The sequence below is a fragment of the Tyto alba genome, unplaced genomic scaffold (assembly GCF_018691265.1).
Source record: "Tyto alba isolate M040663 unplaced genomic scaffold, T.alba_DEE_v4.0 Super-Scaffold_6, whole genome shotgun sequence".
NCBI lineage: Eukaryota > Metazoa > Chordata > Aves > Strigiformes > Tytonidae > Tyto > Tyto alba.
Window position 1 is genome coordinate 25,647,575 of NW_024881327.1, and position 144,179 is coordinate 25,791,753.

The 144,179-nt window shown below is 42.2% G+C and overlaps 1 protein-coding gene across 1 annotated transcript; it reads right to left on the minus strand.

Moving 5' to 3' along the window:
- Positions 1–32,178: 32,178 nt before the first annotated feature.
- KIT (KIT proto-oncogene, receptor tyrosine kinase) lies at positions 32,179–89,217 on the minus strand. The gene is made up of 21 exons (XM_032999270.2): positions 89,056–89,217; positions 70,599–70,838; positions 66,706–66,984; positions 63,065–63,201; positions 60,248–60,407; positions 57,220–57,409; positions 56,623–56,738; positions 51,415–51,529; positions 50,044–50,237; positions 48,848–48,954; positions 48,629–48,755; positions 48,266–48,370; positions 48,069–48,179; positions 46,258–46,408; positions 44,374–44,462; positions 43,912–44,039; positions 40,195–40,317; positions 36,566–36,677; positions 36,369–36,468; positions 35,611–35,716; positions 32,179–34,442 (listed from the first exon to the last, which is right to left on the minus strand). The coding sequence occupies exons 1-21, from the start codon at positions 89,123–89,125 to the stop codon at positions 34,317–34,319; spliced, it is 2,886 nt and encodes a 961-aa protein (XP_032855161.2). The 5' UTR covers positions 89,126–89,217; the 3' UTR covers positions 32,179–34,316.
- Between the last annotated feature and the right edge of the window lie 54,962 nt (positions 89,218–144,179).

Sequence of the window (144,179 nt, forward strand, 5' to 3'; positions counted from 1 at the left end):
AGCCCTGGCCAGCTTTCCCCCTAGTTTATATACTGAGCATGATATCACATGGTCTGGGATATCTCTTTGGCCAGCTGGGGTCAGCTGTCCCGGCTGTGTCCCCTCCCAGCTTTTTGTGTCCTTCCAGCCTCCTTGCTGGCATGGCAGCATGAGAAGCTGAAAAGTCCTTCACCTTACTGAGCAGTAAGCACTGCTCAGCAGCAACTAAAACACCAGTGAGTTATCAACTTTATTCTCATCCCAAATCCAAAACTCAGCTCTATACCAGCTACTAGGAAGAAAATTAACTCTATCGCAGATGAAACCAGGACAGGGGGTCATGGCAGCCTGATCTCCCCAGAAGCCCCTTGAGGCCAGTGGGCAAGAAGTGATGTGGTACTGACAAAGTGAGATGTCAGAACAGACAAGTTTCCTGACAAGCCCTTCCATCTTGATGTCTGGGCACTTTCCCACACAAGACGCTTCAGTGGAAAGTTGATTCATATCTGCTTACAGCCAAACTCATCCCTGCAGGGCAGATGTACATTAAAAGCCAAAAAAGCTTTGGTTGGCAGGCAGGGTTTCTATTGCAATAGCAAAATGTTGACCCTTCACTGGTCTCATTGCTCTGAAATCTTCTGCTGGTGAAATGTGCTGCAGTGGGTGGACAAAGGAGGCCCCATCCTTCCCTAGAGCATCAATGTTTTTTGTGATCTCAGGCTGCCAAAACCCTTTTTATCAGTTTTATAGCCCCGGAAACGTTCAGGGCTACAACCAGAAAGAGACCGCAGTGCTCAAAGCAAAGCTTGGTGGGACTTTAATTGCTAGAATGAAAGTTCATCTCCCAGACATTGCTTCTCAATCTGTGTATAGCTGTGTTTGGGTTGCACTTCTAAGGCACCTCACTTTTCCCCTAGACAAAATGGAAGGGTAGGTACCCAGGTATGGGCTTTGCACTTCCATTCTGTAGGTCAGAGTCTGCAGAGCAACGTTTGACCCACAGGGGAGTCTCTGCTGCCTCATTTCTGGAGCAGGCTCGGCTGCCGGCCGCGCATCGCTCCTGCCTCCCTCTCCGCGCCCCAGACAGACCAACCTCAGCCATTCCTCTTCTCTCGCCCAAAGTCAGGCAAAGCCTGAGCTCTGACTTCCAGTTCACTCTCTGGTTTACTTTCAGTGCCACCTGTGTCTCGGTCCCTCTTCATACTGGTGAAGGCCATGCACACTGTGTCTTTGTGGCAAACACGGGGCGGGGCAGTCCTCCCCGGTTAATAACTAGGTGATGCGCAAGCTCTCAGCTCCTCCAAGCGCAATGAGGAGTTTCTCAGGTGCTTTCCAATGTTTTGTTGCAAATTCATGAAAACTGTCCCAAGAGTGCCCTTGCACATTTCAGAGGCTGCAGGCAGGGGGATTTTGCAGAACGTCCTTGCATACAAGCTCTTGCCACAGAGAGGCAGCCTCCACCAGTAAGACAGAAAGAGAAAAAAAAAAAAAAAGACACAAACCAACAACCCAAAAAAACAGTGAATGGGAAAGAGGAGCTTTGTAGGAAGCATCAGTAAATGGAAAAATAGAGACAGTATAGTCGGGATGTGAGGCTGTGCCCGACCTGCTCCCGAAGTGCCTCTGCACTTTCCACTGTGGACGGAGGCAGCACTTCAGCAAGGTGTTTTACATGCAGTAGCAAGGTTAAATTTTCCTAACCTGTGAAGGCAAAAAGAAGTTTTGCCTGGTGTGAATGACTATGGTGTCTTTGCAGCATCTGGTTCTCAGGACCGGGGCAGCAGTGGTACCTATTCTGATGGTTTCTGTGCCCTCACTGAAAGGCTTGGGGGATTCCTGAGCCCACCTGCAACCAAGCGACCTTGCCGGTTCTGCAACCAAGCAGACCATTCTAGCACAGTGCACAGTCTAAAGAGAGTGTGAGCAATAATTTACAGCAGTTAAGGATTTACTAAAACCATGAAAATCATATATAAATTTTGTCCCTTATATTAAAAGACCAAGTTGAGGACTTGCTGGTTTGATTTTTTTTTTTTTTTTAACTGAATATATGGACCTTTGTTCCTTTTTTTTTAACTGGGAACTCTGTGATATCAACATTCCTGAGGACAGAAGTCCTTAGCTTTCCACCTGCAAGTCAAGGATGTTTTTCTATTAAAATCCTAATTGTATCAATGAGGTTTATTCATTGTTTCAAAGCTACTGGTAACAATTAGCATGCTGATGTTCACTGATTAAGAGAAGGAAAAAAAGTCTAAGGTAAATAAATCAACTTAAAAATTATCCCTTTCTGCAAACAACAGCTGCACAGGAAAAGGAAGACTGTTAGCCATCTTTCACTGATGTACTATGCTGATCCAGTAGATGCGTTTCAAGTGCTCTACGGCTGTAAGTTAATATATCCTACACTCCACAGGAAAGAACCATGCAGGAAAACAAAAAAAAGGCAGAACAATTGTGTGAACCAAACGCCCCATCTTATTCTGAAAACATCTGGGCCTCTGAACGTTTCATTCATTCATTCTGTTTATTCGGTGCAAAGCTGCTCAAGTATAGCAGAATGTCTTGGTTAATAATAGAAAAAGCAAATGTTGGTATAGAGGTCCTTTGCCTTTTATTTGGTAGGACATGGATTGGGAAAACAGGAACCGCTCAGGGGCTGAGTCTATATGGAATATGACGAGCTTCAGTATGGGAAAGAACAGCTGGGACATGCAGTGCTGGGACTATGGAGGAGATAAGGAATGCCAGGACTTTGGAAATATTGGTTTACGGAGAACCTCAGTTCAGCACAAACTACAGGAATGATGGAGAAAAAGACTACAGGAGTGAAATAAATAAATGGAGGATGAAATGCAGACTCAAAATGTCTGGGATAATTTGGCACAAAGCTTCTAAAAAGTCAGGATTTTACCAGTCAGGATATCACAGTTTCCGACAACTTCTGCCAAGCTCAGTTACCGGACTCTGCTTCATTGTTGAGGAGTGTCCTGTAAAGAGTTAAGTGGTGAAAGAGCAACTGTTTCATTTTATGTGGATAGCACAACAAAGCCTTGAAATGCAAATGTGTTCAGAAAAAGCCTTTGAACAATTTTTATTTTTTTTTCCTCTCAAAGCTGTTACTTTACAGAGGTTTAAGAAAAGTCCTCACTGTTCATTGTCAAGTGTTTATTACTGGACATCAGCAACAGCTGACAAGTTTACATAAAAAATTCTGGATCTTAACATTTTCCCAGTTGTTACTTTTCCTTTTCTACTGCTTCATCTTTACAGAGGAAAGGGATTAATGTGATGTATTTTGTCACACTTTTTCCTGCGGTGAATTAACCCTTGGCCAACAATGGCAAGGAAGACAGAACAGCTATATGGAAATGAACTTGACAGCCCATAAACACGAGAGCCTGTTGTTCACTGGATTTCATTTTAATAGGCATTAACAAGGCTTTTGGATTAAGTAAGCAAACAGAACTAGCCCTGAAACTATCATTTAATTTCATAGCCCTTTTCACATGGATTAGCTATCAGTCTGAAAGGCCTGTGAGGTTTCATGTGACTTTTTAATTCAAATTATACTGAGTCCATCACAATTCCCTTTTGCTCCTAAAATGATACAAACAAGTAAACAATATCCAATACGGATCTTTATATTTCTTGGTACATGTCAGATTTTTAATGAGAAATCTGAGATTGGAATGGTACAAATCCATATTGCTCTACCAAGGGTAGAGCCTGTCTAGTCCCAGCTCTTATATAAGTGAGAATCTTTATTCTACAATGATAATTTTGTTTTTAAAAATGTCAAAGGTACATACACAAGCTTAAGGGACAGCTAAGCCTGTTTCTCCTTCTCACAAATTTTAGGCACAATTTGTGCCTGAGCTGAACTTGAATTGACTACAAACTCTCTAGATTGGGGCACCAATTTTGTGTTGCTCTGCAAGTTAATCAAAATTGAAGAGACATCTCACTACAGACCTTGATGCTATCATTCTGCTCATCCTCCTTCTCAACTATCTTCCCCTCCCAGAAGTAAATCAACAATTAACAGCTGAGTAAGAACAAGAGCATGCTGTGCATGCTTTATATGGGGGTAAAAGTTGTCAGAGTAGTCACAGCACTGAAGAATCAATGAGTGGTTTTAATAATTATTTCTGACTCTGAGCAGCATATGGGAAATTAAAGTAATGCTTTTATACATGTTCTGGCTGAGCAATTCTTCCAGCCTGTCCTGGGTTTGAGTGACTGGTGGAGTTTTTTTGATAGCAGGGGAGGGGCTTATAGGGGCAGCCCCCTGTGAGAAGCTTCTCGAAGCTCCCCCAGCTTCAAGTCAGCTCCACTTCTGTTTGGAAAACTGAGCCAATCAGCTGCGCCTCTGCGATAATGTATTTAAGAAGGGATGTGGTGACAAGCAGTGGAACTTGTGAGGAGGAGTTGCTGCAGCTGCGTGAACACCAAGGTCAGTGGAGGAACGGAGGAAGAAAGGAGGGGGGAGGTGTGCCGGAGCAGAGACCCCCCTGTATCCTGTGGTGAGACGGCAGAGCAGCCCCCCCCTGCCACCCATGAAGATCTACGGTGGAGCAGACATTGATTTACAGCCTGTGGCTTCTGCTTGGATGATCAAGGTTCTGTGCCCGAAGGAGGCCGGGGTCTCATGGGAAAAGGTAGCCCCGCTGCTGTAATTCAGTGCTGGGAGGATTGCAGCATGCGGGGGAGTCCCACGCCAGAGCAGCTCAGGAAGGGCTGCAGCCGTGGGAGGGAATCCAGTCAGAGGAAGTTAGTGACCCATGACAGAGCAGTGTGGGGAACGCTGCGGCCCATGGGAGGAACTCATGTTGGAGAAAGTTTGTGGAGGACTGTCTCCTGTGAGAGGGGGACCACGATGGAGCAGGGGGAAGAAGTTCCGGAAACTCCCCTCACCAAAGATAAAGGAAGTGGCAGCACTGGCTGCACCCCCCATTCCCTGCCCCTGCGCCACTGGGGGACGAGGTAGAGATATCGGGAGCAGAGCTGAGCCCGGGAAGAAGGGAGGGGTGGGGGGAAGGTGTTCTCAAGATGTGACAATGCTTCTCACTGTCCTACTCTGTTATGTGTTTTTAGTGTCTATAATAAACGTATGTTCTTTTTTTCCTTCCGCTAAAGAGTCTGCCTTTTGCTCATAAAGGGGGATTTTTCCCCATCCCAGTCCTATCTCGAACCCCAAACCTGGCTCTCTGTCCCTTCTCATTTCTGGAGGGGAAGGGAGAGAGAGTGGCTGCGTGGTGGTTGGCTGCTGACCAGGCCCAAACCACGACACAGCCAAGAAAAACCACAGAGCTTCCTAATAGGACAGTCAGGAGCTCACTGCAGGAGATCCCACCAGGCCCATGGCCAGTGATGGTGGTAGCGTGCTGCATGGCTCCAGCTTTGCGTGGAGGCGCCAGGGCTTGAATACCCTGACGATACTGAGCAGCTTAATGAAGTTGTACCACATGGCATGTGACGTACCCAAGAGAAGCCCCCTACATGCTTCTCAAAGTGTTGAGTGGATGGAGTCGGGCGATTGATGGAAAATTGTTTTCCCGAGGACTGGCAATTCAGTCAGCAAGGCTTGCGTCCTTTTCACCTGCTTTCATGCAATTGTTTCTTTGTATAGGTATTTGGGAAGTCTTTATTTATATGAATAAGCATTATTCACACACAAGTGAATGTATTGACATATGAACAACTGTGTTCCCAGAAACACAAGCACACTCTCTCTGGAAGTGATCACCCTCTCACCCTACACATGCCCATTTACTTGATGAGAACGTGACTGGAGAAACTAAATGTAAAACATGCAGGACAGCTAATAAATATCATTAATGTGTCTCAGCCAGGAAGGAAACCAGCTATTTTTAAAACAGGGATTTATAACTATAGCCAAATGTAAGACATGCTCTAAAGAGGACAAGCAGGAATCAAAGATGCTCAGTACCTTTCCTGGAGCACACAGCTTATTCACTGTCACTGTTACTGGCCCAGATCCAAGTAGAGTAGAGCCTTTCTGACATCCTGTTAATGTGAGTGTCTTCTGCTCTTTTGGCTAATAGCATTAGTGAGTCAAAAAAATTCCGTAGAAATATGCAAGACAGGGATTAGCACCTCTGCGTGTCTCTGTTGCAGTTTTATGACTCACGAGCAGTGGAGGGGTTAAAAGTGGAATTTTCTGTGTGTCTGCCTCATGCTGTTATGCATAGACACTCACCCTGTCTTGTGGCACACATGAACCTGAGTGTGGTTCTTCACATGTTGGGCCAAGACATCATCTCTCCACTTTCTTTCCTCTTCTAATAGACCCAAATGTGTTAAACTGTCCTAGCAAAATCCCAATGCAAGCACCTGTGCCTTATGGCTCATTCAACAGTCTCAGGTCTCCATCAATACTTCCACTGGAGGATCCTGCCATGCAGCTCCTATAAGAAGGATGTGCTCCAGGGAGTTACAGGAACAGGATCCTTGGATGAGGGTGTTGTTTGAGACTCAGGAAACCAAGAAGCTTGGTGCCTGGAAAAGTCTCTATTTCTCTGCTAAAGAACAGGAATGTAAAGATTGTATTAAGATCTTGTATTTAACACCTGTGATCTCAGCAAAGGGGAGAAGAAGGAGAACAAGGAGGTTGTCATGAAGAAAACAGCAATATTTACTTCCTGAAGGTTTCTATTTCAAAGATTTTGAAAAATATTTCATGTGGTTTTTGCAAAGTTGTGAACTAATTAAGACAAGCACCAAAATATTTATTAGTATACTGCATGTATCTCTTGGCTCCCTCTCTCATGCTGACTCGGAACTATTATATCAGCTTTTGGGGGGTTGTGTACAACAATCAGCCCAGAGGCTTAATTTTGTGCAGCATTTCTCAAAAAGATACGACTGCAAGCTGTGTTTCATGTTTATTGCTGTTTTAATGTTCCTATCACATGGGTATATAAGGCATAGTAGATAATAAGTAGCTGGTTATTAAAAATCAATTTACTAAAGTGTTCTACAGTGCAGAAATCCACCATCATATGTAAAAAATTCTAATTTTATTGTGAATCTCCTAATAGATGGATTAAATTCTCTGACTTTTTTTCTCAGAACTGTAGTTCCTGGAAAAAAAAAAAAAAAAAGGACTTGGAAAGGTGTTGTGGGAACATTAAAACATTTCTGGACTGATAAAAAGGACACAGATGTCATCTTCTTAATTTCCTACTTTGAAACCATACTTACAACTTCACAGCCTTTATTAGTAAATTCACTTCTCAGTGAGTTTTTGAGTTTCCCAGTCCCACCTGGTTCGAATACATGCAATAATTAGCAATTAACATGATACTTATGTTGTAGGGTGATTTTTCCCACTCTTCCTAAATTTGAACACTTGATTTTATTCTCTAAATTACAGTTACAGCCCATAGCATGAGCTTTTACTGGGGCTGTTCAGGAATTCTATGTTTAATATCTCAGTAGTTTAAAAGACCGTTGAATTTCAGTGAGTTTGGGGATGTTATTTTCTAGTCTGGGAATGTACCTTCTCTGAACAAATTCTGAGAGAGTCTGGATGAAAAGAGGAAAAGTTTTCCATCCTTACTGAAAAGAAATTAAGTCCCTCAAGAAAATTTATTGCCTTCATGCTTTGAAATGATGGCTTACTTCAATACACACAACCCCACCATGTTTAAATTGCATTATTACGATGTCAAACTCATGCATGAAAAAGGTCACAAATTCCAGAATTATAACAACATATTTTCTGGGCAGAGTTCTTTGTGAATTGTGATGTTGACCCTATGGATAGGATCATGTGCTGTTTCTCTGTAGATGCTACATCTTGCCTAGCAAGTTGCTTTCATATGACTCAGATACATCTTATTTAGTTATGAATACTGTAATAGAGGAGGCAAAGCTTCTCTCTTTTGTTCTACAGTGCACTGGACGTCCCTTTTCATTATTGTTACAAATATCCAACGGTATCAGACCTTTGTGTCTCTCCTACAAGCCCACACATCTCTGTGGAGGAACCATTTAATGTGAAATTACAGGTAGTTATTTAACACTAAGAAGGACATCTGGTATTCTAAGAGCTGGATTGTACCAAGGTAAGTGAAATTTCTTTCAAAGCTATTCTAGATTCACATAAGTGATAGTTTAGGGAGAGGCGAGCCTCAGCTACAGGTTCCTTGGAGGCATTTCTGCAGCCTCAGGGCTCCTTGGAGTCAGGCTCTCTCTACAGCTGTCTCCTTTAGACAAGGAGCAGGCACTGTAGCCAGTGGCAAGATCTTTGCCCCCTTTCCCTGTGTTCCCCACACATCACCAACCCAGAAGCTGAGCAAGGACTGATGCTGCACAAGGGGGGTTCAGAGGTCACACACCTTTTTTTTTTTTCCCAAAAGCAGTCCTAGACTCATCACCAGTCTGAATAGCAAACTCAAGGCAGATAAGTCAATGCAGGAACGGCAGGAACCTCATTCAGAGCCAGTTTGAAAAGCAGCAAGCCCACCGCCTCCCAGCTGTGCAGCCTGTACTGCTGCATGTGCACGCTGGTTCTTAACTGTACTTCTTCATAGAGGACTTTTTGCTTGACTTAATTAAATGGCAAACAAATGCCAAATAAAAGATCATTGGAAAAGGTACCAAAATAAAACTGTTTTCCAAATGCCTTGTGATTAGGACAAGAAATATCAGCAAACAAAATTGAAGTTAAACTTTATTCTTTACATTCTACCCATAAAATACTGCAGTACTTATATGGGAGACTGGAAAAGCCATCCTGGAGGGTTTTAAGGGCAGGTTATGAAATATCTCCCAGAAACAGATTAAGAATTGCAGATCCTGCATGGGGGTAGAAGAACAGACTGGATGATCTCTCAGCAATTTTTTCTAGCATTCATTTCTATAAACCACTGCACACCAGAAATGGGGCTGTTATCCCAGTTTAAAAGGAATTCCCAGATAAACCCATATTGTTCATTGGCGCTGTGATGGGCCTTCCGAATCCCACGCTGAGCAGCCTGCCTTGTGTGGCCCCCAGCCCTTGCTGCTGTTTCACACCGTCACCAAGCCGTCGGAGAGAAGAGCCCGGCCGTCAGCAGCGGGGAGAGCGGCGGTGTCGGCGTGGCAGACTGCCTCCAACGAAGCCTTCAGCTTCAGTGCCACAGGCAGTCACTCCAGAAGAGCCGTTCCAGGGGAAGGTGCATCCTCAGCCCCTCAGAGGCTGCAGACACATCTCCTCGGTAGAACCATGCCAGCTTTCTGCTTCCTCGCTTGTGCAACGCGGCACACCGAAACAGCTCAGAGCCAGCCAGCTGCACTCGAACGCGTTCACGTGCATCCAGTACCCACTGCTCTGCATTGACTTGACTGAGTCACCGCTATTGGAAACTCAGCACTTCGGAAGAGCGAGAGAAGTCCATCTCACTTTGCCTCCAAACTGGACCAATTGTCTTCCCACAAGAAAGAACAAACAAAACCCTCTTTCAGGGACTGAATTTCAACCCTTCCTCCATCGCACTCCATCATTGCTACAGCCATTGCAATAGTCAGTGGTGTGAGGAGGCATAAAAGCTTTAGCTTAACTACTGCACCATGCTAACACTAGTGAAAAAGAATAGCTGATTTTTTTAAAAACTACTTAAAAATCTCATTTTACAATTTTAAATCCCAACAGAAAAAAAACACAGTGAGAGTGTGTCTTACACCATTTTGAGGGGACAAATGAGCTTAGATAACTTGACAGCAAATGAGCAGAAGATGGGGAGCTACTGAGCAGGACAGCTCGATGCCAAGAGTGAGCAGGGAGCTGATGTGCCACCAGCTTCATCTGAATATTCAGGAAAGTTAGTTAAACGGTGACACCTTGTCCTGGCACATGTCCCTATCCTCTCCTGTAAAACAAACCTTGGCTCACAGCACATGTCGTGTCACTTGCCTTTTTTCTTTTGGAGGAAGAGCGAAAAAATTCTGCACATTTGTGAGACATCTGCATTTAAAGCCACAATAGCAGGGAAAGTAGATGCCTGTGCCCTTCAGAAAATAAATCCCAGGACATATTTTTGTGGAATGATTTGTGCCCTGCTCTCACTAGACCACATAGTCTTAAAACCACAGACACATGGATTAAGGCAGAAGCATTGCATATACTGAAGTCATCCACCACACTAGGAAAAGATTTCTGGATTAAGATGTGCAAAAACTAGCAGTAACTGCGATGGAAGAGATTTAATAACATTCCTAAAATTACCTATGTGAGTTTCCTGGCTCTTTGTGTCCTGAAAGAAATGCTTTCTAGGACCAGGGTGGTGCCTGTGAATAAGCAGTTAGCACCTGCCCAAAAATTTAAGGGGGGAGTCATGTAAAAGTGGGATATATTTGGGAAACTGTGGGGCGAGGCGGCAGGCAGGGTAAGTTCAGCAAGAGCAGATGGAGGAGTGGGCTGTGCCAGGACACAGGGAGGCTGGCAGGGGAGCCAGGCTCCTTTTCAGAAATAAATCTGAGGTACAGGTCTTGGTGGGGCAAAAGAACCGCTTTGTTAGTGCAAAGTGAGGGCTGGGGGTGGGTGGCAGCTCTTGGGGAGCTCACCCAGACCTGAGTCCCCTTTCCCCCCTGTTCACCCCTTTTGCCTGTAGACCTGTAAAGTGCTTGGCAGTGCTGTGTTCCCCCTCTCCCAGTTTATCTGAGAGGAAGCCAGTGAAATGCCTCCCGTAAATCCTCCCTAACACCCTCCAAGCCCATGCATGCCCCTCAGTTCTGCTCAGGCTGCCTGGGAGGCTTGTGTGGTGGCTGGACCCTGCGCAGGATGGTCAGTCATGGAGCAGTGACTGAAGCCCATCAGCTCCACAGAAGCAGCTGCCGAGACGTTGTGGTCGTGGTTAGCAAAGAAGTCTGAACTCAGGAGCAGAGAGCATGTTTTCCAAGGAGATTATTTGGCACTTAGAGGTTTGCCTCCCAGAAGACAATGTCAGTCATCATAGCAAGGACTATTCATTAGCTGTCTTCAACACAAGGTTCATCTTGCAAATTACAGATGAAACCAGAAAAAGTGATCACAAAGAAAGAGTTTTCAAAAGTCAAAAGCTTGATGAAGAAGCAGGTTCTTCTCTAGTAATAAGTAGTTATTCTTCTGTGGAGTATAGATTTTGTGAAATATCATGAAACGTTATCATAAATTAGAGAAGTCTAAACACTAAAGTCTCACATTGGAGACACTGGGTTCAAGCTTCCCCTAGAAACTTAGCCCTCCAGCTCTTTATCCAGGCCAAATCCAGGCTGAGGAAGTACCCATGCTAATTCATTTAACAGGGAGGATAACAGCAAACATCTCATGACAGCAGCTGACCTTACAAGGAATGCCTCCCTCATGTTGGCAGGGACTTGACATAGATGCCTGAACTTGCAAAGCATTTGTCATTTTGAACTGTCATATTAGAACAAGAGTTCATAACATCCTTGGGATCCCCACGTCTTGTTCTCTAATTGATCTTCAACCTGAAATCCAGTCTGTTCAGAATTCAAGTAAAGGTTTTGCAGTATTTATGTTCAAATATCTGAGCTGACTTGGAAAAAGCAGGATCTTTTCATCTCCATAATAGACATTTCTCAATGGAAACAGAAGGAAATTGGTTTTAAAGTAAAGAAAGAATTGCTTTCAGCTGGTTAATATTGAAAAGAAATTTCATATGAGAGTTTGTATTGTCAAATCCTCCTGTTAAATGTAGAGAGAGAAGGGTTGCAGAGCACCGCTGTAGGATGGGACAGTGATATAGCATTATCCCCGTTCCCCTTCTCTTATAGCTTCAAAAATGATCTACAAATTGCACCTCATGACAGCTCAAGATGAAGGGTCTCACAGAGCTAGAGATAAGCACCATGTTTTATCACTGAAAATTCCTTCAGTCTGCTGCTTGACTCAAATAGATGTAATCTAGACTGGAGACCTAATGTTCATGTACCTTTTGATATCTTTCTGACTGTGTAAAGGGACCACAAATGGGTCATAAGTATAATTTATACATACTATAACCTCACTTTTCATTCCCCAGCGGAGACTTGCTAACTATGAGACTCAGGCCCAAAAAGTTCACATGAATTCAGGCATTTGTTGTTTCTTCAAAATCTAAAATGGCAGTTGTACAGCTGAAGATCCCAGTGGCAGTACTGTAGCTTCACAAGAGGCAACAAATAAAGCATTCAGTGTTCAGAAAATACCACAAGGACGAGTCTCGGTGAATCTGCTGATCTCACCAGCATCCATCAAGCAAAGTCTTCTCAGAGAAAAAGCATCTGTGTTTGAGACTTCTCATACATCTGACAGCTCAGGAGGTGACTCACACACTGGCTGGGCGAGGAGGAGGGGGCTAGTGTAGAGTCAAGTTGGCCAGCTTTGGTCAAAACCAACGCTGAGAGCAGAAACACAAGTGGGAAGAAAGAGAAATGGCCCCGTTGTTACAGCCACACCGCATGACCCAAGCCCAGGCTGGGGCCAAGGCAGCAGAGAGGCTGCCACAGCTTGCTTTGCCTCCTCCTAGAAAATCTGGGCTTCCAGGCATTTTGATTTTCTCAATCGTGGAGCAGCCAGTGCCGTCGGGCTGCACAAACATCTGAGTCCGCACAACCAAGGGATAAGGGGTAGGCAAAGCCAGGTGGTGACAGCTTACACCCCACAGCTGCTGTCTCTGCCAGGCGGTGCTCCAAGGGTCATGGCACTTGGTGACTCAGTGTCAGTAGAGCTAGGATCCAATTTGCATTCACTGTACCCCAACCTGCATTACCTGAAGTGAGGAGGAGGAGGAGGTCCGTGAGGAAGGGAGACCCGAGCGGTCAGCACAGAGTGAGGGAGCCTTCTGGGGTCTGATACTGCTCCCCTTAGAGCATCCATCTCACCCTCCTGAGTCCTCTGCACCAAAAATGCTGTTCACAATTAAAAGTAGTTCTTAAAGGCATGCATCTAACTCTACTGTTTAACAACAGATAGCAGCAAAGCATAGATAACTTCTATTTATCTTCTTAATCTTACATTAATCCAGGAATGTGTGTTTACCTTTAGGATTTCTAAGTATCATGCTTCTCATGTGTGCCTGATTTTTAATGATCTCCTGAATAATTCATTCTAAAAGCCTCTTTATTTTCTTCTCTCCAGTTTAATTAACCTCTTGGTGCAGTCAGTGGGATTTTACCATAAAAGCATAATGCATTTTGCATTAGTGTGTAACTCATGCTGGAAGAATTTGAGTATACTCACTAAAGAGTTAACAGCAGGTTCTGACTTAATGCCATTTTATTATAGATGATGAATAATAACAGAACATTTTCTTTATATGCCTTATCCTTAGGGTACCCAGGAAGGAGTACTCATCCTGCACAGCTCCACTGGCCAGACCTGGGTGCATGGCTCCCTCTTTGTGCTGAGGTAAGGGCAGTATCCTGCATTAGTTTTCTATGGAGTTCTCCTTACACTCCCCAAAAGGCTGAAGAAGGCTCCCAAATGTATACCGCTACTCTGGCAGAGCCTTGGGTGACAAAAACTGTGGTGGATGCAATTGTGATGTCAGGAGGCTTGTGAGTGATACATGTTTTTGGGTTCCCATGTAGAGCTTTTTTGGTCCCCACTGACCATCCCATCCAAAGACTTGGACTTCATCAACATTAAAGAGCATTTCTCTGTGCGATTTCTCTGTGCGGTTGACAGCGATTATCACTAACTGTGTGAGCTAGAGCTCCTTGTTCAAGGAGCTAGACTGTTTTCTACAATGAGAAATATTTTTTGCTTTGTAAATGGAAGTTGCCATAACATGGTAGTGGACAAGTCCTTATGAATGCTCATGTATGAGATATCTTCTTATTTCCAACATGTCTTCCATGCCACGGTTTCTAACTTCCCTATGATTGCCTGAAAATTCACCTGTCTAGTTTCATAAAGTCAAGGATATTATTCTTTCTGTTGCAGAGGTTAGGAAATGATGATACAGATAAATTAATAAAATTGTCCCCAGTTCTGCCACCTGGGTAGGGACACCAAAGGGAACCTTTGCTTGCTGACCCTACCATGGTACTTTAATTGCAAAACCAGCTTTGCTACAAAATGTCCCCTGTGCTCATACACTCCCTCATCAGGTGCAGGGGCAGCTCACATCTACAGCTACTTCAGGAGCAGAAGACCCTCCTGATGCTTTCTGCCATTTACCCCATCTCTGGGCAAGTTTCTGTATCTCTTACTTGGTACGGATTTGTACTTGACCAAGTCATGCCTGGGTGCCCTTAGTGCAATATATTTATGGTGGCCCAGACAAGCATCACTTGGGTCCTGTGGTGAGGGATGGCATAGGGCCATGCCAGGCTGTGCTGGGCCAGGACCCAGAAGATGTGCGAGAGGTCCCAATAGCAAGGAGCTGTGTTTTTCCCTGGACTTGTGAAAGATAACCCATCATTAGATAAAAGCCCGTCCCTGAAGATTAGAGAATGACTCCTAAAATAGGCAAATGATTAAGCCCCAGCTGGTTTGGTCTGGACTAATTAAGGCTGAGTCTTTGGCTGGGAAAAGTGACATGGGATTTAAATCAGTCCTGCACCGTTTCAGGAAACAGATTCTCTTGTGCTGTTTTTTTTCCCCCCATAACTATTGTCCAGGTTCAGATTGTCAAAACATGCAGTGGCGGTTATTCACTGTTAATTATTTGATCCTTTCTTAAGATCCTCTTATGCAACTGCTTCGTTATGCAATTAAACAGCAGCAGGTTGCCACACGCCAGGCAGGGTACGAGGAAGCCGGCCATACCTTAGATAAGCGTCGGGGGCCGGGGGCTGGGGGTCGGGGCGCGGGGAGGGGGGCTCGGGGAGGGCAGCGTTTCCTATGCAGAATCTGCACCAGTGCCTCGGCTTCCTGAGCATCTGCGGCTGGCGGGACGGGCAGGCCTCGCAGCTTTCCCAGTAAAGGCCTTCTGCTTCCTTTCCGCTGAGACAAAAATATAATAAACCACCTATGTTTTGCAACGGGGCTAAACTGAAACCGCCTGGGTCGGGGGCTTTGTCTTCTCCCTCTCTCCTTGTGTACGCATATATGTATGCACACAAACACACCCTACAGAGTGTAGTGTAGCGGTGTGTTTCTCAGTGGCAGTATATAATTTTGAGAAGAAACAGCCTAGTTCCTATGTTATTTTTCATAGGATTCTGTTTGAAATCTTTTATAATTTTCTTTACCAGACCTTTTAGACATTTATTCTTTCCTTAGTGCACAACACAGCTCAGGCTTTAATCAGAGAGGCAACAGCTGCCTCTATGAGAGAAGCAATGACTTAAATTATTCTGCTCCCAATGGTTTCTGAAGACATTTGAGTGGCTTGCATGCCAGCTTTTTCTGAGTGTGGATGTCAAGTCAACACTTTCAGAGTCTTTGATATTGCAGACTGAAAAGTGTCCCCTGGATGACCACAGGGGCTCAGAAAGGGACAGAAATGGCACTTGAGCAGCTCCATTCCCTGTGATTTGGAGGAGCTCAGGGAGGGGATTGCAGAAGCCAGAGCTGGCAAAGGTACCCTGGCTGGAGATGGGAAAGCCTCACCGCCTCCTGTCAGGTGCTCTCTCCTGCCATGTAAAGCTTTGTCTGCAGCTTTTTTAATGAGAAATTTGAGGGACGAGTTTCATCTGTGAAACCTTAAGTGGTGTGGTCCCTGGGCACCAGTGCCTGCCTCAATCCTCGTAGGGCACGGGGGCCAGCCCAGGCACTCCTGCTGGGAGCCACATGGTTCACGGGGAAGGTCTTGGCAGGTGGCATCTTCAAGAGTCCCTGGCACTTGCTTGCCACACTAATCCCCCCCAGCCTGAATTTGTGACTCTCAGTCCCTGCCCTTCTGGGGAAAGAAGAGAGCCTAGCAGGTAGGGGAGTTGTTTTTAGGCATGGGCATTTGTCCAAGTGTGTAATGCCAGGGTTTAGTTTAGTCGGATACCTATATGTACAAAAAGGCATTTTATTTTAATGTATATACTTTATTTTAATGTGTATAATGTATATGTACATACCTAAATGCTTCCAGCTCCTAAGATTTCTCTGAATGCTAATTTAAAACTTTTTTTTTGCATTATACATTAAGACCATTGTACTGTTCCGCAGAAAGGAACATATTCATGAGGACATTATGATAAGCTGCCTCTTGGTGTTTCTCTTTATTAATTTTTAGTAAACCCTTTTCTGATAATACACATTAGTTCAAAAATCCAGTATCCTGTATCTAGGCTTCAAAATAAAGAAAGCATTCAAAGATTATTTGCCTCTGAAGGCTTCAGAATGGTCCCAAGCAACAGTTCTCAGAGTAAAGAAACCAGCAGTTGGTATTTTTTACATTTTAAGTAATTTTAAAACTTAAGGAAGTTCAAAATTTAAGGCATAAACTCTTTGAACCACATCTGTTAAAAGCTGAACTGTGCATAGACGATATATTTATTGTAATTATATTTTCCTGTGTAATCAACTAAAGATTGTGCAGCCATAAGTCAGACTGTTTATGTTTTTGTCTTGTAATAAGATGCTATTTTTTCCACAACATCCTAACATTAGAAACATATACCAAAAATATTGCTTAAATTCCAGCCAATTTAGATTGTTTGATCTTGTTTGTTCCCAACTTTCTTTCTCAGCCAAGAAAATTAGGTTTCGGTGTCCTAGTAGATTATTATTATCTAAAATTATTTGCACTGAATGAAAACATATAGGAAAGGCAGATAGCTTATGGGCTTTACAGTTTACTACAAAGGAAATTCCTTCAACATACAATCTGACTGCACAGCTGTAACTTGCTATGTGTTGAAACCTTTACATGCTAAATGTATAGTATGTGGTTTAAGTCTCCTTATTCTATGGATACCACATCTTTGAAGCCATGATTTTAAAATGTTCCTTCACTTGGGAGACCTACCAACTCACAGCAGCACTCTTGTTGGGCACATGAAGATGATGGTCACTGAATCTCCATCTTTAACAGCAAACGAGGGGAAACAGGCTCAAGCCCTGAGTTATCGTGGTTTACACGTGTTGTGTTTTAGCCTCATCTGGCAACTGAGCCCTACATAGCCGCTTGCTCACTCCATCCTGGTGGAATGGGAGAGAGAATCGAAAGAGTAAAAGTGAGAAAAATCGTGGGTTGAGATAAGAACAGCTTCATAGTTCAAGTAAAAGCCGTGCACACCAGCAAAGCAAAACAAGGTATTAATTCACCACTCCCCATGGGCAGGAAGGGGTTCAGCCATCCCCAGGACATCTGGGCTCCATCACGGTTAAGTGGGAAGATAAACACTGTAATATCCCCCCCCTCGCCCCTTCCTCCTTCTTCTCCCAGGTTGATATGCTGAGCATGACATCCTTTGGTCTGGGATATCCCTTTGGTCAGCTGGGGTCAGCTGTCCCAGCCGTGTCCCCTCACAACTCCTTGCGCACCCCCAGCCCACTCGCTGGTGGGGTGGGGTGAGGAGCAGAAAAGGCCTTGGCTCTGGGTGACCAGTGCTCAGCAATAACAAAAACATTTCTGCATTATCAACACTGTTTCCAGCACAAATCCAAAACATAGCCCAATACTAGCTGCTGTGAAGAAAATTAATTATATTCCAAACAAAACCAGAACAACATGCTGCAGGGAACCCCTCCAGCAGGGACCATTTTATAGAAAACCTCAAACACTGAGCAGAGCTGGTGTTTATGTACCAAAAGTGTGACTTTTCAAAGGAAAAAAAGACACTAGGAAAATTTCCATTGCTGAAGAGCAAGTTTTTCTTACTGAGGCATTTATGCCAGCATGTACACTGCTGTGTTGTGTATTTAAAGGTTTTCTAGCTCACCCCAACATGAACCTGCTTGCTGAATTTTCTAGCTGGGGATCAGCTTTCCAAAATCTCTAACTACCCAGTGCATCTCTTTACAGGATAGAGTTGCGATGTTACAAGAAATCTCATCTGAAGAGCATAGTGTAATCCTCCACCATAAATTATATTAGTCAGTCTTCTGGAAAGCTGAATTGCCAAGGGCAAAACACCACCTCTCTGTATCTGCCAAACTGGGGTAATAATAATACTTACCTATATCACAAGGGTGCATTTAGGATTAATTACGCCTCCTCATGCCAAGGATGAATTTATCCCATGGCATTTGGTTCTGCCACCCATTAGTGGTAATTTGTATAACTAATTATTTTGAGACCTGCCTGCCAATGTTTTCACACACACTCACACACACATGCACACGCGCACACACACACACAAGCACATACTTTACATTAACTTCTTTCTATTAGACTTTCTGGCACCAGCAGAAATTTTGGGCAGATCTTTCCTAGCTAGATCTTGCTCATGTTTTCTTTTAAATAAGTTTATCTGTAAAGCAGTCTTGACAGACGAGTTCCCAAGCAGTCTGGGCTATTTGTCCATAAGACACAAGTATTTCCTGCTGACATTTTAGGATATGATTTCAAGCATCTTTTAGAAAAGGAAGTAGAGCAGGACCCAGAGAGAGCCCGCCCCAAACTCAGGCTGCAAATCTCTCTTCCAGCTGATGGCATTAGCTTATGGCATGCAGCTCAACAAGCAGACTGTACAGCTCGGTCACGTCACCTCGGTCTGAGGTATCACTCGCTTCCCAAAATTAATTAGAAACCTAACTTCCATTTCCAGAAGTCATTTACAAACTGACTGAAACTGTTAATGATTAAAGGATTCACCTCCCATAGCTTCAGCAGCATAAATGCCAGCTTTGTAGGCTTGAGTGATTCATCCCGTCACAGGGTAAGCATCCAAGACAGGTGAAACAGTCTTGCTGTTGGCTGCAGAAATAAACTGGGGGGGAGGCGGGAGCGGGGATCTTAGACAGGATGCCTAACTTTCAGATGGCCAAAATTAACTGAAATTAATCCCACTTTAAGATGCTTTTGAAGACGGGAATTAGTTTGTAAAGTCACAACAGCCCAGAACATCAAAGGTCGGTGAGCACTTCACTTGGGCTCTTTTCCCAGTTCTGAAAATGTTCTCTCTGCAGTACATGAAACTCTGGTCCTCGGTGAAAAATGCCTGCCCACTTGTGTATTTGAACTTGTGAAGACAACGTCCTGTATATATCACAGTGCACTATACTGTTTGCATTCATTCAATCCTTTTCCACTGGAAAATTGGCTCTCTGGCTTGGGATATGCATGACACATAGGAAGGATGTCTGTGATCACTTACACAAATGTCCATATCCTTCTGTTCTTCCTGCTCCCTCCTTACTGTCTCTTATGCTCAACCAAACTGCATCTTAAACTGAGAAATGACAAGCCATGAAGTATTTTCAATCAGTTAGAATTGCGTTTGGGTCTCAAGTATCATAAAAGCCAGAAAAAACTGCATTTACTAAAACCTTTTTCTCTGAAAATGTATTAATAATGTATGATCATACTTTGTAGATAATGCAATAATTGCTTGCTTGATTATGTAGCCAAAATAATAATTTTCAGAGAGGTTTGATTTTTGTCTAGTGACTACATTTGTATCATTTTCGGGGCAACAGATGCTCATCTATTTGTTCTGGTTCAAAAAACAGCTCTAAATTGAAAGTGAATTACTGTAAACCTTCCACAGGCATCTAATTTTACTTTAAAAATACATGCAGCCTAAATGGTCTTATACTCTGGAGGGGAAAATCCACAAACAAAGTCCATGTTCAGAGAATGCAGAGCACTACAATTAGCTTTACACCCTGCCAAAACGTGCAAATTACACACCCAGAGAATATGCATTCACACACACGTGAGAAAACGCATGCTGTCTTTTGAATCTGGTTTTTAAATGTGGATTCTGTTTCTTTGCCCCAGCATGACAGTATTTTATGCAAGTTTTTCACATACATGTCTATTTCACTAAATAAATAAATGTAAATAAGTAAATAAAAAAACAGATAAATCAATCAATCAATCAATCAAGGTAAGTAAATAAATATAAGCTATAAATATAAGTAAATAAATAGCTAAATAGAAGTTAATAAATATAAGTTGTAATCTTGGTTAGGCTGAAGTGTATTTGAAAATTTGTTTGGGTAATGATTTGGAAAATAACGAACTACATAAATGGGACCAATCCAAATATACATCTAGGGATAAAAAATTACTAAAAAAAAAAAAAAAAAAAAAAAGAAATAGAGAAAAAATTATGATTTTTCCCTAAGGAAAAGGGAAAAAACCAACAGTAGAAAGCAGAGCAAAGCTACAGTTGGTTAGCTTATCTGCTTCACTTTTGGGGTTGTTATAAAGATAACCCTGCCTAAGGTTTTCAAAAGTCATCATCTTTGAACTGTTTCCACCTGCTTCAGTACCAACACAACCAAGGCTTGGTGAAGGCCCCAGTTTACAGCCTTGTCCAGACCAGCTTTCTTTTTAAGTGTGTCGGTGTGTTTTTGCTGCTCGAATCCAAGGGCGAAGCTCTCTGCAGAAGAGGTTTTCCCACCCCTGGTCTGACACCGTGCAGCAAGAGCATCAAGGAGAGCACGCTGCCAGTGGGCAGAGCCCACCCGGGGAGGACAGCCACTCTCACACCGAGGGCCAGCGTGGCCGGTACATCACCTGGTGAAGCTGAACCTCTGCTATGGGTGCTGCTGCCCCAACCAGGAAACTGTCTGGAAATCAGATTGAACGACGGACTGTTGATTTTTTTATTGAATTCTGACAACTCCTGTTTGGTTTTGCCAGGTACAATTATTTTTTAAAAAAAAACACAATGGGTAAAGTACTTTATTTTTTGTGTAGATAGTGGTACATTATTTTCTAGTTGTCTTCTCTCTTATTCAAGTGTATTTTCACTATGGCCAGGCCTGAGGTAGGAGGCAATTTAGGGCTTGGAGAGTTGTGACCAGATGTAACCAGCAGTGTAAATGCGCTCCCTTCTACTCAACCCCAGTTATTAGATCCTCATTCAGGGTGCTGCAATTAGATGAAGTAATGTCTGAGACTAAAAGAGGGAGAATGACCTTGTTCTAGGATTTATTTTTTTTTGTAACTCAGACATTAAAATTAAAACAAGGCAATATTGCCTATTTTTTTTTTTTTTGAGAGGAAAATACACAAAAGAAGTGGTCAACCCGGTTAGCAAGAGGCCACTTAAAATCTGTTTCTAAACAGGAACTTGGGGTGGAAAAGGAGAAGGAAATACCCCAAAAGGCATGGTTGGTCATGGCATGCAGACTAAAGATAAGAACATCAAAAAGAGAATCTGTGCATGGCAGGTGGAAGAGGTCGGTGCTCAGAAATGACCTTTTGGATGGGAGGTGAGAAGGAGACGTTCTCTCCCTGATCCTACGGGCATCTCTCCCAACCTGGCTGCACCACGGTGCCTCCTCCTTGTGCTGCCTCTGCCCAGCCCCCTGACACCACAAGAAAGATTTCATTAAAAATGCTGAATCCTGGGACACAAGCTTAAATAAAATTAAGAAAAAATAGAGTCAATCTATGCAATTATTAGCCAGCTGATTTAAGAGGTGATTTTTGCAGTCATTATCTACATGATTTTAAATCTTAGAATATAATACAATGTGGTCAAAAAATTCTTCAAATGATACGCCTTCAGTCACAGCCACAGGTTGCTGTTCCCTGAACAACAGGCAAGTTTAGGTTAAGAAATAAATTGGGAGGCAAGATCTATGTTACTTCTTGATTTCAGCTGGTTCTTCATACCATGCAGCACAAAATCCTACCTGCTAAAGGACCAGATGCTGGTTTGTGTTGTGTCTAAGCATGAATTGAAACCTTATTTAGACAAAATGTAATGGGAACTACCTCTGTTTCAACAATGCCCCTAATGGAACAGCGCAGGCATCAGTATTAGGCCTGGTTTTATTTCATATATTTCATTATTCATGATCTTGAATTTTACAAAGGAGTTAATTAATTACAGTTGCAGAAAAAAAAAACAAATCAAAACTGGAAGGTATGTTACTATGCTGCTGCCAGTAGATAAAGTCAACTACTCCTTTGCCAGGAGGATTTTTTTCCTTCCAGCCAAAATGAGCAGTGCAATTACCCCAGATAGCTCTGTTTCCTTGCCCCCAGAGCAGCTCCTTCAGGTGGTGGAGCTGGGTGCCATCAATCCCGCAGGGTGCCTCCCAAGGGGATTGTATGTCTGATGGTGATGCCTGTGCCAGGCTGTCTCGGGAGCTGTGTGACTGTGCTTCAAGCTTGCTTGTTCAGACTGCGCAGACAAAATAGCACAGAATCTGTGCCTTCCGAGCCCTCGGCACATCTCGTCTATCTACTTTTATCCTTCCTATATACTTCTTCCCACATACTTCTGGGCCAGGCATGGAGGAGAAAGGGAGCAGATGTGCTGGAAAGCACTGGTGGGGACATAATGAAGAAGATGCTTTGGCAGGAGCCATCCTAGTAACAGCGAGCATCCTCGGGGGCGACCAGTTAGTTTAGCAAGTTGCATCTGTGGGCAGTTGGTAAAACAGTTCTCTTGATGGACTTCTTAGAAATAATCACATCTTTTTTCATGACAAAAGGCCTCTGGACAGCAGGATGAAAAATACTGCACAAAGGCTAGGTGCAAGAATAATGCAAATTTTGAAGTATTTCTTCTTCTTGTGGAGTCTCTACGGTAAGTCTATCATGCATAGTCATGTCATCATATGCATGATATGCATAAGTCATAATGCATAGACTTATAGCTGGCTGTCATAGCAGCCCTGTGCAGCCCACTTTCTACACTTGGGTTAAAATGCTAAAATCTATTGCAAAAAGATTATATTGAGTGTGTCTGCCTAGAAGTGATAGACTTCCTGAAGCTGTACTGATGTTCAGGAATGGTCTTTTCAAGTTCAGCGTATACTTAGCTGGGAGAGAGGATTTGGACATTATTAGAAAAAATTAACCATATTCATATGGTGTTTATAAAATACATTTGGTTGTTATTTCCTACTGCAGCAGATGGTACCCAAAATAAGAAATGACCTGGAACCTCATTACCAACTGTATAAAGTCTGCACAAAACTGCTCAGGGAAGTAGGTGAATATTTGACTCATTTTCTTTTGAAGAAGGATTTGCTTTCTTTCAATCTCTTAGGAAAGAAAGTTCATGGAAGATATTCGTCACAAATATCCGCCGTGACACTAGGCAGGGTGGAAAGTTAGAAGAAATACCCAGCCTTATGCTGCAGGGTACCAACCATCAGTCACTGCTTTGGGTTAAGAAGACACATCCCTGCCACGAGGCAGCTATTCCCAAGGTGCGTGTGATGGGTGACTTGATTCCAACCTCCCTTGAAGCAGTTGATGGGATCATTGCCCACGACTGCAAGACTAAATGCCAGCATTCATTTTCCAGGGAAATGGCTGAAGTCTCAGATGTTGCTAGATAAGTGTCCTGGTATCATATGATGTAACCATCCCGCCTTCCCAGCCACAAGGGCCCTTGAGGGATGCAGATAAGGGTAATTATCTAAAGATCCAACACTCAAGAAGGTGCCCATCTCTAACACTTCCCTATTTTTGGTACCGTGAAGCCATAGATTGCTGGAGTTAGCAGCCAAATGTGCAATCTCCCGTTTCCATTAGTTTCTGCCGCTGTCATGAGTTACGGAGGACAAGGTTGAGCACAAAGCGCAGGACTGGTGCGGCTCCAAGCCCAGCACAAAGAGCAGTAGGTTGCAGCCAGGGAAGGAGCCTGAGCCCTTGCAACAGCTCTTGAATCCGAAGCTCCTAGTGACCACCTGCAGCTGTGTTTGCTCATATAAATGTCCACGCAGTCTTGCCTGGTTCTGCTTCATTTTCTCTTGCTGGTTGACCCTTCATGGTGACTGCCCTGAAAGGACAGCAGCTGCTGTCGGCAGTGGCTGAGCCAGCAGCACCCAGGGGGTGGGACACCTGACTTTCTCCCAGATGCTGGGAAAGCCTTTTCCCTTCCCTCTGAGTTTGCTCCCCCTCCCATGATTGTTGTAACCTGTCAATATAGGCGATAAGCCTTGAGGCTGGATCTCCCCATATTTTGGGTCTTTGTTGAGTGTTGTGACACCACAGACCCCATTCTCACTACATCTCTCACAACTCAGCTTTATTACAGGGCTCCTTTGCTCCTGCAAACTGCTGCTGTGTTGGCTACCCTTTCCACGTGAGCTTACAAAAAGTTTGCCCCTACCTGCCCACTGGGTGGGAATGACCTTTGGCTACACTAGATTTCACGGGAGGCACAACCAGTTGCCCCCGTACTGGTCGCTTGTCTGGCTGGCCAGTCGTCCACCCCTCACGAAGGACCCCTGCTGCCCTCTCAGGGAGGCCCAGCCCAGGCCAGCTGGTTGGCTCTGATGTCACGAAGTTTGGCTTTCCTCCCTCCTCTTCCTCCCACTTCCTGATGCCTTGTGAGAGTTCATATTTTGATACGAATTTGAGCCTAGACAAATGTGTGCCAGTGTGTAATTCAAGTTTCATCTGCCACCAGAAAAAATATTCTTTAATTTAAAATAACCATCTATCTGATGGTTGAGCTCTTTAGCAGTTATAACTGGAGAAAGAGCCGTCCCAGAGAATAATAACATTTCAGTGCAGGAAAGCTGTTTTTAGCCTGTTTTCTAAAACTTCCACTGAGCCCCAGAGGCTGTTTTTTTGTCACAGAGGAGAAACAAAACAGTTTTTGTTCAAGTTCCTTGTGCAAAGGAGCAGAGACGTTTCCTTCTCCAGCTGATATGTTGTAGATCAGCTTTAACCATATTTGCAGGTATCACTGCGGTTAGGCTTGTACGTAACCACAGATCACAATTTGGGTGCCAAACAATCTAGATAGCTCGTCATATGACTGTAACGAACTCACAGCACAGTGCAAGAGGGGTCCACGGTTTTCTGTGCCATCTTCTTTGCTTTCACACTGGCCGCATGCAAGTAGAAAACTGCAACTTCTTTGTATCTGTTCTTCCATTGGAAGGAGAAGGCTTGGGTGGGTGAGCAAAGTGTGCTGATACTCATCCACAGTTCTAATTTGTGCATATCTTTGGGCTCAAGTGAAAATTAGGCTCTGCCCCAGTGAAGTTTTTGGTATCAGAAGAACAAATCTTGAAAAGAAGATGAATGTGCTCTCTGGGTTAGTGACACCGGCCGTGTGTTGTTCTACAAGACTTGCAGTCATCAGGCCAGAAGATATCCTTGGTGATACTATGATGTTATTTCTGAAGATACTTCTAACATAAGTGGTTTAAGATATTTCTCATGTAATATGTCTCCTCGGACTGTCCAGATACAAGATGGCAAATGAAATTCTTACTTTCCAACTTGTTAACAGATGTTTTCTCCATTATTTGTAATTACATTATGAAAAGCCCTGCACTGTACAATGCAAAATACTTTGACCTTCTACCAGAATCCTCACTTTTCTCTCCCCAACCCTGAACTAAGGGCAATGTATGAGAAAGCATGTATGACGTATTTAGTCTTAAATAATCTTCTGCCTTGAAAAATGGGATAAAATATGGTTCTCCTTCAGTCTTCCTCCTCCCTCCCGCTCCTTCCCTTCAGGAACTGATGTTTTAAATTTGCTTTGAATAGATGACAAGAGGAGGCCCAAACCACCATCATATGATCATTTGCACAGGCTTTGCTCAGGGCAGAGATGACAACATTGGTCTGATCCTGAGGAGGTAGATCCATCTATTCCTTGTGATTAGAAAAGTGCCAGGGTGGTGATCGGCACCCATGACCATCACATGGCCTGAGGAGACGGCACAGTTGCAACAACAGCGTATGAAGATGATTAAAAGGAGATCTGTTCCTAAAGCTGCTTAAGGAGGATGCCAGAGGGGCTCTTGTCAAACCGCGCCGCCTGCCTCAGCAGTGTGTTTGCCGGCAGGACGGTGCTTTCTACTGCTGCCTTACACTAACAAACACCCACACGCAACCCCAGGAGGGAGCTGGAGCCTCCCTGCTGCTAGAAAGGCCTTGAGCAGTTCGCCTAAAAACAGGATCTTCCCCAGTATTGTACTGCTAAGCCTTCATGGAAAAATAGATAATATTAAACACAGCAAGAAACAAGGCTGGTAAGGCAACTTTATTAAGGAGCAATGAAAAAAAAAAAATAAATAAAAAGCAAGGAAACATTAAATATCAGAATATATTTCTTTTTCTTCCCAGATCTTTGGGACAGAGACCGTAAGGAAACAGGCAAATGCTTCCTGCTGGGATTAACTGGCAGAATAACAGTGGCCACCTGGGAGGCAAATCCCCTGGGTTTACTCCTACCACTCCCAGGCAAATCTGTGTCCCCTGTCAAGTGCTGGTGGTTTCTCTGCAAGGGGCCGGTGAGATACAGTGCAGATGTTCTCCTTGTCACTTGAAGTGCCATATGTGGACCCAAAGAAAAACTGGCTGGTGAGCCCTGGGCCAGCGGTGACGGGGATGCTCATCCCCATGCTGGGATCTCAGTACTCCCACTGCCCTGGGTCCCACTGATGCATCCCTGCAGGGGCCATGCAGCAGAATGCAGGCAGTGCAGCACAACATGCAGTCTCTGGAGGGATCTTGCAATAATATTTTAACAATAAAAAACAGTTTTGTTTTGTTTTTTCCACTTATGTAGCCAAAATCATCTTGGCTCTTTCTGCTGCAACTTTACAAGTGAAACGCAAACTATTGCTGCCATTCAAAGGACCCTGAGAAATCCTAGGAGTCTCTAACAAGCTGACAGCTGAATTGGTCAGCAGTGTCCTCTGGACTGCTGCTGGAGCTACCTCCCCGTAACCCCGGGCTCTACTTCGGCATGGTGGCTCCTCGTTGCCAGGGTCAGGCACTCCCTAGTAATGCCCCAGACCTCTGAAATCTCCAGTGGCTTGACCATGAGCTTTTGAATAGTAATTATAATCCTGGGATTCTATAAATTTCCTTGGGGGATTTTTATAAGTACTGTTTATATTTGTATGCTTTCTCCATGTCCCGAAACTCCAGAAGCTCTAAAAGAAAAGAATAAAACTTCCAAAATGAGTTATATAACTAATTGTAGTAAATGATTTGATTTTATTCTACTTAAATAATTTCCTCAAGATAGTTCAAAGGATGCTGACAAACATACTCTACAAGCATTTATTTCTATTATTAAAAGAGAAGGTATTCTAATACATATTTAATTCCCAACCTGCCCCCTTTTAATGTTTTAGTTGTCTCAGACTGAATAGCTAAAATGTAATTACACCAGTAATTTCCCTCCCTTCCCTCAAAACGAAGCCGCTTGAGAACACCAGGATGAGTGAGGACACCTTTGAAGGTCAGAGTTATGAAAGGATAAATCCAATGTTTCTTCCTCTGCTGTTGCTGGTACCCAGCCCAAGAGGCTCATTGCACTTCTGCTCTTAGCAATGCAGCAACTCAGATTGTCCTCAGGCAGGGAGGGAGCTGTACAACTACCACTGCTTTTGGTGGAGTAATTTCCATTTTTGATCTGTTTTTTCTAGTCCAAGGAGAAGTCTTTCCTTTGGTGCTTTGGTTCAGAGACATCCTGTCTACCAGAATGAGTTGAAACCCAAAACATGTCGCATACGAACTCTGGAAATTTTCAAATAATACTAATTTCTAAAACAACGTGACTAGCTAATGTTTGGTCCCAACATCAGAAGAAAAATGCAAACAGCTTTTGAATGAAGAATGACTGAAGGGGAAAATACAAAAATGTTTTCATATCATAAATGAGTTTGAATTGTTTTGCTATTTTAACTCTAAATAGGAAATGCCAAAAACAGCATTTGGAAGGTTGCTATTGCCCTTTTAAAATTTTCTTTTAATTCACTGAATGGGCTGGAGGATGTAGGAATGTCTTTGGCTCCTTTCCTCCCCAGCTCACCAGTTATCTAGACCCAGGTTGGCCACCTGTTCAGCAGCCCTCCTCCGGCCCTGAGCAGGCAAGTCAGATGTCACAGGTTCTTTCAGTCACCAGAACTGAGTGCTCAGATGTGCCACTAAGAACAACTTTGTTTTTGATGACCACACCAAGACCCCCCACAACCACATATAAAGAGAAAGGCCCCCTGCCCGGTAACAATACTCAGACCAACCAAAAGCACGGGCAGTGTAATTCACAGAAGAAGTGCAGACAGACACTGCTGGTACTTCTCAAAATGTATATATTTGGGGGAGATCAAAGGTTATTTTGCACTTTTGGCATCTGGAGGAAGTATGGGGGTAACTTGCACTACACAGTGATGTGTATTGATCTATAGGAGAAGCTACATGTTGTGCTTTCCTGCGTGGCAACCTGATGGTCGGACAGCATTAAACCTGCCACATGAATGCCTTATCTGATGCTGCTGACATTGCTTAACAAGGAGCACAGGCTCAAAACCCAGCGGGCCCTTCGGGGTCAGCTGGCTTCTACTGCCTGTCACAACCTAGCTAAAAAAATTTCTAGTGCACAGACATAAGAATCAAGTCACTGGAGCTACCGTTTCTAGTAAATCATCTGCTGCCTGGTTGGCAGCTGACAGATAATAGATGTTACCAAAAAGAGTGACCAATAATAAATTTATGAAATATGGACAATCTTTCAGAAAACATAGCCTCAGAAGAGTTTTTGAACATAAACTTATTAGTTACAGAGTAATATTTTAGGAAATTAGTGCTCAGGAAACTGGGCAATTGAAGGTCATCTGTAACCATTATTCATAGTTACAGAAGTTTCTGAAAACCACAAGAAAACTGCAGAGTAGGTTTTCATATTTTTGTTATAGCTTCATTTCTAAACCAGGGCCTAAAAGGTCTGTGCAACTTCTTGTCTTCTGTTGAGACTCAGACCTCCCCACAGGACAAGTAGGAAGTTTCCTAATCCATGTACAGGAAGAGGGAAATGTTTCATTCTCTTGGTTTCAGCTTACAGTGCAGTAGAATTAAGGATGCTGCTGTCCAGCCTCTCCAGCAATCACCATGAACATTTTGCTCCAGGGTGTGACTGGTCGTTCCCCGGTGACTTGGCCAGGCACACCATGTCTCCGTTTACAGACAACCTCCCCAAAGACCTATACTGCATACAGATGTGAAGGAGAACCAGAAACAAAAAAATCTGGTGGTGGTGCTGCATATGGTACTGATCACTAACTCCATATACACTGTTGTGTTTCTGTGATCTTTCTTATTCTCTCCCATGGAGCCTACAAGTATTTTCTTCTCTAGCTAGTAAAGAGAATGGAGGAAGCATCATTCTATAGTGTTCAGTACAAGGGTGGGATTTTCTTTTCTACTCCTGGCCTAGTGAATGTTACAGTGGAGATTCTCTGAACTGTTCTTGCTGATTGCAGAATCACAGAAGAGTTGAGGTCGGAAGGCACCTCTGGAGGTTGTATGGGCCAACTTCCCTGCTCAAGCAGGACCACCTAGAGCCAATTGCCCAGGATCACGTCCAGATGGGTTTTTATTATCTTCAAGGATGGAGACTCGACAACCTCTCTGGGCAACCTGTGCTCATGCTCAATCACACTCACAGTAAAAAAAAGTGTTTCCTGATGTTCAGAGGGAACTTCATGTGTTTCAGATTGTGCCCATTGACTCTGGTTCTGTCACTGGGCATCACTGAAAAGAGCCTGGCTCTGTCCTCTTTGTACCCTCCCTTCAGATATTTGGTCCATGATGGTCCATGGTCCCGATGATCCATGCTGGTAACATCGTACTGTTTTTTCATTATATCTGGTTACAATATTGCTTTGAAGGACAGCTAAAATACATCTTAAATGCCGTCGTAATGTACTTTTCCATATAAGCTATTGCTTAGAACTGGCACAAGAAATTAATTGAGGGGGAAATGGTCCATGTGACCATGAACAGGAATGGAGGCAGTAATCATTACAAGCCTTGTAATAAGAAATAGGAGAAAGGTTTTTTTCAGAAAGCAGAGATGCTATATTCTAGATTGCTTCAGAAGGGGAAACATTTCAGGAAAATAAAATTAATGATGTGCTAACCGAATAAATACATAAAATAGCTCCTTTGTCTATGCTAAATGAGAATTCATGAATTATTTGTACCAATTCAGGTACTGAGATACATCAGTATGAAGTCTATTTTGCTTGAATGGGGGGTATCAAGACAGGAGAAAAAAATGGTTCAAAATCATCCACCATCTTGGTATCTTCTGAAGCATTATTAACAAGTGATGTCAATGCTAATTGTGGCAAAAATTGCACCTCCTAGCTCCTGACAAAATTAGTTTTTAAATGCCTTAATTAGTTTTAACAAACAGACAGAAGATGTGGGTGGAAGCAAAAAAGGAATTAAAAAGGAAGCTGTTTTAAAAAGGAAACCCTGAAGGAGGGGAGCTCTTCAAGGAAGTCTGTTGACAGAACAGAAATGTTTACAGACCAAAACAGTCAAGGTCTGTGTCTCATATGAGTTAGTAGGGGTTTTTGGTAGGACAGTTCTAGAAATTTTGCTTGTACGCTCTGCTCTGTACCTACCATTAAACCATAGATCAACTGTGCTGATGCAAAACCTTATGCAACAGTGGAACAAGTGTGAGCAGGTGAGTCACAGATTTCAAACCTGGAGGACCTAAAGAAGAGGGTCTCCCACTGAGATGTGGGGTACCTGCTCAGCAAAGGAAGCATTATGTTTTCTCTTTATGACGCCCCAACCCAAGCAGCTATAGGTATCTCACACTACCAGCATGCAGGAGGGGACAAGGGCATGTGTACATGTGTTTAAGCGAAGGAGGAATATTCAGCATCATTGCAGCCTTTGAGTGGCTCCAACTGACTCTGCAACCATACCCTTAATAACACTGAGATATTTTTGTTCAGCTTTAAGTACTATTCATGACATATAGACTGTATCAACAGTCTACAAAATCAATCTTCTAGTTGCAGGTTTTTTCAGAATAAATCTGCATCCAAGTTTCCAAGATTCTGTCCCATATATTCACAGGTAAAGAACTTTCATAATAAATAAACATCAAGGTTTTGTGGTGGGTTGACATTGGCTGGACACCAGGTGTCCACCCAAGACACTCTATCACTCCCCTCCTCAACTGGACAGGGGAGAGAAAACAGAATGAAAGGCTCATGGGTGGAGACAAGGACAGGGAGATCACTCACCAATTACCATCATGGGCAAAACAAACTCAGCTTGGGAAAAGTAACTTAAATTTATTGCCAATCAAATCAGAATAGAGTAATGAGAAATAAATCTCAAAACAACTTCCCCCCACACCTCCCTTCTTCCCAGACTTAATTTTACTCCTGATTTCCTCTACCTCTTCCCCCCATGCAGTGCAGGGGGACAGGGAATGGGGGTTGCAGTCAGTTTATCACACGTTATCTTTGCTGCTCCTTCCTCCTCAGGGGTAGGACTCCTCACACTCTTCCCCTGCTCCAGCGTGGGGTCCCTCCCACGGGAGACAGTCCTCCACAAACTTCTCCAATGTGACTCCTTCCCACGGGCTGCAGCTCTTCACAAACTGCTCCAGTGTGGGTCCCTCCCACGGGGTGCAGTCCTTCAGGAACAGAGTGCTCCAGCGTGGGTCCCCCATGGGGTCACAAGTCCTGTCAGCAAACCTGCTCCAGCGTGGGCTTCTCTCGCCATGGGGCCACAGGTCCTGCCAGGAGCCTGCTCCAGCGTGGGCTTCCTACAGGGTCACAGCCTCCTTTGGGCACCCACCTGCTCTGGTGTGGGGTCCTCCCCGGGCTGCAGGTGGGTACCTGTTCCCGTGGGCCTCCACGGGCTGCAGGGCACAGCCTGCCTCGCCATGGCTTTCACCACGGGCTGCAGGGGAATCTCTGCACTGGTGTCTGGAGCAAATCCTTCCCTTCCTTCTTCACTGACCTTGATGTCCGCAGAGCTGTTGCTTTTACACATTTTCACTCCTCTCTCCAGCTGCAATTGCTCTCCCTCAGTTTTTTTTTTTTTCTCCTTCTTAAATATATTATTCCAGCGGTGCTACCACCATTGTTGATGGGCTCAGCCTCGGCCAGCAGCAGGCCCACCTTGGAGCCGGCTGGCATTGGCTCTGTTGGACATGGGGGAAGCTTCTAGCAGCTTCTCACAGAAGCCACCCCTGTAGCCCCCCAGCTACCAAAACCTTGCCATGCAAACTCAATATAGGTTTTCTGGCATACATTTTCAAAAATGTTTCAGAATGTCAAACCTGACCTCTGTGTGGCGAGTCAAAGAGATTTTCCTTCAACCCAAGAGTTTATTAAGTCTTACATGAAAATATGCCATCTTAACATAGTACACATTGGTAGCATTTGAATACATATTTACAAGTTTATTTGAACTTTTCTGAACTGCAATTCTACAACCGAGCAACATATCCATAAGTGTTTCATAAACTTTCAAACACTTACATATTTATACATATAGTTTTTGCATATATATATATAAAAAAATATTTTTGAGACTCAAGGACTGAGAATAGTCAAAAGGACATTATTGCTACATTTCCATATTTACAAAAACAATGCATAAACCCATTCAAAACACCAAGCCATTGCAAAATAAGTTTCAAAAATCCCCAAATTATAAAAATATAAATTTCAAGAACGAAAAAACCCAAACCTCTTTCAGCTAAGTGTCTGTAAAGTACCGAGACATCTATACTTCTAATAACTAGTTTGTCTACAGTTGCTCTGAAAGCCAACACGTTACAAAAGAGCTTTTATAGCATTAAACTGAAAATGCTCAACAACAAGTATGCATAAGAGTGCCTCCAAACAACTGGCTAATTTTGGAAAGGTGCAACAGCCTAAGTAAGTTCAGTGCAAATGGCTAATTTTTGACGTAACTCTGAAAGACAGATTCCTGTAACAATAAACCAAATGCACAGTCACAGAAGGAGCGTGGTATTCAACATAACCCAAAATATACTACCAGTGTGTGTATTTACAATTATCTTGCATTTGGGAAGTTAGTTACACGTTTAAACTGCATGTAAACTCAACCAAAATCCTGGTAAAGTGTAAGTTACATAGTGCTTAAGTGCATTGTAAATAAATAGGTGCTCAACTAGTACTCTGCCTCTAACAAATGATTCTCTCGATGCCTTTACAAATTTCTAGGGGGCAGAAACAAAGGAAGGAAAAAAACTATCAGTTTTTCCATGGGAAGAAAAGGGCTCAGAAGATACTTGAGCACTACCCTGGACTCAACAGATACTGACCCCAAAGCCTCACGCCTGTCAAACAAGACTGAAGGGATTATTTCTTTTATCCCATTTATAAATTCAGTGCTTCCCAGTAAGGCTGTTCTTCATTATGATCTCTGGACTACTACAGAAAGATGAAATGACTTGGGGCAGGGGAAAATCCCCCTTTCTGGCTAGCACGATCCAAGCCTGCCTGTAAGAAAGATTCACCTGGCTGGGACAACATAAATAACAGGCCCCCAGGAGAGAATATTTTGCCTCTGCTCTAACTTATCTAAGATGACTCATTAAACAGCCTCTCCTCCAGCCAGGGAGTTTATAGGAAACAGCCCTCCTCCTCTATTTTGACCAACCTGGCAGGACCCACCTATCTTTGGTGAACACTTTTGGACACAGCTATTAGCAAAACAAGCATCGAAGCCCTCAGGCTCCCAAGGCAGAGGGGCATGGGAGCGGTTCAGGCTCTGTGGTAGGGTGAGACCCGGCGATGGGCAGCTCCATCCCTGGCAGGGAACTGGCCAGTGGGAAACAGTGCATAAACCAATGGAAACCTTGTGACTGGTTTGCAAGGCTGACAGCGCAGGTGGGAAATAAAGATGAAGATCCACACTCTTCTCCCCTCCTCTGGTTCAAACCCCAGAGCTCCCAGGAGGGTTTGTTGCTGTGCAGACCAACTATGGAAGGGTATTGGTCCCTTCACCTCTCTTGCCCAGGTACATACAGCACCCTTGCTGGTCTCCAACCTACACCTGCCTGGGAAACTTTGCAGGCTTGACTGGACATGGAAAGGTGTTTGCAAAGCCATTAGCTTCATATTAGTTTATTTCTTAAATTCAGCAAAACAAAATTAACTAGAAAATGACTGTATGCCTTCCAGGCATGGATCCAGAGAAGGATCACTGCAGATTTGACTTAATCTGCAGTCCTCTTGTTTCACACCCTGGCTCAGGATTTCTTTTGCTCGTTGTTTTTTTTTTTCTTCAGATCTGGCTCTCTACTGCAAATACACACAATATAGCAAAATATATACAGCTTCAGTTAACATTGCAATGACGCCTGTAACCGTGCTCAGCAGATTAAGTTTATGTGTAACAGTGTGTGGTAAAGGACAGTATTACAACAACGTTTCAGCTACACAGTGGTAGTAGTGAGTAAAAGTAAGAGAAATTATTGAAATCGTCCCTCTCTCACCCCCTACACGATATAAACAGCTAATACATCTGGGCTCCTCTTCTTCCAGATGTCATTCAAACATCTTCGCGTACCAAGAGAGGCTGAGTAGATGAAGCACTGCTACCCACCGAGTTAATCCTCACTGAGTGATCTGGAGCATTTCCTTGACTGGAAGGTGGACTTGAGAAGTTTGCATAAACCTGCAGAAGCCAAAGACTGGTGTCAACATTGTGCAGACCGCTCTCTCCCTTCACACATACTTGGAGAGCTCTCTTTTCCCAGCCTTTTCCCACTGTGTACCACACACTGCTGGAGAAGGGTTCCAACTCAAGCGTTTCTTTGCAAAGCTAAAGAGAGTTTCAAAAGGTCTTGGGCTGAACTGCTCTTTTAAAGAATCAGGAACCTCAATCTCAGTTATTAACAACATCACAGCTTCCAACTGCATGCCAAATTTCAACTGAGCTTGAAAAAATGTAGCTCAGGTTATTACTAAACTCCCCCAGAAACCTCAGTAATACTTCCTCTGCATTCTTGCTTTTGTTTTAGTTATGCCTCCACCTGCCAAAAATACGCGACAGGATGCAATTGAACACCAGCAGCTTTCAGTTTCCTCTTTTCTCAAATTGTCAGGAAGCCATGTACTCTGCACCCAAACAAGGCATCCAGAAGGTAAAAGGAAGCTTTATTTTTAAACTAGGTTTTAATCTTACTTTTTAAAACCTTAGTAACACACAATGTTACTACAAAGTGTAACAGTTATTGCAAAAGAAAATCCAAGTTTCTGATATGCCTCCAATTTTTCTTCGGACTGTTTTGTCGAGTTACCCTCTCAGGAAAAGCTTTTACTGGGAAATGGTTGAAAGAGCAGTGAATAGTTTGTCACAACATACCTCCAAGGTAATAGAAATAGAGCTAGGGGAAGCAACTGAGAAGAGGCAGAAGAGCACTGAAAGCTCAGCCCCTGCATCCAGAAAGCTTTTCTAATAAAAGCTAAATATACTTCACTTCTGAGATTGTTTCCCAGAGTAATAAAAATTTTCATAGTTTGAGATAGGATGAATTTATGCAGTACCATTGCATTTTTGTGACATCAAAATTGTTGTGTCAGGTCTATTCTGTGTGAGAAACACCAACATGCGAAGATTCTTCTCCAGCTGGTATGTTTTGAGTATGGACTTAGACACCTACTATCTAATGGCACAACTAAGCAGAAGTGAGTAACCCAGACATCATTCCTACCACCCAAACTGACAGTGAAAAGCTGCATAAATAATACTGGAACATTAATGAAGTGCCCGGGCTCTTTGATCCTCTAACATCTTGCTTGAAACTGCTTTGACTCCAAAAAGCTGCTAATCCATAACTTACCCGGGGAGCATTATCTGAAAGCTGCTGCTCTATCAGCTGTACAATTTGTTTAAATGTGGGTCTCTGTAAAGGATCAGCATCCCAGCAACTCTTCATTATGTCATACCTGCAAAGATACTGAAATTAAGTACTGCTCATGAGGAAATCCTTAGACCTCTTATCTCCCCTCCACTATTATTTGAAAGAAAAGTCTCACCCAGTCCCACTGTTCATCTTCTTTAAGTGACTTTTAAGAATAGAAATAGTGCTGCTAACACCTGTGCTTGTGACAACAAAGGACTCAATACTAATGGGAGGCTCTGGACACAGTATTCTTTGACAGCTTGCTAAGTGCCATTCCATTTACAAAACAGCCAATTATGGATGGCTCATAAAGAAGATCAGTAGCCAGTCCTCTTGCTGTCAGGAAGTACAGCACAAATGCAGATGCTATGCAGTCTGGTGATACATCTCACTGACTGCTTTATCTGAATTAAAAATGTTTAATTATGTTCTGTGATCTGTCAATAATTTATTGACACGGAACAGATGCCATGACAAAGTGATCAGATGGTAGAAGGCATGAGTGTATTTCATTGCTTGTAACAACACAGGCATGTGTTCTGCTAGTTAGAGTACATGAATTATTTAAAACGTGAAAAGAACTTAAAAAAAAGACAATGGGGCAGTGCAATGAGCCTTAAGGCAAGAAGAAACGCTTCCCTTCCTTTTCATGGTTGCTGATGTTTGGTGATTAGAGGTGCTGGTTATTTGCTTACATTTCAGGTGGTGCACACTCAGGGCTGAACATCCTATATCCCTCCTTGATCATTTTATAGAACTTGGAATCCACAGGCATCCCTGGATATGGGCTGCTTCCTGTTGAGAGAGCACGTAAGCAATGTGATTTCTGCATCTGCAGTAAAACCAAGATGAAACAGAAATCTCCTGAAGTACAGATCTTGAAGGATCTCACCTAGAGAAAAGAGCTCCCAAAGCAATATCCCGTAAGACCAGACGTCACTCTCAAAGGTGTAGACACAATTGAAAATACTTTCAGGTGCCATCCACTTCACAGGAAGACGAGCCTTTCCAAGGAAAAGGGAATAAATTAAGGCAATGGTCACAAGGCATACAAAATTTACAAGATAAAATTAAACTTTTCTACTTCTAATGTGTTTTAAATACTCATTCAAGAAATAGAAGCATCCAACCAAAAATGGAAATTATAGAGTCTCCGAGTGCTACATGGTTACTGATCCATCCTTGCAATCTGATTTTCTGTATACTGTGTAATTCCTTCTGTCTTGTTTATAAGGGATGGCAGGAAGTCAGAGCAAAATAATATATATGACCATGGCATGGTTCCTTATGCAAACATGCCAGTCTGCTACCATGAACTGGCTACCATGGGCAGACAGATGAGATTCACATAGTCAAGATGCTTCAAGACTTTAATCAACAGTTAAGACATCTGCTTTAGCTCCTCAGTGTATCAGGGGAAAAAAAAAAAAAAAAAAAGGAAGAAAATTCACATGAAAGAAATATATATTGACATATATATTTTGTGCAGGAGTGTTGCGCTGCTTGAAGGCTCTACAGTGGGATCTGGACAGGCTGGATCAATGGGCCAAGGCCAATTGTATGAGGTTCAACAAGGCGAAGTGTCAGGTCCTGTACTTGGGACACAACAACCCCACGCAACTCTACAGGCTTGGGGAAGAGTGGCTGGAAAGCTGCCCGGTGGAAAAGGACCTGCAGGTGTTGGTCAACAGCTGGCTCAATATGAGCCCGCAGTGTACCCAGGTGGCCAAGAAGGCCAAGAGCATCCTGGCTTGTATGAGAAGTAGTGTGGCCAGCAGGACCAGGGAAGGGATTGTCCCCCTGTACTTGGCACTGGTGAGGCCACACCTTGAATATTGTGTTCAGTTTTGGGCCCCTCACTACAAGACAGACATTGAGGTGCTGGAGCATGTCCAAAGAAGGGCAACAGAGCTGGTGAAGGGTCTAGAGCACAGGTCTTACAAGGAGCAGCTGAGGGAACTGAGGTTGTTTAGTCTGGAAAAAAGGAGGCTCAGGGGAGACCTTATTGCTCTCTACAACTACCTGAAAGGAGGTGGGTGTCAGTCTCTTGTCCCAAGTAAAAAGTGATAGGACAAGAGGAAACAACCTCAAGTTGTGCCAGGGGAGATTTAGATTGGACATGAGGAAAAATTTCTTCACTGAAAGGATCATCAAGCACTGGGACAGGCCACCCAGGGAAGTGGTGAAGTCACCGTCCCTGGACGTATTTAAAAGACGTGTAGAAGTGGTGCTTAGGGACATGGTTTGGTGGTGGACTTGGCAGTGTTAGGTTTACAGTTGGACTGGATGATCTTAAAGGTCTTTTCCAATCTGAACAACTCTATGACTAAGTTTGCGTGGGGACAGACATCCATTGGGAATGTTAACTGGAGCAGAGGAAAGGGCACAGAAAGCCTTTGGATTTGCTTCCACCTTCCTCTCCCTACTTTGCCCTTCCCTCGTCTGACTGTAGGAGCCAGTCAGGCTTCTGTCATAAGCATTTGTCCTGCTGTGGGAGAAACCAGACCTCTTCCTTTTAAGCGGTCCTGCAACAATGTGTCTAAAGATATATTTCAACCATACGATAGAGAAGAACCTTGATGTCTTGTAAGGAAAGGAGACCCAACAGAAAATGAGGTAAATAGAAAGGAAAATAAATGAGGTGGAAGAAAGGCAACATTTGCCATGGGCTGGCTCACCAGAGAGGCAACCAGAGTTGTTTATTTCCTCAACACAGACAGCACTCTTCCTGGCCAAGCCCTCAGCTGCTGTCAGCAGCACTGCGTCCCAGCAGTGTCCACGGCCAGCGATGTCCCAGCACTCCTGATCTGCTTTAAGATCAGGCCAGATGCAACTAGACACCTCCTGCCACCACTGCTGCCTCTCCCCCCAGGCAGCTGCAGCCTATCCTCCTCTGACCCTTTCAGGCTATGTAAAATCCTATTCTCGGGCAACTCAGGAAACTTAAAGGGTAGCCCAGACAAGTAAAACTTAATTACTTACTGCCCACATCCCTCCTAAGTTGCTGGTCTGCACTTCCCACTCCCAGGAGCCTTGATTGATTAAGCAGCTCCTGACCTGACCCTGAGCCTGAAAGCAGCTTTCTCACGATAAATGCCACTCAGTATTTTACCAGGACAGCCACTCCTGAGTTATTTCAGCTCTTATTGTTTCCTAACCTCAACTTCTAGGCACCCAGTGGCTGGTATCAACATTGTTTTTGAAGACAACCAATAAACCCAACTCTCCCATAGCCTAAAATAGGGATGCTGTAGGTACCTGGGACATTAGGGACTGCTGGAGCAGAGCAGTGAAGATAGCTCAGATACCTGAGGTGCCATGGCATGACTGTGCTTGACCGAGCATGGCAAACCACTTCAGTGAGAAATGCTCAGGTGTGGAATTTTCTCTCTTTGCTAGTTTGCCCAAAGACAGGATGGGCAGACTCCAGTTTGCGTGTTGTCAAGTCCCTAACTAACGACCAGCCCCTGGTCGTGGAACACTTAGCTGGGTTGGGGAGGAGGGCTGCCTTGTTGGACATGGATTTTCTCTCATTTGAAGAACGGTTCAAGTGAAAGTATGTGTACTCTGAAGGTAGTGGCTGGCTGCACGTACCCAACACAGTCTTAAAACACAGATGCAGGCAGTGCAAATCAGTCTGAGATGCAAAATACCTATACTTTGTAGCACACTTCTCCAGCTTAACCACAGACATGTTCCTTTTACTGCACTAGCAGTTTAAAGGGGAATTCGAGTGCTGCCAAGGTAATCTGCATCACTTCAAAGTGTCTTTATACGCCTCCAGAGATCTAGTAGTTACTAGTGTGATTGGTACTTTTCTACATGGGAGGTTTTAAACTTTTCTCATCAAAATATACTGTCTTGTTCCAACCCTGTTACAGGGTTTGAACTATAAATTAAAGCTGTATTTGTTACACATGTGAGATTAAAATCTGTACATGGAATCAGAGAAAATCAAGGCTTTTTTGCCTCCTACTATGCCCTAATCAATAAATCTACACTTCAGAATCCAGTTTCCATTGTCTGAGTGATGTTTTATAGCAAAGAACAGGATGCAAACCTCTGATTATTTAGTATTTTCAAAATAAACTATTTCAGTAATGGACAAAGATAGCAATGCCCAGAGAAAATGTTACAAAATAATTATATTTAAGATTGCGCTACCAGAATTTTCCAATGGCAAAACTTGCAATTACTTACAGAGCTGTAACTTTTACTACATTCAGATATAATGGAAAGACTGTGCATTATATTGGTACAGCAAAAACATCTCCTCCACTACAACATACATTCAGATACCAGCTTATTTTTTCCCGGGTAACAACATGTATATACCAAGAGTTTTTACCAGCACACACATCTACCTCAGCAATCGTCCCTCCTAACGTTCCTGACCAGCAAGGATATGTATCTGAACTGGGAAACCTAGATTTCTGCCTAAGAAAGACTTTGCTTTCCAAGTCAAGACAACAGGAACTCCCCTAACTTAAAACAGGTGGATAAAATATCATATATACTTACGTTTCCTTTGACCACATAATTTGAGTCATTCCTTATATCTCTTGCCAGGCCAAAGTCACAGATTTTTGTTATTCGACCATGAGTGAGAAGAATATTTCTTGCGGCTAGATCCCTATGAATGCACTAAATAACAAACAGACAAACAAAGCTATTTTATAATATCCTTAACAGGCTATTGCTTGGTTACATGTATACTTAGCTACATAACTTACTGCATTACGCATTTTATGGCAAGCTGAAAGTCATAATGAAGCCATGTGTTAATAAGCTTACTCAGATGATTAAACATTCTGGTGTAGTTTCTTTACGATCATGACATTGATCCACATGGTTAAGGTTGTCTGTGCATTTATTTTAGAAAAGACCGCTTGCAGTCACTTTCAATTTTTTAGTGTTTCACATTTGCAGTTAAAGTTTAATGTACTTTTTCTCTGACTTTTTATCAAAAAATCATTGGCTTGTTTCCTAACACAGGACACATAAGGGGAAAATGTGGTTTGTTTTTAAAATAATTCCAACCTTTTATTAATTAACTATTGTGGTTGAGAAGAAAGTGTTGAAAATCTGAAAACAGGGAAAATAATGGTAACTACTTCAAAGCACACAAGTCAGGCAACTGAATCCCATTTCAAAAATACTCCTCTGGAAGACCTGAACTCTTAGGTACCTAGGAGAGCTTTATAAGCAGGCTTAAGTATATGAAAATACTGAAAATTTTCACATGCCAGTATCTTTCAATGAGTAGTCATTTGTTCAGTGACCTAACTATCTTATCCTCCACTTTTCACTTGAGAAGTGTGCATGCATTTGTAACTTCAGTTCCAGAAGGGTGCCTCAGTTTCCCAGCAGCTGCAGTTTTTTTGTATGTGACTGTGGAGCCCGCATGCATTTGTTAGAGAATGAAGGTAGTTCTCTAACAAAATTATCTCCTTTTCCATCTGGAAAGGACGGCATTAAGCTCCCACTTTACTGATGATATATAGTAAGCAGGCCACAGCTTCTAAAAAAATAGCTGAAGATGGTTCGTTTTTTCTCTTCATTTTTTTCCTTAAAATATAAAACTTTAAAAGTTCCCTACAAAAAAAAAGAATTAAAATATCAAGAATTATGCAAATCAAACTCAGAAAATGATAACTGCAAGTTGCATAAGCAACTTAATCTCTGTCCCTTTTGCATGCTTACATGACAATATTGTCTCAGGGGACTCTCCTTCTCCTCTCAATCAAATATCTTCCTCACTTCGCCTATGGAAATTGCTGCACTGAAGCAGTAAAGTGGAGGAATGGCCAAGCATCCAGCATGGATGCACAGAAGCTGGAGCACCTCCCCTATGAGGACAGGCTGAGAGAGTTGGGGTTGTTCAGCCTGGAGAAGAGAAGGCTCCAGGGAGACCTTATAGCGGCCTTGCAGTGCTTAAAGGGGGCTACAGGAAAGGTGGGGAGGGACTCTTCATCAGGGGGTGTAGGGATAGGACGAGGAGTAACAATTTTAAACTGAAAGAGGGTAGATTTAGATTAGATATAAAGGAATAAATTATTCACTGTGAGGGTGGTGAGGCACTGGCACAGGTTGCCCAGAGCAGCTGTGGCTGCCCCCTCCCTGGCAGGGCTCAAGGCCAGGCTGGACGGGGCTTTGAGCAACCTGGTCTGGTGGAAGGTGTCCCTGCCCATGGCAGGGGGGTTGGAACCTGATGATCTTTAAGGTCCCTTCCAACCCAAAACATTCTATCATTCCATGACGCTATGTCTCTACTTTATTACTCCAAAATCAGTGCAGTTTGCACTGAATAAAGCCTTTGTCCATGGGAGGAAGCCCTGTCTTGTGATTAAGGCACCGTGTGCTTAATAAGGGAATTATCCCCCCAGGACAGGCTCCTATCCTGACTCCTGCACAGAGGTACTTTTATGCCTCTGAGCCTTGATACACAAACAAGTTGCAGAAGAGCAGCTGTGTACTCTGCACTGCTGGTCTGCATGGACCCTCCTTCCCTAAGGGCATGAGGCAACCTGAGGCATCTTATCCATCAGTCCACACTACTCTGCATATACTAGCTGGAGCTAAAAGTGTGTACATATGCAATGACCTAAGAGGACCAAGCACAGTAAAGTGTCAGCGCAGTACAACTTAATTCTGTCATAAAACCATTAATTCTGCACTGCCAAAGCGATACGGCACGTTACTTCCCAATCTCACAGTGACGTAGTGTTACATTCACTATTGCCTTTGCTATGCAATGCCATGGTGCCTGTTTGTATCAACGGAAAGGCTATAAAGAAAACAGTCACAGGGAATGAGGCATAGTGAATCCTGGGGCTATTCTATAGGAAGATAAGAAGAAATAAAGAATATGTGTGCTAAACACTGGATGTCCTTAACAGTGAAGGATGCAGAGGCCTGGTGAAAACCATTAAAATCTGTAATATGATGTGTTTATCTTACCTGTCAAGGCCTGTTTTGAAGCTGTTGATAGATGAAAAATAAACTAAAGGGTTTAGAAGGAGTAACAGTGAGGGAAAAAGAAACAAGTGCAAGAGCAAGTTTTAATGTGGACTTCCCTTGGAGCAGAAGTAGAGCCACATTTCCCATTACTAACGCAGGATCCCAGGATTACCTTATTTTCCTTAAATTGCATAAGTTTGGTTTTATGCTTTATCCAAGGTGCCCTTGTACTATCCTGTGTCTATATTAGTTACAGTGTTTACATGCTAAATGGCAGTTTTCCAATAAAGCGTAAAAACAACCATACGAAGATCATAATTATGCTGTGCTTAAGACTATCTTTTCTTTATAAATCCTTTTCTGTTATGCAGTATCTCTCCTATGAAACCCACAGAAATGCCTATTATGCTCAGGGTAGCCAGTGAAAATTCAAGCACACGATGTGATAGTTCCCCTGTTTAAAGAAGTTCTGCATGAGAGAATTCGCAAGTGCAGCGCTGTTTAAAACCCGTGCAGATAGATAGCTTTGCAGCTGTCTTCATGTTCTTTGATTTGTAAACGCTCCAGCAGTACCACAGAGAATAAATCTTAAACTCTTGGGATTTAATTCTTTTAGAAGGTGTCCACATATTGGGTTTCTGGCTCTTTCCTGAATTCCATTTAATTCCTATACGCAGAGAAGAGTGAAGTAATAACTCCTTGGGGTTTCCATGGGTTTTACTGCCTCCAAAGCCATAAGGAGTTCTCAAGAAACTGTCCGTGTGCTCCAGGAAACAAAGGAAGGGCTGAAGATCAAACCCCTAAGAGGCACCACTCAAGCCAGGTGGGGTTCAGCTGCACCTGCCCTCTCCCAACACATGACATTATTTATCAGTGGAGCCTCGGGATGCAGCAAACATACTTCACTGCAATTATTCTGTCTCTTCTCTTGACATTTCTATGACTAGTTTCTGTTCATGAGCAAGGCTGCTGATTCTGCTAGCCTGAACTGTGGATCCGTAATAGCACTGCTTCACGCTGACTATTGTGCACACTATATTCTGTCTTATGGGATAAAAAATGCCACTTTTGGCCAATGAGCACAGTACAGAACTAACATTAGGCAAAGCTTCAGGTACGAGAAGGAACATATCACTTTGCAGTGCTTGCTGGAAAGAACACAGAAATATTCAGCATTTAAACATGCGGATCACATTAAAACACTGGAAGTGATGCTAAAGGAAATCAGAAATCTACTGATTACTGATACTGTCCAGCTTTGAAAAATTCTTAACTTACATTTTTGGAGGCAAGGAAGCTCATGCCCTTTGCCACCTGGTAAGAAAAGCTTAGTAGGTCTTCAACATCTAGAGCAAGTTCATCATCTTCTGACATAGAAAGGGTTACATCCTGATCGCTGTAGGACCCTATGCAATATAAACAACAGCTTTTGAGTGGAGCAAGTATAATCATTTAGAAACAGAGTTGTCTTAACATTAAACAAAACAGTGACCTGACTACAGTCATGTAAATAGCCCACTGCCAAAATGCAAAAACCAATCCTGATACTCCATTTAAGTGTGGAGAAATACAAGATACTGTAATTTAGCACACTGTTCTTTCTCAAGCCTTTTCATATCAATTAATGAGTTTTAATTGTCCCTATCCATGAGAGAAAAGTATGATAAAACTGAAAAAATCCATGAAGCCCCTCTCTCTGCACTCCCAGCAGCAAACAGATTTCCTTGTCACTATACTCACCAGACTTCACTGGTCGTTTTTTATCAGCTTTTGGTGGGACTGAATATGACGCTCCTGGTTTCATGTCCATATACTCATTGGCAACATCCCTGTAAAGGCGACAGATGAAATGAAACCTAGTTTAGTGTAAAAGGTCTCAAAAGCCATCTGAACAAAAAAACAATGTTACGTCAACCTTCTGAATATAATGCTTTACAAATGATCAGTCAATTGGAAATTCATGGATGTGCAAAAAAGATGAGGAAAGGCCTGTACATAAAGAGGGATTTGTCAGTACAGCTAACAATACATCCCAATATTTGGAGTTTGGCTCAGGTGAGCAAAGAAAATCTTTCACATGTATACTGTTTATACAGACTTTACATTCCATAAATTAATATCCAGATGTTTCACAGGATCTACTAGTGCTTCCTTCTTCTGCTTAGGCCAACTTCTTCCAGAATATTTCAGCAACTCAAGTGGCAATTGAAATACAGAAGACAAATAGTAAAATATGTTAAATTCAGAGATTCCAAAGTTCCACTGGGGATTCGTATGTATTTTGAAGAATCAGCTGAGGCTTGGGACAGCCATCTGCTACATTTTTTAAGTTTTCTTATTGCTATATATAATTGAAATGTACAGATTTTCATACTATATGTTTTATAAATATACAGTTAGGCACCTTTAGAAATGATGGATGTGTTTTGGCATTTTTCACTTCATTGCCATTAGCACTCATATATATAGCCTTTCCTTATCCTGAAATATCTTTTTAGTTTATGAACAATAAATGCAGACACACAGCTAACACAGAAAGGAGTAATGAGATCACCAATATCTTTAGACACCACCAGAAACACATCTGACACATTTAGCAGCTGCAGCTTCACAGTAAATACTAATACAAGAATTTGGATAATACTCCACCATTAATACCTCAATTTACAAAATGTGCTCAAACAGTAAAACTCCTTCACTTAAAAGAGGGCACACCTCTGATGGCAAATCACAGCTTTGTGTTCATCACCTCAGTGGTCCCAGCCTCTCTGGGGCATCACCAGTTACTCCTATATTACCACGACACATACATCTTCACCAGTACTATATCTTGCTGGGACAAAGGACTTTATCACCTCCTAAGGGTCTGCCTGGTTAAGTCTGTCAACACAAAGTAGTGGGCCCATCGGGGCAATAAACATACTAAAAATAAAAATGGTCAGGTACTGTAACAGCCCCATGATTTTGGTAGGTTATGTCTCCCTCACTTCACAAAAGGAAGGAGAGAGCAGGAAATCTGCTTAGAAATGTACTTGGAAAGAGCTCTGGTCTGGTATCTAAAACAGAGCAGTTAAAAATATACAGATGAAGTAACTGTAAAAAAAACAAAGTACAAGAGAAATCTCAGAATCGTGACACAGGTCGTGTCATCACAAAATCTAGTGAGCTATCGGTGGTAGCTTGCCTCTGATACCGTAAGGCACCAGTTTGATTTTGTAAGAAGTCATTTCTGAAGGCAGGAACTTAGGAGACCTCAGAGTATTAACACCCCAACACTGAGGGAATTGTCATTCAAGCTGCTAAATGAGCACTGCCAGTGTTTAACAGGAATGATAAACACAAACACGTACAAAGATTGGAGCCAAGGAGTTGCATGAAATAACTACAGGAAATTTGATAAAGAAGTAAAACAGAGAGTGTATGCAATCAATTGCGCTGTGTTAGAATAAACCACCCACTGTACAAATCGTCTCTTTAATTAAATTGTTTCCTTGCACAGCAAAGAATCTTCAAAGCCTGCTGTTTTGAAAGGTTTATCCACATCTCTTATCCGTAATAAACTTTGGTATCTCCTCCTTCCGAATCTTCTAAAAACACAAGTACAATTCAGCAGGTCATACTTACGCCGCAGGCTCTGCCTGATGCAAAAGGTTCTCATAAACTGCTGTTTCTGCATGTTCTTCATGTTTTGGACAAATAAATGAATCTCGTTTCCGTCTCAGAAAATTTAAAAGATCACCATAGCAACAATATTCTGTAATAACCAGGGTAGGACCTGTAGATGCACATGAGGTTGAGAAAGCAGGTGAGTATTATTTCTAAAGTAGAAAATCTTCCATAAAGATAGCATTCAGCCAAGCACACAGGCTGGGCTATTAAAAATCACAATGCCTAGCACTGTCTAGACTTGAAAAGTTATAGGAAAGTAACCCAGCATCTCCCCTTTCACAGATCAGCAACTATGGTCCAGCTAAAGCTGTGTCGCTCCCAATTAATTTGCCCCCCACTCCCCAATAGCATTGCATTGTACAAAAATTAAACAAATAAGTCTTTTTCTCTTTCTTCATGTGATAATGTTTCTGGCCAGACACATCTGTTTGATTTTGCTCACTTCCTGAAGGAAGTTATTTGTTCCAAATGTTAGAGTAATTCAAGCTTCAAACATTAATCCTTTTGATTCACTTCTGTTTACAGTAGAGCTTCACACTCCTTCAGTAATGTTTTGGAAATGATGTAGAGTGTTATATTCTGCAGTATAATAGGAAAAATCATTCAAACAGAACAGCCGGCTGTGACAGAAAACTACATTGCACAAGGTCTTAGAATATTAAAATGAAATCAGAAAGGAGAATCAAGTCATCTCCAGCACAGATGTTTATAGATCAAATATATGTTTTCTGAGTGAATGACTCCAGCTATGGCCCTTGAATATGTAATTGTACTGTGTGTTATTTCATCTATAAGGTTATTCTGTATCACTGTTTCCTAACCTCACTAGTTTATTTCCATTTTTCTGCAGTTAAAAATTATAGCTTTCGTAATAGCAAAAGCAGTTTTCATGGTGGGATTTTCTTACAGACACCACATTTTTTCAGCTGAGACAGACACGCACTCAGACCAGTGAGTCTACTTCATCAACTGCTTAAACAAAATTGTTTCATCCTATTTCTAAATCATTAAATGTGAAAGTGAGAAATGTTTTGCCTCCATCTAAAACGATGAATTCTTACAAGCTCCTTTTCTTTGAAAAATGAAGCAAAAACTTAAAAGAGCAAATATTTGTGTAAGAAGCAACACCATCTTTCATATTAAAATGCACATAAATGAAAAATACAGGACTGTATCACTCTGTATTGACACTTCAGCTGTTTTGTGGCTTTTACTATGTATGAAAACAAACTTATTAAGTTTGTGAAACATTTGGGTTGTGCAATAGTTTATTTGGAAAATTCTTTTTCTCAACTTTCTGCTGCTTAGAATTTATAACTTCAGTGGTACCTTAACAGATACATTTACAATTTAAACAAAAGACTGGAAGACTACACAAGACAGGCCTGTTGACTTCACCTCAGATACCAACAAGTAACCTGTCCATGTATCTTTTCTCATTTGTGAGAAACAATGTGGTTGACGAAAATACTTATCCCATACATTTTGTCATCTCTCAAGAAGAAAGTGCATGTTGGATTACGTGAAAGAGAGTAACAGCAACCTTCCTACTGCAGCTACAGCAGTCTCATTACTGGTTTTAGGATGAGCCTAAAATCTAGATTCAGTCATTCACAGGTGATAATCATGATGATCTGCAACCTGCCTAAGCAAGAAATGTATTTAAGATTTCTATACTTAGCACCACTGGCTGCTTCTTCAGAAAGTTCCTCCTTCTGGCAATAAAAATGGAATAGAAATAATCAATAATCTGTTGATAAACCCACCTCCAATAGTGCAAGCTCCAAGCAGATTCACGATATTAATGTGGTTTCCAAGGTAACTCAGCACTTTAAGCTCTGACATCAAGGCTTCTCTTTCTGTTAAATGGGCACTTGCTACAAGGCAAAGCACAATGTTCAGTACCCAACACACTGACCAGAAGGAAGTGAGAAAAAATTGTACATATATTACAGCAACTTACTTTTCAACATCTTTACTGCTACTGTCATGGCAGCATCAGATTTAAATAGACCATAAGCAGTGGCTTCAACAACTTTTCCAAAAGCTCCAGCACCAAGTGTTTTACCTAATAAAGCAAAACAAAAGACTGTAACAACTTGGACCACTTCTTCCTGAAGGTTTCAACATTTTATTTTATGATATCAAGGAAGTTATTGTAGATACACCTGCTTGGGTTTTGTCCCAAGGTTAAGTATGAACAATTATCACTATTTGCATTGTTGCACGATGCCTTTTTGACAAAATCCTGCTGTGTTTGACCAAAGTCTCATATGAGACCTGAAGGTTCCACCTTGCAGATGAAGTTAAATAAATCTAAACTAACCAAAACTCAACCGGTTTCTAGGAAATTCCCATTTGTGATCATAAGGAAGTTGTGTTGGGTCTATGTAAACATAGTTGTTTCCATTTATCTCTTCAACAACTTTCCACTGAACTTCGTATTTGGGTTTCTGGAAAAGAAAGAGAATGTCTGTCACTACCAAAGACTCCACAGGCAGTTGATACACTTTCATGACTCAGGCAGAGGGGCTTCTGATTTTACCTGCAAATATATGTACAGCAGGATCATGACTATGATGCACATCACTCCTGCAGCGACTCCAAATGCAATTAGTAAAGGGGTAAAAAGAGTATGGGTACGGATTTGTTCTGGAAAGAAACAGAGAAAATTCTCCTTAAATACTGAACAAGAAAAGCTGTATTAAAAAGATGCAGGTGAAAACCTTTACTTGGTTCTTCTTTGTGAAACACGGTTTGGGGTTTTGACTTTCCCCAGTGTCCTCTGGGTATATTAGAATGGCTTTTCTGAATGAGCTGTGGGGGACAGAGCTGGCAAAGAAACCATACAGTTTGCTGCCTTAGGAGTCTCAGCTTCATCAATTCAGGAGACGTGACACCAAGATCAATTAATGCAAGGGATTTGCATGATCTCAGTCAATTTAAGTTAAAGAAAGAAGCTTTCTTCTGAAGTCCTGATTTCTTCTCTTTTTTTGCCCTCCTCCCCAAACACATATGATGTCTACAGCGCAGTCTTTACAAATAGAGGTTGTGCCGAGTAGTGAAGGAATACCATTCCAGTAAAACCTATCTGCCCTAAATCTGGTTTATTTGTTTATATGTTATATCTGGGTGTAACAGAGACAAAAGAAGCAGCAGAACATTTGATTTTGTAAAGAGCAGCACAGATTTATAAACACATTTTGAGTCATCTATGTTCTAGTGCTTTTTTTTCCTCTCACAAACCTACAAATACTGCTGCAAAACTCATAAACCTTTTTGCAGTATGTTGTTGTTACTTCTTTTAAAACAGCATAGCCCTTAGGCTCTAGGCAAGTTCAGGACCTTATTTTTCCTGAGACATTGTAAAAACATAAAAAAAAAATGCAGTCTTTCCTTGAAAAAAACCTGATGGCCTAAACAGTCAAAACAGATGACTTGAAAAGGGAGAGAGAAAGGGAAAGCCAGTGTAATGCTGTGAGCCCCTGTGCTGCACAGACAGAAGAAAACCAGCTATCTACTGCACTGCAGATCTGGAGCCATAAAAGGATGATACCACAGTACTCATCGAAAAATTAAAGCAATGCTTTGACAGACAGAACAAGTAATGTAATACATTATCATACGTTCAACCACAGTACCATAAACTTCCTTATGGTAAAGGTAAACCACTTAAAATCCTCCTACAGAAAGAGCTAAGTAGCACCCACATTTTATGATCTCATTCACTCCAGCCATTACCTTTAATAGCAAAGTTGAAAAAAGCAGAGCTCCTATCCCCATTGCTGGAGGCTTCGCAGCACACGGTGCCAGTGCTCCTGAACATGCTGGCATTAATGGTGCTTTCAACCAGGATTCGTTCAAATGACGGCACTGATGAATTTGTGTAGCTGATTTTGACATCCATGGGGGATATTGTCGGTGAATCAAAACACCTGGGAGAAACAATATTGACAGTTACCTGTCATGGATTGCTACCTGGAATGGATGACAGGTCCTGCTGTTGAGGCATAGTCACTGCCAGACCATTAGAAAACTAAAAAACACTGCACTACAAAGGGGTTCATCTGAAGATCTTATTCTCAAAACTTAGCCTACTCACAGTGTCTCATTGTCTTCTATGAGGTGGGGAAATTGGATACATACATCAAGCCTGACCCAACTGAACACCATGAGGTTTTTTGGTTTTCTTTGGGCTAGAGATACCTACAGGTCTGTAAGTCCACTGTGGGTTTTGTACCATTCAACCTGCAACTCCAACTTCAGCTTCAAGCAGTCGTGGTCTATTACCTACTCTCGGAAGCTTTCCCCAACCATCGCTCTATTACAGGACAAAAAAGTTTTCACGATGTACTTATAACACCATCAAGCTTATATGCAGCCAGAAAATAGTGAGTTCTGTTCTCCCAAGATGCTGCCTCTCCTTCATATGTCATATATTTACTTCATGAGCACACAGTTAAATAACAATTGCTTTCAACATAAAACAAATTACGCAGGTCTGAGACCCATGACAAGATCTACAACCATGGTGGATGTCAACCAAAACCTTATAATATGCTCAACAGATGCTCACTTCACAGTGAAACTCTACAATCTTTTTAGAAACATGGTAACTAGACATCAGGTTTTATTCATAACAACTCTAGACTTGTTTACTTGTCATATGCTTCATGTGAATAGAAATCTAATTACTTTATGTCTTGAAAAATTGTATCATTACACAATAAAACAAAAGATAACAGCCATATTCACAAGTGATTCTGTGACTGTCATTCTGTGAAATTGCATACAGAACATGTGTCATTTGGGGCCAAACTGACACAAACCTTAGCTAGCTTGCAGCAGAGAAAAAGTTTGGTTTTTACTTTTTCCTAGCAGAAAATGCTGGTTATTCCCCTTTCAAGGATGGAATGCAAAGGGGAATAATGAAATGTACCCCTGCCTTCCCTCAAACAACTGCAAGTAATGCAATACCAACAATGATGAAAACAGTGATGCAACATTTGAACATAACTGTTACCAAGTCATTTTATGTTCTTAATTTTTAGTTTTAAATTGGGTGTGTTGCATCTAGAATAACCTCTGGAGACACTGGTTTACTTAACTCACCTCTGCTCAGTTCCTGGGCAAAAATACCAGTATATGGTAGGGGCTGGGAATCCAGCTGCTCTGCACTGCAGAATACCATTGCGAAGTATACCCAGAGTGAGAATCTCCGGTTTTGCTGCAATAAACAGAAAGGAGAGTCACACATTACGGGAACACAGAATTTGCCCTGCCATTTGCTCTTCACCCCAGAAACTTATGTGCATCATTGTCTGTGGAATTCCTCAGGTAAACAGAGCTTCGCATGTTCAAGGGTGCCTGGGTCTCAAATGATGTCCTGCAAGCACTGACCATCTGTGAAAATATCAATTTGTACACTGAATGCTTGGGCTGGGTTTCAGAATACCTTACCTCCACTGAGTATTTGGTTTGATGAAAGATCCTAAACCAGCAAAGCCCAGAGCTTAGACAACCCAAAGAAGGGTGTGCTTGGAACAACAGTGTAGTTCCCGTTCCTGCACAGCATGACTTTACCTGCCTGTAAAAAGGACAGTTTCTTCACAGTTATAAGTGTACTAAGTCTGTCAAACCACATGTCACTTACACCTGCCCTGTGTATTAAATACTACCACTGCAGCCAGAAAAAGAACTACAGCACAAGGCAGCCAGTGCAGACCTCCCCATCCTCGAAGAGGACATATGTCCCTCTATGACACTGCTACCGAAATGCCCAACTGCCTGACTCTCTGAAACATTGCCTGTAGAGGAAGCTATTACCTGGCTCAATGTATTAGCTTTCCAAATGATAATTTGTGATTGCTCTAGTAGTTTAGAAAACAATCCAGCCAGCTGATGTCTCCTGCCATGTCCTGCATCAGACCTTGTCCTGCAGACAGTTCAGGAGTTGCCGTTTCATGTATGGCAGGAAACCAGAGCGATCAGACAGACTTTACAGTCATTAGTGCAACGTCATAGGCTTCAGCCAACAGCATCTCCAGCACAGCAAGATGTTTTTCTTGGTGAAACTTGAATTAGAGGCCTTATTTCCCATAACTATCTTATCTTCCTTGCAAAATCACCCAAAAAGAAGTTAATGGAAAAAACAGACTACATTGCAATGATGCTGCTCACCTGACAGGAACAAGTTAAGAGTCCATTATCAGTTAATACAACTTTACAGAAATGTAAGATGAACTTCAAATATTCTAGGAAGTACTGAAGCTGTATAGACTACAGTGGGAAAACGCAGATTTATTTCAGATAAAATCCATGTACAAAGACTGCATGGTGTTAAGTTTTTAATGAATATTCTACTTGCTGATTAAATTAGAGGCAATAAAGCACACGTATATTCTCAATCACATAGCATCTCCTCATGACTCATGTTACAGGAACCAAATGTTCTTTCATTTCTAAATCCGCATGTGTTTTATGCAAACCACCAAGAACCAAACATTGTTGCAAAATGTTGAGATGGATTTCCAGCATTACTCATTTGGTGAGGAACTTTTTGAGAGCGCAGAGCATTTCACCCAGCCTCAGTCCTCATGGAATATGCGTAACTTACATTTCCAAAATTCCTATCAAAATGGTTAGATTGTGAGATTGTAATTAACTAATCTACTACTCATGTGCAGTTTGTTTAGGTATATGCGATTTTTTAGGCCACATTACAACACAGTGTAACTCAAGAAATGAGAGAAATTAAAAGTCAAATATAAAAGGAATACGAACAATAAGCCCCGGAAAAAATATTGTGCCAGAGTTGGGCTGCATTTACTGTCTTCTGACTTTGAGTGAGAGGAACAAAAATGCCCACATTAGTAAAAATCTAGTGCAATAAAAGTCTGTCTACATGGCCACGAGTCCACGTGGACTCAGTCTGCAGCAGCAGAGGGAGACGACAGGCTGCGCAGGGTGAATGCCTCCAGCAGCCAGGGCAGACTGGTCCAGCCCTGGGCCTGTGGGCAGCTGCAGCAGCCTCCTGAGTTGGGCTGACCTGAGAGCAGCTCTACCCCTCATGTGCCTGGTGAAGTGCTTTGACGTGGCAATTAGCCTGATCAGCCTCTCCCCACCAGCTGGGAGGGCTCCCAAGCCTCCCTGGCTCAGAGAAATTGAAGGATGTGTTTCACTTGCCCCCCTGCAGCCAGTACCCAAGGGGACCCAAGGGGACCGAGGCAGCGCGCCTGTGTCTCAGCACTTGCATCCCTTTCCCGTAGCCAGAGCATCTTCCTCAGCCACCATCGTAGGTGCTCCAGGGGATGCTGGAGCAAAGATGAAATAGCCTTAGCAAACAGATGCCAAGCTGTCACCGAGCATGTTCTTTTTAAAAGAGATTTGGCTGTGCTAGATTTTATGACTTTCACTGCCTAATTACCCCTCGTATCAGACAGGCTCTTAATGACTAGACTTTGCTTACTGTTTTGGCTTTAACCCTTTAAATATTTAACATTTCATTACATTGCTCGGCATATATGCATATTGCCTTACATAATCCGTCATCAGATGCTTTAAACTTCTAATTTCACTGGGTTAATTATTCACTGCTTTTCAGCTTTTATTAATGTAGATTCTGAATGTACCAAAGACAATTTATAAGAGGTCAATCCTATTTTAATTCAATACTCTGTATAATAACACTGTGTATTTAATTGCTTTCTATTACCAGTTTCCTTTTCTTCATCACTAACAACGTATATGTCTAAAAAGTAACACTTAATAGGTATTGTCTGTCATCTCAGTCAGAGAGAGGGGTCTCCTCCTGAAGCTACATTTTCTGGATTGGAACAATTCTTTTCATAGTATCATGGTGACCCCTCATTTGTTCACTGCATAATCTAATAACAGGAAAACCACTGAGCTTGGCTTCATGTGACCTATAATACTGTGACCAGTTTTCTACTTTGCAACATGAGCCCGAACCACACAGATAATATTTTGTTGACTGTAATTAAGCCCAGATATTATTTTGCACTAAACTCAGATACTAGTTGGAAGATTCCTCTACTAATTACTAGACACACTGTACCTTGCCACTCTGGAGATTTCTACAATTTCTTAATTGTAACTCAGTTCAGCATGCTGCTTGTCAAGTTGTAATTTTCTTTTTGGCTCCTAATTTCAGGGCTCCTTTCCTCCTTACTTTATGTCACATTTACTATGAATTGCTAGGTTTTGTTTTTTTTTTTTTTTTGAAGCAATTCAGTATTGTTTCAGATTAGCATATGCAATTGCTAAATGTGTTTATATCTAAGGCAAGTATTTCTGTACTGGGTCTTCTGCACATGAAGCCCTTCAGCAAATGTTTCAGCATCAATTTTTGTTTATGTGAAGACATTCTCCTGATTATGAATCCTGTTTTACCTGTTTGATTACTTTCTGCTGATTACTTGCCCAAGCCAGACGTGTAAACATCGCAAGCTACATCCCAGCAATTTATGCAAAATCCCTGCTGATGACAATGTCAGATCAGGATGCACTGTTAGATCAGGATCTGACCCACCCACACGTGACTCACCTTTGGCAGTTACTCTGCTATGTTAAATATGTTGTGATGCAGTTTGTGCTTCATACCTAAATGATGAGCATTTTACAAGCCACTGAAAACAGTTTATTTGCCTTAAAAATAAACCCTAGGAGGATCGATCTATTTCATCCCTTCCTTTCAAAATGAAAAAATATTTGCAGGAGCTTAGTCAAAATCCCAAAAGAAAGTCTTTTTGAGGCAAGTGTGTCAAATCCACCTGCTTCAGCGATGGCTGCAGCCCACCCAGGGCCACAGTACATGGCAATATGAGCTCTATGAGACTATTCAGATGTCCTCATTGTATCCCAAGACTGATTTTACTACTTATAAGACCACTAGTTGAAGCAAGAGGGAAGACGACTTGAATACTGCTGGTTGTATGGACAAGCCACTCAGAAGAACTAAACTGTCTATGCACCCTCTTGTCTTGGCCACCCTACTTCACCATGCTCTTCTTAGCCTGGTTTCCTAACCATGGTCTACAGGGTTTTTCAGCTGTTAGCAGGTAGCACATTTTTCAGAAGTGACAACATGGACCTCTGCACCAAGAACTGACACTTGATGATGACAAAACTGCAGGTTGTTTTATGGTTTTATTTTTTTCAGTTCTCTCCACACTGGTCCCAAGAAGCCTGCAGAGCCTGGGAGAGCTGAGAGGACCACAAACAACCCCTTGCTCCAAGCACATGTATGACACTGCAAGTCAGAAAACATCATCCAGTGAACTGACGCTCATGTGAACTGCCAGTTCCACAGACAACCTGCAATTTCTCCCATTCCTTCCCAGAAATCAAACTTCTGGCTCAATAATTTGCTCTGCTCATCTGCAAAATAGTAGAATTATCCCTCATGATGGTAACCCACACTCATCCACAGAGGCAAAGGACATCCAAGGTCACCAATGCCCTCACCTCAGAAATCACAGCTAGGAAATGGAAAAGGCACAAGAATACAAATGACAACATTCACAGATGAAGGAAGAAATGCCATGTCTGAAAGGAGCCCAAGTAACATTTCTAGACCCAAACTATGGCATTGCTAATAGTGACACTACAAATGTTGAACTTCAGTGATAAATGAGAATTCAGAAATTACTATCTAGATTTATGTGCATTTGTCTCAACAGCCCTCTGCATAAACTTATGCCTGGAGAAGAACACATTGCTGCTAAAGCAGAGCAGCAACACAGAACTGTATTCACAGCACATTCACTCACTTTCTATACAGTTCCTCCTGTAAACGATGGTGATCTATATTATTATACAGAAGTATTTAGATGCCAAAAGGCACAAGTGAATAATTCTCCTGACAAGCTTTCAAACTCTGCACCCAACTCAAACAAATTAAAGACAATTAATAGATTAATTTGGCTGACAAAAATGCAAATTATAATCCCTATACATTCTGCTCCACCTTAAATTATCAAAGGTTTATGATACTTGGTTATTTTTGAGATTGTGTTTTCAGGTGCTAGTTTTTTTTTTTCTGGATAAACCATCTAGCTGCTTTCTGGTAACCTCTGGAACACATTCATTAGAATTTAAGGTCATGCTGGATAATAGGTCAATTTGTGTAAGTACTCTGCAACTTTCTATCTTGACTTTTAAATAGTTCTCCAGCATGTGCTTCACTTCAGAAAGCCTCTCATATGCTGAACCACACTGTAACATCTTGTGCATACATTATGTTGTATAAAATACAATGACTGTGATAATGAAATATTTCAAACTGTTCACTTTACTTACTTTTCACATAGACATTAAATGTTACAGAGGAGCTGGCATCAGAATTGGACACAAAAAATGTGTAAATGCCTCCTTCTGTTCCTTTTAATCGGGTAAGGTGAAGTTCACTTGTGTAACTGTAAAGAAAAAAATTAAACATTACTGATGCTCACAACTTGCAGTGAACAGGCAACTGTTGCATGGAAACTAAGGAGTGAATTACTAGCATGCAGTCTTCTTCTGCACACATTGTCCATGCCGACACTCTTACCTTGCATTACGACTGCACTTGCACTTTGCATCCAAAGGTTTTGCCCCTTCTAACACCCGGACATGTGCCCGGGTGACAGCTCAGCACCGGGCTCAGGCCCCCCCACACACCACCGCCGCCTGCTCCTTTTCTCACCGAGGATCCCAGATACACAACCCAGGCCCCATGCGTGTCGTGGTTTAACCCCAGCCAGCAACTAAGCACCACGTTACTGTGGTAAGCTACACGTACTACAAGTTCTTTCACAATCATGATTTTCTCGCCATCTCCACTCTCCTCTTTCCAGAGCAGACTCTAGTTTGCTGTTCCAAAATGAAATCAATAGCACTTACAGTCATTCATATTACCTGTTATTGCCCACAGTCTTGAACTTGACATAATGGTCTGATGAATTCTGTAATGTTTCGTTCATGTACATCCAGACTTCTTCCTTTGGTTTTGGATAAGCCTCATATTCAACTGTTAAATTTCCATTTTGTCCTGCATTTATATCTATTGTGGTATTCATTGTTGCAAACAAACGGACAAATCCTTTAGCTGATGGCCATAAGAAGAGAAGAAAAACAATTTCAGGGCCATTTAGAACATTGTCAGTACTCTAACTACAGTTAGACTACTTCAAGATCAGTGATCAAACATCCAACTGTGAAACAGGAAACCTTATCTACAAAGCAGAACTTGAGCCCTCACCTGCCAAAACCAAGGCAACTAGCTATATATAGCAATGAGGCACAGGACTTAAAGCAGCTCTGAGTGCCTTAACAGAAATAATTCCATCTTCTGATGATAAATGCCCTCTATTTTCTTTTGGAAAAATGCAAGCATGTGTTTGATACTACTCAAATATTTATATTTTTCCAAATATCAGAGTCACTAACTGTCTGGTACAAAAGAAACACTAAGAAAAAAGCAAAATAAATTGGTCATTTATGACGATTTATACTAGAGTATTTAAGGTTTCTTTGTCAAGTGTCATTAGGAACGACATTACAAATGAAGCTATTAAAAACTGTAATTAGAGAAAAACGTGCTAAGTCCACAGGCCTGGATACCAACTGTCTTAAACTAAGACATTTCTGTTCAACTACTGCTGGGTCTTAATCTTTTATTTGGCAGATACCATTTATCATTGTGCAGTTCCGTTCCAAAATATCATGTGGAGCAGCATCCTTACTGCACAGGTTTTAATTTCATTAATAAACTCATCAGCTTCAGGATTATTCACTTTGAAATGACAAATTTTTCAGTCCTATTGCACAAATTCATATGGGAATTATCCGTTTGACAGGCATATTGCAATTACAAGGAAACACATTTACTGAGAGCTTGAATTTAGACCAAAAGACAGTCTCAGATCCCTGCTTCTTCCCACTTTCTAGTAATCAAACTGCTGTGGCCAGCTGGGCACCTGAGCTCAGGAAAGCAGGAGCCAGTGGGGCTTGGTGAAAGCATATGGAGCTGCCAGAGCACTTGACAGCTGCTTTGGAGAAGAAAGGATGAAGTAAACTCACAGCAGACAGGTACGCTCCATCATTAGAAAAGAGAAGAGGGTTTTAAATCTGGAAACTGAAGATATTTAGCTCCTTCGCAGAGCTTTTTTCTATTTTCTGTATAAACATGAGATCCCCTATGCAATCTAGATCCAAAACCAGACCCAAGCTCCTGCAAATAAAATGTTATGATTGTGCCATCAGTCCCTGAAATGCAATTCAAGAAACTGTGTACAGCTAGATAAATTTACTGTTAAAAAAGTAGTTAGGAAATTTACCAAAAATACCCATTTTTGCTGGTAAGCCTTCTGGCTAACATTAAAGCCACATCAATTTAGGATCTGATATAATCCCAGGATCTCTCTCGTACATGCTATACACCACTTCCCAGGACTCTGGGAGCTGGCATAGTTCAGGTAAATATAGTAAGTTTGACAATGAATGGTGAAAGGCATCCAGAAGACAAGAGTTTGTTTTATTTTAAGTCAAATTTGAGAGGGTGGGGACAGAAAAGTATCTTGAAAAGGAAAGATTCCATCTTTCCTCTGGCATTTTTTATTAAATACAAACTTCGCATTTTACTAAGTACAAACCTGTTACTTTATTTTCTATTTTTTATAATGTCGTGCTTTATTTTAGTCCCCAGACCTTCCAAAGTCAATCATTTTTAAAGCCACATTTGCATATGTAGTAGTCTAAAGAATTTCTGTAGTTAAGAACTTCCCTCCTCTTATAATAAAAGCTTTCACATTGCTTTCCTTGGGGAAAAGATTTTCTTTCATACTTCATACTGATTCACTCTTTTACATATGAATTTAGTCTCTCCTGTGAAAAAAGGAGGGGGTTATGAGCCCTACCCCCTTGAACAGTGGAGCAAGGTTAAGGGCACTCAAGCCTCTGCCACTCTGATGAAGATCTGACCTGCACAGGTCAAACACTTCTGTTTTGTTTAAGTTACCAGGGAAAGCAAAACAAGCAATGCTGCAGAAGTATCTGTGCAACAGAAAACAAGATTTGAAAAGGAAAAAAGATCCAAGGCTACACTTCCCTCAGTTACTGCACCCTCGAACGGTAAGGAACTGAAACAGTTGTAGCCAACTATGCAGAATTCTTCAGAATGATCTTATTAACTATACAACATGTCCGTAATTGTCCTTAATTTATCAAATTAGCAGGTTTCAGCAGCTTTAAAATTCCAAACGCACTGTGTGTCACCCAAGTTAATATATAGTAGACTCTAAACAAATCTGTTATTAAACAAGAGGTGGGAGGGAGTTCTCTCACTGTTTAGGGACACAATCTAAAAAACTGTGGAAGTGCTGAATAGTGGGTTTACTAGGGGTGTGAGCTCCAGAACAATTTCATGCTGTCTATGAACACTGCAGTGTTCCTTACAGCATTATTTTAAATATAGGTACATATATAGAATCTATGTAAAAAACATTGACATGCCGATGTCAGCGAGATTTCCCCTGCTTAGAAGGCAGGTATTAGAGATATCCTTTCTGCTTGTGTTGCCAAATTACTTAAGCACAGGGATAGTACCAGGCAAATGTAAATTACTTGCTTCATTAAGACTGGATTAAATTTAAAATTAAACCAGGAAGGATGAGACAAACCAGAAAGATGGAAACACTGTTGGGTGGTTGTTCTAATATCACATTCCAATAACATGCAAAGGGTTATAGAAATTGATGTAGTCATACACACCACAACACTTCCTGAGCCATTCCATATGGTACCAGTCAGCGATAACCTTTTAATAAACAACTTCACTCGTTAAGGTTTGGAGGAAAGGAGAAAGATGAAAGGGAAGAGTCCCCAGTGTTCTCACTTTCCACCTCCTGCTCTTAGAAATGTTAAGATTTTTACAAGAACTATTTACCTAGTGCTTTCAAGGTTACTGTGGCATTGGTTCTTCCGAAAGGGTTTTCTGCTTGGCATGTGAATTCTCCAGAATCATTAACTCCCACTGAACGGATGTTCAAAGTTAATTTCATTTCGTATCCATAATCACCCAAATTTCTGCTTTTGCTTGTAACAGTCTGTCGGTAAAAAACAATTAACATCTACAACACTGTGTATGCAGTATCTTTCCTAGATAAATTAAAAATAGAAGTAATTATAACTTTGCTATATTAATATTCATCACTTTAAACCGGAATAATAAGCCAGCACAACAAACCTGTCACTAGAATCTCTCCATGTAAAACAAGTGTGTGATCAGCTGTCTTTGGGAGATAATGTCCTCTCCTAAGTCCTATCCCCTCCTCTTACTTTTTATTTTTCTCCTCCTCAAGCTTCACTGCAATGCAGGAGACTGTGTGTGTATGTGTGTCTGTGTGTTCACCTGCCCCGAGACAGCCCAGCGGGAGAGACCAGCCCAAGCCACAAAGCTGAAACTCTAATTTCTTCAAATGTTTCAATTGTATGAAAAAAAGGGTGTTGTGCCCAAGGTCAAACCCAGCTCACTCTGGCTAAAGTTCTAATGCTGATGAAGTTGAGAAACTGACAGAAGGTTTTATTTGCACTAACACTTCCAATTGTAGGGCTTGATGCAAAATGACCACTGGATCTTGACTTTCTCAATGCTCAGAAGCTGCAGCTATTGTAAAAATTCATCGCAACTCTGAATTGTGGTTCAACACTCAAGTGGTGCCTAAAAATCACGGAACTCTCTAATGGTTGCAATGCTTCCCAGTGAATGATGAGGTGCTGGAGCTTCATTTTAAACTGGGTTGCTCTATGCCCCGAGTCCACAGCACCTCCTGATTGCAGATATACTGCAGAGAGACAAGCTGGCCTTTACACCACATCTTTCCTCTGGTACGTGCTCTGACTCTTGGTCCGTAGCAATCTAGACTTGTTAATCTTAAAGGCAACTGGAAACTTTATTCTCTTTTCAAAGCATTAAGTATATCACGACTCTATGCCTACATATGCATACAAAAAATAAATGTTTTGAGGTGTGGATTTTAGTTTATGTGAACGCTTGGTGTGGTTCGAAAGACTGATAAATTCACATTGATTAATCCAAATGCAGACATGGACTTGTTATGATTTTCTAGCAGAATGATTTAAATTCTTGGAGGTTCCAAGAGCCTTTAGATAAAATTAATCTTCTAAACACAATTTTGATTCCTCCTGAGCTATAATAACCACAAATAGAAATTCATTTTGTACGGATGTGCTTGCTTATAACAAGTCTCCTAATTTTCAAAAGTAGTGATAACTTCAGTCATGCAAGGACTGAAGTTGTGGGTTTTTTTCCTCTCATCTATTCAGGACAAAACGTAATTCTGCATCTATTTAAACATGATTTTATGTATTCTGTTTCAGTACAAAATTTAATTTGATAGTCAATATTTAAAAGATAGCATTCCCTGATATTTACCAGAAAGGACAGAAAGGTCAAACTTATTTGGTCAAAAATGTTTTCCTTGTGGCTTTTACTCATAAAATGAAAAGGGATAAAGCACAAAAACTTAAGGGAAGGCCCTGACTTCATCACACTGTAACAAAGAAAGGGGAATGGTATGAGAAAAGAAATTAAGTTCTCAGATGAAGGGCTTGCAGTTGACCTTGGCACAGGACCAAAAGCCCCATCTGCATGTCCCACGCCGCCTTCATGTCATTTAGACCTCCTCAACCTTCAGAGCTGCAAGGTGGCCTTTCTGGAGCAGCAAGCACTTAGTGAGAGCAGCTTTGCCAGAGCCGCCAGATTAGCTAAGCATGGCATGCCCAGCCCCAGGGAACGGGCCTCCGGTGCGCTATCTGCCTGAGGCGATGTGATTTATCTAAACATCACAGAAGCCTTTTATTCCATACACACGTGGACTGTGAATTATGTATTCCGGTCACTGACATTAGCATTAAAAGACCAGCCAATTAGCATGGGAACTTATACGGCAGAAGTTACTAACGGGTCTTCACAAGGGCTTTTAATTAATTTAAATTTCAGGGTATACCCAGAAGACCAAGAAGCAGCCTTTAAAAGACCCAGTGCTGGCTGTTTGTTTCAAAGGCAGAGCTGGCAGCACACTGACTGACCAGGGGAGGGGATCTATCTGCCCCTTGTCTGCAGAATAGCTGTGCTGCCGGTAACAAACTCTCCTGGAGTACTTAGCCTGCCAATAATTTAATTTGGCAATGCTAGGCAGTAACTTCATCTATCACTACAGATAGAAGCTAGTTCACTGGTTCATTTTTCAGAACTTTCCCAGTTAGTGAGGCACACCATGTAATTTAAATTAATTAATCATTCCTGCGAATGCTTACTACTATTCCTGTCACGCACAATCCCATGCTAATTAGCAGGTATTTTACTGTTAATGATAACGACTAGAATATGCAATTTGCAGTCCATGTGTTGATATTTGCAGCTCCCATTGATTGCAATGTGATGTGTAGGCACTCCGTGCTTCCGTATTTAGGCAGCCCAACAGAGGTCACCTAAACTTCATACTGAAGATCCTAGCTTTAATTTTGTTTGGGAAGAGAAGCCTGTGCAGATGCTTTTTCTCCCAGCTGTCCGCATGGGCATGGAACAGTTGCTGCTGGCCCCTCACAAGTCTGTGGGATATGTGACCTTTGGAAATGCAACAAATCCAAACCAATAAAACATCAGGTAGCCAAGACAAGCACATGAATGTCTGCAGAGAGTTTGTGTACTGTGCTGAGGCATACAATTAAACGAACTCACCCCTCTTTTGTGAGAAATCCAACTAGCTTGTACACTGCTATCCACATCTGTGATTGTGCATGTAACTTCAAATTCTTCCCCTTCTTTGAGAAGCTCATAGCTTTTGGATAAGGTGATGGCAGGAAGAGTTTTGTGAACTGGAAAACAATTTAGAAGTGCGTTACTTTTCATTAGCTTCAAAGCTTCCAAGGGGGGATAAAAATCAACAGTCATTAACTTTCTAATAAAATTTCAGGCCTCCGAGAGGTATTCAAATTTCTTGAACATATTACACAGTTGTTCCTTTACAACAAGCATATTTCTGCTTCAATCTCTCTTCAAATTATATTTAAAGTTAGATAATACTTGTTAGAGTGTAGCAACTTGCATGAGTGAACTTCAACAACCTGGAACAGTCAATGAGACGACTCACTCCTCAACAGCGATTAAAAAGTTGCACTCCAGAACCAAAAACACCATAGAGGATCAGCCACTGAAGAACCACTGCCTAGCATTAACTGCAACTTTTAATTACAAAATACTACAGCCAACACAAAATACTGTCTAACAGGTCCCTGAAAAGCCCTTGATGGACAGCCTAGGAAGGACAGGTACAGATCAAGGACTTCAGCACACCCGCCCCTGAAAGCACCACAACCTCCGCTCACGGTGATGGTTCGCAGAGGTGGCTGGAACCAAGATCATGGACAAGTTCATCACCCAAGAGGTAGGTGGTTACAAGCAGCTGTGGGCTAGCTGTACCCCTGTTTTGCTTTGGGGTGTCTTTTGTCAACAGCCAAGTATATGTGAGGACTTTGTGCCTGTTATCTCTACAAAGCTCTTGAGCTCCTCCTCTGTTCCTTTCAGAGTCTGTTTTTCTGTTATCTTCATCCTTTCTTCAAATTTTCCTCATTTATGAGACTCCAGTGAACTTGCCACTAGGGCTTTTATGCAGGAAGACTCACTTTCAAACTGTGAATGCAACATATATCAGATAAGGTTTTTCAGACTCTTCCTGCCTCTGACACAGGCTTTGTAGTTGTCCTACGTAAATTATACAAAACTTAGGAAAATGCCACACTTTTCAGCCATTCATATTTTAACAATAATGTTTTCCTCATGTTGCTGTAAGTGCTATGGAAGTGAACAAAGAAACATGTTTGGTCTCTTCAGATATAAAGGCTCACATAAAAATCCCCCCTCGGCATTCAGCAGTACCCAAGAGACAGGAGGAAGCCAGTGCAGAAGGCATGCTGTGTTCTCACCCGCCAGAAACATCTATGGACAACCAAAACAAAGCCTTAAGGCCACAAAGCCCCTCATTGTTTTGAGAAGGGCTGGACGTAAACATTCCCTGTCCTATCCTAGCAGAGCTGGTGTGTGTTTGAGTATGCCTGTACAGCTCCCTGTTTCATGGATACTTCTGTCTTTCTGCACCAAAAGCTCAGGCATAGGGGTCTGAGAGCCAAAGATATGATTACAAAAGCACTGCCCACCACAGGGTCTCCAACACACTTAAATCTTCAGCCAAAGAAAAAGTGGGAGTTTTACCTAGTGAACTCCGTAAGGACCGAACACTACAGCACAGTAATTACAACACTGAGGATGACAATGCTGCTTTGCTGCTGATGGTCTTCAGCAGAGGAGGCTTCCACTTACTACACACCTCCCCCCAGATGGAGAACATGGGCAGAGCTCCCAAGTCCCACTGGCCACCTACGGCTGCCCACCATTAAGTGAGGCCACTGGTGATGGGATGCCAGGTCAGCACCCTCCCATCTAAAGTCAATGCTGTATCGAGCAAGTACAGATTTTTATCCCATAAAAAAATTAAATAGTCCAATACTACAACTTGCACTCTCCTATGTCAGAGCAATGTCAGTTACATCAATAAACTGCTTGCTTTCTCTAGCCATCACTGACAAAACAGTTGAAAAAAACACCTTGTTACAGAACAAACAACAGAGATGGCAAAAACTGACTTGACTTTTATCATCAAAGAAGAATGTCAGAGATGTCTGTACTAATTAAACTTTTGTTCTCTTCTCATTAATTGAAATTTAATATTCATTAAAATTTACTCTATCAGTTTCCAAATCACCGGGAAAAAGATTTCTTCAATTTGCCACAGCAAACTTCTCAGCCCCCCGCTGCCCACCCCCTTGCTCCACCACCGAGGAGCATGGCACTGAGCAGGTCACACAGCCCCGAGCAGGTCACACAGCCCCAGACACGGAGCAAACACCAACGTGTCTTCGCATCACGCCACGGGGCAGCCCTCCCTCACCAGCACGAGGGGTGGTGCTGGTGCTGGCCTGGCCTCAGCTCCGAGCGCCTGGCACGAAACCGGCAGCAGGGGGGAAGCCCACCAGCCCGAGCCGTGCACCCCCTCCTCCGGCAGCAGCCTCGGCAGCACCGCTGCCATGACACCGCTGACGGCTGGATGCCCCCGAAAGCACAAACCCAACCAACACGGCCCCTACTTTTCAAAAACAGCTCTCCTTTCAACAACAGAAACCCAACGGGACACCTCGGCTGAGTGAGCAGAAACGCCCTTGCAGCCAACAGAAACTCCTGGCGCACAACCCACGCGTGTGCACCGACAGGGGATGCTCCCCTCCAGACCTCACCACAGCCCTTGCGCCACGCACACGCCTTAGCAGAGACACACTCTCAGCTGCAGCGAGGGGTTACTTCATTCAAAGAGCCCCAGAGCTACGTGGAGAACAAACTCATTTACTTGCCCCTGAGGAAATGCCGAGACAGCCTGGCTTGCTGAATCGCTCCCTCCACTTCTCTCCTGGGTATTTATACAGCACATTAATGACACACGGGGTAACCGTAGGCTCCAAAATGCTCAGACAAAACCAGTCTGTAATGTACTGCACAGCCAGGCATCAGGCTTCTGCTTCCCAAATCCACCTCACCACCCAACCGTAGGGCATGAGGGTGCATGAAGGACAAAGGCAGGGCATCATCAACAAGTTTGCAAAGCTAAGTGGTGCATCTGGCAGCTCAGCCACAACGCACTTCTCATCATGTTCTGGGCACGTGGTTGCTGTTGTGATCATCCTCATTCATGAAGACAAACAAGGGCCCTCTTCTCCCCTCAACCTCTGCCTTTCCACTGAATCCCTCTTCTTCAACGTCATCAATCTGTTCCTCCTCCTGCCACTTGCAGGCAACAGACATGTGAGTCAGGCACCCAAATCTCCACCTTGTCTGCACAAACCTGTCCAAACCTCATAGTTTAACAGCACAACCCACATTTCTTAGAATGTTAAAGAAAACACCTGGAAATCACCCAGAACAGAAAATAAAAATGATCATGGCCAAGCCTGCTCAGCACAGCCACAAGCCAAGTGTCACAAGTTCAACCTGTGTCCCAATACAACTTGCCCAGAACAAGCTTTCTAAGCCCACCTCCCTCCTTTGGACAGCCTGCAGTGGCCACAGGTGCTACAGAGCAATCCCCTGGTGTGCATGCATCTCTGGCTTTGAGTAGGAGAAAAGTCCAAAAGTCTCTAGAGGAGACCACCACCTCCAGGCTCCCTCTGGCAAGGTCTGGACACAAGGTAAGACTTCACAGCACTTCCCATCAGCTCCTAGGAGGTGAAAGGTAAAATCAGGTGCTCTACCAGAAGGCAAAAATCCTGTGTTACCTGGCCTCACATTCAGGAAAATGTGCTCTGATATTTTATCAACTCCATTGTGCTTGGCCAAGCACTGGTAACAGCCCTTAAACGACCTCTGTACGTTCTTTATAATGATGCCTTTCTGGGGATTGGGGATGAACGTCATATTTTTGGGGAGCCGTTTGCCATCACATTTTCTCAGCGTGAAATTTGAAACATCTGGATCTGTTAGTGGGCACACTATCAGGATGTCGCTGTCTTCTTTTCCATAGATCAGAGAATCAACAAGGAACAGCACGTTTGGATCTGTGAAGAAATGCAAAGATCCGTCAGAGAAGCTGACACTGCACAGGGAACTTCTGATGATCCTAACTCTGCAACTGGGCACTTACATCAAAGAAAGTTTTACATTCAGCCAGTAGAACTGAGTATTACTCAATTCATGTTTACCAAGAGACATTAAATTTTGGCCTAAAAGAGCAGCACAACAGGAGATCTGCAGTAGCATTCAATACCAGACATACTAAAGAACCATGCATGCTAAAAATAATCTTACTGCTTTTTTATTTGGAGATGGGGATTTTTTTTTTTTTTTTGCCTTGTTTAGCTCCAAAACCTCCAACCTCCACCCCCAGCAACAGTAAACAGATTTTCACAGACCATTAAAAATAATTTGCTTTTAGCTGGTGGCAGGGCTGTAAGGTTTCATGTCCACAGGAGGATTTTGAAGAAATTTATGAGTAAATGGAAGTTGAAAAGCACCTAAATTATGGTTTTCACTTCTGTAAAATACATAATCTAAATGAACACACATTGCTACCAGAGGAAGCACCAAACAACTTCTCTTTCTGTCTCCCCTCACTGAAAGCAGGAGTTATTTTTAGCATCCTTAGAAAAAAAAATGGGCATACCAACAGCATATCTCATTGAAAAAAATCATCATGTAGTCTTTCTTTCACAAGGTAACTTTCCTAAAGCATTTCGTCTTGACCAACCACAGCACACAAACACACAGTACTTTAAATATTTTTACAACCAAAGTTGAAGCCCATGATAGGTGACAACCTTGAAATGCTAAGAACATGTTAATAGCAAACACAAAAATAAAGGATGGTATGGTGAGAAACACTCTGTAAAAGCTTATTTCAGCTCCCATCTGCCCTCCCTATAGAGTAGCATGAATTAGAAACGTAAAAACAGAGCGAAAAGTTTTCTTTCTTTTTTGCAAACTGGCTTTGTATAACTTGAATTATTAGAGATCAACAAACCATGACTTAAAAAGGAACACAGATATTTTGGTTAAGACGATGGACAATGTATATTTCATTTAAGACAAGAAGTAACAGGCTGAAAAAGAAGCATGGGGCATTCACATAAGCAATTCGGAAACACAAAGTCAAAGGGTGCTCATGGCTGAACGGGGAAGTTATTGGCTGGTTTCTAGCTTAGAGTGAGGGTACAGTTTTAACCTTATTTGACACCGGCCCCCAAGAAGCCCCCACAAACTAAAAGTTCCGAAGCATCAGTCTAGAACTAGAGGATGGAGACTACTGGCAAATGAAAAAGTAAACCATGTCCAAATACAACCTAAGTGCGATGTTTTGCACATGGAGGTACTTGGAGAAATGCTGTGAATAGCTGTCACTCCTGAGCTGGAAGAGCACGAACTAGAAGAGCTCATCTAAATGTCCCTGCTGACAGAGACTTAACTGGTTTCTTCTCAGTCCACTTTTTCTCCAATATGGACAGAGCCAAGATATCTTCACTATGCAGAAAGTATGGCTCTCCAGGAACAAACCAGACATTTTTGAAAATGGAAGGAAGGAACAAAGACTTGTTTCACTAACAGCTGATATTGAAGGGAAGGTCTTGGCTGGGGTAAGCGAAATTGCTGAGGTGCTCCCCTCCCATCTTCCATCCCCTTCTGGAAGGGAGACATCATGGTGAGAAGACATGAAAGGATTTGCTGTAAGGAATCCAGGCACAAACAAGGCTGCTCATGGTCATGCTCTTCCCTTCACAGCTTTCCACCCCAGGTACATCCTGGGTTTCTGCAAGGTTTTCAATACAAGATGTGGTAGTGCTTATCACTCCTTGTGTCTGAAAAGACTTGAGATCAAAATCAAGAGATTGTTCTCTTTTATGTAGGTGTCTGAACTAGCTTCCTCTTCACTAAATTTGCCTGGATAGGGACACAAACTGCTGCTATAGTCACAACCCAGGCACTTTCTGCCAAAGCAGAAAGGTGAAAGAGGTGAGCACCTACAGTGTGTCAACACTACGACATCCTTGGTCACAGAAGCATAGAAAACTTGGTTTTAGTAGATACAGGTGGATGCAAGAGATAAACAGCTGCCACCATCTTAAGTTCCACTTGGGACTGCGCAGATCGAGGTTCTTGGTCCTGTTATCTCTTCATTCCCAGCTTTACAAGCAGAAAGTGTATGAGGTGCTTGTGGCAGTCCCACAAGCAGCTGAGTTCATGGTAGCATCTTCAAGGTGATGCAAGGTGTCGTTAAGATACAGCTTATTGCAAAATGATGGCCAACCTCACAAACACTTATTTTAGTGCCAGGAACTTGTCAAAGTGAAGCTTGCACACAATCAAGACAAATTAACAACATGTTGCATGAGGGCCACACACCTTCTCTGATGTTTTGGTAATCATGCTCAGTGGGAGGGTTGCCTTCTATCCTGAGGTGAAGGAGTCAGTCACATACTGGAAGGCACAAACATCTTTATGATCACAGCTGTCTGGGATAAGTACCATGACTTTCAGGAAAACAGTCATGGCAGACAAAGTCAACAATATTTGTCACATATAGGTAAAATACGTGATAGACTTCCTTTAAGTTATAGTCTCAGAGAAACACAGAAGGTCAAGAAAACTCATCCATGGTAGCTGCATGGCTATTTGGACAACTCAGGAATGGTTAAAGGAGCACGCTTTAAATTGTGTGGCCACTATGTCAGATATCTTCCGTTGGGAAAATACTCCTTGCTGTTCTGTGCTAGTATCTCCCTGTCTTGGAGAACAACCTTGCAGTAATTCTCAAAGGATTGGCAGGGTTCAGATTAGGCTCTCTGAGACAACCCCTGCCGGTTAAGGAATGTTGTCTCCAAGAAAGTGGACACTGTAATATTTTTTTTCATCAACAGGGAAGAAATGCTATCAGAGCTATGTGAAGGAGAAGCAAAATAACTGTCTGCCCTGGAAAGGAAAAGGGAATGCCAGGCATGGTAAACTGTCAGCTTGAAGGCAGGTGATGAAGCCACAGATCAGGAACCAACAAAAGAAGAGAAAAAATTTGAAGAAACACTGCACAAAGAAGGGTAAAATAAAGGACTGCAAAAATGTGTCAGAAGAGAAGCGTGTTTTTCCCATCTGAGACATTTCTGATCAGTCACAAGGTAGATCAGGAGCTGGAGACAGAAGAGTCATTGCTGCCTATTGGCCTAAGCCTGAGAGCACAGCCTTGAAAAGCCAAATCCTTTAGCTAACTGCCTTAAGAGATCAACAGCTTGGGGCCAAACCTTACATGACTCCATACTGATGGATGGCATGGAATTAAAAAGACATTTCTACATTTTGCTTCTTTCCTCACAGTACAACTGACTCATACAACTGATTCAGGTCACTTGGCTAGCTTCTGGAAAGAAAGATCAGGTATATTTCACCACAAAACAACAGGCATGTAAAGAGAAACTCATCCAGAAATTTACTCTGGCAACAAAGGCCACCGCAAGCAAAGATGAGAGTGAGCTTTCTTTCTACTGGACAGGGAAGGAGATTTCTTCTATTAGACTGTGTTCTCCTTCTGTACCTCAAATTCTTTCCCTCCTCCAGCATCTACTGTCCTATTATTTTGGGAGTGGGAAAGCAGGGGGAAAGCAAAAATAATGCCTTCATTGATATTTACCTTTAACAAAAACATAAAAAGAGGTGACAATACTCCCTTTGCTTTTACATATGTATCTGCCTACGTCTCTGACTGTTGCATTTTTGGTGTACCACTCTTTCTCATTGGAACTCCTTGCTTTTGCCGATGGGTCTGAGTTCTGGAAATTCCAAGTCACAGGTCCATCCTCATTGCACCTCAGCCTTAATTCCTCCCCTTTATTCACAACCAGTGAAGATTCTTCATGGGGCAGTGAACCACCTGCAGAAAAAAAAAAAAAAAAAGCACAAAATACAATGCCTGTAAATACAACATTTTTTTTTCTGCAGCAAAATTGTTATTTATAGTTGTGTATGTGCAGTCAATATTTTGGGAGTTATTTCTTAAAAATACTAAGCTGCAATGGCACTGTGCAATTCTACAGATACCTTTTGGGTTGTAAGACCTTTGGCACGCAGAGCAAATAACCACTGCAAATGGAAACTGGCCTTTAAAAAACCATTTGAAACTAGTTTCAGAAGCAACAGTTTCTGCAATGGTTTGGCTTTTGAATGGGAACAGACTCAAGCTATTTAAAAATTAAATTCAAGAACATATGAGCCTGATTCTACATGGCAGCACTTTTAATCATTCTTTGTCATTTACTCAGTATGTTGCCAAGAACTGAAGTTTCCTTGCTCAACCGTTATCTTTTTTTAACTGCTCTCTCATGTATTCAGAAGCTCGACTCACACTCCTATATTAGAAGTGTCCAGTTTAATGAAAGCATCAGTACATGCTTTCCATACTTGCTTATTTCTTTAGTTGAAGTGATAATTTGTCATTTCTTACCTCCAAAACAATTTCATGTCAATGCTACCAAATTAGTTCACTGAGGCACCAATATCCCAGTCACCAAAGCTGCTCTAAATGACCTCTTAGCTTCTTTTTCACTGAATACACCATAAAACACATTTTAGAATGTTCTCAGAAAATAAAGCTGTGTAAAATAAGCAGCTTCAACCCACAATTCCCAATTACTTCCCAATTTACACTGCATACTCAGAGATAGAAACACATTTAGGCTTCTCTGGCTCCACTGTTAAGTCAAGCAGGGGGGTGCTGAGTTAGCACACCCCTAACGTGAAAGTCTTAGTGAACCTACAAAATGGAATGGAGTTCATAGCCGAAAATGCAGATAAATTCTAACTGCTATGGACCTATTTGAACATTAGGAGAACATACACAAATATTGAGGTGGTCTTGCAGGAACAAACCCTTTCCCTTTCAGAGTAGCTCTTTAGTCCTACAAGCAATCCTTAGATTACAATAACTGTGCTGTTAGCTAATGTCCCTCTCATGTGAAGCACAGTTGTACAAGACTGTACAACATCCATATGTAGTAGCAGAGTCATGCCACTGAAAATACTACTTGCATTCAAAAACACACTCTGCAGCTCTGTTCAGAGGCTGAATTTCCCTACCCACACAGATAACAACAGACGTTCAAGCAAAACAATCGGATAATTAGTTGGAATGAGGTTATATACTCCAGACTTAATTCACTCATCTCACAGCTTTAGTTGTTCTTAAGGTATATACTGGATTAAAGACCAGGTCAGGTAACTGCTCTTCTTCCTGACAAGTCCACCACAGAGTAGGAAGCAAAGGATGGTGAAACCAGCTGCAGAGCCTAATTAATTTGTTTGTGGTCTGGGTTTTGGAGAGAGCCCTTTTTCTCTCCCCATCTCCCTCAGATTAAAATGTATCAGTGCTAAACCTGACAGGCAATCATTTTTCCAGCGCCACCAGAAATTTTTCACAAGGTCTGCTAACTTTGCATATACGCTTCCATGACTGAACACATTAAACAACCATCCTAGAAATAAAGATTGCAAGAAAAAGGGAGAAAAAAAAAAACCCTTTCATTTCAGTTCTGCTACCTCAAAGTGCAGGTGTGAGCTTGAGCTTTGACAGAGCAGCTCAAAGAAGGAGAGTGCAAGTCTAAGGTCTCAAAAGGCAGGTCCCAGCCAGCAGTGGCTCAGCAGTCAGGAGAGCTGGAAAACCCCTTTGTCCTGGACATAGAGGTGCCTGACACCAGGGTAGAGGCAAGGAGACCTCTGATCTGCAAATCCCTCAGATCACTGCCAGCAACTTTTGGCACCTGAGAATGCAGAGGGCAAAGACCTCTGAGGTCTTATGAAAGATCATGCAGGTCTTTCATGGGGATGTCTTTGGAAAACTTCTCTGCTGCTTTCCACAGACCACGGGGGTACTTCAAGCGACAAATGACATGAGCTACACAAAACAGCAAAAGTCCAACGTGTTATACCCACTCTGGCACTAGGTCCTCAGATGAGTCAGGGGAGGCTGGGAAAGCAGAAGATGGGAACACCTTTCACTGGCATCACTCTCTGCCTCAGCTAACAAGGTCTCAGCCTGGTCCCTGCCCAGGGAGGTGTACGTGTGGCCAGGCTGGAATAGCCCCCGCTGCCCACCCCCTTGCTCCACCACCGAGGAGCATGGCACTGAGCAGGTCACACAGCCCCGAGCAGGTCACACAGCCCCAGACACGGAGCAAACACCAATGTGTCTTCGCATCACGCCACGGGGCAGCCCTCCCTCACCAGCACGAGGGGTGGTGCCCCTGAAAGCACAAACCCAACCAACACGGCCCCTACCTTTCAAAAACAGCTCTCCTTTCAACAACAGAAACCCAACGGGACACCTCGGCTGCGTGAGCAGAAACGCCCTTGCAGCCAACAGAAACTCCTGGCGCACAACCCACGCGTGTGCACCGACAGGGGATGCTCCCCTCCAGACCTCACCACAGCCCTTGCGCCACGCACACGCCTTAGCAGAGACACACTCTCAGCTGCAGCGAGGGGTTACTTCATTCAAAGAGCCCCAGAGCTACGTGGAGAACAAACTCATTTACTTGCCCCTGAGGAAATGCCGAGACAGCCTGGCTTGCTGAATCGCTCCCTCCACTTCTCTCCTGGGTATTTATACAGCACATTAATGACACACGGGGTAACCGTAGGCTCCAAAATGCTCAGACAAAACCAGTCTGTAATGTACTGCACAGCCAGGCATCAGGCTTCTGCTTCCCAAATCCACCTCACCACCCAACCGTAGGGCATGAGGGTGCATGAAGGACAAAGGCAGGGCATCATCAACAAGTTTGCAGAGGAAAGGAACGCACTGGAGGTAGCAGTGCATAGATTAATGTCATAACTCACCTACTAAATGAGTGCAAATCTGTCAAACCATACACATTGCTGCAGTGTGTGCAATTGTTGATGGGTGCTGCAGCAACGAACCCTTCCCCTTCCGAAGGCTTGCTCTTTAGTCATACAAGTAACCATCACCCCGTGCCCTCCTAATGCATAGCACAGTATTGCACAGTTGGACTGGATGGATAGTAGCCATGCCTGAGCCAGGGAGGGGGAGAACATTTCTCAAAAACCAGTACCACTTGCATGCAAAAACACACTCTGCAGCTCCGTTCAGAGGCTGAATTTCCCTACCCACACAGATAACAACAGACGTTCAAGCAAAACAATCGGATAATTAGTTGGAATGAGGTTATATACTCCAGACTTAATTCACTCATCTCACAGCTTTATTTGTTCTTAAGGTATATACTGGATTAAAGACCAGGTCAGGTAACTGCTCTTCTTCCTGACAAATCCACCACAGAGTAGGAAGCAAAGGATGATGAGACCACCTGCAGAGCCTAATTAATTTGTTGGTGGTCTGCGTTTTGGAGAGAACCCTCATGCACTCTTCATCTCCCTTGGATTAAGATTTATTTAGCAATGTTAAACCAAACAGGCAGTCCACCAGTACCTGTTTCTCCAGTGGCACCAGAAATTTTCTGCAGGAGGTCCACTAATCCTCTACACAAAATCATATGACTGATCATATAAAAAAGCATCCTGGAAATAATAATTGCCAGAAAGATTGCAAAAAAACCCATAATTTCATATTTTTACATAATGCTTGTGGCACTTACCTACTTTTTCCCCTAGTACTCATCCTACCCATTCAGGTTAGGAGTCCAAAATTTTGCAACACTTATTATCAGGACTTTCTAGCAAGTTGTTTGAAAGTTTTTAAAGGTGGCAAACAACACAGCAGAGAGTGGTTCCTTCCAGAAGCACAAGAAATCAGTTACATACTGGAGCTGGGGAAAGCAAGGCAAAGAGGGAACAAGCACACTGTGGAACTCCACAACAAAAGCCACGATATTTCAGTTGAAACCATTGCTCCTATTTACAGACAATCTTGATATGGTTTCTTTTATGCAGCCTACAAATTGTCAGCAAAACAATTTACACATTTAATTAATGCCTCATGAAAAGGATTCCCACAATGTAAAGGGTTTTTTTGTTGCCTTCTGAAAATAATGTATCTTCAAGAAAAGTATGGCAGTGTAAGGACAACAGGTTGTAAACACCAGGACTATCAGATATGCTTGATATTATGCACCTAAATATCACCTGTCTTAAAAAAAAAAAAAGAATTAAAACAGTTCTTAGAAAATGGGATACACTTTGTTATCTTCTTTTTGGAGGAATAATTAAGTAACAGAAATCTGGGAGTTTAACCAACAACTTGTAATCCAGTGTACTAATCTGCCCAGCACGTGTCCATCTGCTCTCTCTTGATCTTTCCTCAGCCTGCTAACACCTCAGGTCTGAGACTGCTCTATTTGTACCACACCTGAGGCATGGCAGGGCTCTTCCAGGTCCACTGTTGGTGTTGCACATTCCAGTAACACCAGTCATGAGCATGTAACCAAAACCATGACACCAACACTAATAATTCGAGAATCAGTTGTGTTGGCAGGATATACACCAGGGGTGGTAAGAGACCTCCAACTGCCAAACCCTGTGGGATATGGCAACTGCTGCCTCCTCCCAGGGCTCCGTGTTCACCCCAGGCTCTCCCCAAACACTGCATAGCCAGAGTACTACACTGGGGTTATGGACGACCCTCTGGAGTTGTCCTCAAGGGCAACTAGCAGGTACTTATTATAGGCTAGCAAAATGTGGTGATAATGGCAAATATTTAATAATTAACAATGCAAAAACCCCCATAAAATAAATTGCAAAGATCAGAGTAGGACAGCCCAAGATACATTTTGGATGTTCTAAATTTGTGTCCCACAGCTGAAAAGAGTAACTTCCACTACCTAGCTTATCCTTGTAATATAACAAATTTGAGTTAAAAACTACAATGCTGGGATCACTTGTGAACAAGGCTGTGTAACTGAAAAAAAAGCAGCAGAATATATGAATATATTACAAGCAGCTTCCTAAGACCTAAAAATGAAGGGAGGAGGAGGAAAGAGAGGAAGTACAGCAGTTGTGACTTCTACATGCAGAAGGAACATCTGGAAAACAGGGCTGGAGGAATTAGAAAATGAAATAGCTCTAGATAATGCTGATAGGAAATGCAGGTCAAATTGCAGGGATATGATTAAGGACAGCAGAATGTTCCTGTAACAATTAAGGGATGTGCAAACAAAAAAAAAAATTTGGCTAAGGAGTGCACCATCCTGGGAAAATATATGTGGTTTATGCCGGAGCTTTTCAGCCTCAGACACAACACTGCTGTAGCACGGAAAAACACATCAGGTGCAAGTCCACATCACGCTCACAAACAACTGGAAACCATCACCAGCTGCCAAGCAAACAACGGGCGTGGGACTGCCATGGAATAAGACGAAGAGTCAAACCCTGTGGATTTTATTCCCAGCTCTGCCACAGATTTCCTGCACAACCTCAGGCCAACAGGTTAGTCCCTCTGTGGCCATTTCCTCTTTCCACTCTTATCTAAACATTAAAAGGAACAAGAAGTTTGTGGCAGCTCTATAACACAACAGATTGCTTTCAAAGAAACAAAACAAAACAAAACCCCCTTTTGCCTTATCCTACCTGCTTCCACATTAAACTTATCTCAAACATCTCCCAAGACAGGAGCAGAGCCCAGCTGCACAGTACAGCCACAACCCGCTCACATCTAGTACCAGCCTTTCTGCCAAGCCCAAGGGACTGGCAGTGACCTGCTAGCAGGTTCATTGCTACCCAGCAAGAGCAGATCCCTCTCCCAGGGCTGGCACGCACTGCCAGGGCACGGCAGGCTCCTTTGAGCTTCTGCCCCTTCACTTTGGGGTTGGCCACAACCTTCATCGTCACCAGCAGTCCCCATGTGAGCTGTACAAACACTGCACAACGAAAACAACATGATTTCTAAACCAGTTAACATTTTTCTATGACAAACGCAAGGAGGAGCTAAACTTCAAGGGACAAAATGTCCAAAACTTTCACGTAAGATTGTGGTGATTGGGTACAATTAGAGATACTGCTTTCTTTTTGGTGCCTATTCATTCTGGGTACTGGGTTCATCTCAAGGGCTATCACACAGACCTTACTCACCGCATTTTTCAGTTTCTCATCTACAACAACATAAGAGAGCAAAAACAAGAGATACGCTTTATCAGTTAAAGTAGTGGCACTGCTGTAGATGCAATGGTCTAGGGATATCAGCAAGACATGGCTTGCAGGGAGGCAATATCCTCTTTCAGCATACCCAGAACTGCTGGAAAAAATGAACATGTTTTCAGACATACAAGTCAGCTGCAGGCCTGAAAGAAAAGCAGAAACTACTCTTTTACACGTGTAGAAGTCCTAGTCAGAAGTCTGCCCAGTCTTCTCTGCAGTATTAGTTGGTATAACTGAAGAGTATTGCCTTTCCAACTCTGTCTCTTATTTGTTAAAGCCACTATGACGCTTGGCATACACTATGATGGAGATGAATTTAAGACCTTTTCAATTATATTCTCTTTGTCCTGCCATTTCATGCCCCAATGAAACAAATGAAGTGCCCAACTCATGTGTTAATCACACTGAAACAACTTTTATTTACTCTGATATATAAAATCTCCCAGATTTTTCAAAAGAGAAATGCTATCATATCCTTACTTGTTTTATTCCACTTCACTAGACACTCTCCCGTACGCTAGATGAAAAGTTTAGCAATGGCAAATGTCAATTTTAAATTATTTGATCTGAAAGCTACATCTGATCCTATTTCAGCTAGGCTGCAGGGGAAAAAAAAGCTAGCAGTATAGCCTCTTTCTTCGAAAAAGAAACCATCCGCACCAACACCCGTGCTAGCGTCTTCCTCAATGACACAGATCAAGACGACCGAAGATGTGATTATCCCCTGCAAGTGTCACGGACTCTCAGCATATATGAATGCCACAAATCCTCACTGATAGAAACACTGACCGGCTCCTCCACCCCAACTTCATCTTGCAGACTGAAAAATAACTTAACTGTCACCAGGCACGTATTACAGGGTCTAGACTGATTAGGCTTCCCTGCAGAACTAAGTGGTTTGTTTCTAACCCATCTAACAGAGTCAATGCTATCTGCTGACCAACAGACTCTTCAACTTTGTGTGTTTCCCGAGCAGAAATGCAGAGCTCCTGCGCTCGTGTTTGCTCTGAAGTTTTGGATCCTCGGAGGCTGTACGTTACTAAGCAGAAAACCAGGGGAGAGGATTAGTGGGGGCTTTGACATTTACCCAGCTGCATATGAGGGTAACCAATGTCTTCTCACCCGTCTTCCCCCCCCTCCCCGCAGACCCTTCACCCTGAGCGGGAAGGGGCAGAGGAAGGGCACTGCGGAGGGCAGAAGGCAGGAGCTCGCCAGCCCAGCACTCAAAGGGGGCAGCCAAACCGACTCCATCTGCAGGCAGCGTAAAGGAGAAATGGGTATCCTCCAGCACAAAGAGCAAGTGTGGAGCCAGCCAGCGGATTCCCACCCATGTCAAACTCAAGAGAGGAAGTAGAAGGAGGCTGGAACAAAGGTTGTCTTTATCATCTGTGGAGACAGGAGCACGGGGAACCACAGAGGCAGCCGGACCTTGGTTGTGGCTGTGAGACACCCCCCTTTGCAGTAACAACCCATGGGAAGCTTTTGGCTCCACAGTTTGGGATTGCTCCTACATGGACCTGCCTCACTACACACCTCATGCCCTGGGAGGGCACTCCACAGGACAAGTAAAAGGCACTTGGTGCTTACCCCTTGCAGAGAAAACACCTCAGGTGACTGAGGAAACACCCAGCTACACCTGAAGAGAGGTTATGTGACTCTCCAAATGAGATGTGGCTAATCAGAAACAGCCAGCACCAGAGGCAGGTGGCAAGAAGACAAATGCATCTGGCTCTCCAGCCCCTGCACATCCCACTCTCCTACACAGATATTCACAGGATCTTTAGGCAGGACACACATGAGGATCTGTTTAGATCTCCTGCATGTGGGTAGAAGCCTGCAGAGGGTCTTGTCGCAGCAATTAGCAATGTAGCTAATTGTACTGTGCTTCCTTATTTTGGAAGCAGGTTTAGCAGAGCAGATTCTGCACAACCTCCACAACAAACACAGAAGACCTGCCCTATACATACTAGTGCAACACTCCCTTGACACAGGAGGCTGGGGGAAGTAACTGAACCTTCCAGAGACAGAAACGCACCCTCCTCTTCCCCCACCTGCTTCGTTTTCGTTTGCTGGGGTGAGGAAACTCCAGCCATGCACAGAGGCCACTTTTCCTGCCTACCAAGCAGCTTGTCCTTTCCGATTGGCATGCCTCACTCTGCTAATACAGCTAATAGAGGCATTTGTCAAAGGTAGACATGGAGCTGAATATAATTCTAGTTTAGCATGCATACTAAATGGCCACAGCAGAATCAAACACCATGTTTCTTTCCATGGCTGGGTACGATACCTTTCTGAATCCTCCTTTTCTATTGTTTTGGGGGTCTTGAGTTTGTTTTTTGAAGGAGCACCACATGCACTATAGCAGTCCAGTTATTTATCTGGAAGCACTATAAGCAACAATCTATTCTAGGTGATTAATTCATTTTATTACAGTACGTTGACACACTATGTGGTCTCTTATACCTAAACTTCCTACCACAGAAGGAATCTACAGGCAATGTATTAATGAACAAAACCAAACCCAAAGCATGACTGACCTATGAGATTTTTTTAAACTAGAATGGTCAAAACTTGAAACAACTACTTGCTAATTCTTATTCAAAGAAAAACACAGAAGACAGATAAATATATATGTATGTACACACACACACGAGCAGGATTTGAAAAAAAAGAGCAACTGTTTGCCACAACACTTGTCAGCATTGAGATTTATACATTTAGATTAATCCTTACTTCCACTGAATTATTGCCTACTTCCTTCTAATTTCCAAAATTACTTATTAACCAGCTGTTCCCACAGTTAGTTTTATCAGCTGTTAGACACAAAAATAAACAAATTATAAAGTAAGTATAAAGAACGATTAGAAGGAATGAAAAAGTGCACTAATGCATAGCGTATTCAAATTCAGCTGTCATTCATCCAGTCTATTCCTTTAATGGCTTTTTCTTCTCACTTCTCTTTGCTGACATTGACATTAAAAGGTGCAGTATCTTTCAACTTCCATTTTGAATGAACACTCCTTGTAATGAGCAGCATGGGCTTGAAAGCGTGTTTTCTGAAATGCAGTGAAAAGGTAGTTTTAATGAAGAGAAATGAGAAAACCGGAGAACAGTGAATTGTTTTGCAATCTGAATTAATGCCTATTTGGAAAAGGCTCAACTGAGGAAGGAGATGCAAGACTTCTGGCAATGCGAATTCTAATTATTTCAAGTCTTGGCAGTAATTTTATCAAATAGTAGCAATTTCATTAAAAGGTGCACTGGTAATCATCTACATAAGGCCTCCAGAGGGGAAAATATACCAATAATTGCATAATTATGTTATCACTGCTCTTATGATGGACCACATTAAATACCACAAAGAGAAGCACTGCTTTTTACATTCTCTAGATATTTAGTTCAGTACTTTTTCCTAGAAGATTACAGCAATAAACAAGACTTTCAGATTAATAAACATGTTCACCAAATTTGCAGAAAAGACACAGCTATCTTCTACGTCCATAGTACTTTGCATTCTCTTTCACTGAAAGAACTGACAGATTCATGAGAAAAATGCTCGGTTTAGTAATAAGACAGCTAAAATATTTATATACCTCTATTACTGAAATAAAAGTCATTGCATCATATCATGCATCCACATGGCACACAGATCCATTTAAGAAGCAGGATTTGGAGTATTTCCGTATTTGTCCATACAAACTAACTTTATCTGTTCAGTGATTTTTCATGTGCCTGCGATAAGTTAGATTTCCCTTGTCTGACTAGTGTGCAAACTTTGCTACTAAGATGGTAAAAAAATCTTGTAAAAGCATTTTTATAGACAATACCAAATCTAATAAATGTATTTTTAATGAGGGACCCAGTATTAGAGGAGTATCTTTGCACATGCCTTCTGAAACTGTGACTAGGACAACTTGTGGAGGATTCATTGCCATGTTCTTCAGAACCTCCTAAGGTGAACAAATCTCAGCTCAGGTAATCATGCTAACACCTAGCAAGATCTATCACTGAAGTGCCTTGAATACAGAGACTTGGATAGGTTTCTGAGAATCCAGTTTCATTTCCACAGACTTCTGGCAGGGAGACACATAACTCAGCTGCTGAACTTCATCTCCAATGTCAGCAGAAGCCCCACTTGTATTTTTTGCTTGCAAATTGTACATTATTTCCTAGTTTAGTAATAAGCCCTGTCACAAATTGCATATACATGGCATACATATAGGTAGCTGCTTATTGAAAAAGTGGTCCTCCTTCCTACCCCCGGAGAGATACTCAAGAGAGCATCATGCTATGAGCACAGTCTGAGCACCTGCCTAAGCAGGGAATTCCATTTCAGCGGCATTTCTGATGTTGTCTAGTTTGCGGGAGAAGACCAGAAATACAGGCTTTACTTCTGCTCCTTCCATTTGACCTCTTTTATTGTGCTGCATACATCAAATCCTAGATATGATGATATTAGCATTACTGCAAAGTCAGCAATTTTATGTATAATACCTGGAAGTCAGACGTGCTATGGAATAGGAAACTTCAACAGCTTGTGTTACAATGAACACTACTGAGAGGAAGCTTTTATTTTGTTGAAGACAACATAATTTCTTTTCAAAGTTAAAAAGTTATGCTCATCCAGGCACAGAAAGCACTTCTATGCCATATAAAACAGCAAACAAAGAGCTAGGCAGCAAAAAATAAAGAAAAGAATCAGGCAGTCACCGAGCAGCAGAAAATGAATGCCTCAGTACCAGGTCCTAGTGCAGAAGAGCATCCAAGGCATACGAACAGACCCAGTTCAGGTAAAAATACCCTATTAAACTGCATAATTAATTTAATTTAATATTTAATTAATTTAATTTTTAAAGTAAAAATGTAGCATTTTTATAATGCACACTTTCCTTTTAAAAAGTAAAGATATTCAGCAGTAAATCTAAAAATACAGCAACATGAATTTAAACTTACAACTCCTCTAATCATTAAAAAAAAAAATTAAAGGCAAAAAAAAAATCACCTAAGATGTACATTTGCTGCCAACATTTTAAAGATAATCAAACTACTGAATTTATGAATGTCAGTCTCTGAGCACCTCTAGGCAGGTTGTGCCACAGCAGTAACCCAGACTTTGGCATCTGAAGTTTCCTAGCAGGTGCAGAGAAAATATTTTCTTTGTTTCAGTTCATTCAGTACAACTCAATTAAGCAAGTAGTCCATTCAGAGGGGAGCTACTGATCAGGAGTTGAAAAACAAAACCATGAATGTTTCTTTCCATTGCCATTCTAAGAATAAAAAGAGGATGAGATGGACCGGTTCTAAAATTTTTACAGCATAGTGATTAAAAACCACCAGTTTTGACTACAGATAGGCCTTTCAGACATTAATTCTTTATTTCAAAACATTTCTCAATGAGTTTTTTCTTCTGAATTGGCTGGCTTCTATGTGCTGCTATTTATCTAACGGAAGAACATTTCAGAATTCTCGTTTCCTTCGTTGTAATCGATGCAAATCATCAGTAAAAAATCAATTATCTAACACAAGAAATGTCAACACTTTCTATTTTCATACTAAAACATACACATGAAGAATCAGAATAAGCGTATATATAACAAGCTACATAATTGCTTAAATACAGGCACAGTGATTAATCAAAGTAAGTATAACATTAAGTGCAAAGGCTATATTTAATTAAAACTCTATCTCAATGGTAATAAAGGAGGTTAAACCTTTCTTTACAAAATGATTAAGTACAAATGCAAAACAGTGAAAATGAGTCTTAGTGTTGACTGATTTAAATCATGATTAAAATCAGATTTACAATGCTTTGAATCAAACTGAAGCACATGGTACACGGGGAGGTAACTATTTTGTTAAACCTGGCAGCACTGCATTTCTTATTTGGAGTCAGACATCAATTCTACACATCATATCTGGAAGAAATGCAAACAAGTTGAAGAGGGTTGAGAAGAACAAGAGGAGAAGGAGTTATGAAAGATGCACCAAAAGAAAAGGCTGAAAAAGGTTTATCATAGCAAAGAGAAGTCAAAGATGTTATATTAATTGTCAGTGTGTAAAAAGTTATTATAAAGAAGATGGTGAGTTCACTATATCCACCAGAGAAGGAAAAAGAAAAAAAAAAAAAAAAAAAAAAAAAAAAGGATGGAATTAAGTGGCCGGCAAGGGAGATCAGGTTAGGTATCAGAAGAAGCTTTTGACCTTTAACAACTAGTTATGTGCTAGAAAAAAATGGATGGTAGACTGCACCACAAGCCTGCCTGAGAGCAGGTTAGACCAAAGTCTGTCTGGGAAGATCTATTCTGCCTGGCCCCAGGGGAGAGCGGGGGTCAGACCAGGTGGCCTCTGCAGGTCTCCTCCAGCCTTACTCTTACAGTTCTGTGGGAGCTTCCTAAGACTTGCCGTGTTTCTTAGAAACCCAGCTGTGGGAGGCAGGTAAACGCATGAGAAAGTCAGATTTCATTCAGCAAAGAATGAAGTTTCCATTCCTGAGGGCTGCAGACAAAACCTTCCACACATGATGTCGGTGCAGTCATTAACTCCTGAACAAAAAACAGATTAAGAGAGCCAAGTGCAAGTTTTGAATCTCACGATACCCTTCATCAGGAACCTAGTTAGTTCTGAATGACTTAGGTAGGTGAACACCCAAAACATTTCTATTACACAGCTCACAGGGACCTTTTCTCCCCCCTGAAACATGCAGCCTCTAAATGTCAGATTATAACCAACAAGTTTGATTTCTTTTTCCCATGTGGCTTTTGCACAAAGCCTTTCTTAAAAAGAAGTCCACTCTGTGTCATGAGGAGCACAGTCACCCAGCATGATCGGAGGATCACTACTTAGCTTAAGACAGTTACTGATGGGAAAAGAAAGGAGATGCAGGACCGACCTGGCATTTGCCACGCTTCCAAAGAACCTGTAAGAGATGCATCTCTCCGACTTTCACATTTCCCCGCCACGGTTTTCATCTCTTCTTAACTTATATCAGCCCATGTAGGGTCTTTATCACTTAAATTTACAACTGTCAGTGCCTAGTTGACCAGCGAATTCTTCTCTGTATCAGGTAATTTAATGATTATGTTACATGATTACAGACTCAGCTGTCAAGATGACATTTAAAATCATAGACATTTAATGCTATCAGCTCCCCAGTGACAAAACCCCCTGTAGTTGATAATGTTACTAAATGATACTTCATTTTAGTTACAATTTCCAGGAATGATCCCTATGGAGCAGCCGGGGAGTTGCATAGCATGCTAGCAACATTAGAAACTTTTCTGTCGTTTACATGCCTGTTTGCTGTTAAAGATAACATAACCAGTAGCCTTGCGTGCTGTACAAAAAAAAAATATATATATATATATATATGTTGCAACATGAAAAAGATTATTTAAAATCCATTTAAAGGTGTATCTGAAAACCTATGTTTTCAGAATAAATCAATATAATCCCCAAGAGTGAATCCACTGAGAGATTAACGTTTACGGTGCTCTCCAACTGGTATACCCTAGAAAACAGGAGTCACGTTCTCCCTTCAAACACAGATGTTTACACTCCCCTTATGCTTTTATCACTAACGGCAGCAATCTTGGACGGTGGACAAACAATACACTTCGGTTGCCATTAGGTTTGGCAACCAGCCACGGAGACTGCTCACACACATAGAACTACGCTCATTTATGACTGTTCGCAGGATTCATTGTCAAAGAGGGTCCTTTTGGAAAAAGCCCTTCTAGTTTCCTAAAAGTCACTGAAAAAGCCAAACACAATACTTCTGCAGTAAAATAATACAGAAGAGTCATAACAATTTTAAAATTCCTTTTATGCCAAGTCCTAGTAATTTGTATGTGCATTTTCTTCATATTTTTTAAAATAAATGTTCAAAAGAGGTAACACTGAAATCTGGATCACCACTTTCATTATATGACTTTAGCATCAGCTCTCCTCTTTCGCCTAAGGTTACAATGAACACCTTAAGCTCTATTAAGGCTGAAGAGTCTCAACCAGAGGAGCTGAGTTTCTGAAGGACAGAAACAACTGCACATTGTTTCTTGTACAGAGGAATATTCAGAAGGACATTCAGAAATTGCAAAAAGGCAAAGTTTTATACTTAAAGTGAGAGGGTATTTAGAGTAAACTCAATGCATTAGGATATTAGACTTAATTTCCTCTTGCCATTCTCTGAACAGCTGAAAGAGACTTAAGGAAATGAGTCAAAATCCTGGAAGATGTTTGTACTAGATGAAAAAGAAAACAACATCTGTAAAATCATGTGTCACATACATACAGCAAGACAATGTGCAATGCTTGATCTCTGCAATGGCATTCATCTTCATGGACAGAGAGAAAAAGCTGAAGAGTGGCTTAACCTTGAGCAATTACTGCCTCCCTTCTACAAGATTGATATGAGATTAGATCAGCTGTCATGTATTGTAGATAAACATATATGTTGTTGAAACTCTTTGATGCTGTGCGGGTCTTGTTTCATCCACAATTTGTTATTCCTTACCTTCAGATTACACCAGAGGGTTTGCTGAAAGTTCAGGCTAGAAAACAGCTCTCCTTCAAACTAAAAATGTGTAGTATTTCGTATTTAGTTTGACAGCTCCAGATACGCCTTAAACATCTTTTGAATAGCTTGCACTAACAACAAATTATAGTTCAGACAGAAATCCAAAGAAGACAGAGGTATCATTCGAGTCGCTTACAACAGACCAGAGAGAGAAAGGGACAAGTTTCACTACAAGAAACTCCTACCCACTGGAACATGACTCAGATGTTCCTCCCAAGACTTGTCCTAGCTCGTGTTTACATGTGCTAAAGATATATCCTTTCTAATTCCACCTGTGTCCTGGTGCAACATGTCCCTTCTGGAGGTGACTCGGGATCCTTGGATCAATGCAGGCACCTGCAAAGAAGCATTACTGTTTGGACAATCAACAACAGGTTTCTGGGAGGGCTGAAGGAAGGTGAAAAGCCCACAGAGAGCCAGTATAACCCAACGGTACTACAGCTCTGGTCATCCATCGACGAGAGGCTCTCTCTTGCAAAATGAGCACGCGGAAGTGCCTCCAGTCTCTATGAATGGTACTTAAATGGGATGCAAATGGGAGTCTTGCTTCTTGCCCAATTTACCACATTCTTTATTATAAAGTCTGAAGATAAATCATTTATACACTTACTGGGAGAGGGTTCCCAGTTGTAACAGACGGAAAAAGAGTCGAGTATTGAGCAATCTTCGACATTTTCATTCTGCTCCTGGCAGTGGCCTTCCGCCACGTTTCTGCGCAGGAGAGTCTGCACTGCCACAGGTGAGGGAGGGAAAGGAAAAGGAGAGAGAGCAGATGTGGAAACGGGGGGAGTAGGGAGGGCAGGATACTCTGATGGTTTGAGGAGGTCAAAGCAGGGACTGAGGGACAGCAATCAGAACCCTCATCAAGTTCAATTCTCCTCCTTCAAGCCTCCTCCCTTGTGGCTGACAGGTAGCAGAAAGCATCATGAAAACAGACATTCTTCCCTCTGGGCACAGGGAGAGCCTCCTATTACTCTGCAGCTGACTGAAAAAAAAAGAGACTGTATTGATGGATGCTGAAAGGAACCATGTCCAGTCTTCCATGACCACGGGATGGAAATGCCACAGAGACTCTGTCAGAGTACTGGGGGGTGGGGACAGGGCGAGCCCTGGGGGAGGACAGAGAAGTCACAGAGAAAAGATCATTCCAGAATACTGCAGAAAACGAGAACTAGGCAATCCCCAAATGGAAGAAAAAGCGGAAGCATATGTTAGGATGCAAGAAAAACAAGTAGGAAGGGGCTGTAGACAGAGGACATGAATGGTTTACCTTCCAAGAAGCTACATTGAGCTCTGTTTTCTACATCCTCCTTTCCTATTCACAGCCAAATGAAGCTCTTGACTAAAGGCCAAAGAAAGAAACATAATATGAATTTGTATACCAATAAACAACAGGATAGGTCTCAATAGGGACTGTGGGAGATCAGCCAGTCCAAGCATCTGCACTGAGGCAAACCCAAAAGTAACCCAGGGTCATTCCGGCTCCAAAGCAATCCAGCACAGCAGATCAGCTCTGTCCTGCCTGTCACATCTGATGTCCCCTGTGCTGCTGCCAGGACACGAGCCATCAGATACCTCCTCCAGCACAAAACTAGCCCTGGAAATTCATATATCTGTGCGACACACAGATGAGGAGCAAAAGTACTCAAAGACAGTTGTCTTTTGCAACAACAAGTCACTTATGCCTACTACACAGTGTATTTTTGTCTGCATTGGTTTGTCTCATGCCCCTGAGGTGAAATGTCTCCCACAAATAAGTGTCTGAACCCAGAGGAATGATAATAAGAAAGGTTCCCTCTTTGCCTCTCCAGCACTCCGGAGCCTGCATCCTATGTCTTCCAGGAGATGCTGCCAGCCTGACCTGTTTCTCAAGCTTTCCTGAAGGACATTCTAATCATATGATGAAAGACATACTTCAAGTGCAGGTAACAAGCACATTAAGTAAAGAAATTTGGTGGCTATTAATAATTTCAAACTTTTTTCTTTTTTTTTTTTTTTTCCTCATTTATTTCGAGGAATAACCAATTGGCAGGAGACTTTCCCACACCTGTGGCCACAGCACCTGCGTTGTGCAGATGTTCGTGGGTATTCCTAAATCAGAAAGCCCAAATTGTCAGATATCGCACACCTGTCCAGATCGTCAGTAAACAAAAGGGAACAAACCCAACAACTTACCCAAACAAAACTATTTAAAAACGATGTTCCTAAATCAACTACTGCCCCCTCTCACATCCCAAAGTAAAGCGCTTGCAATGAAGAAGCGGGAATTGTCCCTGCTGTTAGCTCCTGATATTTCAGTTCTTTTCGCCGGCCGCAGCAGGGGCTGAGCCCCGCGGAGCCCCCGGGGGCTGCTCCGGCTCAGGGTGCTCTGCAAGGCTCCCCTCTCTTGGTGGCAGCAGGCGGGAGCCACCCGGCGCTGTGCACCGCGTCCCTGGGGGACCCGGTTTGCTCTTAGACAAGCAGCAAAATAACCTTTCACGTTACCCGCTTTCAGACTTCTGCGCACAGGACCACATTCCTCCCTGGGTGCAACCTCTCGAACGCCAGCAGCGACCTCCTCTCGGCACCTTCCTCTGTAGGCTTCCAAAAGCCCCCCCCTAAGCCTGCAAACTGTGCAACGACCTGCACGGCGGCTCCGAAAGCCATGTGCGAAGTTGCCCAGCGCTGCAGCTAGATGCTGTATTCAAAACCAGGAGCCCTGTGCGCTCGGGCCGCGAGGTTAGGCGAGGAAACCCCCTTTTATTAAGGAGGTGGAAGGGGACCTTTGGATTTATACCCGACGCACCGAAGTTTTAGCACAGACAGACCTCCCGGAGACCTGAGGGGCACCGCTTGCCCTCCACTTCAAGGCGGAGGATCGGGGGGGTGCCAGGATTGCCTTGTTCCGCCGTGAGCCGCCTGCTCGGCCCCTCTGGACCGACTCCCCGGGGTGCAGCGGGGGCCCGGGCCCATCAGCTGCCCCCCCCCGCCCCGGGGAGGCTTCACTTCTGCCGGGGAGCGCCGGACACCTGACGGCGGCGGCTCGCTCCCTGCCTATTGTTCAACGAGCACTTAACCGCAGGGACATTTTGTACTGATTACCAGATAGTTTATTGTCAAAACAGCCCGGCTCGAGGAGATGGGAGTGTGGGGAGGGGGGTTCCCCGCCAGCTCCTCTCCCAGCCCCGGAGAACCGCGCACTGCAAACAAAGGACTTTTTTTTTTTTTTTTCCTTCTTTCTTTCTTTTTTTTTTTTTTTTTTCCCCCCCGCAAAGGCGGCATCGGGGGGCAAACAGCGGGCTGCCCCCGAGGAAGGAACCGCCGGCGCCGAAGTTTCCCCCCCCCCTCCCCCGCAGCCCCACCACCACCACCACTGCCCCGTCCCCGCCGCCCGGCCCGCGGGTCTCCGCGCCCTCCCGCGCCCCGCGGCTCCCACCTGCGGGGAAGAGGCTCAGCAGCAGCAGCACGGCGTGGGCCAGCTCCCAGGCGAGGTACGCGCCCTCCATGCCGCCGCCGCCGCCACCCCCCGAGCCCGGCGAGGCGCGGCTGCCGCTCGCACCGCCCGGCGCGCAGAGATGCCCGAGCCCCCGCGGGCGGGATGCGGGTACGGCCCCTCCGCGCCGCCGCCAGCTCCGCCCTCCGCCGCCCGCCCCGCGCTGCGCTGCGCGGCCCCCCGCCGCTCCGCGCACCCCCCCCCGCCCCGCCCCGCCCCGCCCCGCCGCCGCGGGGATGGGCGCAGGTGAGGAGCTTTCCCCACCCCCCTCCACGCGCGGGTGGGGGAGCGCCCTAGGTTGCCTCGATGGGGCTTACCCTAAAGACCCCCAAACGGCCCCTCAGTAATGAAATTATTTTAAAAAAGAAAAGCGCGGCGGCCAAATAGCGGGGGGGGGGGGGGGGGGGGGGGGATCGCCCTCCTCACGGCGTTGCGCTTCTGCCGTGCTGGGCACCGGCAAGTGCTGCGAGGAGGGGTCGGCGCTGTGGGGCAGGGGGGAGGCCCAGGGGGGCAGCGTGGCCGGGTGGGGGGGATGAGGGGGGTGTGTGGGGGGGGGGGGGGTGTGGGAGGAGGCCAGGTTGAGCACGGGGACTGGAAGGAGAAGGAGCATCCCTCAAAAGGCAGGTACAAAGCCGTTTGTCTAGCTCTGAAGTCCTCGCCGGTGGCTCCTGGCGGTGTCACAGCAGATTCTGTGTGCGCCAAAGGGGATGCTTCTGCCCTGGCTCGCACCGCTGAGGTCTCAAACTGTGCCCGCTCTGGGCCCTCACCTGCCAAGGGTCACCACAAGTGGGACTTAAAAGTATATGCTGTGACACAAAAGGGAGGGTTGAAAGAGCTGGCTGGTTTGGTATGGAAAAGAGAAAGCTGACAGGGAGCTCGAACATAGAAAAGGTTCTTACAAAGAGGATTGTGAGCAATTGTTTTTCATGTCCCTCAAGGGCAAGATAAAAAGTAATCCATTTAGTTCTCAGTAAAAAAAAAAAAGAAACAGCTTAAATGTTAGGAAAGCACCTGCAGAGTAAGGAGAATTTAGTCTACAAATGCATTGCAGAGAAGAGGTTGCGGAATCCCACAGAGGGAGTTTTTTAAGCACCGATGAGACGATTGACGAGGAGGATCTGGGGGCACTTGCTCCTGTAGCTGCAGAGCTGGCGTGGAGCTACTCTTCAGGCAGAAATAATACAAACTACAGAAATGTCTGTCTTTAACACTGCTTTGCCCGTCAGTGTCACACGCTGCTGAGGTGAGTGAAAGGTCTATAGGTGACCCAGGCAAAGGAGTCATCCATACATTCACCAGCAGCGCTCCGGTTCGGGTATCCACAGGCAGCACCCGAGCAGGCAGGAGGGGGAAGGACACACAGACTGCCAGAAAGACCATAAAACAATTCTGGATGTACAGAAAGATATAGGGGACACATCGCAAAACCTTCACCCGTGGAAAAGCATACATGTAGACTTATTGAAACATGTCGGTACAGATCAGAAAAGTTACTGAAGGTAAATTATTCCTTTTTTTTTTTTCCTTCATCTTCTTTTCTTTTTTTCTCCTGTCAGATTTTTTCCAAGGTTAATAGCACTGTCCCATATGGTCCAGCATGAGATGAAAGTCTTGTCTTATATGTTTAAAATGGCTCTCTCCATTTCTTTACTCTCTTTCATCTCTGACAGCTAGTCTCTTTTGATGGGTGAATCCTTCCTCTGCTGCAAAATGAAATACATTTTTGTTAGCACACCAACAATTTCAAAATCAAACATAGTTTTTAAATCATATTTCTCACTAGGTGCAAGCCTCATCAAATTCATTCCAGGTATAGGAAAAAAATAGCTGAAATACTTAAATTTTTAGTGCACTCCAGATTTTCCAGGTGTCTTTAGGTTTTATTTCTATTGGAGAAAAAAAGGGAATTGGAATTTTTTTTATATAAATATGTGGAGCATTTACAGTTTAATTTCTTAAAGATGCAAAGGCATCAATATGCTATGAGAGGTTTCCACTGAAACATTATCAAGGAACATGTGATGTTGTTATTGTGACAGGTTTCTCCCTGTTCTTCTTGATTAGTGCTCTTTCAGTTAGTGGCCTGCCTTTATGTCCTGCACATCCCTGATCACATGAAGCCAGACTCCGCATGGCCTTGCATCATGTGCCTCATTTTCACGAGCATTAGCTGAATTTTAGACACCTCAAAATCAGAGTGGCAACAATATTCTCTGTGTACTTTGCCTGACTATAAATAGCTACAGTAAGTGGGAAACAAAGGTGAATCAGTTTTAACCTCACCACTTAATTTATGTTTAATAATAATGATAAACACAGTTGCCCTTTCCACCTCTGTCCAATGTATTGCACTGAATGCTGTAAGTTCTCTCATCCATATTCTGTTTGCATTATAGAATAAAAAGAATGTTTCTTAAGCAATGGAGGATTCTCTTAGGTCTCTTTCCTACCTTTGTCCAAAATGTGTGAGTTTAACCCAGAAGGCGTCTTCTCTGTGTTTGCAGCCAGCCTCACATGTTCCCCTCTTCAATCGTCCCTGTGTTACTGTGGCAGTATGTTAGGACAGGTGATGCCATCTCTCTTCATCGTCTGCTGGAACCAACTTGCAGTAGGTTGACATGTTGGGGGTAAGGGGGGAACAAAAAGAGAGAGACACCTACAGACTTTGGACACAATGGATACAGATTTGGAGATGAGAATGGTAAGCTTGGAGAAATATATGAAACCCTGCATTTGAAAATCTCACTTCAGCTTGAAATCACTGACGTGATTTAGCACTTATGGACCAGCTCCTTTGAGCAGTCAATTCAAAAGATTGCTTTTACACATCCATGGGACTGCTTACTGGAGTAAACATTGAATAGATCGATAATATTGGTAAGATTAAGTTAATGTCATTGAACAACTGGTGCCCTAATGAAGGACTTAGATTATTTCTGTATCTGAATGAAAATGCATTTGGAAATCAGCTAGTTTGGTGGTTTCAAGCAGTTTATTTGTCAGGGCTGTGAAAACCTTTTTATTCTAAATCTGTACAGCATAAATAATCTGTGGGATTTTATCTATGGCATGACATATCTAATGTGAAGAGAGGAAAATACCTTTCTGATACAGCTAATCAATGCCAGCTAGAATTCCTCCTGATAGCCCTGTGATAATGACTTCTTCTATAAGGTTATACTTTCTTTTTTCTAAATCACAGATTGATAGATCTTAGGCTGGGACATCACTGTTTCATATAAACTGGCAGCCCCAGCAAGCTAGACAGCTCCAGAATTAACTCCTCTGTGATTCCTGAAGGCTTTGAGAAATTATGAGAGTTTGAAACTTGTATTGATTTACCAATGTTGTAAAAGCTATCTAACCATTGGCATAAAAGTTTGTTAAGCTTTTTAAAAGTGAAAAGTGGTTAAACTTCTGCCTTGTGCATTCATCTAAAACAGCATTTTGGAAGAGTGGCTGTCAGGAATGTCATATGACCACCATGCAAAAATATATACTCAGCACTCTGCTTTATCTTAATTTTAATCAACAAAACCATAGCTGCAAGTTTTCTGAGCCTCTTGTTTATTAATAATAAAAAAAAAAAAAAGTGAAACCTGATGTTCTAAACTGTTGGTACAGCAAGGTATAATCCAGCTGGATATGTTTTCTAGAAACCTTGAGATTTTGGGATGTCCCACTACATTTAGTTTTACTACATTCCAGTCTTCTGCATCCTTACACTGACATGGAAGGGTGGGTAAGTGGAGAAAACTGGTAGTATTTGATAGGCATATGGGATGACACTAAAATAAATGCAGAGAAAGTGGACACCTTTATCTTATTCCCCCTGGAATATGAGTCTTCAAACTGAATCCATTCAGTCTTACTAAAGTGGGAGGTATCTCTTATTCCCTTTTAATCCAATTTTGTAAAATACTCATTAAATCTCATTGTGCTCAGGATCTTAAATCAGCATTGCCATCCAGTTAATTAAAGAGTTTTCCACCATTGAATGTCAAGAGCCTAGATATAATTGTCACTGAAGCTTGAAATATATGCTGTTTTTAAAGACATCTTGTATTATCGCATGCATAGCACACTATTGTAAAAACTGTCTTATCAGTATAAGCTTAAGTGGAAAATAAAGACTCTAATCTTCTTGATAGCAATTTTAGTTAGTTGTAGCCTGCAATCTTACTAAGAAAAGAGATTTGTCTTTATGAACTGCCAAGTATGGTTCTTGCCTTTATCGCTTGCAGCTTTATTTGCACAGGCCACTGTTGAGAGTGGACTCCATGCAGCAACTTAGGTCTTTCCAAGTGTTTTGTCTTATTTCATTTTGTTGCCGGTGGGGTTTTTTTGTTTGTGGGTTTTGTTGTTTTTTTTTTTTTTTTTTTAATGAGCTTAACATATCAAAATAATTGTGGAGAAGCAGTTGATGTGGCTTTCTCAAAAGGGTTCTCCTTTCCCAGCTCGCTGCCCTTCCCGTCCTTCCCTGGCCTTCCCACGCATGGCAGCTTTGGGCTGCAGACCTGGAGCGCCTTGTCCTTGCCCTCCCTGCCCGCTCCCAACAGGATATTAATGCCTCGGTTGCTGAAAACATATCCAGGCTCTGTATCTTGTGACAAGAACTGACTTCGCTTTGCAGTTCATAAAGAGTCCTTCTGTGTTTTCTCACAGTGCTTTGCCGTATCTGAAATCTAAATAAATGGCTAGAGAGGGGTTTTGTCAGGCGTTTTGCTTCTGAGGTGATTAAAGCCACATGAGATCCAGTTGACTCCTCTGGCATTTTTGTTAAGCTGCACTATTTTGCGCGTGAATTTGGGGATCAATAAGGAGAAAACTAAAACAAAAGCAGAAGAACCACCTTGATTAAGATGGTATATGTTAAAAGGGTGATGTGGAGAACAGGGTGCTTGTTTTGCCTGTGTTCCCTGAGTAGATAAACTGAAAAGCTTGTTTGTTTCATCACATCTTGTTTGTCACATAGCCTCTCAAAGTATCTTTCTTTAACCTATTTTAATTTATCATTATTTAGGTGTATCGGAAAATTCTTGTATCCTTTTTAGCCTCGCAAGGCATCTTCAGAGTTGTTTAAGTCCTATTTTGTTTACTGTGTAGTTTGCAGAAATGTGTTGGTTCCCCTCTAGTCAGCTTTAACGCTTCTTACTAACCTGGTTTGTACTTCATGGGCGAGCAACCTTTCTTGACTCCCCCTGACAGTCCTTCTCTCACACACCTGGCCTGGAGCACTCAGCCTTTGTCAGGGGAGCACCATATGAGCCTCCCGCTCTCTCCCAGTCCCATCCTCAGTGCCCGCCCTGCTCGTCTCCTTGTACAGAGCAAGGCAGATTTGTCACAACCCTGTCACCTTGTCTGGAACAAGGATATCAGTGTCTGGCCTTAAAAGCAACTGTTATTTATTAGAGTCAAAGCATTTCAGAGAAGACAGTTCTTAAAATAGTAAACAGGCTGCACATGTGACCCATTTACTATTTTGTACAGAAAGACCAAGAAGCCTGGTCTCCCTAGATGTTTCTCTGCAAAGCTTGTCTCAGTTTCTGTTTGGCTTTGTTCAGTTCCCAGGATGGCCATGGGCAACTGAACTGCTTTGACAGCAAGGCGCTCTTTAGTTAGCATCTCTGTCTTTGAGTGGATAACTCCCAGCTTTGGTAAAGCAAGGCTTGCCGTCTGCTGCGGATGGATGAAGTATCCACAGAGCTAACAGCTTCTCCATCGCATCTTACTTCTGCCCTTGCAACTTTCTGAGTAACCTCTACTAAATTAAAATGCTGCAGACATTGTTGCCCTTCTGTATGGGGTAGGTAACCCTTACCAAGGCAGTGCTGTGGTGTCTTAAGGGACCTCACAGCAGGTATGTACGTGTTTATGTTTTCATTCCTATCTATCTTCACAGTTCTTGGTTACCAAAAGTCTCTAAGAGATTAATTTCCTATCAGTGTTATTCCATTTTCATACAGCTATCTTGTACTGCCAGAGGCCTTTGGGGCTTTTTTTTTTTTTTTTTCCAGCTACGTATATTTGCAAATGCAGTGTATATTATAATCCCCAAGCCCACAGTGCTGATCGACAGCAGGAAAAACATACACACCATTGGGAGAGTAAAGGGCAGTCAAAGGTGACTCCCCATTTGGAAGGTCATAACCATTACATTTATTATACAATCCTTGATTCTTTTCACCTGTAGAAGTTCTTTCGGTCTTTTTGATAAGAGTTTTCAAACTGAGGTGGTGCAGTCATGTTTGGAAATGTCTGTATGTAGCCTGTTACGTAGTGTAAGTGAGTTTTTGCAGACACTTTCAACCACTTCCCCAATGGATGCTGGCTGCCCGGCATCCTGGGAAGACCTGGGATTGGACTTTGATGAATTTGCATTTTGGTGACTTAGTATGTCCAGGCTGGATAACCAGAAAGGAAAAATCAGTTCATGAAGATGCCCAGGAGTAAAAATGGTATTTGTCCCTGTGAGACAGGTGTTGTAAAGCCTGTTGATATTAATGAAATTACCTAGCTTTATAAGGCTTGTGGTTTTGTACCTTAAGAGACAATATTCTATTAAATAAGATGGCTACTTCTCCTTTTTTTCTCCTCCTGTTCTGAGTTTAAACAGATTTAGTAGGCCCATATCGGTTCAGTATGCTCAAATGGAGTCAAATGAGTTTCAGGATATGTTTTCTGTGACCCTTTTCCTATTTTATCTCAATTCTTTTAGGAAGTTGATATTGAGATGGTGCATTACCCAAGTGGTCAATGTTTATTTATACATTTCTGCATGTTTTACTGTACAGACTTGTCTGATGAAATACAAACAACCCCATTAATGTAAAAAAATACATTCTAAAGACTGTATCTGGTTTTGCCCTGATATGTTCAGCTAGTTCACTCTTGTGTGTTGTTTCTGCTTCCAAATTCAAGGACTCTGTAGGCAAATGCCTAATCCCAGTTGCTGACCCTGCATAAAGCCAGGCTCCACTTGCATACAGGTTCCCACGCTCAGAAGACTCTGCTGTCAGGAGGTGACTCCAGTGCCTGCACCAAGGTGCATTCTCAGAGCTCACCAGCTCTTTGTGCCTGCAGTGGAAAAGCCCTGCCTTCACTTCTGCCTGTTTTAAATCTTACAGACTTTTCTATCTCAAAGCCTCTCCTCCCTGCCCCAAGTTCCTTAATTAACTACCTACAGAGCCATCCTCCACTAATAGGCACCTGCTTTTGGGGAGGGAGCTGTTGTCACCTGGCAGCACTCAGGACTGGTTTGGGACAGGAAAATGTCCAACTAAAACTGAGATTTGGGATTCTTTGGGGTTCATATAAGAAATTACAGAGCATCCCTTTGCCATCTGCTCCTTGTTGGAAATAATGTAAGTGTAAATGTCAGTTATGCAGCTTTTGAGCCCATTACCCCTCTAGGCATACAGCCTTTCTTGCTGAGGGGATGTGCATCCACTGGGACTTGGGTTTCACAGCTGATAGCAGGATTTTTGTGTCTGCCTTCATCCTGAATTACTCCTGTGTCATTCAGGCCTGCGTTTATCACATCAGTTTTCAAGATACTGGCTATGAAATAGGCTTAGGAAGGTCCTGACCCTTCTCTCCCTAATTCTGTCCCCTACTGTGGCACTTCAACTTGTTAGCTTTTTGTTTTGCTGCCACAGCTATTTTGAGGAACCAGAGAAATGGTTATTTTTCATCTCTAATCTTGTCCATGATCTGGTTTACTATGTGGCTTTGCAAACAGGTCTACTGCCAAACTGAGGGAGGAAAAGCAATGAGAACGAGCAGTGAGAAGGAACTTATGCTGGCTTGCTGCCAAAGCCAGCACTTTACAAAAGCAAACCCTTTTATTCTACAGGAGCTAGCCCTTAAATACTGAAGTAAATGCCACGATGCCTCTATCTGAAACCAGGTATGAAGGTACTTACATGTGATTTCCCCACTGTAGATGGACACCTAAATAGCCAGGTCAGTTTAAACAATGCAAGGCAGCCCCTAGCTACTCTTAGGAGTGAATATCTTGATTATTTCCAAGCTATTTCCCCTGCCTCACATCAGCTGGCCAATTGTTCTGTGCCCAGTTCAGGCTGCTGCTGCAGCTGACTTCATTTATCCCTATCTTAAATGTTATTCAAGATGTTGGTTATAGGTACAATCTGTTAAATGCATGATCTCTGATGTGTTACCAGCCCTCTCTGTATAGCCCACATATGGCCCATTGTTAACACAGATGTCAGCCCAGGAACAGCTTGCTTATCTCACTACACCTCAGAGAGTGGGCAGCTCTTCCCCCCCAGCTTTTGCTTGAGTTCATGTGTCAGAAGCGGATCATTTGTTTGGGGCTTTGGGGATGAAATTAGTATAGCAATTAGGACATGGCTGTGGTAATGTCCACTTATTAGTCTATGACAACATGCACTGGATTTCTGACAGTGACAAGAAGTCAAAATAGCATGGCAGGGTAGCTCCTTTCAAAGGCAAATTTAGCAGGTGCTGTTTGCTGAATCTGAGTCAGAGTCTTAACCTGGGGTTAAATCTTGGCGAATTATTATCTGTAGAACCTTGATGCCATGTTAGTAATTCTCACTGCACAACCACTGTACAGCTGATAAGCAGAAATATGCAGAAAATATTGTAAATAGTACTTAGAATTCTTCTTTCATCTTCTTTCACAGATGATTTCTCAGTTTGCCTAACATGATCATATGATGAAGCATGTGTCATTTTGACCCTTGAAAGCCTGAAAGAACATTAGCATCTCAAGTTCCTTTCCAAACACTTTAGAAATCTTTCTGCAGACAAGCACTGGAAATACCCAGAACTAGCAACACATCACAGCCTTTGAGTTAATGTTTAGTTAATACTATCAGCCACCAATAAAACAGAAAACTGCAGCCAATGTTCAAAGTGATAACAGGGTCCTGGATCAGCACCTCAAATCTCCATTCATTTTGTATTCATGTCATAGTGTCGTGTGGTCGGCTACATTGGATAAAAAATTATTGATTGACAGCTCATTGAGTTTTGTTTCTCATAGTCCTTTAATAATGACAGCATCCCTATTGAAATGAACCAGCTGAGACTGAGATTCACCTGGGTCTAAGCCAGATGACTAGGTGCTGTCTATATCCAGTGCAGAAATGCAGGCAGCTCTGGAGTGATAGTGACCCAACCTGAAGCAGGTGGGGTGAATCATCCTCTGGAGATGTCTTTCTCCTCCTCAGAGAGAATCAGGACACCTATGTGAAAGTTGCATATGATGTTTAGCCTCAAAGGTTAACAGTCATTTCCTTTAGATGCCTAAAAATCAGGAAGGTGGATGAATATGATCAGTGAGGAGTTTCTGCTGTAAATAAATCCAAAGCAGTACTAACAATATTTGGACATGGAGACTCAGCCACAAGCACAGATCTGCCTGGGTCTTGCATCACTACCAGCTACATCTCATATCAGTTCACTGCTTTCAGCTGTGAATGTCACAGCCTTAAACACCTCTGCAGGTCTCCTTGCTCAGTGGGAAAAAAAAAAAAGACCTTACAGCTGCCATATGGCACTTAGATTTTTGGGATCCCCCTTTCACTGCCCCACTGCAGCACTTTAGTGAAGTTTCTCCGTGCCAGTGTCAACAGCTATAAAGTGCAAAATGCTTTGTCCTCTGTGGCTAATGAGGTCACTGCAAGACCTAGTTATTAGCCTCCCAGAGCAGTTACTGAGCATCTCCAGTGCCTCGTTAGCTGGCTGGTATATTCCTCCCTGAAGGTCCTTTATCTGCATCATAACCAACATAGCACAAAGGCTGTGGGTTGCAGATGTCCTCTCACTCAGTTTCCTACTAATGCCTTCCCTGAATGGTCATCCTTCCATTAATGGTGGTGTGGAGCAAAGAGTATTTCCTGATGGAGCCAGCAAGCTCAGCAACTGTATTTGTAGGTGAATTCCTCCACTGATGCACAATGCCATGCTTAGTTCTCTACAAGTACTGGTAACCCAGTGAGACAGGGTGTACTTGGGTGTTGGACCAGCAGAAGCAGTAGGTAGCAGAGCCTTCTGGGTCCTTGCATTGCTGTGATGCCCAAACACCACGTATTCTCAAAGTGGTTGTGCTGCCCTGCCTGTGACTTACTCTTGCTCAGCTCTCTCCCCTCCTTTGTGCTAGGAAAAGGGGTGCATGGCCACATCGTGGATCCAGACAGGGAACTAACCTTGCTGAAGTATTGCTATAACACAAAAATGGGAGGTGGAGAACAGGGTTGCTTAAAATGACACCACTGTCAATGATGTGCATTGTGGACTGCAGCCCATGCAGTTGTTTTCTAGGTCCTCATTCTCTCCTAGAGCTGACAACTTCTGGCCGCTGCCGCTGATAAAGTTTTCAGTTCCTTCAGCTAGGCTGTGGTTCCACACAGATATTTTAATTTCCTTCTACCAATAATGTTTGAGACAAATTGCAGCTCCTTTTTCATGGACATTCTGAAGGAGACACAGGGAATGCTCTTCTCAGCTCAGCTCATCTGTACTGAATCCACTGACGGCAGGTGCAGAGCATCCCCAAGCAGGATGCACTTCGGATCAGAAGGGGAAGGGATGGAGATGGCTCCCCAAGAAGTCAAAAATACCACAGGATTACCTTTCCTACAGCCACAGCAAGGACCTGGCCTTAGGAAGCTCTGCACAACAGAGAGGCAGCATTACATGTTTCTAAAAGGGATTTCCTCCTGGCACTAGCTCTTGAGTGTGCTCCAACAAAGAGAGCCCAAAGCTCTTGCATCTGTATCAGCTCACCAGAGGGCTGGGAGCAGAGCTTTAGTACTACTCGTGCCCTGGGCACATGATTCCCTTTGCAGGGGGGATTACCTGAAAGCTGTTACCCCAGGTTGTATGGCCTATTTATGCTGAGGCCACGGCATTAAATAGCATAATTGGAAATAAACCTGTTTTGGAAGGACCATGGAAACTCACTGTTTGTGCACAAGTCACTGATAGACTTTAGTACATTCTCAGGTATGATGTTTCTAAAAAGGCTCAACTTATATGTTATGTTTTCCACAGACAACTTTAATGCATATACATTCATAGCCTTCTTTCACTATTTGATTGGTTGCAGCTGGATAAAAAGGAAAATGTTTGCTAATTCCTTTTGAGCCAAGTATGCAACAGTATCACAATTTTAACAGCATGCATATCTTTAGAGGGCATCTTTTTGTTAAGCAAATTATTAGAGATTTTGTCCAATCTATAAAAGAGCAGTTTCACTGTTCTTCTGATTCTGTTTTACTTTTATGATAATCTGAACATTTATAAGACAAGATATCGTTTAGATGTTCAAAATAGAATCGTATTTTTGGACCATGACATCAGTTTTTATGCCATTTCACTCTATTTTGAGCTACAATTAAAAGTTCTCTTTTAAACAAACTGTATCTAATTTCTATGCTAAATCAAACCAGGCAGTGGGGAATGTTTTTACTTTTAACTAGAATGTCATTAGAGTCAAGACATGCAAGTACAATGTGGAATTGTAAGACATCTCTGAAAAAAAAAAAAAAAAAAAAGAATTGACTGCAAAGTCTTTGTCTACACTAGAAGTGGGGGTTTTTTGTTAGAGAAATGCTGGTAAACCCTTATGAAGAACCACTGCTTGCACCAAAATAAAGTGATTTCCCACTAGAGCTTGTTCCAGTTTTCTGGACAGAAGCAGCAATAGCAAGAACAATTTTGCCAGCCCAGCAGCATTTGCAAGCACAACTGCGTTGCTGAGAGCTGTGTATTACTGATGACTCCTTGACAGCATACTCTAACAAAAATTTTGGACCCAGCTAATGCTGCAATTAGGAGCTTAAACCAACAGAATTAGTGCAGAAGTGACATTAAGTTTTGCATATGGAAATAGTATGCAAAAAATGTGCAACAAATATTTTTTCCTTATAGAATAATATTAAGTTTGTAAATAGACCAACGCTCCAGTTATTTTTAACAAACCACATGCTATGAATAAACTCCTTTATGGTATGCCTTTAAAGGGCCACACATTGCATGCATATATATATGTAAGTTATATATAACTTTGCTATTTCTTCAAACATATCATTGTTCTCTGAGACTAGAGCCTGTGGCAAAATATGAAGTTCTGAAAATCAGCTTGCCTTTTTGGGTTTGCTAGAAGAAGAAACAGTAAATGACCAATATCTCTTGCTGTAACTGGCACTGCAGTTCTCACGCTCAGCTAGCACAGAAAGGTTAAACTGCATTTAGCTAAAATCCTCCAAAACTGTACAGATTTCTCAGTCATTGATGACCCAGGTCAAAAATTCAGCCCCTGTGGAAGTATTGTCTTCAGCATGATGCTTAGACCTCAGGGCCCAAACAAAAAGTTAAGTAAGTGTTGAATTCCTCCCCCAGATGGTATTGAAGAACTGGAGCGTTACCTGTGACCCAGCCTTTGTAGTATCTGGGACTTTGATGTCTCTGACACTAGTCAGTGTTGATTAAAGGCTGGATACGAGCTAAATGAGTGGCACACGACTGCGTTTGGTTAGCTGTAGAGTCAAATAGTCAGAGTAAAATAATAGTCTTAGGTCTCTGCCTTTAATACCACCATGACTCACGGGGAGGTTCACAGGGTCATTCAGCTCTCTCTTCGGTTACTCCGGGTCTCTGCAGCTCCTGCTGCAGGAAGATGTCTCCTCCCAGGTCTGTCTCAGATAGCCATGCTCTGTGGTGGGGCAAGACCTGAGCTCAGTCTTTCACGGATGAGTAGGACCTACCCATTCCTCTCCTCTACCTGCTGCCTCACTTCCTAGTGATTTTTGTTGTTTCCAGACTCTTCTTTCTCATTCCCAGACTCCCACATTCCTCTCCAGCCCCTTCTCCTGTCACACTGCCTCACTGACAATAATATCTTTTAAAAGCTAAAATGGTAAGGACTTTTCCCAGGTTATTTCAACTCCTGATAAACATGAACATCTCTGAAGGCATTCAGGATGGGATGCTGCTGTGAGCTGAACGTGAAAGACGGCTTCCCATCCTGACTTGGAGTGTATATCCACGTAGGAGAAAGCAAATCCATCTACTCCCAGTGTGCCTAAGAAATCTGCATCTCTGCTAACCCTAGGAAATCTCTCCCAGACACACGTGAATTGCCTTCTTTCTCTGAGCTGTTTCCTACCTATTAAGCAGAGGGAACTTCCCTCAGTTTCTGTTTGGTTTCTTTCATCTTTTCTATTTTTTTTCTTTGTTTTGGCTTCTATACTCCATTATAAATAAGAATTTCCTAATTATTTCTGATCTGACCCTTCAAAAGTTTCATGTGATGATGACACAGTAAGGAAATGAAAGAAGGAAAATATATTTGTGAATTGATCTGGGCACCCTCAGGCTTTGAAGTGGGAAAAATTTAGGTCTAGGCAATCCATTTCTGAGGCAAAAGTTTCAGTCATATATCTGGACCCCCCATTAGTGGAGGGGCAATCTGTCATAGGCTTTCCATATATGAGATGCTTTGTGCCCTTGTCTGTGAAGAAAGAATTGTAACCACAGGAGGTGACTATTAAATTGAGAGACTGAAAACACCACTAATAATGTTCATTAACAGCAAGGGAATTACTTTTTTTTTTTTTTTTTTAATGTAAAAGGAAAACAGAGAGATTTGGGTTTATTGATATCTGCAAGATAAAAAAAAAAAAAAAAAAAAAAACAAAAACCTCTATTAAGTCTCCAGATAAATATTTTTCCAGGCAACATAAGATGTGTAATTCCATGGTAACAAACACACAGACATAAACTGCAAAATGCTTGGGGGCATCTTTAACTTATCAGCATAGGAAAAAGGGAAAGTAAGTATAAATGTCACAGAAGCTATAACCAAAATTAAGAGAGCATGCATTGTCTTTAAATCTTACGGATAATGTGCTAAAGATGAAGTTGCATACTAATAACAAACAGCACACTTTTTAAAGTGATAACACAGAAATCAGATGAAAAGAACAAAAAAACAATTAGTACCATAATATAAATTATTAACATATTAATATAGATCTGTACCTGGTACAATTCCTGCTTGCATTTTTAGAAGGCTGTTAATTAAGAAACTATGACATTAGTCCCATTTTTCTAAATTCCAGGCAAAACCCAAGGCCACAGTTGTGTGTGAGAAGGATTTAACCTCTGCAAAATCCCACTGGGCACATTAGACAGACAAAGTTTACTAAAACTGATGTGAAATTATAGAAATAATGATTCTAGCAGCTACTATTCTTGCTGATGCACTTTGGCAGCGTTGTTTCATTGTTAATATCATAGGACAGAGTTGTGGGAGCTTCCCCATGGGAATCCTGCTGCAACCTCAAATATTAGCATAAACAGCTGAGTTTCTGCCAGGCTTGGTGACCCTGCAAAGAGCTGCTGCAAGCTCACTCGAGCTTGGAAAGCAGTGCTGTCCTGTAAATGACTTGCTGATCATTCTTCCTGGCCTTTCATACCCCTAGTGCAAGGTTAGAATAAAGGAAGCTAATAATTACATCTATTCCTCCAGATGTGATAGTGGAGCCTGTGGGCAGGTGTATTGCTTGAATCTCATTTGCTCAAATTGATTTAAATTTTATGGGGTCTTTTTAATGAGCAGGACCAGGGGTTGCTGCCAGGAACATAGATGCATACATGGAAAGGTGGTAGTAATTACTTTGTACGTGTGAACCATACAGGGTCTTTCCTCATTTTTCTCTTAACTCCTGCACCAGAAAGGCCATGTTTTGAAAGACTTTTCATAATTCCTAGATAGAAACTAGAGAGGCTCTTTCCAAAAGCCCTTCTCAGACCTTTAGGACAGATAGATCGGTGTGATGCTATGCCAGACTGGGCTCTGGCCCTTTGAGTCTTGGCAATAAGGCAGCAAGCCCTGAGTCCAGCATTTGTTCCAACACAGGACCTGCAAAAAGCTTGGTTATCTTCCAAATTTCTACATTTTCCTGACTATTAAGCTGTCATGTATCTGGGGCAGCTTGATTCTACAGTCTCTATTTCCTGCAGAAATTTTTGTAAAGAAACTTGAAGTTACCTTTCTCCTCCACTTGCCTGGAAAAGGCACTGAACTCCTGATTCAAACATGTCCAGCATCATAACATGCTGGGGAAGATCCTCCAGGCATTCACAGCTTCTTCAGGCACTGTCTGTCATATTTGGATTTAGATATGCTGTAATTTATTAACTTTCTCTCTTCATATGTTGTGTGTCTCCAGCAGACCTAGTTTTGGGGGAAAAGTTTATAATACGGTTTTGCAGAATGCTTTTTGCAAGCATCTCTAAAATAGTAAGAGTTTCAATCAGAGGGAAATGATTATGAAGGAAAAGGTGGGAGAAAAGTGAAATTGCTGCAAAGTTCAAAATGTTTCCAGCAATTACTAGCAATTTTCTGATGCATCTAAGTGTTGCAGTATGAATTATGTCTTCAAGCAGTTCTTGAGCCTTCACAATACATATTTTCAGATGTATTTGTTTATGGCTGAGGCTTACTGCATAACGCAAATAATGTAGCAATACAGCAAGCATGAAGCATGGCATAAAAGATACGATTAATGTCAAGCTCACAGATCCAGTGTCCATGTGATACGTCCTCAAAGCGCCCTTCACCTCTGAGTTACACATTTGAAATCAGGAAGACATAGCTTAATTTTCATTATCTTTGGAAGCTCAGCAGTGTCTAATAAGAATGAAAGTTATGCATGCATTTTCTCCTAAAGATCAAATCTCACTCAGGAAAATTGATAGCTTTTCTTTGTTGGCTTTTAATTCTTTTGGTGAATTAACAACTGAAGAAAGCATGCTAGCGATAATTTGAATTAAAACCAGAAACAATATTTGATACACCGCCTCACAAAGTCTTACTCTCAGAAGTAACTCAGAATAACTTGGGCATAAAAATTGCTATACAAATTGAAAAATGTAAGCCTTAAGCATAACCAAACTGGACATCTATAATGTTTGCACAACCAAAAAGCCTTTCCTCCTCCATGGGAAAAACTTTCCAAAACACAGTAATTCTTTGGTTGTAGAGCTGTGGTCCAGACATGAGAACTTAAGACTTTTTAGAAGAATTTATAGACTCTATAACTGTTCTAGACACACAATCACAGTGTGGTTTCCTATACTGATGAATTCAGCCAAATTAATATTGCCTGAGCCCTTGGGTGTTCTAGACTTGTAACACCTGCAGGTCTCTGACAGACACACAGCTTATTCTCATTCATTTTTCCTTCTGTTTCAAAATCCCCTACATCAGATTCCTCTACTCTATCCTGCGTGAATTGAATGGAAATATTGTTGAGATCATTTGTGATTAGTATAAATAAATAAATACATTTTATGCACAGGGTGCCAAGTTTTTAGGCATGTTCTTCTCTGTTCCTGACTGCATGCCTGAAGAGGAGCCCTAATATTCAAAGGTAGAACCTTCCCAGCAACACCCTTTGAAGTGTGTTAAAGATACTTTAGAAATGTAGGCATTATTAATCACTATTTTGTCACTGGACCGCTGAGCATTTTCTGCATCTCCAGAGCCTGTGGCAATAAGGCTCAGATGATCTTCCAGTAGCAATTATAGTTTCAGACATATATATCTTTGTAGTTAAATATACTTTATTATGAACATATATCAAATTAGATATGTATTTTCAAATTAGATATGTATTTTCAGGTGTGGTTGTTTCGGACAGTGATACATTGCAGTGCAGTAATCATGATTTAAGCAAATAAAAGAGATATTCCCCACCTTTGAAATGTTCTCAGAATTACTCACTCCCTTCTGTAATGTAAATAAACAAGGCAAGAGGTTATATGGATAGTCAACACTCCAACCTGGTACAGGGTACAATGGGATAGATCTTCCCAATGCCAGGTAAAGGGCAGGTTACTTCTAACAGAGTTACAATGATTGATGTTAACTGCTTGCAATTAAAGAGGCTTTACCTAGAGGAAAAGGCTGACTGCTTTGTCTGCAAAGGTGAGAAAACAAACATTGTGTTCCTAAATAAGTATTCTCCCAGAAAAATAGAGGAAGGGAAGCTGTCAAGAGGACAATACTTTTGCCCTTGCATTGTAAGGCCTAGAGACCAAAGGGGTCAACTCTTCCTGAAACTGGGGCTTGACTTTTTGACCTCCAGAAGCAGTTCAGTGTTTTAAGCTCACCCAAGGGCCTGTCATTCAGATACAGGACAAGTTTGGTGGGTCTGGACATGGAGCTGTATCCATCCCTCAGCCCACCTGGAGACTGAGCCAACTCAGGCTGCTCAGATTAGGGATAATGCTCAGGAACATCTCAAGGATTAGAGATGTCTCAGGAAATGGGAGTTTGTTGTGACAGAGATTTTTGAATGTGGGTCAACATTTATTAGTACCCCTGTTTGAAGTTTGTTCAGCAATGAGATCTTATGTGGATAAGAGCCAACTGTGAGGAAAGCTACCAGTATGCTTTATCCCTGTTTTTATGAAGTCTGAGACTTGTTTGAATCAAGATCCCACAAATGTGCAGCCTTGGGTGCTTCCTATTCCAGCTATCTTCGATACAAGGTTTAGAGGAAAGCTTTGAAGGTGGATTTTTCCATGGCTCTAGCATTTATCAGAAGGGACTCATTACACATATGCCCTTTGATGAAAATCTGTGGGTTTGCCAAGTTGGTGAGGGCAGTCACGCATTAGCTGTGTCTGCACCCAGAGCTGACAGGACAGAACCAAGCTCAGCTACAGAGGTCATCCAACCATCTGCTAGAATCTCAAATGGACTAATTTGCTCTGGTGCAGTCTGGGGCTTGGCTACCTCCATGGCTACAAGTGAGTGGTTCATGGGCTGAACCAGCATGCGTGACAGGAGCCTGGCTGGAGGAGAAGCTTGCTTTGATGAGACATGGCAATGCAAAATCATAAGACGCTTCTTCCCACCCCCCTTCCCACAGCATCTTTTGTGATGTTAATTTTTAGGTCTCTCCGTGAACACCTTCAGTCACACCCCACTGATTCCAGTTGATGGTCTTCAGCTCTATAACATAAAGCCTCTTTGATATGATGTGGGGTTGAATGACTTGCAAACATGGACAAGGAATGCATTACTGCCTTGTTGCAGGTGGCAAACATTACTTGATGTGGTAAGTTTCCCTAAGTAGGATAGGGCCAACAACTTAGTTGGGGGAAATGCTCAATAATACTCTCACCAGAATTCAGTTGTCAGACCCACAAATTTAACCACTTCTGATCAGAAACACCTAAAGCCAGTTCTGTGTTGAAAAACTTTCTGTCTAATACTATAACTGCCATTTTCAAACACTGAATGAGCACTTGACTGTGCTGGCTCATCCTGAGTGTATTTCGTTACCTGAGATATGCTTGAAGATACTACCTGAAAGACACTCATCCCTCCCATCCCAGCCAACACTTCAACCATTGTGGGAGTCTCCCTCTGACCCAGAATTTCTATGCTGGCCCTAAACTATCTTCTTGCTCCATGTGTTTCCATGAAAATTTTCTATGTTTATGAGTCAGCATTTTCTCATGAGAAAATACTTCATCAAAACATTCCCTATCAGCTGCAGTTTTGTTTCACTTCAAAGACATGCTATGGCAAGACCGGCATGCTGGGAAATTTTTAAGTCAGACGTCTTGTCTCAAATGTTAAAAGGAACAATTTTGGGGGTTTTGTATACAACACATAATGCCCAGCATTAAGTATTTGTGGTAAACCACATTAAACTAGAATATCATCAATAGTATGTAACATTTAGTGCTGCCTGAATTGTGATCCAGAGTCGTGATTTTTTTTTCTCATCAAAAACTGTGGTGTCACCAAAGTGTTGACTGTCTAGAATAGTGCATAAGCCCATATACTTACTAAACTTGTTTGCAAATAAAACAGTGTGTGTGCTGGGGAGGAGGGGTATTAACTGTTGACATATTGGATTGTTAGTGTGTTTGTCTGAGTAGGGGTAGTACAGAAGATGTTTGGCTCTGTCTAGAAACATGGATATGGTTCTTGTTCTGGACACATCTTGACTCCCATGTCATGTTGTAAATAGGGACCTGGCCACTCTGACTGAAGAGATAAAAACAACTGTGTGCAAGGTTACCTATGTCCTCATCATGTCTTGGAGGAATATACACCTGCCAAGGCAAGTAGGAAGAGAAGTGGAAGCACAACACCATCAAAAAGGGTATAGACAGTGAGGTAGCCTCTCCAGATCAAGATGCTTGAAATTGTTCAGCTATGTCTGCTCAAAGTCACAGCTTTGCTGGTAGGTGACTGGAGACTGTGGCAGAGGAGACAGACCTTTGTGTCAGGTGCATTGGAGACATAACTTTTATATGGCTTATCTTCATGGAGAGTACTACCGGGATAGTTATAACACTCTGACAAAAGTCAAGTGGGCTCTTCTCTTCCAGAGAAAGGTCATGACCCGTGCTAAGGTTTAGTGTCTCTCACCATCTCAGTTCTCATCTTACTGCAATGGACCAAAATACCTCTGGCTTCTCCAAGCAGTTGTCCAAGGCTCCCTTCAGCTTCAGGCACACATCCATTTCATGTTCACAGGAGTTTCAGCTCTCATAGCAGAAGGCTTATGTACTTACAAAAATGAAAAGACGAGATAGATTTTGAGATGTATGTATATGCTGTAGTTCAGTGTACCAGCCCAGTTTAAGCTCTCAGAAATAGTGCTAAGCCTTTTATCTTGAACCTGGGCTATCTCTGATAAAAACTTTTGGTCCAGTGTGTGATATCACAGCTCTCTCTGTGGACTGTCATTCCAAGCATGGAGCTAGAAGATGTTAAACAGCAGCTACAAAGATTAAACATTTAAAATCAGCAGGTCTGGATAACCTGCCCCTGTGATTTTTAAGACAGCTAACTGAAGAGAACTGAGGAGAAGAAATGGTGATTTTCAGCATACTGGAAAACTTCCAGCAGTTCCCAGAAGACTGGAAGAAAGTCAATGGCATGTCAGTATTTTAAAAACCTGTAGCAGGAAGCTTGGATATTACAAGCGTAACAGAACTATTTGGAAGCAAAACAAAATGTTGAATTGTGAGTATAGAACTTGATTTTAAGGATAGAAATAAAACTGTTTCAAATCAAAATTGGTTTATGGAAAACAAATCTTGTCAAACTAAAATAATATCTTTTTTGTAATGAGACTGACCATTGCTGGAGACAAGTTATTAAATTAAAGGGAGGAGACACGGTACTGCTATTTGTGCAGAACCTCTAAAGCATCAGAAATTTCATGTTTAGACCAGGACTGGAGAAGATGAAGAAATATTTAAATTGCTTAGCCAAAACTTGTAGAAATAGCTTTTGGGTTTCAAAATGACTAACCACTTCTCTCAAAACCTTCTCTCCTTTGCTATCAATTTTGAAGCATCGGATAAGGTAAGCTTCATATTGCTCACCCATGTAAATGAATTTTTGCATAAATCAGGCAAAAACTAATGACAGCAGGATAGTGATGGCTTTGATTGCTGCTGAGCAGCTCAAGTTATGCAAATATACAAATACTGTTTCAACAAATGAGTAAAGGGCAGTGGCAGGTAAGTTCACCAGTAAGCCTTTGTTTGAGATGTTCTTTCTCATATATTCTCTCTTAAATAGTCAGGCTGTGGCATTATGCTCCAAAATAAATACAAGTTAGTCATCTGCTGCACATCAGCAGCATGCACCAGATGTTTGAAAGCTGTGAGTACATTTAAAATGCCATTTTACAGTGTCTGATTATTAAAGAGGATGAAAATTTTGGGCTCCATGCAGAAAGCTGCAATGACTGTCTTATCTATGAAAGATTAATTTAATTTGTGGCAGAATGGCTGCATTTTCCCACTGCCAGGGAAAGTGGAGAAAATTAGCATGGTCACACTCTTGCTGAAGAGGATGTGTACATTCGTAGAGATGTTGGGTTTATGTTGGTCCAAACTCACCAGACCTGTAAATTGAGAAAAGTTAATGAATCCTTGTTAAAATCCTGTGTAGCCATTCCCATGTGGAATAAAATGCGTCTTATTGCATTTTGATTTAATTCTCTTTGTGGGTGTAGCAATCACCCCTCAGTCTCAGCTGAGAGTTTTCACTAGCTAATGCTGACATTTCCTGTTGTGGAGGACCCCATGAAATGCAGCCACAGTCCAATGAACACTAAGGATCAAGTAATCACAATGTAAAAAGTTGCTGTTCCTTGTCTGAGAGTTGCCACCATGAAGGTGGGAGATGTGGAGTTCCTTTCACTTTTCAGTGGTCTGGAAGGCTCAGGTTTAGGGTGGTCACACCTCCAATTCTCCAACCACTGCCTGCCAGCACCTAACACTAGCCAAAAGGTGCATCTCTGAGATCTACAAAGGTGCTTGGGCACCTACTTCTTATCAGCTTCCTGTGGGTGTTGCTGGAGACTGGAGATGGAGCCAAACCACTGTCCACTGGGGATCGCTCCCTACCTGCATAAGAAAGGGGTCACTAACATAGCCATACAGCCAGGACAGTTGTATTAGCCAACACTAGTCAGTCACAGTTTATTTTGGAAGAAAGAGAACTTTTGCCAGGATAGCTTAAATTAATAAAATGGACTATACTTGCCACTGGACTCTACTGATGGTTCCATTACTCCTGCGTTGAGGTGTACTCCAAGGCAGCTTGGGGTGCAGCTGTGCTAGTGTTTCCATTCAGATCAGGAGGGTGCTGCTGAACCTCACATACCAGTTTAGTATGCTTTGTGAAACAGTGTTGGAAAGCACAAGCTGGATTCTTCTGGGTTCAACCTAACCCAGATGGTGCAGATCAGAAGCCCTCCCATGGGGTTCCACCCACAAAAGGGTGAATGGACCAGACAAGAGCTAGGCTGAAGTAAAACCTCCATAAAGTTGTTATTTCACAAACATCGGGTCCTCTGCACCAGAAGTGATTTGCTTTTCAGTTCACTGTTAGTGCACTGCACTGATGCTGCTGCTGCAGATATTGTCCATGGCTCCACACCAGCTTGGTCTGTTCATCATATCTAAATGTCTCCGTGTAAAACAAAATGGCATTTTCTGTCTTCCAGCTGTATCCGAAAGAGCTGCATGCCCACACAAACTATTCTGTATGAAAAAAAAAATATCTTCTATTTGGGATAAAAAGCCCCTCTTCAAATAAATCTTGAAATAAAATGGGGGATATAGAGAGACACACAAGAGAGCAACAGGACACCACAAAACATTCCTCAGAGAGAAGTCTTGAGTCCAGCCCATGGAGCGTTTTCTGCAATGGGCTTGCTTATTCTTCTCCAAACCTCTCATTATCTCTGACTAGAGGGAATAATTTTCTAATGTGCCCGAGGAGCTGAGTAAGCAGGTGACAACATAACATCCAAATCCTTTTCATCAGAAAAGTTGAGTTTTTCATAGAATTCTTTTCTGCAAAAGTGGCTGCTTCAAAAAATGCCAACATTTTTTGGAAGGCTGTAAGTTGGATAAAACTCACGAGATTTTAATTTTTTTTCAGAAGTTTTCAGGCTATGATCAGTTTAGTGCTTAAAATCTGGGGGAAATTTTAACCAAAAAAAAACCTAGCGTGATTTTCATTTTTGCTTATGCATAAATCTTGCTGGGAACAGAATCCATGTTAAAATAAAACACAGAAGGTCTTCTCTAAAGTGCTACAGTTTACTACAACTGTCACAAAGTAAATTTATGGAAATTTTTTAAGAGCAAAAGAGGAATGTGTGAATTTAGATCCAGAGGTGAAACAGAAATGGAGGAGGATGTTGGCAATTTTTATTCCACTCGTAAAGTAAAAAAGGAGCCATTGTTAATTCACATTTTTAACATACCTACTTTTTAAAAAAACATATCCATTGAAAAACATAGATAAAATATGATGTGCTTCCAATGTGATATAGGTAACTAAAACCTAGATGCATAAATGCAGAAGCAGATAGAGAAATACTATACTACGTAGAAAAAGCTAATTGGTGGAAACCTATAAAAATATTCAAGTGATGTTTGCATTCAGCTACATGTTATTAGTTAACAGATACATAAGGAAAATTCAGATAAGGAGATGGCACTAAAAATCCAAAGGTGTCATTTCTGACACTGCTGTCTACCTTTTTAGCAGCCAGGATTTTGTGCATGGACTGTTCCCTTGGCAGACAGAGCAATCCTTTTTGTTATATTTTCTCCCTTGCCTGCTTGCTGCTTCCTGTCTGCATGTGATGACGAGATGTCATTCAACACACAGCGTTGAGATGGCTGACAACAGCCACTACACCATCCCAGTTTGAGCTACTTTCACTGCCAGAACCGGGACACCTTGAATATGAAAACATCCAACCCGTGGTCTAACACAGAAAAATATTAGCACAGAGGCTGCAGGTGTGGGAAAGCACTGTGCTCGGTCGGGAAGAGAGCAGGCGCCCAGCTACCAGCTGACATTGTCCACAAAGCTGCACCAATGCCACCAAGGTGCTGAGGTCTTCCCAGCTGTAACGTGGAGTGAAAAATTCGGAGAGGGTTCAGGTGCCACGCGTACCACCTCATAGGGATGGGATGGTCCAGTGCAGAAAGCAAGGTTTCTATTATCTTTCAGACCACAAAGGTAATGACTTCCAGTAGATTCCTTGTCCTGTGTCCCTGCAAGTCGATGGCCAAATGACAGGGTGCCCACCACACTGGGAAGCAGGACAATGGCATTGCAGCTTTAGAGGAGTGGCAGTGGGCACGAGCCTGGGTTTGGGTGTGTGGGAGATGGCACATGCAGTATAAGGATGGGTGCTGTGGAAGGAGCGTTTGTCCCCGGGAAGGGGAATGGGGTGTTAAAAATTCTTACAACCACCTTCTTGCTTGCATGCCTTGCTGCCTGACTGCCACCAGCGCTGCTGCTTGCTGTAGCCACCGGTGGTGACACCTCAGCAAAACTAATCTGGCCGCAGGTGATGAAAGTGAGACATGTTCATTTTGACAATAAATTGTAGTGGAACCTCAGGAGAATCCAAGGGCAGAGCCTGTCACCCAGTGGACACCGGGGCTTGGGAAAAAACCTGAGAGGCCATTTACACCACCCCACTGTCCTAAGACACTCTTAGCTTTCGCTAAACAATTTGTCAGAGAAGTTTGTACAGGCACATTTCTAGGGATCCCTTGCCTCCTTTGGCAATGTCTTCCAACATTTCATCTCTGAAAATAGTTTTTCTATTGCCTAATGTAAATCACTCTCACTGCTGTTTAAGCCCCTAAATCTCTGGCACTGTCCACCAGGGATGTGTGGAAGAGTTTTCTCTGTCCTCCTTCCAGCTACTTCTTACATATCTGAAGATTGTTATTATGTCTCCTTTCCATCTTCGCTTATTGAGGCAACCATGACAATAGCAATGTTCTTTAAGGTTTGTAATCAATAGACACAGAAGGAAAAATCAATCAGATTGACTTCTTGAGGGAAATTAATTCTTTGGCCTACTTTGTAGCAATGAGATTTTCTGACTGACCAGTGTATTGCTCTGTGCGTGGGGAATGGGGTGGGGGAAATACCTCTGGGCTGCAAAAATTGGGAGAGCAAGTGAACGCTGGTGTGAAAATATCTATTTACCTGTGGGGGATTTTTTATGGTACTTCTCTATAGCAACTGAATAAACAATTTTCAGAGCTACTTAGCTATTAAATCTAAAAAGAAAGACAAATCCAACCTCAGAAAGGACTTCAAAGTGCTCTATCGTCTTCAAAAGTCTTCCCCCACTTGCTTTTATCAGGGACTGTAGTGTGGAGCCATGAGTCCTGTTCATGCAGGACAGTGCATGACGGAAGGTTACGGCAATGGTCTCTTCCAAAAGATCAAATTCCCCTGAATGAAGCCAGCAAAGAGGGGCCAGTGTCACCCAGACCAAGCTTCTGGTGGAGTGGAGGTGTTTCATACACCACATCCTGCCAGCACAGGCTCCAACACAGTCACTTCAAACTGTCAGAGGCAATTTTTCAACATGAACAAAGAAAAAGCAACACAAAGTAATGATTAAGTAGTTTTAGTTCATACACTCATTGTTTGAAGTTTAAAATTAAAGCTTAAAGAGGGTTAGACTGCAACAAAAGCCAGAGTGATAAGTGCCATGAAGGGCTACAGTATACTTAGTGTTAAACTGTATTTGATTCAATAGTTTTATTGTAAGATCATTGATCAATAAAACATTCAGAGATTTTGCACAAATTAAAGCTTCAAAGTCTCGCTTCAGTATTGGTTTTATATTTTAAGTCAGTCATTGATGAAGATGACATATGCTACCATGCTTATCAATTCATTATTCCATGCAAATACCAGCAAATAAATTTAAATATGATTAATTATGTTAATACTAACACAGATGCATGCAATTCCATTAACTTGAAACAGGTTATAATCAAGTCATTAAAAAATAGCCTCTGGATATTGGGAGATTTTTTAAAAACACAAAGACAGTAAAATTCTGGGGACTGAGTGATGATTGTACAGCTCACGAGTACAACAGATCCATTAACAAAACAACCAGCTTTTCAATTTACTGTTGGCTACATCCAATGTGTTTCTCAACTGTAATGCAAGATAAGAACACGACAGTTATTAATTTCAATGACTCATTAAATAATAGAGAACAAGTACATATAGCTTTCTCTCATTTCTATAACCACCATAATCAATGTTCCCACAACTTGAAGGAACACTCTGTTGTCATTGACTGTCAAAATAAGCTATATCTGAGAACTGGCTAGGTTTCTGATTGAAATAATCTGGCAAATTGAAGCAAATTAACCCCATAGTGAAATTGATGCAGTCACTTTGATGGGTAAAAGTGGCTTATTATGTGGAATGCTCTGGTCAGTGCTTAGATAATATTCATCAAAGCAATGCAAGGAGAAGGGTCACAGTCTGTCACCTTCCTGATGCTTCGAGGAATTACAGGGCACATGGTTTTGTTTGCTTTTGCACACATACATACACTCACACAAATAATCTGAGAAATACTCACTGAATCTATTTCAAAATTACTTTTGCTGGGTGCTATAACATTGCTTTCATTGGTTTCACTGAAAAATACGAATATCCCATAACAACAAATTCTATTTGTGATGCTTATGGCCTGCTGAAGCAGTATGTTAATATGATTTGTCACAACAGTAGCCTAATTTGCCTGTTTTAGGAAGGAAAACGTAATCCTCTGGCAACGTGCAAAATATTTTATTTTCTCTATGACAATTATGGCTGTATAATGAAGAAGAAATGTATCCCTATAACTAGGGCTCTAAACAGCCGTGGCAGATTTGTGATCAATTTCACCTTTGACAAGTTTTCCCTTAATCTGGCTGTATCTGTAAAACTGTGGTAATTCTACTTTCTACCACTTTTTGTCTCATGTTTGGACTGTAGTTCTTCAAGGCAAGAGCTGTCTCTTTTTATGTGCAGTACTGACAACTTAAGATGTTTTTCACATGTCTCGTGATATTTGATGTTTTCCCCAGCTCTTGTCATTATCTGAGAATCTCAGCATTCATTTGAAAAATAAAAGTTCCAGTCCTAATGGCTTTAGATAAAAGCTCAAATATGGGCCATGCATATCCTGTAAGCCTCAAAGAGCAGAGAAAAAAAGGAGGATAACAAATAATAGAAACCCTAGGTTTTTATAGCTAGTGTAGATCAATGTTGGTTTGTGTTTTTTTAGTTGATTATTTGTGAACCCTCAGGTTTGGGATTGCTTCTTCCAAACATACAGTACAGAAATCAAGACTGTTCTCACCTTCTGGGGCTGATGGAGCAACTGGAGAAATCCCCATGGTAGGGCATCAGTCCTGCCTTTGCACGTGTGACTAGGGACCCCCTCTCATGGGGCTCAGGCTGATGGATTCAGTTTGGCTCCTCATGTCTCCACTGTGCTTGGGAAAAGGCAGTATTTGTCCTGTGTAATCTAGCACACCATTAATAAAAAACATATATCACGGCTTTGCTGGTACAGGGAACTCAGAATTACCTTCCTCTCATCACCTTTTCTTTTTCCTTATAGTAATTATTTTTCTCTGTGTTTGTGTATTATTCTTTCGCGGTAAGATTCGGCACCATACACACTGTCTGCAAACACTTCCTTCTGCTACTGGTCCTCTCCTGACAACTAAGCGGTGTTCCACTGATAGGAGAGCTGTTTGCTCACCACTTCTCCTCTGAAGGAAGCTGTTATGTCAGGACTCCCTTGCAGTTTTGTTCTTGCAAGGGTAGCATCTCCCTGCTAATTGGTGGCCTTGCTTTCAGGTGGTGCCATCCTACCTTTAGAAAAAAGCCACTCCCCTTTCTACACTTAAGGACTCAAGAGGCACTTCTGCAGTAGCACTGTGTTTTGAAGAAAAATACCCTGAAATGTGGTGGAAATCCAGGGGGAGAGGAAAACGAGGGAGGGAGGAAAGGAAACAACATTCTTGCTCAAAGACAAATATCTTTCGTTACCTGCTGCATCTGTAAGAAATGAAAGAGAGGAAAAAATACCATTTTGTTTTCTCTTAAGCTTTGCTTTATTCACAGTAGCAGCTTCCTTTTTGCTCTGACAAAAGCATGCACCATTTGGACTCTTGTTCAGCTATAGTCAGTATTTTTCAGTATGGATTTCTCTTGTGGTGAGTTGCCTTTCCCATTTTGCCTCAATTATGTTGTTTTTGGCAGGAGAAGAGTATTCTTTTCCCTTTGCTACTTCCTGTACAGAGGGGCACTGCAAATCTCAAGCAGTTGTAATACCTGCAATACCTTTGTTTTTAGACTGCAGTGTACCAGTTGACTGTGGTCTGCTGAAGAGCATAACTGTTTCTGAGATTTCTGCTGCAGCAGAGTAACTTGATCTTTTCCTGCAAGTTTTATGATAAATTCACGCTGACACTACAACTGAGGAATATGCTTTTGTGACTCCAGTGCAGTACTTCTTCTCCATGCAGTATTCAAGCTGACATACTATGGAAATCACATCTTTAACCTCAGTTTCTCTATCTGAAATTCTGCTTAATTTGCTGTTTTAAAGAAGCAGGAGATCTTCTGAAAGAATGCACATGATCTCTTACAAGCAAAATAGTGTTGATCTGTTTTGATTTTAAGCAGCATAAACTCCTTTTTTCCTTTCCCACATTGTCTGTTTCTTTGCTCCAATGCAAAATTACATTACTATCTGGATGAAGGATAGGGAATTGTGTTGGGTACAATGCACTGATGACTTGTAACACATCAGTCCCTTTGCAGGAGAAACAGAAACAGTGGGAAGATCCTGCACAAGTCCAATGGTCTTATTGTTCACCAGGTAGCTAGTGCAGGAGATTATCTGTTGAACAGTAATATCTATAGTAGATTTCCTGAACTGACAGTGAGCTACAGGCACCAAGGTATGCTCATGTCATGTATCTCTATGTCCACAATACAGTTGTGTTCCTCCTGGCTACCAGTTTAGGAACCCCTAAGAGTCAATAGGGAAAATCAGATTTTTAGGGAGTAATTAATCAGAAGCATTGTGTACATCTGAATGAGGATTAAATGAATCATATACCTGAAGCCCTTCTTCTCTTCCAACAAATATGCTTACCAGCCACCTTAGATACAGATGGTCTCACTGTAGCCATCTGCCTCTGATCACATAGTCCACACTAGTGGACTCATTTCTGATCTGGAAGGTACTTCAGACCCCATAGATGGGCGTTTCCATCCACAAGCTCCTTTCAAAATGGCCTTCCCATCAAGCTCATTATCTTCCCTAAAACTCATGTTTGGCATTGCTTCAGGTGGAAGCCATTACCATTTCCATTTTAACATTACTGTCTTTATAATGGCTGGGTAAATAAGACATTATAAAAACCAGATAGCAGCTATTCCTCTGAGATTTGTGCTTTGGGCTGTGGCTGTGGCCTGCTTAGGTTATCATTTACTGTGATTTATTCTGAAGAAACTTAAGTTTATCTTCTTCATCGACATTTTGCAACCTTCACCATGTGTTCTGTTAACTGCAAGTTACCAACTTGGTTTTGCATCAGTATGTCAGCTAGATCTAACTTTCTCTTGACTTACACTATGATTGGACTAGACTCCTGAGGTTCACTCTAAATAACATTCCTAGAAACAATGCTGGACATTTTCCAAAGTATAATAACGGTTTCCTTATTTTTTAAGAACCCAAACCTCTTGTAATTTCTTGTATTGTAAGAACATGGTAGCAGAACAGCAACAGCAAGAAAAAATGATAACAGGCAATCTTTTCAAACATATTTGAACTACCAAGTATCTATCACTTGCAGTTCCAGGGCCACTGCCTTGGGATTTTAACAGGGATAGTATGCAGCCTCTGCATGCATGGGGTTTTTAAACAATGTGAACACTGACAGAGTAAATGAGGCACTTGGCTAGCATTTATGAACACAATATCAGGCAGCAAGATTTAGAAATAGATGTACAAGCAAATTCCTCATTGCTAGAGTCTTACAGTCAAGAACCTCTGCCTATTTCTTAGTCTAGTGACAACTTTCATCCCCAAAGTCCCAGACTTCCACAATGGCATATTGAGAGTCGGCATAATTTCTAAAGCAACCAGTAGAGCCTGATACTACAATGTATTGCGTTCTTCATGGTCTTACATCAGTTCCTTTCTAGGTCCATGTGGTTTAATAGTAACATTCATAGTAAAGGGATTGTGGTTCTTACTCTGATTTTGCAATTTTGTGATCAATCTGTGTGATGCATTCAGAAAAATACAGATGTAATTGTGGGGTGCATCAGCTCAATATTTTTTTTCAGTTGGAGACTTGTTCATGCTGTTGTACAAGTGACTGTTAAAATCTAATCTACACTACTCTGTACAAGCCTATACTCAAAAATGTGAATTCCAGGTGGGATAAGGGAAAAGAAGGGTCATTAAAAAGGAGAGGTGAAGCACTCATTCCACAAGAACAGAATAAAAGAGTGTGGGTGGCTTACACTGGAATATGGAGTTATGAGTGCTCTGTATATATCTGTTAAATGGCTAATCACCAGGTAGTCATTAAGGAACTAAGAATTATCTAAGTAAGATGGCAACACTGGCACAAGGACGAATAAGAGGAAAGTGACAATTAATAATTTGGAGTGGGTATTAAAAAGCAAGCTCTCATCATCTGATGCCCTAAAACATATTTCCAGATGCAATAAGGAAGCAAGATGGCTAAGGTTCTTAAGATGGTCTGGTTGTGACTAAGCGTCAGTAGACAGCTTCCTTATGTATCCTGCATTTGTCTTTTAAAATAATACAGGCAAAAAGGAAAGTTCAACATTCTGTTGACAAGGTCTTTATCAATGATGGAAAAACTAACCCAAAAGATCAGCCATGCATATTTAGAGCCTCAAGACAGGGACACACTTCATCTAGACCCCAAACACTTTTTTTTTTTGGCTCAGAGACCATCAAAGAACAATTTGAAGCCAGAAGTTCCTTTCTGGCTTCTCATAGGTACTCTTTGCCATTTGCAAAATTTGCCAGAACCAATCCCAAGCAATTAGTTAATGTCAGGAACACCCAGGACACATGAAGTGTTGTGCTGTGTCCAGTACTCTTACTCTCTGGATGAAATTCTGGCTTCAATGAAGTCAAAGTATCGTCCTTGATTTCAAGCTTTTTTTTTCAGTGTTCTGACACACACATTCATGCTTGTTGTTAGTCATCACGTCTCAGAGAAAGGGGTAGAACCTGGTGGGATGGTCAAGGGATATTTATGCCCTAAAAATCAGAAAACATGCCAAAACAAAAATGATGACATTAGATTGGAGCTCAAGGATTATTTTGGCCTCAAAAAAAAATTCTCTATCTATCCATGACACTGTAAATGTAATTTCCCTGTGACATACTAATACACTCAGTGAGCAATGCTTGTTCTCAGAGCTGTTTTTTTTTACTTTGGAGTTCTTCAATCTTCATTTATGCCACTTCTTGTTCAAATGTTCTGCTTGGGTTTTGTTTATATTTTTTATCTTCCCTCCTCCTCCATTTCATTCACCCAGTTGTAGTAAGATGACCCTGGAAAGATGAAATATAAAGATCTGGCAATTCAGATGAGTTTGAATAGTTTCGTGTCCTTTCCAGTTTTTAATTCTTTAGGCTTTAGCCTCCTTCTGAAACAAAATTTCTGATTCACTTACCTGAGAATATGAAAATCACTGCTGAACTCAGAGCAGCAAGGGTTATGTCCCTGAATAAAATTAGCAGACATTTAATAATAAAACACATTTACATTTGTACAGCCCATTTTATCTCACTGGATCCAAAACCACTGCTGAAATGTAGTAGAACACTGAAACTGAGAAACATTCTTGTGACATTAATTCTTCTCCCATTCTCACTAATTTAGCTCGCTGACATTTGTGCAGCTATTCCTACTTCATACCAGTGGTAATCAGAGGTGATCTAACCCATAACTTCTTCCAGTCATTTACCAGAGTTAATTAATTCATCCTGGACCATTTATTACCCGATCATGAAAGCTTTATGCATGTTTTCTCCTGTTGCCTTCCTCCATATATTCACAAAAACATTTGATGATAAAATATCCAAAATTGGCTTTTTTCAAAGCCATAGCCATTTTACATAATGCTGGCAGAACATAACTGCCCATCCTGGACTTGATTTGCAGCCCTCATAAAGTGTGTCCTTCAGAAGTCTATATTTCCTACTGTCTCTCAAGATTTTGAATGTGTCTGACTGTATGTACATTCTTGAGAAGGAAGTAGGTTTTCTGTTTTCTCTTTATTTATCCTTTAACAATAACTGAGACCATATAATCTCATCCCTTGTTTGGTGGATAGGCTCTTAGTGGTCTTTGTGTGTTTAAAGTTATTAACTACTTTGCTGTTCTTTAAGTTCAGGCTGTTTTGTCCCTCTGGTTATATATATGATCTGATATGTACTTTATGTACTTTATGTACTTATATGTACATTATGTACATATGATTATGATACAGTAAACTTTTAATATAATTCAAATCCACACTGAAAAAAAAAAAAAAAAAAAAAAGACAACAGAAATATCAGAAGCTGTTGGGCATTTCCTAATAGAAATAAATACTTCCAGCAGACTCTGAGAGGAAAATGCTGCATCTTGAATAACTATCACTGTTTCTAGGTAAAATATTGCTTTTGTTTTCTAACACCTCATTTCAGACCAAGTGACAATACAGAAATTTTTCAAGTGTTTGTCATTTCTTAAATGCAACAACATTATCCTCTAGCCTGGAAATAAATAGTAATGACATAATCACGTCTAGAAAATTAGCCAGATTTTAAACCTGTTTTTCAGAGATTTCAGAGTCAGGTGAAAAGGCTGAAGCTGGATTATCGATATACCTGCCTGGTTTTGTTAGTGTGCTTCTCACAGTTGTCCCTGAATTTGCCTGAATTTGTGTATTATGCTCAAAAAGCTGGCAGACAACAAAGCTTTCTGATAAAGATGTAGGTCTTGAGCCCCAGCCAAATGTCAGCAGGAGCCTTTTTATGGGCTGCAGTAGGAATTGGATCATTCCTCACTGGCATGAAAACCTAATGTATTACCCAGGAAACATATTGCTCGGCTATTAGAAGCCCTGAACAGAAAAATACCCAAACAGGCTTTGTTCTGTGCATCAAATAATAGTTCTGGATGTGTGGCCTTTGTTGTTAGTATGTTCATGAGAGACACCTAATTAGATTAGGAGGACTTTAAATAAGGCAGTAGTAATCGGCTGGGAGAGCCCGTGCAGACCGGCCAGCAGTGAGGAAAGGCAACATCCCCGACGGTTACCAAGGAGCTTTAGTGGTTGGAATGGAAGAAGCAAAAAACAAAGTGCAGAGTTTAGTATCAAGGTGGGAATTAGTGCCTTGGAGTGATCAACTTGGGTAAAGGGGGCTGTATTTAAGCATTTGGGGAAGCTCTCCTTCAGCACACACTGTGAGGCCATCCAAGTGGCACTGGGGTCATGTGGGATGGATGGTGGGCACGGAGCAGAAGAAATCCACAAGCCTGGTGGCACTGGACGGGAGGGGAGAAGAAAAGGGAGCACGTCAGAATAGTTTAAACCACAATTTGTCATAAACACCCTTCATGTTCAGTCATGAAATGAGGCAGCAGATATGAGACAAGGAACTAGAAATGCTAATGCCATTTGTAAGGCATGAGAAAAATAAATACACTGCTATTTGTCTGCAGCTAAACATCAGCTCACACATGTCTAATTAATTAACAAGGCAGTTAATTAACAGGACAGTTTTGATCTGCCATAGCAAAGCTTTGAAATACAGTGACTCGCTAAGTCATATATTTCCGTCAAAATTAAAAGCAAATATTTTTTTATTGGCACATTTGCAGAGCTCTATATTACCATAATGACATCAGTGTGGCATCCCAGTCATCTGAATCCAGTCAGAATTAATGTGAGATTACAAAAGGTAAATAAAGGTTGATCTAGGTCAGGGAGCACGAAAGCAGCCATGAGACATCCCCAGATAAGCCAAATACCAGGTAAAGTGCAACTGGCCTCTCATAGCCTTTTGTTTGCCCATTTGGGTTATTTCCCTCTCAGAAATCAGAGCAACACTGAAGAAATAAGCAATTAGGCCAAGAAGACCTTGAATTAGGTTTTTTTTCCTCCCTCAGCAATGCATCATCTAACTTGAGATCCTGTATTTTAAAGGAAACACCACTAGTGTAGCCAAAATCCTTGGCTAGCCTAAGTTCCCATGACCCTGTACAATAACACTAGGGTGACTGGAAAGGTGTTGGAAGGACTCTTACTGCTGGTTGCAGCCCCAGGACAAGTGCCTATAACAGCTGTTAAAGCTCCCCTTCAGTGGTGAAGGTATTTTCCTCTCTAGGCATGGTCTCGGGCAGACCTGAGGACTGGCACCTGGAGGAGATGCACAGCACTGTGGGATCTGTGAGGCATCGTTATTTAGAGATGGTTCCAGGGCAGACCACAAAAATGTGGTTTAAAAATACCTCTGTCCTTTCAAGGGGTTTGTGTCACACCCGCGAGAAGCAGAGAACGGAAGCTCACCTTACATTTTAATCAGTCTTTCCCTCACTTAATTTTAATCTGACCCTGAGTAATGCCCCCTAAGAAGATTCATTTAGAAGCAGATTACAGCATCTAATTTGCTAATGATGAGACATCATCCTCAGAATCACAATCTTCCAACAGGACTTAGTAGATGCATCAGCAAATAAGATAAAAATGTCGTGCCCCCAGCAGCATTGTCTTACAGCTGGAGCACTTGTCCTCTGTGCTCCCCAATCCTGGCTGCAGTCCTACCTCAGGTGGGAAGGGCTGTGCCTTGCCGTACTGGACTGCAGAAAATAAACAGGAAAAGCCTGGATAAGGGTAAGTCTGGGTCAAAGACCTGTGGGGATGAACAAGGTGGTTCCTGTAGCTCAGTGCTCCAAAACCAGCAGGCTCAGGTCAGCATGCAAATATGGGCTGCAGCTGACCCATGCAACTGGGAAATGTGTTACGAAGCAACATGATTTCCTATGTACAGATGAGAGATCAAACGCTCCCGGTTTACAGACAGAGGGAAGAACAACAGGGTTTTCATCAGGTTTTGTGGTCAGGTGTATGGGCAGGATATTCTGAGAAAAAAAAGAGGTATCATGGGACACCCCTGGGGAGTGAAGCACAGGGAAGCCTGGACAACTTGCAATGGGGCAAGGAAGGGAGAGAAGGGGCTTCAGGGAGATACTTATGTTTTGCTCAGGAAAGGTACTTAGATAATAGAGAAGATGTCAGAAAATGTAGCATATCCTCTATATTCTCTGGCTATAAAATGGTTCATGATTACAACCTGATTCAGCTTAGATTCAGTGGAAGACATTTTTCAATTTCTAAAGGGTACTTTTGTGTAATGGTATGAATTCTAACAGCTGAAGAAACAGAAGACATGAATGGAAAGAAATGCATTAAAGCCAAAGGTGCTATAGTATCTTCAACTTTCGTCCCAAGCAAAACAAAATCTTTCAGGAAGGGCTTCAGACTAAGAAAACTGAGTCAGCATCTCAGAAGTCCTATTAAGAGTAGCAGAGGGCTCAGAAGTATTGCAAAAGCATTTTATCAGAAAAGAAATCTGTGTTCAATAAAAGGAGCATTGCCAAAAGTCAAGCTGAGTCAGACCTGCGAAGGATATTAAAAGACACAGCAAAAGGTTCTCCAACTGCATGAAAGAAAGAGGAATGGGTAAGGAAGAAACCTGGAACAGCAAAACAAAGATCAAGAACTAGCTTCCCAAAATTGCCTGGACCACACCCTGAGCACCCATCCCACATGCAAAGGCAGAAGAGAGTTGGGGAGTAAGAGCAGCCTTCCCATCTCCTGGCAGACCCAGCCCACGGGACACACGACGTGCCCTGGGTCCCTGCTGGTCTCCCCCGCCACGACACACAAGCAAGGGGGGCACCTAGTGTTAAGCAAAGGCTGAAAATCTGAGTTGGGGAACTCCCACAGTCAAATATAAATGTTCAAACAGAAAAACATAACCTGGGAGCCACTGAAGTCCCCAGTTCCCAAGATCATGGAGAGGATTCAGAAGGGCAACGTAGGCCATAAACTGAAGAAACAGGGGAAGAGCTGCCCCTCGCACCTCCTCTCCAGGCTTTTGCTAGTCTGTCGCTGAGCAGACAGGAACTGCTGCCAGCCCTGCAGGAACAGACTCCTTCTCTACCTCAGTTTCCCTAGCCTCTCTCCTCCCCTGAAACACCTCCTGCTCCAGCAGTGCTTCCTCCAGGGTGGACTCCAAGATGTACCTGCCTCGTGCAGGCCCTGGTGGTCAAGGACAGTTTTCTGTGGGATCACTGGGACATACCCATTTCTTATGAGGAGTGGAAGAAAGCCCAATGCTGGAGTGGGCAATGGTCCAGGAACTGGTGCATTCCTTCTATGCCATGGGTGGTAAAGCTGTCTTCTGCAAGCTCTTCTGCATGGCAGGGAAGTCAGAGTGGGACATGGAGGCAAGGGTTGTTTGGGATTGTCCAAGGAAAGAGGAGAAGTGGAGATCTGGGTTTACATAGGGAGGCCAGAGAGACACCTCCATGGCAGTATTGATCCCTTTTTTTTTGAGTCTGTGCTGATGAAGTCAAGAATCTCCTGCTGCTTCCAGTGTTGCAAGGCGGTGGATGGGGCCTCTGAGCACAATAGGGGCATCCTACTAGTGTTTGCTGTGCATCTCATCCATGCTGTGTTGCTGGCATAACACACAAACATCTCACTGTACACAACAGGCTGCCTCTCCAGCCTGCCCCGTCGCTGAAAAACCAACAGAAATCTGTTGATTTAAAATGTGCCTATGTGCCATTTTACCCCACATAGCACTATGGCATGATGCAGACTAGGTATTCTCTTTGGTGCAATGTCTGGTTGGCAAATGTGAAAGAAAGCGCCTAATTGCAATAATGAGCTGATGTCTGGCAGCCAGCAGCAAGTAAACTGCGTGTGGCTCTCAGTCCTTGTTCTGTAGCACACACTATTGGCTCACAGGAACCCTGAAGGACTTACTTTCTAGAGGATCTTCTGATGTTGTAGTTCATATGCGTACCTTGGACCCATGATGCACAAGTGCTAGAATACTTTTGTAACAGAGTTCGTCATTTAAGCTCATTCTCATGAATTATTTCCTTCTCTTGATTTTGGTTCCCTTCAGGAACCAAAGTGACACAAAGTAGATGGGAACAAATAGAGTGTTCACATCAAACTGTTTGTCCTGGGTTGAGTGAGTGGTGGAGTTTTTTGGTGGCAGGGGAGGGGGCTATCGGGGAGGCCCCCTGTGAGAAGCTTCTCGAAGCTCCCCCAGCTCCACGTCAGGTCCACTTCTGTTTGGGAAATTGAGCCAATCGGCTGCGCCTCTGCGATAACGTATTTAAGAAGGGACGTGGTGACGGGCAGTCGGACTTGTGAGGAGGAGTTGCTGCAGCTGCGTGAACACCAAGGTCAGTGGAGAAACGGAGGAAGAAAGGAGGGGGGAGGTGTGCCGGAGCAGAGACCCCCCTGTATCCTGTGGTGAGACGGCAGGGCGGCCCCCCCTGCCACCCATGAAGATCTACGGTGGAGCAGACATTGATTTACAGCCTGTTGTTCCTGCTCGGCTGATCAAGGTTCTGTGCCCGAAGAAGGCCGGGGTCTCATGGGAAAAGGTAGCCCTGATGCTGTAATTCAGTGCTGGGAGGATTGCAGCATGCGGGGGAGTCCCACGCCGGAGCACCTCGGGAAGGGCTGCAGCCGTGGGAGGGAATCCAGTCGGAGGAAGTTAGTGACCCATGACGGAGCAGTGTGGGGAACGCTGCGGCCCATGGGAGGAATTCAAGTCAGAGAAAGTTTGTGGAGGACTGTCTCCTGTGAGAGGGGGACCACGATGGAGCAGGGGGTAACAAGTTTTGGACAGTCCCCTCACCGAAGATGAAGGAAGTGGCAGCACTGACTGCACCCCCCATTCCCTGCCCCTGCGCCACTGGGGGAGGAGGTAGAGATATCGGGAGCAGAGCTGAGCTTGGGAAGAAGGGAGGGGTGGGGGGAAGGTGTTCTCAAGATGTGGCAATGCTTCTCACTGTCCTACTCTGTTATGTGTTGTTAGTGTCTGTAATAAATGTATGTTCTTTTTTTCTTCCCCTAACGAGTCTGCCTTTTGCTCATGATCATAGAAGGGGGATTTTCCCCCATCCCAGTCCTATCTTGAACCCCAAGCCTGGCTCTCTGTCCCTTCTCATTGCCGGAGGGGAAGGGAGAGAGAGCTGCTGCATTGTGGTTGGCTGTCAATCAGGCCTAAACCACGACACTGTTCTATTGCTTCAGACCAACTCACTTAGACAGACAAAGCCAGTGGAGACGCTAAAAGAGATGAGAAAAACTGATCCTTGGCAGAGAGAGGTTCTCCAACAACTTCCATTAGCAACTGAGTTGGTGGGAAAGAGGGAAATGGTTTTAAGATGGAACTTTGTACATTTCTGAGTGTGATTGCATGATTGCAAGAAAACCAATTAAATGGTTCAGGCATTCCTTCCTGTTCTGTGTCCTGCATTGCAATGTATACCAACACCAAATAGTGAGACCTATTATGATCAGCTGTTTATGCCGTTACTACCTGCTGGAGATTTTCACTATTTTTCAATAAGCTACAATGACCATTTATTAAGCCAGGGATTTGGACTAGATGAACAGTGGGTTTAATCTAGTCCCTAAACCGTGCTTTAACATATGCTACAATTTGGTTTTTACCCATTTGGTTCAAGTAAATAGCGTTCCTTTGGAGAAAAGTTTTTGCATAGGTCTCTACAGAAATTATTGCATGGCCAGGAACTGTACTGCACATAGATAAGAAAACATGACTGACTGATGTGAAAATAGGTAGGACAGTTTCTAATGTGAGAGAAGGTATTGTCTGGGAAATCTAACAGGAGATTAAAAAATATGGTTCAGCTATCCATAAGTGCCATGAAAAGGTCTCCCAAAGATCTGGTTTTGCAGCTCTGTAGATGGAACTACAAATATTATACAGAACAATTTTGCTAAGTAACACAGGTTGTGTATGTGCAATAACCAATTACTTAAACTGAAGGAGAAAGAGAAAAGGAAAATAAAACTTATTTTAGCTATCCACTTGCCAATAAAAATGGCATTTCATACAATAAACTTCAGGACTGCATTATCAAAAGAATATATCTAAAAATATCACACATATATTTCACTAAAATAATAAATGTGGGTTGATATAGTATCTTTCATACTCAGGAAATTCCTCACAGATTCACATGATGACACATGGATGCCTGATTAGTTGGTCTGTAGCAAATTTCGGTCCTCTAGGCAGTAGCCCCGGAGAGCCCCAGTGACCACTGAAATACATGACCAAGTGAAAAGTTGCAAAGGCAACAGAGCAAAAGAAAGGTACCAAACACCATGTACTGTAGCTTTAAAGAGTTCAATTGCTCTTTAAGCTCCTAAAGGGAAGTCTGATAAAACCCACAAGGAAGTATATCTCCAGCACTGTCATTTTGTAAAAGCAAGAAGCAGCATGAACTTTCCCAGGATCAGTCTGTGGTATGTCTGTCTGCCTCTCGCTAATGCCACTTACAGGTGGTATAAATGGCCCTGACACCCTGCAAAGTCTCTGGCCCTCCCACATCCCAGTGCATTAATGTCAGGCAGAAGAGATGGCTCTTCCTTGCAAGGGTCTGGAAGACCACTCCAGGGCTGCCATCGCAGTCTAAGAGTACAATGGGCTGTGGAAGCAGTTTGGACTCTTGTTCTGGGCCTTGGGAAAAGCCTGGGATTTGGTCAGTCATTACAGCATAGAGCATTGGGAAGACTCAGTCTCTGTGTGGATTTAGCCCCCTGTTAATTCAATATTAAAGTTGCCACAGGAAATGTGATTCTGGAGAAAACACCACGTGCCTTTCACCAAGCCAACAGTGTAACACTGTAAAGAAAACAGAAATCTAACAAATAGACTTTTCTCAACATGCGGCATAAAATCTTTCTTCACACATGCAACAAAAATAATTAGAGCAATTTAATCAGGAACAACAAGGGAGAGGGCAGACACTGGCAGGGACAGTGCAAGATGTGCAGGAATTGTAGGGGAGATGGGGAACAAGGAGAAATACATTGGCCTGGCCATTAGACCATATTGCCCTCCTGAACATGGAAATGAATCTTTTCCTGACTGAGAGTAGTGCAGATGGCAGACAAAATCCTTCACCTTAATGTAAAAACCGAGAGGATAGAGGATTTGCTATGGGTCTAAAGAGGTTCCCAACCCCACTGGTAAGAGTCAAGACTGAGCCACATCGTGGAATTAATTTTTTTCTGTGGTTTGTCTGAAATTTTTTTTGAGTGAAAATAGGAAATGGCTTTTTTTCTTTCAAATACCTCATTACAGAAAAGTGGAGAAACTAGGAAATGGGAAAATTAAGAGTTGCTGTACAGCCTTCATTTGACTCCCTTTATGCGTGTATTTTATAGCTTGGTCTCGACAGCACTTTTTTTTCACCCCATGGGACCCGTTTCATTCACTGAAGATACTGGAAAGACACTGTGAAGAAAGCAGTGATTTACAGGCTTATAGTTGAGGCAGTTGAATGTTGCCCTAGAGGACTGGGGACTGAATCTACAAAGGATTTAAGCCTTATGCGTGCTAACCTTGTCCGTCTCTCCTGGACCCGGTGTTTGTGGCATCTCAGCGTTCATCCAGAACCTTGCGGAACATCTCAGTGCCCCCTGGCAGCAGGGACAACTCAGGGGCATCCATCTGAGGCAAAATCTCCTGTTTGGCCTGGAGCAGGCACTTCGGCTTCCTCCTCTCTGCTGATTCATCGCTGCCACTGAGACACTGCACCCCACCACCTCCAGTTCCCCTGAGGCTCACCCTGCCTTATAAGACACATTTTGGACCTAATGGTAGGCTTTTACAACTAATCATTTTGATATTGGAAACAGAGATTCCAGGATCAAATCAGAGGTAAAACACAGTATTGTTCTACACTTAAAAACATTCTCTCCGTGCCATTTCAGTGTGTCACCACAAAGTCTTCCAACATGTCCAGGCTGCAGAGATGGGAAGTGAGCTTTCCCACAGCTATCCATCTCTTGTCCTCCCCCCTCTCTGCCCACCTCCTCGTGCCTGAATCATCTATCTCCATCCTAGCTCTTATATTGCACTATTTCATCTTCCCGCTCTTAATTTGCTTACACTGCAAATGTAAACTTAATGACGAACTTTATCATTCCCTGTTATTAGTAACCATCTCTAGAACAAGGTGACATAACACACCTTTTGAAAGCTTTATTAAGTTGTGATAGCATGCAGCATACAACTGTGAAACATATTATTCGGACAAGCCTTCTGTTAATCTATGAACTCCAGTGTATTCTCAGTGAGACCCATATGGACACAACACAGGTGCAGCATCAAGGTGTTTTGTCCACACCACCTGTCCCTGTTTTCACTTTAAAGATTTTGACATCACAGCTACCACAGTAAACGGAGGATTGAGGTCATTTTAATAGGGAGAGGCAGTGTAAAGTTGTATTCATTAGTATTCATTAATAATTTTCCATGAGGAAATGAATAATTTCATATTTGCTGCAGAGTCTGAAAGATACACAGTAATTAGAAGATGGAAAGGTTTGCATAACTATCTGCCTTTCAAAACCTGAATGCGATGTGGGTTTTGTAGCAAAAAAAAATCATCTGATATCCTAAGGACTGTGTGAAGATACATACTTGCAAGAAGACATGTTAAGACTGCCTGAGGCACCTTCTTTCAGTCATTTTCTGTTCTGTATTTGATTACACAACTGTACCGTTCCTGTAACTTTGAAGTAGCATTGAATGGATTCTAAAACACTTATTTCCAAGAAAGGAACATTTAGAGAGATTCAGGTGCCTAAATATAAGAAGAGCTGTCTAATGTCATTTTAGATGCTCTGAGAAGCCCGTCTGGCTTGCAGCTGCTGCTCCAGCAGGGCACAAATCCTGCCATAAATCCTGTGTCAAAGCTGCCAACACGTTTAGATGACTCCAGCAACTGCCGTCATCTCCAAAGGCATTATGTTTAGGTACCTGAATTTCCCCGTTTAAATTACATTTGAACACTGAAAACAGAGAGTCATCAGATAAACTCAGATATAACTTCAGCCAGGATTTCCTAGCCACAGTGCATGATTACTCTCATTTCTCTGTTCCAATCATTCCTGCTTAGTTTTGAGTTTAGTGCCTCTTGGGATCTCTGGGCAATTTTGGCGAAATGGCTGACAAATCAGAAGCGGCTGCAGGAGCATAGTCTGAAGAAACGCTTGTCTCTGTGCAGAAACTGCCAGACGTGGCTTTTCCACTCAGCCCTCTAATCCTCATGTAGCTGGGGTTAAAGTTATAAGCGTGCGAATGCTGCCTCATCTCACCCGGTTTGCTGGTTTGTGCTGGTTTGGGGATTGGGTTTTTGCCAGAAATCCATCCCTGAAGGAGACATGACTTGCAGTGACAGAGAAGGGAAAAAGCTTCTGCAGTCTTAGGGCAGGAGTGGGAACAGGCAGAAGAGACAACAGGACTATGCTAAGGTTACACAGGTACGCATGATATTATTCCCATCAGGCAAATCCAGTCTGTGATGTTGTCTTTAACAGGGTGCAAAGAAACCTATGTGGATATTGCAAGAATACTGCAGGCTCAAAAAATATACATTGTCAGAAGATTTAAGGTCTCCTAATGAATTTCCTTAAGCTTGTATATGTTCTGCAATCTCTATTTGAATAATATTTTCTGGTTGCAGAAAAAACATTTAACATGCCACCTTTAGGTTCTTTGCAGATAGAGACTATGCTTAACAATTTTCCCACCTAATTTCAGTGGAGTTAAGTACCTAGATATCTTTCTGCTTTTGGCCTCCGAAGCCTGTTTATATTACAAAATGTTTAATATTTTTTTATAAGAACATCTTCCTTGCTGTGGGTCAGTTTATGTTCAGAAAAGAGGCTTTGTGTCAATCCAGGTCATATTATTTTTCCAGTCAGAATAAACTGTACTAGCAAACATGCTGTTTTAATGTGGGTTTATATCTACAGTAGAGTTTTCCATACTGTTCCTAAGTTAAGATACAATTTTTTTCACATTACTGACATCCATGCAACAGCTTGTAATTACAGCTTAGACCAAACAAGGTGAACTCTGCTCGGCTCAATGAAGTGTTAACACCATCAGTAGCAACTGGCATGAGAGAAACATATTCACCACTGATAGACATCAGAAAGCTGGTGAGACAAGCTGAGCTGTTCCAGATTCTTATGTGGAAATATATTCAAGCTACTCTGACCATCGCTACTTTGTGAAAACCAGTTTTACTTAAGGTGTCTCTGTGCCCTGTGTGGATACTCCAATGGAGAGACACCCCACCTTTCCAAACACTTTAGAAAATATGGGTCAAACGTATCTTAGAGCAAGAAATACCATGTTCTGACATTTCACTGATTTAAAAATACATTCTTCATAAATATGCATATATGCTGTGAGTAACAATGATGCTTTCTTCCTTCCATGTCCTGGTTGACTTGTGCATTTAGACCATGGGATCATCGGAGTAGGGTTGATCTTTTTTGGTTTGTTGTGGGTTTTTTTTTTGTGCAGAGTGACCTTTAAGTTTAGCTGTTGGTATTACACCCCAACGTAAAGCAAACTGCAGACAAGAATATCAGTGTAAACATAGACAATCCCTCCATGTAGGAACTGTGATCTCTCCTTCTCTGTCTCAAAAGCACAGGGACACGTAGGCACCAAATGCATACCCTGGGACACATAGGCACCAAAGCTGAAAATGAAGAAAATGCTCCGTTCTGAACTTGTTCCATGAAAAGTTTTTATTTGTTCTTGCCATGGTATTTATACACTTAACAAGGTACGTTATAGTCTGGAAGGTTATGCTGGGGATGAAAAAATTGTCATCCCCAGGTCACAGAATATGGTGCCCAAAGAGACAGGCGTGAAAATTTAATTCCTTTGTATTCCTTTGTTCTGTGATATGTTTTTATGCCAGCTGTATAAGATCTCAATTAAGGCTATCAAGCCATATTATCTTTCTTTCCTTTGCCTGTCACTGTAGGGCTGCTGTTGGAGCTCAAAAATTAGGGGAAGGGCTTGGGAGCCCCATCAGCCTCATTTCTACTCCAGATGGTGATAGGCCATCAGGAGAAGTAGCTCTGCTCCTCTGGCCGCCCTCACAGGACCTTCTGTGGCTTCTAAGAAACCTCGCTCCACTGCATGAAGCTTAGGTTATTCTGAGAAATTATATAAAAAGATAATTTTTTATATCTGTGCATCAGATAGTGTTATTTGTATATCTGTTATCTGGTGTGTTTTCCCCTGTTGCTCTGTGTGGGTCTTTCACACAACAAAAAAGGGACCTGAAAAGAGACTTTAAAGAAAGGAAAATATAGACCCTCATAATTTAACAGAAGGGTTCAAAAGGTGGTGCAAAACCAACAAGCTTAAAATCTGTTTGTGTTAATCTTCCTACTACTTTCATGACATGTGTCTTTAAATATCTGTAGGTTCAGTGAGTTTTTTGTTCCAAGATAAGAACCCAGAGTTTGAAACTCCCTACAAACAGGGCAGAAACCATTGCACCTGGCTTGAGCGGAACCATCTTTCTCCTCATGTGATTATGAACTTCAATATTTATTGGTTTTCACCATATTTTTTCTTATCACACCTGTATCTCCCTTCTTTCAGGTCCCAAATTTCAAAGATCACAGGTATGTTTTCATAAAAGCTTAAAACCTGTAGGTTGAGAGGACATGCCTGACCACGTGGCAAAATACAGCCTGTTTAGCAGTGAGTGACCTCTCTTCTGAGCCTTCGGAAGAGAGCCAACAAACAGTGACAGATCTATTTCAGGGGCTAAATCTGACCACATACCATCCATTTTACTTCAGTCATCCCTCACTGAAGGAGAACTTGAATTTTCCTTTTTTATAACTGATCTCCAAGTGCATTTCTTGCATCATAATTCTGCTTTACCTACACTGCAAGTTCTTGGGAACAAGTTTCATGTTAGATCATATGCTTGCACTGCATCCAGCTTGAAGGCTAGCACACTATTGCTATAGAAAAAAAGTGTTAGGAAGCTAGAGGAAAAGCTCACTGAAACAGATATGGAAGGGAAGGGGAGAAGAAGAGCCTCTTTTTACACTAAGGACATAAGGAAGCAAAACTTACAGTATCCATATTTGACCACTATGAATAAAAAGGAAAAAAAAAATTCTGAGCTTGTTTGCATGAAAAATCAACTCTGATCTAGAGCAAACTGTCTGTTAGAAACCAAGGATTTGACCTCATCTGACACGCTGCGGAGAAATTTGCAACACTAACAGTCATTTGACTCTTATAACACACCATGCTGTGTTCACACAATCAGCCCAGATAAGAAGAAAGTCTCCCCTGCCTTATTTCTTCCCTTTAATTCATTCCTTTCATCTTTTTTTTTGCAAACCTCTCTAGCATTCTTGCATATTCCACATTAAATGCGCTTTTACCTTTAATGAAATGGGAAAGGGAGCTGCAAGAAACTGGGACTGGCCTGAAGATGCTGTTTCTATTACACTTATTTAGCCTTTCTAGGACTGAATGGAATATTCCTATGGCAATATACTCTGTAATCTGCATTAATTTCATCAGTTACACAGTATCAGCTGATGCATTGTAGTAATCATTGACAAATAGACTTGGTTTGTATAAGCAAATTGGATCTGTAGCAGAAGAAGAAAAGAAATCTCAAATCCAAGGAAAATAAATGCCTAATTCTTGTCTGTGCATTGACAGGATGAACCTGAGCTCAGATCAAAAACATTTATCTGAATAAGCCACTTTTGAAAGACCACAGACCTTGAGACAGAAAAGAGGGAACCAGCTGAGAAGTGCTTCCAGAATGAAAAATCCCAGAATTCTGAAGATTTCTTAAATGGAAAATAAAAATTCTCTGCCCAGCTGGTCCTATATCACCTGCCCAAGTACAGAACTATACTTCTTGAACTGGTACTCTCAGACAATCTCAGGTGCTTTCCTTCCAATAGTTCACTATATTAAAGAGGAGGAAAATTGAGAGCTAACTGAAATAGACTGTATCAAAAAGTGAAACAAACAACATCTCCGTTGTACTTGTCATTGCAAATGTTTCTCTTCATTTGGCTATAGCAATGAGTTTTGAAAAAGTACCTGTATAATTGATATATTATTTTTCATATGAATAAAGCATAGAATTTCCTTAAAGCCTCAGGAATCAGGCCTTCCAGGTCCCATCGGACTGACTTAAAATCATGGAGCATGCTTAAAATAACACATTTTGGATTCTTTTTATTTGCCTTTTAGATATGATCTGATCTTCTAGGTGAAATTGCTTCATGTTTTACACTTAAAAAAAAGCTGGAAATGTTATAGAATCTTTATTCCAAGAATGTAAGTTTTAAGAAATGCATCAAAAATCATGAAACTTGAAATTAAAACATGAGACTTGGCAGCAGTGGTGAGCAGTAATTCACTCTTCCAAGCACTTCCTCACCCTTTCAAATAGAAATTGCTAATCATGAGAAAAAGATTCATAAACGCAAATTTGTAAAGCACAGATCAAGCCAACAACATATAATTAGTTCTTCTCTCTCTTTTTTTTTTTTTTTTTTACATTTAAACCAAATGTAACATTAATTTCACTCATCTATCTCCAATTTCCCAGCACTGGTTTGAAAATACACGCAGAAAACAAGCCCAGCTTAACACCACAATGTCCTTGTCTTGTCCAAATCTGTGTAAGTTCAGCAACAACAGATCACCTAGCTGTTTGCATAAAAATTGATCCAAATCTATTGACTTCCTTTCTTGTAGTTCTCTCCCATGTATTATGCAAAATTCAACAGGCAGATATTATAATCAGCACATTAGTCACCAAGCAGACACCTCCAATTTCCTTGTAGCCTCCCAAAGTCACATTCTGCTTCCGTTCTGAACCTCGAGTATTTCGCAGTCGTCATCTCCGTGTGGGTACAAGGAACCTGGAGAAAATGAAAATGCTATGATACCACAACGGACAACTTCTGCTCATCATCAGGTGCATGGGTGTTTATTCTGACCCTTTGCCATCTGCATCAGAGGGGAAATTGCTGAAGCCCTGCAAAAATCATGCCCGATGCAATTCAGCCTTTCTAATGGCCTTGCGTTAGAAAGTCTGGACTGTGCCCAGTAGTATCACTTTCTTTCCCATATACTCCTAGACTTGCTGACAGTGTGAAAACTCAGAGTCTACCCACAGTTTTCACTGAGGAGTTTCATTCTGACAGAGCTTAGGAGTGGTGGTAGCTGAAGCTCCAGTGCTTTTGCTACTGCATGATTCCAGCACAGCACTAACCAGAGACATCCCAACCACATGCTGCTTCAGTGATTTTCTAGAGTATCCAGAAGAACAGCAGGCTGGGGGAAGGAGGGTACGATGCCACAAAGTCAGGGGCTGATCACTCTGGAAATCTGGTAAAGTCTTTTCCTTCCTTCTGGCATCAGCTGCTGATCCTTCTCACTGGCACGGCAGAAAACTTCACCCCATCAGGTGGTTCTGGTTCCCACCCAGGAAAAGTCAGTCATCAGACCTACAGCCAGAGTTTTTGGCTGTCAGAAGTAAAATACCATCCAGTGGTTGCCCCTACTTATTGCATGAATTCAACTGTTCTTTCCTTTATGGAGGTACTCTCCAGATGTTGCTGGAATGCTACTTCCCATGCCACGGAGTTGCTTTTCCTCATCCCCAGCTATGAGCCTTCCTGCCAAGGCGAGAGGAAGAGCAGAACACTCCCCTCCTTTTTGATAGAGAAACATCCTGGGAAATGATACCATATGCCATAATTTGAAGGATTTGCCTGGAGGATCCTGGGAGTGTGACTAAGCCCCTCAGGGTGTCTAGGAACACATCGATTTTCTTTTAAACATTGCAAAAGCTGCAGTACTTTGAGATCTGTGCTCGGGGTGCGTGGGTGGCCCAGGGTTGGGGCGGCTGCCCCTGCTTCCACAGAAATGCTGTGCCTCTGGCGTGGGGGCTGACAGGGACAGGCAGGAGATCCAGCAGCCCCCCAGGCAGGCCGGCTGATTGTGCTGACATCCAGGCAGCCACCGTAATATCTCACTTTCTTACTAACAGGAGAATATTATGTTCTGTTTAAGAATTTCTGTTGATGCATTATCTCAACACTCTGTTACGCAAAAACAAGGATCTTAGGAAACATTATTAAAATAGCAACAATCCTACCTTTCATGATGATTAATACAACAAGGAGTTTTTTCCAGTGGTTGTTCTCCAGTCTAGAACTCAAACCAAAACACACCAAAACACTCCATTCAGTTTTAATGGGTACAGGTTAGAGACGTTATCTTTTAAGACAAGCAGAAATACTTATCTTAAGGTTAGCCACACTGATTGGAACTTCAAGCTTGAGAAATCTGTCTGGAAATCTCTTACATTCAGACTTTATTTTTCATCTAGATTTCTGATACTTCCTCGTCTGTTCTGAGCAAAATACCAGCAAACCTACTTCTCTTCCCTCTAAGTATGCCTTTGACATTTGTAGTCAAAACTGGGAAGTCTAGAAATGAGAAAACTGCAGTGTAGGGCCAGTAAAAGGTGAAAAACTTCTTGTTATGTTCTCATCAAAGGTTCGGATTTATTCCTTCTTTTATTTTTTTTCTGTCATTTACAAATTTGCAGAAACTTGTCCTCAAGAAAAGTTGTCCTCAAGAATGATCATATTACATGTTAAAATGGTGCTCTGACATCTTCTGTGTAAGCAAGTTAACTCCCAACAACCTAAGGATGTGTGAGCCATTTTCCAACCTGATTTTCACTGAACTGCAATTGCTACAAAACATTTTAGATTCTGATAAAGGTTTACATGTTTTCTTTTGACTTCTGCTATATTTTGATAGCATACATGGCAAAATGTTTTACTGTAGATAAATGTGACTGTGGGTTTGTGACTTTACTAATGATCATGAGTCAATAGGTCTCGTGATACCTACAGTAGCTTGATAAATAAAGGAATATACTGATGCTTATCTCTGCAGCAAGATGTAAGAGTTAGAAAAACTTTGTAGTGATGACTGTCCCTCAGTTGTGCATTGCTTAAGCTCATGGCAGGTCAGTTTAAAGCAAAATGCAAGCCCAGCTGCCAACATCTGCAATTCGTTCTGTACTGTCTGTCAAAAAAATCCTTTCTGAAATGTCCCATGCTACTGTCTCACCAGACTAAATATTGTCTGCTAGCTTAATCCTAGAGAGAGGCAGAAAAGGAGTGTAAAATTATGTTTTTAAAGCATGTTCCCTTTTAATTTTCATGTTTTAGAGGCAAAATGCTAACTCTGGAAATCTGCAAAAATGGACTGCTGAAGAACTACAAATGTGCTTTGCTTTATGGATTGCCATGAAGAGAATTATCTTTTAGCTGGGAGAGTTTGAAGGAAGCTGGGAGGAGGAGATGTAGGCCATTAAGTAAACCTAAGCAGCTTATACTACCTTGCATTTATTTAGGCATGGATGGGATTAGCTTTGGGCTGATTAAAGGAGACTAGAGAGAAGGAGGCAGTGGGGGACAGTGTGGAGTAAAGGAGGAGGTACTGCACATCCAGTCACGCTGCAGGAGATTTGAGCAACACATTGCTGTGGCAAAAGGCTTGTGCATTGATAGTCCTGCAATTTTACATAGAAGTCCTGGAGATGGGGTTAAGGTGCTTGACAGTTCTTGCGGGTTTGGGAACTGGAGCTGAGAGGCTCCTCCATGCGGCAAGGAGACACCCAAGCTCACCTAGTGCATGAGCCAGCAGTGCCTTGGGGAGCAACCTGGGCTTCCTTGGGCTTACCTAAACAACATGAGGGCTAGGGCCAGAAAGAGAGCCTGGGAAGGGAGCAGAAGGCTAGAGAGTTGGTGGCCTGTAGCTGTGCCACCTTAAAATAACTCCCAGGCAATGTACCTCTAAAAACCCACATGTGCAGCAGTTACTCAAATCCCTCTTCTGTAATTGGTTCCCAAGGCTGCCGGCCTCCCGCAGTATGGGGATTTGCATACAGCCCATTTTTTTCCACAATAACCATCTCTCTAGTTATTATGCAAATCAGATACCATGAATCAAAGAGTACACAACTGCTGTTGCGGAGTTACAACCATTGTTATGACTCAGGAAAGAGCCATCTCTGCATCTGATGAAGTAACCCCATTGCAGTATAAAGGCAAGATTTGATGGAAGCATCCACAGCTGAATCATAAGAAGGACAGCTTGATGCTTAGCAGATCTACAGAGCCAGAGCAGGGATAGTCCCGCTTCTGCTGGACCAAACCGAGAATCTCCCAGGAAATTTGGCAGGAGTGCATTGCCAATCAAGCCATATAAAAGTATTAAGGAAAGAAAAAAAGCAAGAAACTTGATTTCTGAGCTGACGAGAAAGAAAACTAGCTGGCTTTAAGTGGAGATTTTTAATGAAACTTTACAAGTATTTGTTGGTTCATTCTTGAAAATGGTGTCATGTTTATTTAAACTGCTCTATCTCAGCACTATTCAAAATGCTCAGACTGGAGAGCTGACAGGGATGTGCCATGGTTTTTTTTTTTTTCCTAAGTTGTTTCTTCTTAAAGAAATAGAGTTGAAACATGTCAAATGAGAGAAATGTGACTGGCAGCTGAGCTGTCGCACATCTTCCGGGAGCTCTGTTAGTGGCTGTCAAAGAGAAATCACCTGTGAGAGAAAACAGGCAGAGGGGAACTACCAGCAGTTTCAGAAAAGAGATCTTTGGGCTTAAGAGGGCCTGAAGACAACCTTCTCTCTTGTGATTTCTTTAGGTTCTGCTTTCTACAGTCTGGCTTTGGTTTGGGAAATTAAAGGGAGATAAGACTGGGTTGGACCTTTTTGTCTTTTGCCTAGAAATCCAGAGGCATTTTCTTCTTGGAGACCACACCTCACTGAATGCACTGAGGAGCTTTGAAACCATCTCCTGATCACCTCTTTGGATATGGAATGGTGGTTTTCTATTGTCAGTCCTGGTAAATTTTGCAGTGGAAATGCAGATCCCTTAATAAGCTGTGCATGCCCAGATCTATACGTTACTCATATGAACTAGCTTTGCCTGTTCACCTTGGAAATATTTTACTGATATCCAGGGGTCCACAGACCAGAGCAAAACCCCACTGCCACAGGGTAAGCTCCTCGGCACAGAAACACGGTCGGTTGGGGCACAGAAACACAGGCAAGAGAGACTGTGATTTTGGCCATGCTCATCCGTACACGGGCACCCATACCCAGCACCACCATTTGCTGCCCGCTCTGCAAAACCTTTTCTCCCTGTGAAAACAGAAAACCGGTGATTAATATAAATGGACAGGGTGGGTTTTGAGGAGTGATTTGTTTCCCAAACACTAGATGGAGCTGGGTAATTGAGGTTCATTTCCAGCCTCCCTGCAGGTCATGGAGGAGCTGAGGGAGGCGGTGGAGTTGGCAGTCATTCACCCTGCCACCTCCTAGAAGCTGGTTCCAGGGCTCCGTAATAGGTTTGCTTTTTTTATTAGCAACAATAGCCTCATACAGCAAGGCTAGCCTCATCCTGACATTACATGAAATAGGTCAGTATTTGGATAGACAGATTTATTGTGCAGTTTGCATTTAGGCTTAACGGTTAAAATAAATAGTTCTTTTCTTCCCTTGGGAGCTGATGAGCCAGACTCACTTCCAAACAACTGAAGACTTCTGTACTTTTTGACAAACACAGTTCTCCAATTAAGAACAGTAAATAGGATTATACAGTCTGAAAAGGCTCTTTATCACTAGAAAGTTTGTATGTGGGAAGTGGGGGTCTCTCTTTAGTGTTCATTGTAATTCTTTTAAAATACAAACTAATGATTTTGTCACATCCAGAGTTCAGGGTTTTCAAAGGGAAAAGCTGCTTAAAGGCAGTCAGCCTTCTGAGGGAAGAGATCTGCATCCATATGATTAATTCTGTATAATATATGCAGAATTAATATATATTTTTAATCAAAGTTTTTAAGATGCAATCTTTGTTTTAAGTCATGAAGAAAAATAAGTCCTTTATTTTTATTTCAGGAGATATTTTTATTGTGTGAGGTTGACATATATATATATACACATATTTGTCTTTAAATCAAAGTGGAATAAATGACACGGGTCAGAAAAGGCCAAATAGTTTAGCACATCAGGAACTCGGCGTGACAGCTGTCTGCCAGGGGCTTTAAAGATACCACAAACCTAGTGCAGAGAAGATAGAAAATAACCTGTTGGCAAAAGAAGTTTGATCCAAAACTCCAGCAGTGAGTACCTGGGTGATATCATACAACATGCAGTCTTCCATCCTATATCACATGGCTGCAGATGTTCATATTATGTATACAATCGTCTAATCTCTCTTGACTCTAGAACATCTGTGACAGATTAATTATGCATTGTGTAAAGAAAAAGCATGGTGATTTAATTAGTTTTCTGATTACTGATTTTCTGTTCCATTGGCTCCCTCTCTTGTCCTTGTAATATGAAACAGGATTTACCAGTTTATTTTCCATATTTTCTTTCATCCTCTACAACCCAGCTTTCTTACCAGGCCAGTTTTCCCTGCATTCATTTCATTTTTGTGACTTCCCTACACCCCTTCCATTTCCACTATGTTTCTTTCAGATTAAGTGGCTAGAAATGTAAATATTAATCTAGGTGGAAGGAATACCATCTCTTTCCAGATTGGTATCCTTGGATTTTTTGCATTCCAGATGCAGAATGATGACATGAATTGCAATATGCAGAGAATACAGTGATGATGATATTGTAAGACAGACAAATGATGTCCTGGACTTGCTACAGTATAATTTACACTGATACAGATTGCATTATGCCCTTTCTATTGTCACCAGGTATATCCTTTATTGTTTTCTTAGGAATTCCTTAACAGCTCAAGTAGTAGTTGAAATTTTGTCATTTAGCTACATTTTTGCAAGATTTCTTTTGTCTCCCAGTTCTGTTTTTCTCCCAGGACAGGTACACCTTTAGAGCCTGTTATTGGCTGATTTTTCAGCCTCCTACACTTCTGATTTACACCAGATTTGAAGAGCTTTCTTCTACTTGTGAGGTGCCTCAGGTGTGCTGGGCATTGAGATGGCATGGTAATTCCTATCTTTTCCTTACAGCTTGATGTTGAACTGGCTCATCTGCTCTCCTGCGCCCAATTTCTCCTCTCACATTGTTTTGGGGACCATCACTCTAGTCAGATGATGAGAAATAAAAAGTGAAAAATAGGGTTTTTAAAAAAATTTGAAATCTAGTCACCGTTTGATTTTGGTATTTATGTACTGCTCTTTGCCTTCTCTGCACTTCTGCATGAACACAGAGTGATCTGATGAAAGGTGCTCAGATTTAAGCACTTTCATGGCTCCTCTCACACGTGGGAATACATAGATTTTCAGTGCTGAATGAAGAATCTGCACGTACTTTAAAGGAGATTGCATTTTGCTTGCATTTTTACTGTAATTCTCCAATTTGCTTGTACTTGAAATGTGCCTTCTTTCTTAGACAAAGGAGAAGACGGCCAACCAGTGTAGGAGAGTGAAGCTCAGTGTGGAGCAAGGCACATTGAAGCTGCAGTTGTTGGAAATAGTCTTTTAACGTCCTGGCTTGATGCCCCTATTTTCTTGGTGCCCAAGGCAGTTTCACACACTTCCCAGCAATCCATCTGTGAAAGACAGAAATGCAGCAACAATGCTCAATGCACAAGCTTCGGGGAAGACAGAGGAAGAGCCTTTACTCTCAGTGGCTGTGCTCAGTAAGACACTGAGAAATTCATTCAGTTCAATTGACACATGCTGCAAAGCAAAAGGATGTTTAGGAAAAAAATCTTTACAACACACTATAAAACACACATCTGCAAGTGACTGTAATTGCTAAGGTATCTCTGCACCAATACAGTTGTGTAGAAAATTAAGGTTTTGAAAGGAAGGTTGAAGAAAAAATTGTGGCTGACTACAGGACAGCTTTTTGCTTATAGACATCAGTTGGGATTAGAAATTTATCAAATTGTGTTTCAGCACCATGAAAAGCCATTGCTACTCTCTTGGAAGGTGAATTTTCAATAAATATGTCTTCAGTGACTTTCAATTAGGGTATTTCAATTTACCTAAAGTCTGTGCAGTAAAATATTTATCATCACCCTCAGGAACATAGGATCTTGCTATTTAAAATAAATAAAAAATGTGGCCTGTTTGCTTAGCATCCAATACTTACTTTCATAGCTGAGATATATCCTTTTCATCTAGAATTAAATCCCCCAGTGCCTTTCAGTTTTGAGAAGCATCATCTGTAGAAGAACTGGATGTTTAGTTCAGCTGGGGGATTTTCATGGAAGCAGGTATTTAGACTAACCAGTACAAGAATGATCTGAAACTACATGTGTAGGCTATCTATATTTGAAGGCCAGCCTTTTGCTTTATTTCCAATCTGAATTTGGTCTTTTCCAGTTCTACCTCAAAAGCCACTTAAGATACAAGAATTGACTGTTGAATATTTGGTATACTCTAGTAGGCACCTACTGAGGCTAAGATCCTGTGTAACAGGGTAAGTGGTTACATTGAGTCACCATCTGAAACCCACTGGCTTCTCCTCCCAAAGAGAGGAGTGGGTTTCTGTGTGAATCACCAGGGCTGTTACTATAAACAGCTTTATGGTACGATCGTGCGCTGTGGTGTAACCCTGCAAAGAGCTGCCTTCTGGTGCAGCTCAGAAAGGAGACAATACGCAGCTACTGAATCATTTCTCATGGTGGTTCCCCAGCCCTGCTAACTAGTTCAAGGCCCTGGCCTCCCACCCTCACTGCCTTCCTTTGCAGGGTCTGGCTCCTTGGGCTCTGCAAGGACCTGGTGGTTTTCCTACCCAGGGAGGCAAGAGGGAGGTTCGCGACCCAGCAAAGGGACACCCCACTGCAGAGCTGCAGGCACCACCAGCCCTCCTTGGCTCACACTGCTACCTACATCAGGTTAAGCAGGACTCAGTGAAAAGAGGTCACACAGTCGGACAGAAGGTAGAGAAAAAGCCCAGACAATCCAAAACCAGGAGCATTTGCTACAAATCATGTGTCTGGTTTCTGAAATGGAAAAAAAAAAAAAAAAAAAAAAAAAAAACCCACAAACAAGCAAACAAAAAACCCAACCCCCCCCCAAAAAAAAACACAAAACAAAACAAGAAAAACCCCAACAACAACAAAAAGCAACAAACAAACATACAAACAAAAAAACACAAAAAAAAACCCCAAACAACCAAACAAACAAAAAATCCCACAATTTTTTGGCTGAAATAAGCCTACTGCATTGCACTTCTAACTTCTGAGCAGAGTAGAAATGAATACAAAGTGCCTCTCCCCAAGGGGATCCAGATACTGCCTCAAGCCCAAAGTTAGGGTGGTGTCTGAGGGATGCTACTTGAGGTGAGCTAGATGTACTTCCAGGTAGAATTCAATAAGTATCTGAATAGATGAAGATTTCTGAATAAGCTTTTCAAGACTTT

Excerpts from the sequence above, each read along its gene's own strand:
- KIT (XM_032999270.2), bottom strand. The coding sequence starts at position 89,125 with ATGGAGGGCGCGTACCTCGCCTGGGAGCTGGCCCACGCCGTGCTGCTG. Across the intron at positions 50,238-51,414 it reads TGCCCAGGAACTGAGCAGAG|GTGTTTTGATTCACCGACAA; the intron begins GTGAGTTAAGTA and ends TGTTTCTCCCAG. Across the intron at positions 46,409-48,068 it reads TGGAGCTTGCACTATTGGAG|GTCCTACCCTGGTTATTACA; the intron begins GTGGGTTTATCA and ends GTGCATCTACAG.